Below are 121,896 nucleotides of genomic sequence, written 5' to 3' on the forward strand. Positions count from 1 at the left end.
TTTCTGGAAAAGGCAAAGCTACGGAGATAGTAAAAAGGCCAGTGGTTGCCGGGGTTTCGGGGCGGGGGGGGGGGGGGGGGGAAGAGACGATTAGGCGGAGCACAGAGGATTTTTAGGGCGTTGACAATACTATGTATGATACTGTAATGAAGGACGAATTTCATTATACATTTGTCCAAACCCATAGAATGTACAACACCAAGGGTGAACCCTAACGTAAACTATGGACTTTGGGCAATGATGACGTGTCAATGTAGGTTCATCAGTTGTAACAAACGTACCGCTCTGATGAGGGATGTTGACCACGGGGGAGGCTGTGCGTGCATGTGTGGGGTGGGGGGGCAGTATGGGAAATCTCGGTACCCAATTTTTCTGTGAACCTAAAATTGCTCTAAAACTAGTTTAATGGGGGGGGGGCGCCTGTGGTTCAGTCAGTTAAGCACTCAACTCTTGATTTCGGCTCATGGTTCGTGAGCTCAAGCCCCACATTGGGCTCTGCGCTGACAGTATGGGGCCTGCTTGGGATTCTCTCTCTCCCTCTCTCTCTCTGCCCCTGCCCTGCTTGCACACGCACTCTCTCTCAAAATAAATAAATGAAAATTTTAAAAAACCCAAAAAACTAAAGTTTAATGGGTGATGGAGATTAAAGAGTACACTTATGATGAGCACTGAATAATGTATTGAATTACTGAATCACTATATGATACACCTGAAACTAATATAACACAGTATGTTACCAGTACTGGAATTAAAAAACTTAATAAAAAAATTTTGCAGCACAAAAAATACACCAAAAAACGAAAATTAGGTCTATTAAAACTCGCAATATAAATTATAACAACTTATAATGATAAAATTAAGATAATCCAGAATAAAAATATGTGTACATTTCAACCTTCTCTAAATGCATCATGGTTTCTGTTCTCCCTGCCCTCTACATGTAACTTTCTTGCAACATTCAACACACTGTATTTTAATTGTCCCTGTGGGCTCTGAAAAATTGGTAGTTTCATCAGGCAAGGAAACAGGCAGAAGGCCTTGGCAAAATCAGACATTATTAATATTTAACATGCATTAAACATTATTGCTCTGAGTAGGGTGCTATAAACTGGCCTTGTAAGAGTTCGACTTTCTGCCAGTGGAATATGTTTAAATTCTAACGTTGGAGCCAACATTTCAGAAAAGCTCCTTCACCCTTTGTGAATTGAAAAACCAAAAAGCCCTTCCCGGAGATGTCCCCTCCCAACACGCGGGCCTCTCTGATTCTCAGAAAAGGTACAGCTGGGTGTATCCGCAGTCTGGGCCCCTGCCCTGCGGGTGTGTGAACAGTCTGGAACCCGTGCCTTTCCACGGCCTTTCTTCCCATGGCCTCTCTGGATGCATCTCACAATCATAAAATGTTAACTCAGGCCGAGAAAAGAAAGATCTATCTGGGAGGTTCTTCGGAGGAGATAAATGGACAAAAATTCAGAATTCTAACTGCAAGTGTCTCAGATCTTTAGAGAAGTTTAATAATATAAACCTAATGAGGCTCTGGGCTTTTTAAAAAGGGAAAATTGTGGAGATTATAGAGATGTCCTATAATTATATGAAAATCGCTGCTCAAATCATAATTATTTTCTCAGTTCATTTTCAGGTTCACAGTGAAATCTCAAAGAACCAATTTTCGTCCACTACACATAATAAGTGATTATGGTTTCTTTCTAACGTACAATGGAAGTAGATTAAAACAAGAAAGAGGTTTTCACTTGATTTGTGTATATGACATGTTGAAACAATGTTCGCCACAAACAGAAGTCTCATTTCTAAGCATATGGTAACTAGCAAGATCGCCACTCGTGTTCTCAAGTATAAAATGATCCACAGTATAAACATATTTGTTTTGATTTTTGTTATAACTTTTTGTGGCAGGTGATCTCATTTTGCTAAGATCTAAAGCCTTGGGGGTACTTGTCCAATTTATCTATATGACTCTAACTGCCAGATAACAGGGGAGCTCTCTTTCCCATCTTTGCATCCAGCTCTACCTTTGGCAGAACCCTCAGTACCATCCGAGGAAAAGGAGACTGATTCAGAGTATAAAGCTCCAGATGAGTGGTCCTCGACTAGGGGTGAGTTTGCCCCCCAGGGGACATTTGCAACATCTAAAGACATTGTTGGTTGTCACAACCAGTGGTGGTTGGGGATGTCATTGGCTCTAGTGGTCAGAGGTCAGGGGTGCTGCTGAACACCCTGCAATACACAGGACAGCAAGGAAACGAATTCTTCCCCAAAGCTTCTAGAAGCAGTAGAACCCTGCCATTTAATCCACTGAGACCCATTTTAGACTTCTGACCTCCAGAACTATAAGATAATAAGCTGGTGTTGTTTCAAGCCACTACTCCTGTGCTGATTTGATACAGCAGCATCTAGAAAAGAATTCGTACAGGAACAGGCAATTTATAGAAGAGGAAACATAAATGCCTAATAAATATATTTTAAAAAACCCCTCAAACACAGAAATTCAGATGAGACACTATTTGAAACCCATAAATGCAAAGAAAAGACGTGGGGCGAAGTAACTTTCGCCACTGCTGGTGGGAGTGAAATGGACATAACCGTTCTGGGGAACAATGTGACAGCATTTAGTATCATTAAAAATGTGCATGGCTAGAACTCCACAGTTCCACTTTGAGAGATAAACCCTAGAGAAAAGTCTGGCACAGAAGCATCAGGAGAGTTCTAGAACAATGCACATTGTAGGATCATTTCAATACAAAACAACTGGGAAACATGCTAACTATTGGTCAATTGAGGAATTTATAAATATATTACGCTACATGCATAGATTGAATACATTGCCTAGAATGAATACATGAACTATGTGTCTCAACACAGATAGATCTTGAAAACATACCACTGAGGACACAGAGCAATTTGCAGTGTGGTACACACAGTATAATAGCCTTCGTGTCATTGTCAACACACACAGGGCTATTATATGTTTTTCACGGATGTCTACATGTGTGGTAAAACACGGAAACACGGACTGGGAACATTCATGCCCTTCTGTGCTGGTGATAGACGCTGGAGGGGATGGGAGATGGGACTAGAAAGGACGACAGAGGGGATTTCAACTCCACCTGCAATGTTCTACTTCTTAGACACGTAAAAACACAAAAATAAAAATGGCACAGAAGATACCAACTTTTGTTCACAGATTTTCTTCTTACACTTTTCTTTCTCTTTTTGCCTTAAATTCTCAAAATACAAGCATAACACCCAAAACAATGGACGTTAAAAGGAGAGTGATCATACTGAAATTGGTTTCGAATAAACCCTGGCTTAAAACTTGCATTCAAGCCACCTGGGCGGCTCAGTCGGTTAAGCATCCAACTCTTGATTTGGGTTCAGGTCATGATCTCATGGTTTGCGAGTTCAAGCCCCTCATCAGGCTCCACGCTGATGGTGCAGAGCCTGCTTGGGATTCTCTCTCCCTCTCTCTGCCTCTCTTTCGAAAAATAAACAAAATTTTAAAAACTTACATTCAAAACTTAATAACTCACTTTGTCTTTCCGATCTCAGGAAGTATCTTGACACATTAGTTCAGACCTAATATCTTTAAGAATTAAATTGATATTGGATTAATGGGATAATGGAATAGGTGCTAGATGAATGAATGGAATAATACCTGAGTGTTACTAAAATCGGTATCACATTTTCAATCAAGAAAAGTGTCTGACATGCATTGCCTAACTGATTTTCCAACGAACCCCATCAGCGAGGTAAGGCAGATCTTCTGAAGAGTCCTGTTTTCGGGGTGAAAAAATGGAGGCCTAAAGAGGACAATGACTGGTTCAAGGTTGATAAGTGGTAAGAACCAGAGCTTGGACGCATGTCTTCTGATTCTAAGTGCCATGCTTTTTGTACTATATCAACTACCACCTGGGATGAGACATGGATTATTTAGTAGCTGTTCCTATTTAAGAAAAAAGAAGGAAGAGAGGGAGGGATGGAGGGTGGAAGGAAGGAAGGGAAGAAGGAAAGCAAACCAGGATGTTTTAGATGTTCTAGATGTTCTAACCGGCTCAAATGCCATTAACGTCTGCTCTGTGAACTGGCTGTTTAAATAAGCAAGGAAGCATGCAAATGATTCTTATTCTGGGCTCATATCTAGTACAGTGTTCACATCAAAAGAGGGACTGGTCCTAACATTTAAATTTTATTGGGTAAAGTCCTGGGCAAGCAATATCAAGATGGCTAATGGTAGAAGAGAAACAAGCAAGAGTTACAAAGATAATGTAGAAATCAGGTCGAATTTGGAATCATTAAGGGAACCGGTCATGTTTCACTGGGAAAAGAGAAACCTTAGGGAAAGTGATACTTCTAAAATATAGAGCTGTCAAAATATTAAAAAAAAATAAAAGGAATGGGTTGCCTCAGAGGAGTTCAAGCAGAAACTGGATGAATGGTTTCCAGCAATGCTTAAAAGGAGATGTTTATTTTGGAAGAGGCGCTGAACTAGATGAGAGACATAGAGTCATTCTCTGCCAATCACTCTCCCTAACACCGGTCTAATGGAGGGAAGCAAGAATCCACTCGAATAGTTCCGGAGGCCCCTCCAGCAAGGGGCATTGAAATAACAGAGATTCCCTCCAGATCTCACAAACGTCACGCAGGTATGTGTGTGTCTCAAAGGGAGAGTGGGAAAGATACACCGAAGATCTTGGAGAGGGATGTGACATCTGCCTTTGTCATCTGAACCTATTCTTGTGGGGTCTCTGAAGGCTGAGGTCAGGTATGTGACGAAGAATGTCACACGAGAAGACAGAGATGGGTAAGAACCAGAGGAGATGGGTCTCATCCGTCATGGGAACACCGGTGCCCGGCAGGTCCACACAGAAGCAAGTTGACAATTGCCGTGAATTGAGGTCAGGTGCCCAACTGGGAAATGGCGCGAATGATCTGGCAGGTAGCTTGACTGGTGGTAGTATCGTGAATCACTGTATTACTCAATATGAAATCTAGAACTGGGAAATGCGAGAGAGGAATAAGTCAAAGCAACTTGGGTAACTGAGGTCGTCTGTAATACCTGATGGAGCCTTGCGTGGGAAGAGGAGTAAGCTGGGTGAAGTCTTGTGGACAACAGAGAGCGGATCCAATCTTCCATTTCAGTCCTCCACCTTCTCTAGGAATACAATACACAACTGCAACTTCCCACCCTCGTCCTAGTGTGCTGTCATCTCACCACTGCTCTCCTGGAGCTTTCCTTGCTCTTATGGACATTAACATAATCCTTTCTGAGGACCTGCCCTACCAGAATCTGCGCTTTAACAAGATCACGGTCACGTGTATGCACATTAAAGGTGGAGAGGCCTTGCCTCAAGGATTTAGAACCGTGGCTGTATTTGTGAATTAGTTTAACCGCACAGCAACCAATCAATAAGGAGTTATTATTTTGAACCCAAACTTTTCCAGAGTTATCAGAAAATCTAGTTCTATACCTGAACAGAGTGGACCGTGGGGGTGAAGGTAAAAGATGTTTTGAGAAGACACGACCCCTTCCTTTTTGCGAATGTCAAACCAAGAAAATGAGAATGAGATCAGAGAACAGACCTAGGGAAGCTTTCTCAAGGGGCTATTTCCCTGAGCGTGGCCTATTTTGCCACCGAAATCTTTGGGACTACAGAAACTGATAGAATGGTAGGCACTCCCACTTCTAATGTTGAGGGTTTGCAATGCATCAAAGGAGACTGACTTTGTGAAATTAAATCCGACTCCCTGGGATTACTGCAGTTTTTCAGAGAGGGCTTCCTTAGTGTCCTAAGAAGGTTTAATATTGAGCCAAAAAATACAATAGTATGGTGGATAGTGGATTCTCCAGAATCCATTCCACCCAGCCAACCGTGGAAATTCCATCCCTCTTGCCAGTAATTAATTCAGGGCTGGGCAGGCCTAAGCCTGCCAGTTTGGACCAAAGAGAGGTGCTCGGGGAGACTTGCCGAGCGCATCTGAGAAAGAAGCTGCCTCGGTTTTAGAAGAGACCTAGGAGAAGCCTCCCCTCGCTTGATAGACATGGACAAGGGTGGATGGGGGGCAGACTGCAACCTGGGTAGCCATCGTGCAACTACAGGCACATGCCTTAGGATGAAGCCAACCCTATAGGCTTAAGAAGAAATTCTCTTTTTCTCCCTTTCTGCAAATTTCGAATCCTCGGATGGGGGAAATAGAACGCAAGTCCCTAATGGCACTATCGAATCCCCGAAACTCACTCGACTTCTGGACTTTCTGTTGCACGTGCTATTACATTCATTCCCTAAGTCCACACCACATCAAATGGACACAATTAGCACGGATTCGCGATCCTCATTTCTGAAGTGATGCTATTTAAAAGCACATGCTCTTATGCCAGGTGAAAGAATACGATTTTTACCAACTATAATGAGATTCAACAATGACAGCAGAGTAATTTTGCAAACAGATGTCATGATACTCCCATCTTGTGGAAAGCTTATTTTAGTATCTTTATTGGCAATTTTTCACCAGGTGCTCAGGGCTGCGGTCGCTGTAATTGATAAGACTGATTGCATCACGGAGAACATTAACTTGCTAATTTCACTTCGACTTTCAGATCGTATTTATTGAGTCGATTCTATGTGAAGCCTTCCACTGTTTTCACTTGAAAAGTTCAAAATGGGACTCCGTTTTACATTTTATTATCTCTACCTTTAACCATTGAGGGTGCCCCGTGTCTTACCATGTCTGGAATTTGCAACTCGGGGAAGAAGGTGATTTTAGAGGTTTCTTGGCAAGCTGGTAACTGATTAGATCTGTTAGGGTGGGAATTGAAAGTCTGGGGCCTTTATTCCTTTAATAAAAAAAAAAGAGCCAGTGAATTCCGTTTTTGAAGTTAACACGTAAGCCACTTGTCAGGTATTAATGTTCATGATTCTCCATATGGGAGTTCTCCTCCCTAGCACGCTCTTGCTTGTTTTCTCTGCTAATTCAAATTTTAGCCATCCCCTGGTTTTTAAGACTTAGTTCAAGTACAACTCCTTCTTTAAATCTTTGTAACTGACTCATGACATAGCCTGGAGGATAAGCTGGTACCACACTGAGACCTAGAACTAGACCCATCTTGACTTCTGAGCCTTGGTACTCTCGCCTGTAAAATGGGGGAACTGAAAGTGCAGGCATACCTCGCTTTATTGGGCTTCACTTGAGAGTGGTTTGCAGATACTGCAATTTTTTTTACCAACTGAAGGTTTCTGCAGCAATCGGACAACGGGTAAACTGCCATTTATCCAACAGCATTGGCAGACTTCGTGTCTCTGGGCCACATCTTGGTAATTCTTGTGATATTTCAAACTTTCTCTTCATTATTCTACTTGCTATGGGGATCTGTGATCGGTGACTTCGATGTTACTACTGTCATCGTTTGAAAGCACCACGAGTCGCACCCATATAACATGGCAAAATTAATCAGTAAATTCTGTGTGTGTTCTGACCGCAGAGGTGGTAGAAACAGAAAGAGAACAAGAATCAGAAATGGAGCCTGAAGACGTGACTGAATTACTGCAATCACATGATACACTTTAATAAATGAGGAAGTGTTTCTTATGAAGGAGCAAAGAAATTGGTCTCTGGAGGTGGAATCTACTCCCGGTGAAGATGTGGTGAAGGTCATTGAAATGACAACAGAGGATTTAGAATATTACATAAATGCGATTGATAAAGCAGCGGCAGGGTTTGAGAAGATTGACTCCAATTTGGAAGAAGTTCTACTGTGGGTAAAACGTTATCAAACAGCATCACACGCTACAGAGAAAACTTTCATGAAAGAAACAGTCCATCGGTGTGGCAAACTTCATTGTCATCTTATATAAGAAATTGTCACCGGGGCGCCTGGGTGGCTCGGTCGGTTAAACGTCTGACTTCGGCCTAGGTCATGATCTCACCATTTGTGAGGTCGAGCCCCGCGTTGGGCTCGGTGCTGACAGCTCGGAGCCTCGAGCCTGCTTCCCGATTCTGTGCCTCCCTCTCTCCCTGCCCCTCCCCTGCTCATTCTCTGTCTCTCTCTGTCTCTCAAAAATAAATAAATGTTAAAAACGAAATTGCCATAGCCACACTAACCTTCAGCAACCATACCCTGATCAGTCAGCAGCCCTCAATGTCAAGGCAAGACCCTCTGCCAGCAAATAGATTATGACTGGCCTAGAGCTCAGATGATGGTTAGCAGCTTTTAGCAATAAAACATTTTGTAATTAAGGTATGTACCTTGGGGTGGGTTTTTTTTCTCTTATATATAATGCTATTTCACACTTAATACGCTACGCTGTAGTGTAAACACCACTTTTCTATGCCCTGGGAATCCAAAAAAATCACTTGACTCATTTTATTGTGATATTTGTGTTATTACAGGGCTCTAGAACCGAACCTGCAGTATCTCTAAGCTATGCCTGTATTCCATGCCTGGATGGACCACAGTGTATGTATCCATTTGCTTACTGGAGGACATCTTGATTGCTTCCAAGTTTTGGCAATTACAAGGAAAGCTGTTGCAAATAACTGGGTGCAGGTTTTTGCGTAGATATGTTGTCAACTTGTTTTCGGTAAGTGCCAAGGGGTGCAATTACTGACTCACGTGGTAAGAATATGTTTCGTTTTGTAGAAAACCAAGAAACTGTCTTCCAAAGACAGTTGCATTCCACCAGCAATGAATGGGAGCCCCTAATGCTCCCCATCTCCACCATCAGTTGGTGTTGTCGGTGTTCCCGATTTGGGCCATTCTAATAGGTGTGGAGTGATACCTCGCTGCTGTTGAAATTTGCATTTCCCTTATGATGTAGGATGCAGAGCAGGTTGTGGTTGAAATATATTTCCTCGTGGAGGGAGCATAGGGGTAGGGGGTAGAGGCAGGTCTTGATAAAGGGGCATAGGCCAGAATTGGAGAACTGTAATTGCCCTGGAAGAGGTTGGCTTTCTCTGGAGGCGATGACAAGTCCCTAAAAGGGATGACATGATCAGATTTGTTTCTTAGAAAAATCACTGTGGCTACATGCAGAGCATAGACCAACCAGTCAGAAGATAGAAATCAAGGGAAGAGATGATACAAGACATGGAAGGAGGGTTGGAATTAAATGGATGGAATAAATGGTTGGAATTAAATGGATTACAGAGCTTTTTGGGGGAGGGAAAGACAGGACTTAGACTGATGCCCTCTCTTCCGGCAAGCCCTCCCTGATAGCCCTTGCCCGCGGGACAGCAAGCCTCTGGGTACTGTGCTTCCCGGAACCCCATTTGTGCTTCTGCTGTCATTCCTCCAGCATCCAGCTTCATCCACCAGGGGGGAGTCAAGTGCAAAGAGGGAGGAGAGAGAGGCACAGAATGGAGGTCAGAATGCCTGGGTTTGTATTCCAACTCTACGACTCGTGGCTTCTGACATCTTAGGTAAATTGCTTAACTCTTCTGTCGAATCTCCATTCCCATATCTATGAAATGGGAACTGCTTAAAAGCTTGTATCATAAAGTTGGTTTGAGACACGAATAGGATAGTGCCATAAAAGTGGTGTAAAATAATAAACAATTGTGTCTTGCTATTATTGCCTCCACAACCCACACACACATGTGCACAAACACATTACACGGAAGACAACAGCTTGACATAAACAAAGATGGTATGAACTGACAGCCCAAGGCCTGACTTTGTACCTGGCTAGATCTATGAATATGGGCAGGTCAAGGTCGCCTTGAACCTTGATTAATAATAGCTAACATTGCCTACGTAGAATTTAAGCTAACGTTTTCTAAATAGAACAAGTTAGCTGTAACTGCTCTGCATGTTCGAACTGACTTAATCTACACACAACAACCGTACAAGGTAGGTACTGCCATGATTCTTTCCATTTTACAAATGAGGACACTGAGGCACAGAGACAGTAAGTAACGGCTCAAGGCTACACGGCTAATAAGGGCTAGAGCTGGGATTCAACCCCAGGCAGTCTGTTTCAAGAGCTCAACATCCTTTTTTAAAAAAAAAATCTTTGGGGCGCCTGGGTGGCGCAGTCGGTTAAGCGTCCGACTTCAGCCAGGTCACGATCTCTCGGTCCGTGAGTTCGAGCCCCGCGTCGGGCTCTGGGCTGATGGCTCGGAGCCTGGAGCCTGTTTCCGATTCTGTGTCTCCCTCTCTCTCTGCCCCTCCCCCGTTCATGCTCTGTCTCTCTCTGTCCCCAAAATAAATAAACGTTGAAAAAAAAAATTTTTTTTTAATCTTTTTTTTTTTAACGTTTTATTTATTTTTGAGACAGGGAGAGACAGAGCATGAACAGGGGAGGGTCAGAGAGAGGGAGACACAGAATCTGAAACAGGCTCCAGGCTCTGAGCCGTCAGCACAGAGCCCGACGCGGGGCTGGAACTCACGAACCGTGAGATCACGACCTGAGCCGAAGTCGGCCGCTTAACCGACCGAGCCACCCAGGCGCCCCAAGAGCTCAACATCCTTAACCACGATGGGCCTCTTCCAGCTGTATGAGATTCCACGGTGGCACCTTGCAGAGCTATTTGCACCTGGCTGTTTCACTCTTTTTGAAAGAATAGGTTATTTGCATTCTGCATTGTCATCTTTAGCTGTCTTCGAGAATTTGATGACATGTACATTTATCTCATTAATTTCTCTGGACTAATCTTCCCATCAGTATTTCAGGGCTAGACAAACTCTCCTAAGACACGCTATGTGTCATCCCTCCCTATTTCAAATTACTTGATGCTTGGTGACTTCAGCTATTTCTCTAGGGAGCCTTGTTCCACATTTCATATTCCAGTAATTCCTTAAATGAAACTCATTTCTAAAACCATCTTCTCAATTTCCTTTATCACTTGTTGCAGTCACAGTTTTATTTGGCCCTTCCTACGTGTTCTTAAACACAGTCACATGACCTCAGTCAGCAGCCCTTGATCCTGGTAATCCACAGCATTCCTGTTCTAATATCTAAAGGTAAATAGAAAAAGCAAACTTGACTTTAATGAATATTTCATTCAATGAATATCTATTTTTTCATGCTCTGGCACATGCACAAAAAAACATCGAATCACGAGACCTTTGCAAGCTCTTTAAAAAGTAGATATTGAGGGTGTCTGTCTGTCTGTCTCTCTCTCTCTCTCACACACACACACACATGAATGCACATTTAAAAAATTTGGGGGGGGGGGGCTCCTGGGTGGCTCAGTCAGTTGAGCGTCCAACTTCGTCTCAGGTCGTGATCTCACGGCTTGTGAGTTCGAGCCCCGCGTCGGGCTCTGTGCTAACAGCTCAGAGCCTGGAGCCTCTTCAGATTCTGTGTCTTTCTCTCTCTCTCTGCCCCTCCCCACTCACATGCTGTCTCTCTCTGTCTCTCAGAAATAAACATTAAATTTTTTTTTAATTTTTTTAAATGTTTATTTATTTTTGAGAGAGAGAAGGAGACAGCATGAGTGGGGGAGGGCAGAGAGAGAGGGAGACACAGAACCCAAAGCAGGCTCCAGGCTCCGAGCTGTCAGCCCAGAGCCCGACGCGGGGCTTGAACTCACAAACCGCGAGATCACGACCTGAGCCAAAGTCGGACACCTAACTCACGGAGCCTCCCAGGTGCCCCACACATGCACATTTAAAAAATTCTCTCCCTTTAAACAGAGACCAGCGAAAACTTTTCTAAAACTCAAATAAGCACCTTTGACATTTCACCCCTGTGCTCACTCACAGCTTCAGCCATGAGAAACCACAGGATGACACACGAAGAAGCCTTTTTGTCTTCAAAAACAGATAGTATCTAGCCCAGCAGTTTTCGACCTGGGGTGATTTGGCACCACAGGGATCATTTGCAATGCCTGGAGACATTTTATTTGTCACCACTGTGTGGGGGGGAGGGGGGTGGCTACTGGCATCTAACATCCAACAACGCACAGAACAAAGGATTATCTAGCCCAAAATGTCAACAGGGTTAAACTTGAGAAACTCTTAAAGCCTCTGTCAACATTTGATACAATTTATGCTTGCACAACTCAACGTCCTCAAAATGTGCCCTTGTAATAACTACGTAACATTTCAGCCCACGGACAACTTTGGAGCCACCAGAGGTCCCCTCATAAGTCCTTCATTCTGGAAATAAAAGCATGGACACATCATCAGGCTATAAAGTATAAAGACAAACCAGGCCCCAAAACTTAAGGAATCAGAAAAATCAACCATCCACAAGGCCATTTTGGGAATGCTTCTAAAAACTTTTTGTGTTTAAAAACAAATAAGGCAACTTTAAAAAGCAAGCCAAATTTCTTCTCTTGTGATTTCATTTCCTGTTCTCAGAATTTCAAGTTTCTAACGCTTAGTGTCATCTGATCTCACTTTTGTCTTGATTCCGTGTTCCTATGAAAGGCTATGTGATAACAGCCCTCTTGAGTTTCTAAATGGGAGAATCTAATGTTCTGACATATGACCTAGCCTCAAAGTGCACCTCCAGATGAGATCCAAATCTGAATCATTAGGGAGAGGCTACGCAGGAGAGGAGGGTTGTGTCTTTTTAGTTCTCATGCAGAAAAATTCTATTTCTTCTTATCGACCTCATTTCCATAATGAATCACCACTGGAAGGACATGGCAGCCTCTCAGTTACCCGTGGCCACAACCTTCTAAACCCAGCTTAATGGCCTTCCTTTGCTTGGCCCGGTGCCACCAAAGACTGTTGGCTCACGCCAAAATCAATCCTCTTGGCTGCTCTCTAATTTTCATTTAGTAAATTTAGAATATTATGAAGAGCCCTTCTAACCCCTCTCTGGGATAATGTCCAGGAGCCACTTTGCCCAAACAAAGTCATTGATTTTAATGGAACAAATGAGAGATGGGGAAATGCTAGGACTCATTTGTCCCCAATTCTATCTCGAATGATAATAACGACGCTGCAACCAAAGCAATCTTTTACAAAAGTAAATTAGATCACGTCACTCCCAGGTTAAACCTTTTCCATAGTTTTCCATTACTGTTAGGAGAAACTCTGAAATCTGTCGTGCAGCCTATAGAAGAAGACCATTCCCTAGGCCCTGCCTTTCTTGCCAGTCTCAACGCACTCCCTCTCCATCAAATTCTGTGCTCCCTTATTCTGGATCTCTTCAAGTCCTCTTCCCTCTTCCTGCAAAGCTCATGCTTCCCATGCCTGCCCCCTTGCTTTGCTTAGCCGATCCCTTCGCATGTTTCAGATCATGGCTTCAATTCGTTCCCTCAAAGAAGTCCTTTCTGCTTGAATTACGTCTGCTGAAAATTCCATTGGCCAAAGCAAATCCTATGCCAAGTTCGAAGCCAAAGGTGAGGATATACACTATGATGAGGCCAAGGCAAAGAGTAAGGATGTAGGGCAGAGGGAGGAATTGGGGCCATTTCTGTAATCACCGCCAACCTCTTCCAGGTGCATACAAGTGATGATCAGGCACCGCCTCACGATGGTTCGTGTGTACCAGTGCTCATCTGGACACAGTCAACTCATTTAGACAGCTGAAGAGTCGTCTGTTTCCAGTTCCTTGTCTGTACTTGTCCTCCACCTGAAGCCCTATTACACCTACGACACCTTAATCAGATCTGGTAGATTTCCCCTTTTCTCCACATACCTCCACAATGCATTCTTTCTTTGAAATTCCACTGAAATCCAATCTATTGAAGGAATTAAATACAGGAGACCAGGGGCAGGTCTGAAACACAGAGGCAGCCATGTACCTGAGAAAGACAGCCCTATTGGAGCCAATCCCGATATTCTCAACTGGTCGTAAGCAAAGCTGACAAAAGAAACAGAATGTACTAGGCTCAGACAAGGCCACCCCGTGAGCATGTCTGGCACGAGGCCAATCCGCAACCACAAAAATGATTAAACATTCCTCTCTTATGATCAACACGAGTGACTGCCGCTTCTTTACCAATGACCACTCAAGCCTTGCTTTAATCCTCCCGTCTTGTCTCCTAGATAAACATTATTAAAGTACCCAATCCTCAAATTGTCACAGCTCCTTGAAAACAGGCAAGCTAGAAGAGGCTCTGATTTCTTAAATCCTCCTTAAGGATTTCACCTAAGCCCTCTAAGGAGGCCTTCCCGGACCCCTCTTACTGAGATGTCCGTGGTTCTTCCAGGGAATGGTACTTCTTGTGGCAACAAGAACAATAAACCTGACATTGTTTGACTCTAGCTGTGTTCTTGGGGTGTTTGTTCGGTAAGCTTCAATACCTTTAGGTAACTCATTCCCATTCGAAGGGTTAAGTGCTCTGACATAGGCCTGGTTTGAAACACACTGAATTTCAAGCACTGCTCAAGAGCACAAAGAAGATTTAAATAATATCACCAAGTGAATTTAGGATTTACCCAGGCTGGGCAATGTGCTGAGACCAGACAGATGCAGGAAGCATTTGCTGATAACACACAATGTCCCTTTTCTGTAAGTTCTGAATAGAATAGTCATAATGTATTCAGAGGGACTGAATTTATTCTCCCATTAGTGCCTAGACTCCAACAAGATAAAGCGAGTTTCCATAGGCTAAAATGTGGATTTTTTTTCTCCCCACATTAGCTGCTTTTAAGACTCAAACCTGCGTCTAGTAAGCAAAATCAGTTCTTATGGGGGCCCAGAGACTCATTCTTTAGAGTTAGTGTGGCCCGAATTCCTGGTTCATTTACCTTCACATTTTTTCCAGTAAGTATTTTGTACTTTCTTACATGACACTGCTTTCATTTTCGGTCATTGAGGAGTGGAAATGAGCAGTAAATTCTCACTTCTGCCAATTTTCCAGATGCCATCAAAATCGTACACTATCATATTACCAGGAGACACATGCGCATTATTGTAGAAATGTCATTAATCACAGTATTATCAGTAATTGGTATATTTTCTCAAAATAAATTTTATTTGGGGAAAAAAACAGATGTGTATTCAGTATCAGCCTGAATACTTTACCAGATAAGAACTGTTAAATCCTATCGAAATATTTCCCCAGGTAGTCAACCAAAAGAGCTCTAGAAGCAACAACCTACTCTTCCAGCATATGCGAAGCTCTCCCGTTCGAGAAATGAAGATGACCGTTTTTTACTTCAATGAGGAAATGGGTAGGTGAGTCACTTTCAAATACTGACAGAGCTTTTATGGATGTTACCACAGAGGTCTGAGCTCCAGTTTTCTCACTTGGCTTTCCCTTCTTCATTTCTTAATTAAAAAGAAAATTGTGCAAATGTGGTAGACATTAGGGCCGTAGGCAAATTCACCTCTCTCTGGGCACAGGGTCTGTTTGTTATTTCCCTACCCGCTGGGACTCAGGGTGGCCATGAGACTCGCTTTGACCAATGAAATTCAAAACTGTGTTAATTTTTGAATGTGTGTTAATTCCTTCCAAGAGAAAGGCTTTAGATGGCCCCCGCGAGACCGCGTAAGATAGCCCCCGTGAGATAGCCCCCGTGAGACCACGTATCATCTCTTTCCTCTTGCCATGGTGACGAGTGAAGCTGTTTGTCATCCCAGGCATAACCTAAACCATGCCAGCAGATAGGCGTTTTTATTGTTAAAAAAGTAAGGCTTTTTTTCAAACAATATAAAGATATATAGAGCTTCACTTGCCAACACATTAGCCACTAGTCATACATGGCTATTTTGATGGGGGAAAAAAAAGAGTTAAATTAAAGATTCATTTCCTCAGTCACGCTACCCACATTTCAAGTGCTCAACAGTCACACGTCACTAGGGGCTACTGAATGGGACAGCACAGGTACAGAAAGTTCCGCTGGGCAGCGCTGAAGAGTTGGACAGCAAAGTACCCAAATCACTGCCCCCACACCCCTTCACCAACCCCTCCCTAAATGCCACCACTCCTTACGGATTGTCCTTCATTCTACCTTATATTACTTTTCCTATGGTTTCACATTATAAATATAAATACATCCACATACATACATAGACATAGCGCTTGGTGACCCGCCTTTTTAATTCAGCCAATAAAAGGTCCCGGAGATGGTTTTTTTCCTGCTGGATATTTCGGTGGTTTCTACAAGTAACCACTTCTTTTTGTGTGTGTGTGTAACCACTTCTTAGCATATTGATAGGGATCCTTCTAGCTCTTCGTCCGGGAATTGTTTTCTACCTTGACATAATATATAATATGTATTATACTGTGATTTCTTTTTCCAGTTAAGTAACAATAAGATCTGGAGTTTATTCCATTCGTTTATATTCTCCTAAACCTTTTCTAATAATTTTGTCATTTTGATTTTACGTTTAGCTCTCGAATCCAACTGACATTTAGTTCTTCGGAAATAAACAAATAATAGAAATAAAGATAGAAAAATGACAGTGGTGTGAATTAGGAATCTAAAATATTGGTTTTCCACATAGAGAGCAAATCATATCAATTTCGTTTTCCAACTACTCTATGATACTTAAAACTAACAGAAATGGATTCATAGAACAGAAAAGAGAATTCAGAAGCTGATGCATGTTTATTTGAAGTCCTGTGGCTTCATAGGGCACTTATAGTTGGTTTCTGATATGGCCAGTTATCCTCAATATTCTTTTTAAAAAACTCTCTTGGTTCCTTTCATTACATTTTCACTTTTATATGAATTTTAGGGTTGAATTGCCCCCCTTCCTTTTACCATTTCTTGTTGGACTTTTGAGTTGGAAAGCACATTCAGAAACATGGCATGACTACATTTTTCAGGTATTATTTAATATCCTTCAGTAAATAGTTCTTTTTTAATTTCTTCAGCTAAATCTTACAACTTGCATTAGATTTAGCCCTGGTTTTATTTATTTTTACTGTATTTGCTATTGTTGATATTGTGAAACTAACTTTTTAAAATGCCATTTTCAGAGAGGTGATTGGTAGTATAAGAAGGCTATTAATGTTTATATTTTTATTTTCAATTTCCTTAACTATATGAACATTATTCGTAGGTTTAATCATTTTTCAGAGAAACCTTTTAGATTTTTCAAAGCAGATAATCAGTATTATCTTCAGGCAAAGACACTTTTCTCTCTTCTTTCCAATATTTATGCCTTTTTTTTTTCAACGTTTATTTATTTTGGGGACAGAGAGATACAGAGCATGAACGGGGGAGGGGCAGAGAGAGAGGGAGACACAGAATCGGAAACAGGCTCCAGGCTCTGAGCCATCAGCCCAGAGCCCGACGCGGGGCTCGAACTCACGGACCGCGAGATCGTGACCTGGCTGAAGTCTGACGCTTAACCGACTGTGCCACCCAGGCGCCCCTATTTATGCCCTTTATATCTTTTCCCTGTGTTCCTGCTTTTGGACATTTTTTGAGGTACCTGAATGTTAAGATTATCTATTTACGTCCTCTTTATTTTTCTTGCTATCACACTCGTTAAAGGATAGACTGTTTGGGAGATCTTTTAAAAGAATCAGGTTTGTGGGGGCACCTGGGGGGCTCAGTCAGTTGAGCATCCAACTTCAGCTCAGGTCACGATCTCACAGTTTGTGGGTTCGAGGCCCTCATCGGGCTCTGTGCTGACAGCTCTGTGTCTCCCTGTGTCTCTATTCCTGCCCCCGCTCATGCTCTCTCTCTCTTAAAAATAAACATTAAAAAAATTTTTTTAATCAGGTTTGTGTTCTATTAACTCTATAATTTTTGGAAAAGTACCATTAACATCTGCTTTGCCTTTATATTTATTTTTCCAGGTTTTTCTGTTGTTCTTTTATTGGGTTTTAGATTTCACTGCTAATTTCATTTTCTCTGCTTCTCTAGGGAATGTATTTATAACTGCCTATTTTTCTTCGAGCACTTTTTTGGCTGTACTCCACATTTTTTTTTTCAATCATTAAATAGATACATTTTATTCAAAACCAGTATACCAAAGCTTAATTTCCATGATTTCAAAATCAAGTTGATTGTAGTGCAGATTGCTGTGGGCTTTGTCCCCTCCTATTTTCTGCTTTGGACCCATTTTTATATTTTGTACTTGTGGTTACAACGCCCGGGAAAAAAAGTTTCTGCAGATAGTCTTGTCTGACCACTCTGGACTGGTGAACTGTTAGTCTGGTGTAGGCATCTTCTCTTTTTTTAAAATGTTTTTTATTTTGAGAGAGAGAAAAAGAGGGTATGCAAGAGTGTGGGGGAGGGGCAGAAAGAGAGGGAGAGAGAAAATCCCAAGCAGGCTTCGCGCTGTCAGTACAAAGCCCCCCTCAGGGCTCGATCTCATGAACCGTGAGGTCATGACCTGAGCCGAAATCAAGAGCCAGAGGCTTAACCGACTGAGCCACCCAGGCGCCACCTTCTTCTCTTTGATGTCCTCGTGACTCCAGAGTCTGTCACCCATGGCACTTGCCCATGGCCACAATCTTGGAATGAAGTAAGTTGCATCCACAAATTCTCCCCATAGACAAGCTTCTCTACCAATGACAAGTTTTGTTCTGTTCTTGGGAACCATCAAAATCAAGAGGGTCCACATTATAGCAATGTCTACAATCTTGTCCATAACTAATCAAATCTAAGCACCAAGGAGGAGAAAAGATCACGGGGAAACCAGCTGCTGTGTTTTCACCCTGTTCCTCATGATACGTTTTATCTTTTCGTACTTGAACGATTGTGCCTGACCAAAGCTTCACACGATCATCAAAAACCTCTTGCCAGGCTATGGGTCCCTTGTTTATGGTTGACACAAAACCCAAAAGCTCTTGAATGCAGAAAGATTCTAGTCTTCTAAAGTCTTCGCCAAAGCCTTTCTGCTTCATGAAATAATTCGATTTTTGGATTGGATTCTCAACATTGAAATTCCACTTCATCACCTCCCAAGTGAATGAAGTGATCTGGAAACACTGTACTAACTTTGAAAAATTTTAGACAGGGAGCTCTAAACTGAATTCAGAATAGAGTTTATAGCTCTAAAGATCCCAGACTGCTTAGGTCTCCCCAAGAATGTGTATGTCCAGGGCTATAAAGCTCTGGTATGACTCGAATCCCTCACAACCAGCCATACTCGATCGCCATGGAGACATCATTTGGTGTATAAACACGAGACAAGGAATGTCTTCTTTGGTGCCTAACTCAGGGAAAGCAGCGTCTGATAAGGGAAAGGCTGGTCATCAACCACGTGCCAGTGCAGAACATTAAACTCATTAAAGGCTATGGCAGCCTTGTAGTACTCCCAAACTCTGATGGCCTGGAGGAAAACCACTGGTCCTTTCACAAGCAAAATACAAGAGTCATCCGAAGAGCCATTGGGGAAAACATCACACTCCGAGTCAAGGACAAGTGAGACTAGAAGTTGCTGTAACTCGACCGCAGTATTACGTTTAGCAGGGCGGCGACACCACTTGTAGAAGCCAAAAATATCGTCATGGTATCATCGAAACACTTCAACTTTTTGTTTTCATTCCAGTTAAACACAGTGTTATATTAGTTTCAGGTGTACGATATAGTGATTCAACACTTCCATACGTCACCTGGTGCTCATCAGGACAAGGGCATTCCTCAATCCCTTCTTGCAGGAGGGAGCGGGCCGGGCGGCAGTGGACGAGGGGCTGTGGCTGACGAAGTTCCAGGGGCAGAGGTGCAGCAGCTGTGGACACATCTGTGCCCAAGAGTGGCATAGGCCACAGAGCCTTGCCCGTGGGCAGAGACGGGGGTGGGGGCCAGTGCCACCAGCAGCGCTGGTTTTTTGTAGGACTCTCATGACCTTAATGAACCTTATAATTAAGAAGTAATTCAGGTTAGGGGCGCCTGGGTGGCTCAGTCAGTTAAGTGTCCGACTTCAGCTCAGATCATTGTCTCACAGTCCGTGGGTTCAAGCCCCATGTCGGGCTCTGTGCTGACAGCTTGGAGCCTGGAGCCTGCTTTGGACATGGATCTGTTGTCAATATGATCTCTCTTTCTCTTACTACTTTTGGCTTTCACTTTTACAAATATTAATAATTCTGCCCTTGTTTATCTCTTTCATTCTAGCATTTTATGATAGATCTTTTCTAACCTTTACTTTTTCGCCTGTTATTTCGCCTGAAGCCTACTTTTAAATTATTCAACCAATCTGTTTTTCCTTTTAAAAAAATTTTTTTTAACATTTATTTATTTTTGAGACAGAGAGAGACAGAGCATGAACAGGGGAGGGGCAGAGAGAGAGGGAGACACAGAATCGGAAAAAGGCTCCAGGCTCTGAGCCATCAGCACAGAGCCCGACATGGGGCTCGAACTCATGGACCGTGAGATGGTGACCTGAGCCGAAGTCGGCCACTTAGCCGACTGAGCCACCCAGGCGCCCCTGTTTTTCCTTTTTTTTTTTTTTTAAAAAAAGGTGTATTTAACCCATCTATATTTAATGCAACTGTTAATATCCTTGGGTTTATTCATGCCGTCTTATTTCATTTGTTCTACTTACCATGACTTGCCCTTATTTCTTCTTTTTCCTTCCTTGCCTACTGTTGTGCCGATACCTGTGCTTTGTTCCACTTAATTTTCTTCTAGTAATCGCGAAACAGCCATCATTTTTCTATTTTGCTACTTGCTGCTTTTAAATTTTTAGCAAATGCATACCTAACATTATAGTATTTTAGTTGCGACCAAAGGCAATGGGTATCTAAATCTTCCTCCCCAACAAAACGGAAATCTCACTTCCTTCTCTAACCCTTTCATTTCCCTTCTGACATCTAGGATTTGGATCCTGGGTTGTATCATTAGTGTTATTATTATCATTTGACTTTTGCATCTATAGTCATGTGCAGTGATCAGTAGCTACATCTCTCTCTTGGCATCCGTTTTTATTCTGGTGGCACTGTAACATTTTTTTTTTAATGTTGATTTTTGAGAGAGAGAGAGAGAGAGAGAGAGACAGAGCATGTGTGGGAGAGGGGCAGAGAGAGAGAGAGAGAGGGAGACACAGAATCCAAAGCAGGCTCCAGGCTCTGAGCTGTGAACACAGACCCCAACGTGGGGCTCAAGCTCACGAACCTGAGATCATGACCTGAGTCCGAAGTCAGAAGCTTAACTGACGGAGCCACCCAGGTGCTCCTGTAAGTAACATCTTTAGCACTTTCAAAGTGCCTCCGCAAGTCTCTGCATATCTAAAAAGTCTTAACTTCTCTTTTTTTAAGTTTACTTTTTAATTTATTTTGAGAGAAATAGAGAATCCCAAGCAGGCTCCGCACTGTCAGTGCAGAGCCCGAAGCGGGGCTCGATCTCACAAACCGTGACATCGTGACCTGAGCCGAAACCAAGAGTCTGACGCTTAACTGACTGAGCCACCCAGGCTCCCCAAAAGTCTTAATTTTGCTTGACACTTGAATGGTAGTTCGCCAGGTTATGGGATTCAAAATCTAAAATCATTTCCCTCAAGTTTGCCAAAATACGTGGCAAGAGGGAAGGTTAGAAGAAAACTAATGTTTATCTAGGGTGGGCCATCATAATAGTTTGCCATCATAATAACCCGAAAGTAGAGGTAGTCGTCTGCTTTTTTGACATCAGTGGAAACTCAAGCACAGAAAGGTTTTCTCGTGCGTGAGCGGCACAGCAAGTGAGCAAAAGGGATACTTTCAGCCCAGTGTTCTTGGACCTCAAAGCCCTACTCCCAGTCTAGACCGCTGCCTTCCCATAGAAACAGAAGGCAAGCCACATGCCTAATTTCAAATCTCCTAGTAGTCAGATTTTAAGAAGTAAACAGGTGGCATTCATCTTAATACTTTATTTAGCTCAATTTATCCAAAAAAAGCATGCTCATTTCGGTATGTCATCAGTGTTAAAAAATGATCGGGGAGATACTTGGCTTTCTTCCTACTGACTCGTTAGAGTCTCGTGTGTCTTTTACCCTTACGGCCCACCTCCGTTTGAAATGGCCACATTTCATGCCCTCCACGACGACACGGGGCTAAGGAGCCACTGTACTGGACGGTCCAGCTCTGTGCCATGCTGCTTTTGAAAGCAAACGCTTTCCAACACTGATTGAAAGCATCCTGTGTGGGTGATTTTTTCCATCCCAGTTTGAGATGAGGAAATCTGTCTCTCCCTGGAAATAATTTTACGGCTATTTTTTGCCGATTGCAGATACACCACTAATTCCCCCTCGGTGCTCATCCTCATTATGTAGCGTGGCCTCTCCTCGTGGTCTACACAGCCAAAAGTCAGAAGCGCCTTCTTAAAGCCAACCATTAATCCATTCAAAAGACAGATTAAACAGTTCCCCCCCCCCCATCTAATGCCCGCTGGGTGTATATTTCTATACCCGCCTGACTTCCTTTTTTAGGCAAATACCTGGCCCAGTTCAAACAGGCTCTTTATCACTCTTGGGACAGCACTGGGGCTGGGGCAAACATCCCATAGGTTTCCTTTAGTCAGCCCCCAAGAGTGTTATGAGAAGGAAATAACACACACACAGCAATTTATTTTAAATCTCTGAAGCATCCACCATTTCACATTCTCTTCCGCCAGAATTCCTACCAAAATCAATTTCCCAGGCCCCTCACACTGTCTCCCCAGAGCCTCATATAACTCTAGCAGTATCAACTTAGAAACTAGAGTTTTAAATAATAAAGGCTACCCTCCCTCAATGGAGACTATTACAGATTGACGGGCTGGGACAGTAGAGGTTGGATATCAGCATTTGGGGCCCAAATGGCAGCTTGACTTACACGACAGTCAGCAGAGAACAGCTGTTCCAGGCCCAACCAGAAACCCTTGGGATCAACATTTTGCAGCTCTGTCTTACTTTAGAGTTGTATGGTCTTGGGCAGGTCACTGAATCTCTCTACCCCTTACTTCCTTCATCTCCATAGGAGGACCATGATGTCTATTCCGTGGGTGGTTGGTAAGATGAACGGATATGATGTGTCAAAAGGTTCATTATAACTCCCCCAATAAGTGTCAGCGGAAAAATAGTTAAGAGTTAACATTTTATGTTTCCAGCTTTACTGAGGCATGACTGACAAGAGAAATCGTATATATCTAAAGAGTAAAATGAGATTATTTGAAATACATATACTTTGTGGAACGATTATCACAATCGAGTTAATGAACGCATTCATCACCTCACATAGTTACCGTGTGTGTGCGTGTGCCCGCGTGCTGAGAACACTTAGGATCTACTCTCTTAGCAACTTTCAAATACACAACATGGTATTAGTAACTAGAGTCACCATGCCGTATATTAGATCTCCAGGCTTATCCATCTTACAGCTGAAGGCTTGTACCCTTTGGCCAGCATGTGCCCATCCCCCCCTACCCCCAGACCCCCATGGCTAACATTCTACTCTCTAATTCTATTGAAATTGGTTTTTGTTTTTTTTTTTAAGATTCCACATACAAGAGATGACACAGTATTTGCCTTTCTCTACCTGGCTAATTTCACTTCTTGCTTACGATCAAATGCTGGCTTTGCCGCTTTGAGACCGTGGGCATGTTTCTTCCTTTGCCAAGACTCTGTTTCCTTGACTTTAACCTCATAGAGTCAAGGCCTTGGTCTCGCGAGGCTATTGTTGGACTTGAATAAGGCAACATATGAAAAGTTCTTTGCACAACATGAGCCACGCATTAAGAGTTTCAAATATTGGAGCTCTCATTATCATGGACTAATGTGATATTATAGTGACAATACTTCCACCATGATGTTTTAAGAAGTGAAGACTGGGGTGCCTGGGTGGCGCAGTCGGTTAAGCGTCTGACTTCAGCCAGGTCACGATCTCGCGGCCTGTGAGTTCGAGCCCCGCGTCGGGCTCTGGGCTGATGGCTCAGAGCCTGGAGCCTGTTTCCAATTCTGTGTCTCCCTCTCTCTCTGCCCCTCCCCCGTTCATGCTCTGTCTCTCTCTGTCCCAAAAATAAATAAACGTTGAAAAAAAAATTAAAAAAAAAAAAGAAGTGAAGACTAATTCTAAATGACATTCTTAGAAATGTCACCGGCATACCGCGAACTCTTGAAGATACCATATGAATAACCAACTGGTGACCTGCGGACAGGAAGGCATTTCACTTATTTCGAAAAGGGTTGATAAGGACACTGGGCAGAGGCCACAAGACTTTGAAGACAGCTTGTTAGGAAAGGTGTGTGGAGCACCATGCCCGCCTGCCTGGAGCAGCCTGCTGGGGTTGACGGTCCACCTGGCATCCCCGGTCCATGTTCCGCATCCTCACGTGCTGTCATTTGTCTCTGTCACTTCCAGTCTCCGAGTGGCATCTACTCACCTCACTCAAGGTGCACGCCACCCTGACCCCTCCGCCCCCGGTGTCGGCTTAACCCCTTTGCTCTCTGCCTGAGTCTGCTGGGCCATGAGCGCCATGAGCCTTGGGTGGATTCTCCTCCAGCCCCCCCCCCAATGAGAAAATGGTATTTATTTCAGCAAATCAAAGGTGGGCCCCTTATGACGTGTGCATCAGGAAAGCAGAGAGATCTTATCTCTTTGGCTTACCTGAAATTTGTGCCGCAAAGGAGCAAACACTAGAGACCCAACTGAGGGTTGCTGGAGGGGAGGTGGGGGAGGGGAGGGCCTAAATGGGTGACGGGCGTGGAGGATGAGCGCTGGGTGTCCCGTGTAAGAGATGAATCACTGGGCTCTACTCCTGAAGCCAATACGACCCTGTATGTTAACTAACTTGAATTTACATTTAAGACAATAAAAATGTTTAAAAAATGAGCAGATGCGGGCATGTGCCGACTGATTTCAATCTAGCTACACGGTGTTTCCTGTTTTCTGTTGCTCCCAGTGTCTCCCAGAAAGTCAGGGCCATCAGCCATGAAAATGCATCCGGCACAGGAGCAGCTTGTTAGAGGACAGCGACAGCAGGATGTACATAAAACGCCTGAAAAAAAGCAGGCCCCTCAAAGCAGAGGGCTTCCCCTGGGGAAAGTCGGGCTGGCAAGCTGAGGAACACACTCCATATGCCTCGTCTGCCACCATCAGCCGCAGCCACCTGTGACAAAATGTCCCCACCTTTCCAGGCGCCGCAGGGCGAGGCTCTCCCCAGCTGTGTGCTGCTCTTTTTCACGTCTCCCCGCTTGTAATCTCATTTTCACTCTCTCTTCTCCTGTTCCTTGTCGGTTTAATTATTCATTCGACAAACACCCCCTTAGCACTGTGAGAGACCATGTTCTCCCCAGTTCCCGAAATGGTCTTCCTGGTCTACCGGCACCCAGATCACGGAAGCTAACAATTAAAATGCATATTCGTGGGCTTTTTCCCAGCTCTGCTGAATGAAATCCTCCCATGTGCAAAGCTCAAGGACTCGAATTTGGGACAAGCCCTCCGAATAGTATTGCGATACATGGGGGAGTGTGGATGCCAGTCACATGGATTTCCCTTCTGTTCTACCTTTCTCCTATAGCAGGATCTCTCCAGCATCAGTCAAGTCTGCACAATGCCCGGTTCCCCACGCCATCGACTAGACAAGGGAACACTAGCTGCTTTAACACATCCATCCCCCAGAGTTTGTGGCTTAACACAGTAACACGTTCCTCCTCCCCAGCAGCACATTTCAACGCCAGGCAACCAGTCATGCAACTTCCCTCAAGGTGGTGATTCAGGGCTCAGACTCCTTCCATCTTGTGGCTGCATTATCTTCAAGGGGTAGCTCCCAAAATGCCCTCCACAAGGCGCCCCCCACATTCGAGCCATCCAGAAGAGGAGTATGGAGGACCGCGAGGGAGTTGGGTCCATTTCATGAGTTGGGGCTGGAGGTGGTATTTTCCACTTGCGTCTACATTCTGCTGGTCACCCGGGGTCACACAGCCACAACTAACCTCGAGGAACGTGGACAAGTGGTCTAACCATGTGCACAGAGAGCAGAAGATCTTGAAGAAAACTTATCAGTGTCTGTTTCATGCGGCTCATTAAAAAATGTTTTTCAGTATTGAGGTTCCTCCCCAAATTAAAAATAGAAAAAAAACTAAAAACAGAAATACTACGTGATGCAATAATTCCACTACTGGTTATCTACCCAAAGAAGACAAAGACACTAATTCAAAAAGATGTATTCACCCTGTGTTGATTGCAGCATTATTTATAATAGTCAAGATATAGAAGCAACCTAGTATTCGTTGATAGATAAGGAAAACACGGTGTGTGTGTGTGTGTGTGTGTGTGTGTGTGTGTATAAACATACAATGTAATATTATGTGTAGAATTGAAAAAAACAAATGAATAACCAAACAAAAAGCAGAATCAGACCTATAAGTACAGAGAACAGGCTGAAGGTTGCCAGAGGGGAGGAGGGAGGATACCGAGCAAAATGGGTGGAGGGCGGGGGGAGGTGCAGGCTTCCAGTTACGGAATGAGTAAGTCACAGGAGTGGAAGGTACAGCGGCAGGGAACAGAGTGAATGACATCATCGTCACAGCGTTGCACGGTGACAGATGGTAGCGACACTTGTGGTGAGCACAGCATAATGTATAGAGAAGTCGAATCACTGTCGTCCGCCTGAAACCCATGTAGCATTGTGTGTCAGCTCTACTCAAAGAAAAACAATTTGTTGAATGGTTTTTCGGCACCAGGGGAGAGTAGCTGCAAACTGGAACGAGCTATCCAGAGACTGGAGACCTTCCCTGGGACGGGCCACGACTGCTGATGCTGGCACGATCCTTGCCAAAGAACAGAAACGAATCAATCTAGTCGATCCGTTCTCTGCCTACACCAACCCTCTGCAGGCTTCTGGGGCCACGCTGGGCCCCAAAGGTGAGCTGCAGCCTTACTGGGAAACTGAGGGCCAGACATCTCAGATGTCCTCCAGATGGCTTGAAAAATTTACCAATGGGAAATCTGACCAGAGTTGATCCATATACTAAGACTATTCTTGTCAGGCAGGAGCATTCCAGGGAGGCCTGGTCACCCAAAGTATACAATCGAGAGTCCATTACACTGATAGGATCCCGAAGCAAATCCAAAGCCCAGACCCTTGAAAGCTGTGATAAAATGAACAGATAGAATAACGCAGAAAAGTCAGAAGTCATCATCCGAGCCCCTTCACTCTGAGGCTGTGAAAGGACCATCAGAAAAGCGAGACCTTGGTGCTCTGTGATTTAAAAAAAGAGCAAACCTCCGGCAGGTGACTCTCAATCATGAGATGGGCGGGTGGTAACAATGAGAAAGGCACCAGTGTGCTCCTGTTTGACATTACAAACTGGAGTGTTCTGGGAGGAATCTGTTTCTGTTGTCGTTGAACTCAAAAAGACGCTACAGCTCCATTTTGGCAAGAAACAGGGGGGAATGGTCTTTATTAAAACCCCAGCAGAGCCAAGAGTTCACTCAATGGCGGTGATGACAAGATCTGAGAAAAAGCACCAGGCGATAGTCATCAGGAATGAATGAGTGAGTGGAAAGAATGGGATGGGGAAGGAGGAAAAGCCAACATCCAGGTGCCTTACTGAAGTCACTGCTGTGTGGAATGGGGGCTCCATTCTGCTGGAGAGGCAGAAAAAAATGACCACCCTAAAGGTGGGGCGTCAGAGAATTTATACATTGGCTTCTTTCCCTCTTGGTGGGGGTACTTTCCTCATAGTTCTGGGCTATGCTTGTGCAAGGGCCTACTGAGCTCCCAAGATGTCAGAAGAGACCCTGAAGCAGAAGGCAGGAGAGGGAGGCGGGGCCTTGTAAGGGCAAGCCAAGTCTAGATTGGCAAGGAACGGTCCATCTCAGCTGCCTCTGAAATCAGAGGTCAGCCAAGTGGATGTGACACAGTTATTAGATGCGTCTTCCGAAAGAGGACCCTGAGCTTCACCCTGGTTTCTTCTTGAAAGAACGGCCATCTCTACTCCCTCACCTACCATTCGATTTCAACCTACCCCCGTTTCTTTTCAACCCACCATGATCAAATTTCAAACTCAGCGAAGCCGAGTTACTGTCTGATTATTGAACTGGTGGCTGCCAAACCAGATAGTCACTTCTCAGGACTTGTTTGGGGGTGTTGGTATTAAGGGGGCATCTACAGCTGTGGGATTGCATAAGGGTACCTTGGACTTTACCTTGTGCCTCGAGGACTTGTCTGTTTCCCAGAATCTCCAAATATGTTGCTAGAAAATGTCTTGGGCTTTCATCAGCAAAGGTCAGAGCAGGAATTGTTAGTAGGCAATAAACACCATAACGGTTGAATACAGGGGTCATGGATTCTGTGGCACGAAAGGGATCACGAGAGGTGATAAAGGACGGCCCGTCATTACCAGTTCGCCCTACTGCTCAGCCCGGTCTGAGTCACATCACCGTCTCCCACACCTGTGTGACAATGTGTTTCCTTCCCTCCTACCGTTTCCATTGTCCCGCCATGGCCCTTCTCTGCCATGGGGTTGGGCGGACCACCTCTATCTGTGACTGTAGGTCAGGGCTGGAATATTGGTTGGAAACCCATTTGTCACCCAGCTGCCCCACCATACGAGTTATGACTGCACACAAGTCCTTTATTTGGACAGGAGCTGAAAATAATATTCATTAGGAGAAGGACGACGTCTATCAGCATGCACACTATATCGCGGTTGACATGTGATAGATCAACGTTCATGGATAGAGGATCGATATTTCAGTACAAGATGAACTGAACAAAGCTCCAAGCGTGGGTCCTTCTCCGGCTGGTGCCAGAGCCTTCCACAGAACCCTCCCTGATCTTGGCTGCCCCTTTCTAGCCAAGAGAAACATGAAAGCAGGACAGAGATGAATGACTTCTGTGAGGCAGTCTGAAGTCCGAAGCAGAGTTATAGTTGGAAGATATGTCAGAACAGACAGAATGGTACCCCTTTTTCTTCTCTTCTCGACCTGGCCGCTTTGCTCCTCCTCCGAGACCCTCCTCTCTGTAAGCCTGACACTACCCCGAAGCTGTGCACACCTTCGTCTGCGCTCACATTCCGGGCCAGGGTTCTTCACTGCGGGTGGGGAGGTCTGTCCTGAACATTGGAGGACGTCCAGCAGCATCCCTGGCCCGTACCCGCTAGATGCCTGGAGCGTCCAGTTCTGATAGCAAAAATATCACCAGACACTCAAACGTCCCCTGGGAAGGGGCTAAGTACCCCCTCGCCAGGAAGTCAGTGAGCCCGTGAGGACCCCAGGAGATTCCACTGCATTGTGCAGGCTGGACAAAGTGCTTCTGGAGTCAACGGTGGACGTCAGCCCTGAACTTAGACGACTGTCAGACGTGGTTAGAGCCCAGACCGGTAGCTGAAAGCCAACCAAGGCGCGTCTTTCTCAGCAGCCGGGGCGTGGTTGAGCAGACCCCTTTTCTTTATTTAAGTAGAGCCTTCCGCCCAAAGCATTTCTGAATAGCCAAGCCCTGTAAACGGATTTCTGCTTACCTGACAGGGAAAAATCAGCAGAGGTGTGGGTTCCCCGCTGCGCTCACACATCTTAAGCTTTCATTTTACCGCAGCAATAACAAGCTGATGCCAGGTCACCCGTGACCCACTAATGGGGTGCGTTTTCATATTTATCTGCTTGCACATTGTCTGTGGCCTCTTTGGGAACGCTCCCTGATTGCTCTCCAATCACTTCCCGCCCCTTTCGAGAACATTAGGTATTAATTCAAGCTTGTCAAATCTTATATGATATATTCCATTCAGGAGCTAATACCTCATCAACCTTACCTGGCACGGAAAATTCAATTTCTCAAGGTACCAGCTGTTATCCTGGAGACCTCGCATATCTGTTTGGAACAGCTAATAGGAAATGTTCTTGCTGAGGGTTTTTGGTTTTTTGTTTTTTGCAGCTGGTAAAGTTCTCTGCATTGCATCTGAAGCGTACACCTCCGTGAATCCCCCCAAAATTAACAAAATGAATAAATTTATGGCCTAGAAACTTAAGTGCTTTTCTGTTATCACCCTAAATAGCAACAAATGAAATAAAACGCAATGCATACGTGCAAGGTACAGGGTTCTTCAAAAGACATATTTTTTTAATGTGAAGGTTGTTGATGCTTAGTTTCAAAAACAAAACAAAACGAAACAAAAAAAACCAAACCTAGACTGTGGAGTGCTATTGGATGCGATTGGAGGCACGTCTTGTTGAATAGCCAACCGACGTCGTTTCTGTGTTTTAGCGGTTACCCGTGTGGAAAAGCCAACCCATAGAGATACATTATCGCAAACGAAATTCAACTTCCATAGCTCATTTTATAAGGTCAAGATAATCTTCTCTCAAAGACATCAGAATTCTCCAGAGCTTGTTTTAAATAGTAACTCTAAGCTGTCATTAGCATTGCTGTTGTTGTTATTATTATTTATTTTGTCAGTAGTACTGTTGGGTGTTTTTCATTGAGGTATAATTGCCACGTAACATTAGTTTCAGGTGGACAACATAACGATGTATCCTCACCACATAGTTTCGATTTTTCTTCTTACAAGGAGAGCTCTTAAGATTTACTCTCTTAGCAACTTTCAAACTGACCCTCCTAGAGCTTTCTGACTTTAACTCTAGTTGTGAAAATATCCAGCTTCGTCATTTGATCTGGCAGGTTAACAACTAGAGCAATTTCAAAGACGGGAGGCACATAAAAGACACTTCAGATTGTTTGTAACAACTTATAATGGGATATAAAAATATCCGGGAGGTCCGCCCATGGCAGAGTTAACGAGGACTGCTAATACTACTCTGGGTGCCTGAATGCCTAATTGAAAGAAATGTTCCATTTCAGTTACGTGGTATAAAATAGAGATATTTTAAGAAAATGTAAATGTATAGGCCTCTTGAGCTCTATCCACCAACTCCCAGGTTAAGAATTCCAGTTCTAATGGACATTGCAACAGGAAGGTAAAGCAAGGCAGATTCCAGAAACATTTCAGACCACATGACTCAGATTTCCACCCAGCATCTCCACCTGACCTCTTCGAGATCGTCTACTGAGTTTCCCCATCGTTCATTCAGACCTGACCTCAGAAATCCCCCCTTGCTTTTCCACGAACACGATCCTGCCTCAGGGCCTTTGCACTTGCTGATCTCCCTTCCTGAATGGGGAGAGGAGCTGCCCTCAGATTTCTAACATAGCCACTTCTGTCACCACCTTGAGATTTTGGCTTCAATGTGTCACCTTCTCAGTTAAACTCCCTGACTTCATATTTAGAATTGCAATCTGTGCTAGGAGAATTACGTGCAGCATGCCTCGAACTGGCCTAAGCTATTCTGTTGAAATAAGAAACGCATCCGTAAGGCACTGACTCCTGGCCAAGGCACGAAACCTATTAGTTAATAGTGCTGCTGTGTGACCGCGGGTTCGAGAACTTTGGAGCAGTTCATACGAGCTTGTCAGCATTATTTATTGATAATAGTGAGATTGATAACCTGTACCGGGTCAGAGTGAGACCCTCAGAGGTCTCTGATGGTAAGGCTGGTTACAGAGCAGAAATATCCACACATAACCAGCAAAATATAAAAACCTCCAGGCAGGACTCCGGTTGGACTTCCCTGGTTTCCAGGGGTACCGTGTGCACATATCCATGGCCCCTGATCGGAAAGCAAGAATGAATCCTGCCACAGCCCTTCAGATGGAGGACGACACAGCCCCAGCCCGGACTTCTCCAGATCCCTTTGCTATCTGACATACTATATATTTTACTTATTGATTTTGTTTATCACATGACCATATCTGTTATGACTTTGCAGATTATTTTTTTTATTGTCCTCCCACTGGTCTAATTGTTTCTTTGTTGCTGTATCTCTGGACCATAGCAGACCTTCTGCATTTGTTATTTGATGAATAAATAAGTGCAGAAAGAGGCGGAGGAGAAATATCACTTAGAGTTCAAGGCTGTTTTGACCCAGCTCGGAGGCTAGAAATCAATACACAGAAGCTTAGCAAGATGGACAATGATAAAGAGTGTGTTCACCTGCTGATTTATGCTCAAGTCAGTTATCATAAGGGACAGAGATGTTAACTGACAGTTGGCTGCAAAGAAATTGACGTATCTAATCTCCATTGACTCAAAGACCCAAAACTAATGTCCACGAAGGGCCACAAGTGGCTAAGAACTTGTCTTTCTGACAGTTCCTCCAGCCTCTGAAGGCGATCAGAGTCACCCAGATGGGGCATCTCTTTTGGTTTCCCTAATCCCTCAGAAGTTTCTGTGTTTCAGGGACTTTGCTCTAGGGGCAGGACGATGAACTCGGGTGGGAGTTGGCAAACACCACCAGGCTCGTCAGTCAGAGGCCTCAGCCACAAAGTTTGGGGACCTAACAGTTTGAGGAGGAGCCATTTCGATGGGCCACTGATACTGAGGTTTGGCTTCTTATTCCTGGCGACATCAATTTGTAAATCCCTCGGTCTTTCTGGGCTCCCCTATGGACTGCTGATCTGGAAAACACAACTTAACTTTGAGTGCTGTTTAGCTGAACAATGACAAAGTCCCTTCTTGGTCTAGAGCATCGGAGGAGTTTTTTTTTTTTTAATTTTTTTTAATGTCTATTTATTTTTGAGAGAGAGAGCACAAGTGGGGGAGAGGCAGAGACAGAGAAAGAGGGAGACACAGAATCCGAAGGAGGCTGCAGGCTCTGAGCTGTCAGCACAGAGCCTGCGACGCAGGGCTTGAACCCACAAACCACGATATCATGACCCGAGCCGAAGTCGGACGCTTAACCCACTGAGCCACCCAGGAGCGAGTTTTCTTAAACACAGGGTCTGCCCTTCGTCTCCGCTCCCCACCCCAAATGGAATTCTAAGTCATCAGGTCTGATGTGGGAAACCAGCATGTCTAGAACTTCTGTGTGTGATTTTACAGTTAGGGACTACCTTCTCTAAATTGTAGTATAAAGAATTAATGAATTCAAAACGGATGTGTGATTTTAATGGGCAAATTGTATTCACTTCTTTTGAATTATAGAGGAAACCTTTTTTATGTTCATTTTTCTCTCAAGGCATCTGTTTTTAATTTTTAATGTCTACCCAGTTTTATTGAGATATAATTGGCATATCAACACCGCATAGGTTTCAGGGGTACAACGTAAGGATTTGATATATGAACCGTGCATCGCGTCACATAGTTAAGTTCCTTTTCCTGTGATGAGAATTTTTACAATCTATTCTCTTAGCAACTTTCCAATACACAACACTGTATTATTAACTATTATTAACTACCACGCTGTACGTTACATTTTTGAGCGTCAAGGTGGTGGCATCTTTTCAAAGAAGACTGTGCGGTTTGCTCTGGGCTTGGTGGGTTTGCTGACATCTTGTTTCTACCTTTCATTTATTGTCCTATTGTTTGAACTTCCAGAAGGAGAGTAAAGAGGAATGTCGGCTTGCTTTTGAGTTGGTCTGGAAGAAGCTGGTGCCTGGTTGTTATTCGTAAGTTGTTGGGGAGGCAAAGAAGCGGGTAGGTGACATATGATTTGCTCAAGAGTGAAATGGTCAAGGGGCGCCTGGGTGGCTCAGCCAGTTAAGTGTCTGATTTCAGCTCAGGTCATGATCTCACAGTTCGGATCCTCTGTCTCCCTCTCTCTCTGTCCCTTCCCCACTTGCACTCTGTCTCTCTCTCTCAAAAATAAACATTTTTTTTTTAAAAGAGTCAATTATCGGCAAAGCTGGAGAGAAAAGAAAGATCTTCTGCCCGGTGGGTCCCCCTGTGCTCCCATACGAAGCTCTAACAACTCTGTACCGCCACAGTGAAAAACTGTAGCGGGAGGCCACGTACAATTTTAGAGTAGCCAAATGAATCTGCATCATTAGACAGCTTCTCCTCCGTTTGCGTTTAAGCCACAAAGGTGAGGCACAGTTAAAAGGGACACTCTCAGGACATATCCCCTTAACTCTCCTCTCCAACAGATAGTCTCCTGAGGCAGTCAGCAGGAGCCAGCTTCGTCGTATACAGTCTAACCATTCCTACAAATGCTCAAAGCTGATTGTGCACGTCTGTTCCCAACTCTGCATTCAATGGCATCAGGCCAGTGGCCTGAAATTGGCCGCAGTGGGTGTCTATCTACCCCAGACATTGGTAAACACTGCAAATCCGATGTCTGATTTTTTTTTTTTCTGGAGACCTGAATGTTAAAGATTTACCAGCATAGCACTTATCAAAAGCCATTGTCCATGTCAAGGTAGACAAAGGAGAAATGTCATTATGTTGCCTCCAATAGTCGGGCGAGATGTTTGCTGAAGGGGGTCCTCTACATGGAGAGCAACCAAATATCAAATTTTGTCCTAATCGTCCATATCAGGGGACAAGAAGCCCCTTCCTTAATTCCTGAGCCATTCTTTACATGACTAATGCTAATTCGGAGAAGCTCATTATTCCCTGACTTTCTACTCAAAGGGGGACCTCTGCCCCACTAGGACAAACCTAAGAAGATGAAAGGTTTCCAGAAGAAAGTCATTTGTTTTGATGACTTCGTCCAGCATAGCGCAGCTGGAAGTCTCACATCAAACTAAAGTCTTTCTCCCTTCAGAGTAGCTAGCTGTCTCTCGTCCTGACCCAGAGGGGAAATCACACGAGACACAAAAATTCACAGCCCAAGGAAAGCTATCTGCCAGTCTCATTTAACCACCAATTTGGCATCACCAGCACAGCTGCCTTCGGTCCACAGTTGATTGAACCAAAGACAGAGAATTGCTTATTCATTAATCAGACGGGAAGTGGTCGTCATTAACCGGGCACGGCAAAGAGTGAACACTTAGAGCCTTGGAACCCAAGACATCAGTATTCCCACTGGTGGAAATCCTTCCAAATCTCTGTAGCTGGTCCTAGTACACATATTTGCTTCTTCCTCCCTTCTGCTGCTAAATTTCCAAACAGCAGAGTGCATTTTCACTAAACCCAATGAACAAACTAAGCGACTGGATCAGAAAAGCATTACTGAGCCAAAGGGCACAACAGGGCCAGTTTCCATCCGTAACCGTCAGTAGCTGGGGGCTGTGAAGGAATTTTTGTTCAAGTTTTTTTTTGTTCTCCATTACCCACAGTTTGACAGGTCCAGAGCGTAACTGATAAGACCACGTATGAAATACATTTCTACGAACACCACGGTTAATGTGAGTTCTGGAAAATGCAGGGAGGGAAACAGCCAAGGTGACGCTCTAGTTAATAAAAAAATCTTCCAAGGAAGCCATTTGCACTTCAAATGCTTCACTCTTAGCTTTGTCTGAGAGACTCCCGAGGCTATCTTTGGATGCCAAATAACCCCAATGGCTCTTGCCATGTCAGTCCTTCCTTCAGTTGGGTTCCTGCTGTCAGTGGTCTTCCCAAGAGCCAAGACTGACTTGCATTTGCGCCACACCGTGTGTATCCTTTCTCCTTATGGCAAAGGGCATAGAGCATTACTGGCCTGGGAAGCACATCTTACCTGAAGTCCTAGAAGAAACAAGACAACGGACCCACTTAGGACCGAGAACATGGCCCTTTGATTGTTTCGGTAACCATTTGGTTCCAAGGAATACAATCTACTCAAGATTTAGTTTACATGAAAGAATGAAAAGATCTCATGGAAGAGGAAGCTGTATAGAGTCCAGGTTCCAAGAAGAGCCGAAGTTTAAAAAAAATAGTTTCAAGAAGCTTAACAATAGGCATACGTGAATACTTACTCTGCTGTCCCACAGGTCGATTGTCTCAGGTAACCATTCTGAGTCTTTGTATTGCTTGATTCAAATTTTCCAGAGAAGGAATGTGAGTGCCTGAAACAAAATCAGTGGGGTCAAAATGGATGACCGGGTGACCCAGAGCAGACTGAAACTGAAAGGAACAGAAGGATTTGACATTTGTGTGGCACAAGAAGTTACCGGGATATTAATGGTGCTTACCTCTCAATGTAAGGTTAATGCTTTTCATGGCTAATTCTAGTTCAGGGGTCAGCACACCTTTTCTGTGAAGGACCAGATAGTAAATAGTTTAGGCTGGGGTGCCTGGGTGGCTTCATCGGTTAAGCATAGGACTCTTGATGTCAGCTCATGTCATGATCTCACGGTCCCTGAGTTTGAGCCCCATGTCGGGCTCTGAGCTGATGCAGAGAGAATCCTGTGCTTGGGATTCTCTCTCTTCCTTTCTCTGTCCCTTTCCTGCTCACGTGTGCGCGCTCTCTCTCTCTCAAAATAAATAAACTTTAAAAAATAAATGAATAAATAAATAATTTAGGCTTTTGCATGCCTTAGGGTATCTGGCCCAACTACTCAACTCTGATTTAGTGCCAAAGCCAACATAAGTAACATGTAAATGAATGGGTGTAGCTATGTTTCAATAAGCTTTTACTTATTAAAACAGGAAGCAAGATGGGTTGGGTCTGCTAATCATTGTTTGCCAACCTCTGCCTTAGATCATTTCTCTTCCTTCTCCCTCAAGCCTCTAGCTCCTTCTAAGTGTATCCCACCAGAAGACACGAGCCACCACCTCTTCTGCTTATGGTCATCAACAAATGCCTGGGTTTTAGACCTGGCTCTGTCTTCCTCACGAGCTTTCATGCTTGTCATTGTTCTTGGAAATATTCCACTCCTGCAGAAGAGAATTCACTCTACAGTCTCATTTCTCTGTCCCTTGCAGCCTCTACTTCCAATGATCTTTTCCTTAGCCCATTCACTGTCTCCTAGAGCCTGTCTTCTCCAATAACCAAACTACCTCCAAAATCTTGATTTGGGGACTTTCACTAACAACAATCCCTCCTGCTCTAACCCATTGACTCTAGATACAAATAATTCTCTGAGTCCCTGAGGTCACTGGGACTTCCAGTCCACTGGCCCTCCCAGTTTTTCACTGTCCACCAGCCATGCCCTCCAGTGTCCCCCCACCCTACCCTGCCCAGTTTAGGCAGCAACCATCCCCTTGTTTACTCCCCTTCAGTCCCTTGATGGTCTTGTCCTTCTTTCCCAGTTTTGCACCCATGCACTGGGTGTGGCTGGAGGAAAAACACAACCGTGACCACAGATCTCAAGTGAGTACTCCACTGCCTAACAATCCTACCACGTTTCTCTCGTATGGTTAACTTCTCCACTATTAGAGATGACTGCTTTCCATCTTTTCCATCCCCTAACAACCAAAGTCACCTCCTCCTGCTCACTCTTCCTGCTTCATTGGGAAAAGAGAAACCACCCAAGCCCATACTTCCCAGAGTCCATGGCCATTTATGATGTGGGCTTGAAGGCTGGGGTTCCCTAAAAGCAGGCACCTTCTGTGTCAAGTGTCTGAGTTCTTGGTTTGTGTTTCTGAAACACACACAGCTTTCTAGGAAAATCATGCTGGGAAGGCTGGAAGGGAGAGAGCACTTGGAGACCTAGGGTGGAGTTTGCTCACACAAGGAGACATGAATTCCCCAAGACTGGGGTGCCTGGGTGGCTCAGTCGGTGGGGCGTCCAACTCTTGATTTCAGCTCAGGTCATGATCTCATGGTTTGTGGGATGGAGCCCCGTGCACTGTCAGGGTGGAGCCTGCTTCGGATTCTCTCTTTCTCTCTGTCCCTTCCCTGCTCTGACGTGCACACTCTCCCTCTCTCAAAATAAATAAACAAACTTTTCAAATGAATGAATGAACAAATAAATACATTTACTTCCCAAGACTAAAAGGGGACTGTGGGTTTGGGGCAGGTGCCGGAAGCAGGTGCCCATGTCTTCTTCCCACACAACGGCATTGAGCGCTGCTACAGGCACTCTCTATGGAGGCTAGGTCCTGGGCACTACGACTCTCAGCCTCAGCCCGGGCATTAAGTTACGTGGTTGCCTCCGAGCCTCCCGTCACCAAGGAACCACATGAGTCTGGACAACAAACATCATCAGAGACCACCTCGTCTAAGACCAGGAGGCCCTCTTTGCATGTACTGGGCAACATAAGACCCTTGAGATCTCTGTTTAACTCCTCAGTGGGGTTCATAGTATGGCTAAGTTGAATTTCCAGCCAGGATGATACCCACCAATTAAATCCACTTTAGACAACGAAAATAAACGGGATGTTCCTTAGATCATAAATTGAAGAGTAAACCACACACCCACTCCATCTGATTCTGTACAGTGCAACTCACAGGAAGAAATTTCCACCGGTGGTCTTCCGAAGCGCATTCTGATTTAAGTAAAAGGCACAGAATGCGAATTAGATGAAAAGTAGGGTAATACCATCCCCAGTTTCCATGGTCATAGCCCAACATTTACAATGTAAATACTTAGGCTTCCAACAGCAGTATCTTCTAAGCCAATGAAGCTTAAACACCTAAAACATCACATTAAAATTCCCACACAGGCCTGTGGAACCACCCGATTTCACTGTACTCCAAAAAACCCCCAAGCTTTCAAAAGAGTATAGAAAGTTGAAAAATCTCTTATCACCAGAAGTGAGCAAAGAGGCCTTGGGTGGGGAGGAAAGTGAGCGGAAATCAATTTTACTCGCTTCGGCCTCACGATGGATTTTGCAAAGCAAAGGGGAGAAAATCAATCTTGTCAAATCAGTGAGCATTTATACACTTGAAGGAGTCTAAAGGTCTTGGAGGGTGTATTAGGCAGGAGGACATTCTCCATCACGTCATGGAGAATACGGCATGAAGGTTGGACCCTTTTCTGTACTGGAAGGATCGTGCCAAGGATGAGCATGGCTCCCTTATTCCAGTCCCAAACTAAGACACAGGAAGTCCTATGGGTGCCTATTCTTGACTCACCAGAACATGCTTCCAGATTACATTAACAGAAGGCCCCCTTACCCTACCTCTGATTTGAATGCGTCTATCATTTGGGGGTCACTGAGCCATCTGATAAGACAAACCTCCTATGGCTGCAGAGTACGTCCATGCTTTGGTGAGTAGGGGCTGGTCACTCCCGGTGACGTCACCAGGGAATCAGACAGGAAACCAGAGGATGGAAGGTGGGCCTTGAGCAGAAGGCAGAGCAGAGGGCTCCCGTCTGTCTCGGCTTCACTCTCCTACATGTGGAGGAGACATCACAGACGAGTGCTAAGGGGAAGCCAGGAGAGGTAAGGGAGCCGTGTCCTCTGCCCGAGGGGAGGCGGCCAGGGTCTAGGCCAGGAGGTGGACCTGTGGCAAACTTAGCTGCATCGTGTAAGCATGTTACTTGGTCTCCCTTTCGGTGTTTGTCAACTTTAGTGAAGACTCCCGGAAAACAGCCTGGATGAAACTGTCCTTCCTCGTCTTAAGTCCAGTTGGGCAGCTGTAACAAAAACACCACAGACTGGAAGCAACACGGCCCGGCCTCCTGGTTTGGAGGTGGGCCACCTACTCCCCGTATGTTCACGTGGCAGAAGGGGCGAGAGCTCTCCGAGGTCTCTTTTCTGAGAGCACTGACCCCACCATGAGGGCTCCACCACACTGTAATTCCAATGTAATACCATCCCCCTGGGGGGTAGGATTTCAACATCTGATCAACACACATGTGGGGGGGGGGGGAGGACACAAACATTCCGTCCATAACACACCTAGATTTACAGAAGAGTCACGAAAGCCAGCCTAAGAGAGAACGGCACACCCCCACCTCACCCCTCTGGCAGGTTCCAAAGGGAGTGGGGTCAAGGCTGAGAAATCCCACTTCTTGGCCCCACCTGGACCTTCCTTTGTCATTCCCAAACTCATCGATCTAGGCTTGATGCGACCAAAGGACTATGTGGTCCCCGACAGAACTGTGTGACCTTCGGGAAGTGACTTGACTGCTCTGGGGCCCTTTCCTTAGCTGTAAAATGGACATAGTAACAAACCCGTATCAAAGACTTATTGTAGGTATTATGCAATGTTTGTGAAAATCTGAGAGCCATGCCTGGACATGGAGTAAGCAGTATATACACGTTTGATTAAATAACAAAAGTGAGGGGCGCCCGGGTGGCTCAGTCGGTTGAGCGTCCAATTTCGGCTCAGGTCACGATCTCGCGGTCCGTGAGTTCGAGCGCCGCATCGGGCTCTGGGCTGACGGCTCGGAGCCTGGAGCCTGTTTCCGGTTCTGTGTCTCCCTCTCTCTCTGCCCCTTCCCCATTTGCGCTCTGTCTCTCTCTGCCTTTTAAAACTGAATAAATGTTAAAAAAAATTTTTTTAATAGAAAAATAACAAAAATGATCATTATTATGCTGTTATACATTGGACTTTAGGCACATCAACAGAAAACTGATGGCAATTAGCCATTAGCAGGTGTCATAGGCAGAATTCTCCTATGTGTCCCAAGATTCTGGGTCCCTGCTATACACACTCCTTCTGCCAGTTATTCAATTAAACACTAACCTGGGTGGTCATTTGAAGGAATTTTGCAGCGGTGACTAAGGTCCCCAATCAGGAGATTATCTAGGTAGGCCTGACTTAACCAGGAGAACCCTCCAGAAGCAGAGTCCCCTCCAGCTGGCTGCGGCATAGGAGCCGGGGACATGCATGCCATTTGGCCCGGAAGAAATCCAGGGTAGATGCCGTGACATTCCTAGGGAGGGGCCCATACGGCAAGGAACTGTGGGAGATCTCTAGATGCCGACAACAGTTCTCAGCTCACAGCTAGCAGGGAAACAAGGCCCTGAGTCCTACAACCGCAAGGAACTGAATTCTGTTAACGACCAGTGATCTTGGAGAAAGAGCCCCACGCCCCAGATGAGACTGTACCCTGGGTCAATACCTTGATTCCAGCCCTGTGAGACCCTGAGCAGAGAATCCAGCCACACTGTCCCTGGACTTCTGACCTTCAGAAACTATGAGATCACAACCTTGTATTGCTTTAGGCCACTAAGTTTGTGATAATTTATTGTGCGGCAATAGAACACTAACATAGCACAAAAAGAAAAAAAAAAACAAATTACATACAACTAACAAATGAGCAGTTAGGCGATTTTGTTCAAAGCCCAGGCACTCCCCTCCACCCTGCCACATTACAGATAGATTTTTGACAATGACAAAGGTAGTACAAAATGCCCTCAGTTCAGAAAAAAAGAAACGTCATCGGCCACGCCAAACGTTCTGTACTTACCAGCGTCCCTGGCGGGGAAGGCTGGGCTGCCTGACCCAAAAGCGGCAAGTCTGGGGCCTCCCGGGCTGGTTCATAGGGTCAGTGAAAGGGTTGGGTGATGTCCAGCCTAACCTGGCACAGCCACCTACCGGTGTGCCCAGACCTTTGACCTACACTCAGTTCCACTTCAAAGACCTGCCAGAAATTGGCAGGGAGTTTTAGGACCCAGGGATCAGAGCTCTGAGATTTATTGAGGCAGATAGAAGGCAAAGAGCGAATGGTTAAGAGCTCTGGTCTCGCTCTCGGCATTGAACTCTGGTATCACCACCTTCTGTGTGAGATTTTGTAAATTCCTTAACCCCTCTGTGCCCCCACCTGTCAAGTGGGGATAAGAGTTGTGAGGGTTTGAAGTAAGGCTTAGAAATCGCGGATACAGAAGACAATGGGGGAGGGGAAGAAAAAAAAAAGAAAGAGAGGGAGGGAGCTAAAACATAAGAGACTCTTAAAAACTGAGAACAAACTGAGGGTTGAGGGGGGGTGGGAGGGAGGGGAGGGTGGGTGAGGGGCATTGAGGAGGGCACCTGTTGGGATGAGCACTGGGTGTTGTATGGAAACCAATTTGACAATAAATTTCATATTAAAAAAAAAAAGAAATCACGGATACCTAAGGCCTAGCCATTAGCAAGCCCTCTAAAATGGGAGGTGGTATTTAATTGCTTTTAGTGTTGCCTGGGTCTTATACCCGAGCCCTAATCTGAAGCTTTCATATCATTAATGCCCAACACCCGTTCTCCACAGCAGACAGCTGAGCACATCTCGGTCCCTTGTTTCTGAGCCCCGAGTGTCTGCTTAATGACTAACCACTCCAACCTGGTACACGGAGTACCAGACTGTGTCAATCAACCCCAGCACAAACCCAGAGTAAATCAATTGTCCTTCCCTGCCTTCCCCTTCCTGCTTGCTTTTTTCATTAGAACTAGAATGAAACTGACACTAGGAGACGGGGCTACAATAAAGATGTGTTAAGTCTGCCCTCTACAACCAGACGCAGTAATTACCGTTTTTATGTTTTTATGTCTTAAATGTGTATTTATTTAGTCTTGAGAGAGAGCGAGTGAGTGGGGGATTGGGGCAGGGAGAGAGGGAGACAGAGAATCCCAAGCAGACTCCGCACTGTCTGTGCAGAGCCTGACCCGGGGCTCGGACCCGGGAACTGTGAAATCATGACCTGAGCGGAGATCGAGAGTTGGACACTTAACCGACTGAGCCACCCGGGTACCCCAATAATAACTATTTTTAAAAGATGGTTTCATGAGGCTAAAAATTTACATCCCTCATTCATGAAGGGGAGGGGGGAGTCTATTGAATGTCACCGAACCAGCTTTGATGATAGAATTTACGTGGTTGTCCCATATTGTGATAAAGTGTTCAGAGGTATATACCACTTATACATATAACCACATCTAGACTCATAAAAATAGACTTTCTATTTAAATCGAATCTCCTTTCTGAGCATTGCTAAGTGAGGTAATTTGAAATCTTCCCAAATTGCACGAGTGTGGTATTTTTCCCATTTGTGGAGATGACCATCTATTATATGGATTTGCAAATTGGTTAATTGTCTGGAAGATTTAAGAAGAAAAATGCTGTTCTAGTAATTCTGTACAGTCCTGTACTCAGAGGATTTGGCTGAGGGAAGATTAACATAAGCAAGAATCTGCCCAATACATTTTAAATGAGAAAGCAGGCTATTTTTTAAGCCAATGTTTTCAAAAAGAAAACTATAGCAAAGCACCTACAGTTCCTTACCCCTAACAGGTGATTCCCCCGACTAGAGTGTTAAGATCCAGAAAATCAATGTAATATCTTGGCCTGTCTCCTTCACTGTGGCTACCCTGGGGTCTCGAATAGTGCCTGACAGACACAGGCCCTAAATATTTCCCGAATAAATGAATTAACGAAATTACGTGAATTAGCAAGGGGCAGGATGCTGGCCAAAGTCTGTCTGAATTCTGAGCAGTTATAAACGTCAACACGATCAGATCAAGAAGGCAAAACAAAAGAGCAGGGAAGTGAGGATCTGTAAAGTCACATGTGCCTTTTTGGGTCCACTGGGAGGGAAGAAGGAAATGCAGTGTCAATGGAATCTATCACTACAAAGTTTTTGTTCCTGAATGGAAATTTCCAGAGCCTGTGTTGTAAACCTTCTTACAATGGGCCATTTATTAAGGAGCAAGCCTTCTGCTTAAGCGACTATGTGCCAGCGGCGCCACCTGCTGGGTAGCTAGCTGGGCATTTTAGAACAATATTCTAGAGGGGTTTTTTTTCTTTATTTTTTTCAGAAAGCAAATTGAATTTAGAACCACAGAAATTACATCGGACATATCTTTAGAGATAATCTAGGCCCTGTGTCATCTTACAGGTAAGGATTTGCCTTAAGTAGGTACAACATTTTCTTTCTTTCTGTTGGTACAATGGAGCCCCAAATCTCTCTCTCCGGGAGAAGACACGCTACAGCCATCCATACTGAATTGTATCACGGGTCTCATGTAAATCAGAAACCGAAAGGCAGTTACAATCCAGTCGTGAAGCATCTAAGAGTGCTGTCCAATGGAAATCTCTGCAACCATGGGGTAGAACTTTCTGCAGTGATCTATATCCGTGTGTGCTGTCCAATACAGTAGCGTACGAAACACCTGATGCGTGACCAGTGACACCGAGGATTGGGTTTTTATCTGATTTTCATTAACTTACCTTAAAAAAATAGCCACCTATGGCGAGTGTGGTTTTTCTCAACCCTGGCGCTGTTTACATTTTGCACTGGATCATTCTCTGCTGTGGGGGTTGTCCTGTGCACCGTAGGCTACTTTCACAACGGCCCTGGCCTCTACCTACTGGATGCCAGCAGGACGGCCACAGAGGCGGGACGACCAAAAAAGTTGCCAGACATGCCCCAGAAATGTCCCCTAGTGGGCAAGACCACGCCCTGTTGAGAACCACTGGGGCTAATGGCTACTGTATTGGACAGCATGGTTCTAGAATATGCCTAACATGTACGTGCCACACTTTGAGAAAAAGAAATGGCCCCTACGCTGTGGTACAGCAGTCGTGGTTTTGTCATAAGAGGGAAGCTTTAGAAAGAAAAGTCAGGGGCACCTGGGTGGCTCGGTTAAGCGTCCAACTTTGGCTCAGGTCGTGATCTCACGGTTAGTGAGTTCGAGGCCCATGTCGGGCTGTCTGCAGTCAGCACAGAACCTGCTTCAGACTCTCTGTCCCCCCACCCTGTCCCTCTCCTGCTGGTTCTCTCTCTCTCTCTCTCTCTCTCTCTCAAATCAAATAAACAAACTTGGGGGCGCCTGGGTGGCTCAGTCGGTTAAGCATCCGACTCTTACTTTCGGCTCAGGTCGTGATCTCACGGTTCCTGAGTTCGAGCCGCACGCTGGGCTCTGTGCTGATGGTGCGGGGCCTGCTTGGGAATCTGTCTCTCTCTCTGCCCTTTCCCTGCTTGCATGCTCTCTCTCTCTCTCTCTCTCTCTCAAAATAGATAAAACTTAAGAAATGAATACATAAATAAACGTAAAAAAATGTTTTGTTCATCTGAAAACAAATTTTTTTTAAAAGTCAGGTGTAGACAAAGAAATCTCTTTCTTCTTCTCCTCCTTCCCACGCAACAGGGACGGAGCCAAGACAGCAGTGGCAACAACTTCTGCCTCAGACGAAAGTCCCCAGGTTAGCCTCCGAAAAGCCATCCCGGCGTCTGGCTTCCTCGAACCCACTGTGAGTCAGCAGACAAGCTGACCTCCCCGAGTCTCTGCGTCTTACCTGCAGAAGGGGAGGGGGGGGTACCCACCTGGCAGGGCTGCTGTGAGGGCTGAATTAGCGCATTAAGCGGTCCTAGCTCAGTGCTCGGCCGCAGTCGAGGTTCAAACGACAGCTGTTCTTTTGGCCACCCTCTCCGGGGGGTGCGGGGGGGAGGTGTCCTCACGCCTTCCGACCCATAACACAGAAGTGCCCAGCGTGTTGCCATCGAAGATAAAAATCGAATGGACACCAAGTTAGCCAAGCTTCATAAACCTGGATTTATTTCACAATGCCGGTGGCCACAACATTCAACCACATTCGTGTGCGGCCTGTGATATCCCCCTGAGATTTTGAACTATCTCATTCACATGTGTAGGAGAAAACGCTTCAGCTCCTCAGGGAGAAAGAGCTCGTTGATCTTATGATGCTGCTGGATTCCGAAGCACTTCCGGATTTGAAGGCGGCACAGCTGCAGCAAAGAAGGAGGCCCTGCAGAGAGACAGCGAGACAAGCCACACGTTGGTGCCAGCGACCCAAGAATACTTGCTCTGTCCTTATACAGCACCCGAGCCGCACCACGGTCACAAGGAGATAACGCCGCTCTCCCGAAGACCACGTTCTGGTCTTGGGTGGGGGGGGGGGGCAGCATTTTTAGGCCATGGTCTCTCTTACCCGGAATCTCATGCAAATGAGCTTGTTAGGTTTTGATTTAGAAGAGACTGGAAAAAAAAAAAGTCAAAGCCTACTCCCGCTAATGGAGGCCTAAGGCAGCTAAGTCTGGAATGACGAAGCCGCACAAAATTCCCCAGGATGGAGAGAAAATTCATGTTTAACAGCTTCCTTGTATTTTTACCTTAAGAAAAAAGATAGGGTATTTCGAGATACAAACGTGTATTTTTATAATTTAGCAGTTTCGGGATATTCAAATAAAGTGAGCGATCAGTGAGGCCCAAGTAAGTGTATGTTACCTGAGTTAAGTCATATTTGTTTTTTTTTATTCTGCGTTCAGGGCTAACCCGATGCCAGCACAAACCTGGCCCAGGGAACGAGCCAAGAGTTTACATTCCAGGACAGTGGTTCTCAACAGGGGGCTGGGGGGGAGGGGAAAAGGAGGGGACAGTTGGCAAAGCCTAGAGCCACTTCTGTTTGTCACAACCTGGGGGAGAGGCGCTACTAGCATCTCGCTGGTAGAGACCAGAGAGGCCGCTAAACATCATATGGTGCACAGCACAGCCCCCACCTGGCCCAAAACGTAAACAGAGCTGAGGCTGAGAAACCCCATTATGGAGTAAAAGGGTGGGGAACGATTTCCCACCCCTCCCCCACCCCCTGCACCAAACTGTAATGGGAATTGTGCTCTGCTTATCAAACACACACAAAAAAGCCAAGCTATGCACCGTCAAGAATCCCAGAAGGCAGTGGCCCTCAATCCAGGATGCATTTTAGAATCACCTATCCGGGGAGCTTGAAACCACACGGTGTTGGGTCCCACCCCAGAGATGGCGCGTCAGTGAACGTTAGGTGGGGCCTGTCCATCTGGCTTTTTTAAAGGCACGTGCCCCGGGTCATCTTATTGTGCAGCCAGGGTTGAGAACACACGCGGAAAGATCCAGAGGCCTCAGATTTCCTACCGCGTCCCTACAACTCGGTTGCCTGTTTCTCAGGTGACGGAGAAGGACAGGTGGAAAGAGCCGCACGCACCATCAACGAAAATGAATGCGGGATTTTCAAGCGGGACCTCGCGGCACACTCCGAAGGCCCCCGTCGGGATTGAGGGAACCTTCCAGACTACGTTCAGCGCCACTGGAGCCATGTACTAACGAACCGCTTCCCAGCGCGCGCGAGGCACACATTAACAAGCGGCAGAAAGTACACTGTGGGGAAACTGAACTTCGGCTCACCTCGTAAAGGAATGGTGAGGGACGTGACTAATCACGTGTGCTAGACACGCTGTCAGGAACGGCTGGGGGAGGAACCGATAAAGAACTGTTGGACGATGCAGAAAAGCGGGACATCGGAGTTAGCTCAGTGCAGCTACCGACACCAATCGATTATCTGCCGTTTACTGTAAGTAGGATGACGTACAACTGCAGCCTTCATTCCATAAAGCACTGGCACCTGCGAGCGTTCGAGCAGTTTGCTTTGCTCAGTAATAAAACCAGCTAATTTCTCTCTGCGAACTATCTGTCGCTCTGGGTCTCGATTTCTTTTCGCCCAGCAACACTCAACGCTTCACACGATGCTGTACGGCGAAAGTAATGTGGGGCGTGGCTCCTGTCGCACTGGGCTGACCGGCATTTTTTTTTTTTTTTTTTTAGTTTTCCTTGTGGGCCATGAGTAAACACTGCTTTAGACGCTTTTCAAGGCGGGTGGGGTGGTACTATTCCTGAACTCCTTTCCAGGGACATCCAGAGACAGAATCTGCTGGGTTAGAGCTGCAGGTCTGGCCTTCTGTGCCTGCCTGGCCTCATTTCCTGTGGGCTTCCAGGCTGCTGAGAGGGGCAGAGGACTCCGAAAATGCCTCATGGAGGCAAAAGCAGCAGTAAGTCTCTCCAGTGACAAATGACATTTTACAAACCAGCGGGGATCATCGATCACACCGTCACCAAAATGTAATCAAAGGAATGAAAGGCAATGTAGGAGCCTACGAATGGGCTTGGGGACAGAAAGTAGAAGGAAGAGCCTGTGGACGTGATCGGAAAATCTGCCAGGATTATTTGCTGAGGCAGATGAGGGGATTGTGTGTGTGTGTGTGTGTGTGTCTGTGTACATGACTTGGGGACTTTAGGGGCCCAGGAGGCCCTTCTGCTTTTGTGGCCCTCTTTCCCAATGGGAAAAAAAAAAAACGGTATTTTACAACTGTGTGGGTATAAAGACAAACATAATCCAGGTTGAGTTTTATCCATTTTTTTTCCTTCAGATGTGAAAAGGAATTACAACATTTCTGTGGGTCCCTAAAAACATCATGGGCCCCAAGCATAGTGCGGTCTGGACCTGCTGGAGAAGCAGGCCTATAGACAGATAGATAGATAGAATTTTTTTGAAAAAACAAATCACCAAAACGCAGGTAGAATGGCCTGGCGATCACCCCGCTGCCTAACGTAAAGGGGTCTCTATTGAACCGTTCCTTGCGCCCGGGGCCTGGCCTTCCCTAGCCCGCTGACGTTGCTCAGAGAGTACAGGCCTTGTCTGGGGGGCCCTGAGGCAGGTCTTTGGCTGCAAGTACCCGGGGCAACCGGAGCGGCGGGAAGGGTTCGGCGGTCGCGGTACGATTCTGCACAGAGCTAGGCCCGATGCTCAGCCTGCGAGGAGAATATAACCGGATGACACGCCCTCAGAGCTCTTCTCCCAGGGTGGCCACATGCAGGGTCCCACAATCCCGAAAACTTAACAAAGTGCACACTCTGGTGAAAAAGTAGGTCCTGAGTGGGCCGCTCTCCATTTCCAGGGACAATTGTGAATGCCAGGGGAAGAGGGGTCTCTGCGCCCCACCCCAGCCCACAGCCCCACCCCCTTGCACGGCGCTCAGTGACAATGTTTAGTTGTTTGGGTCCAGAGTGCTGGTTCTCATTTGTGAAGGAGTGTGGACTCAGTGGTCCCTGGCATATAACAGTAAGTGTCTCACCACCAATGAGCTGCCTTCTTGCCCCCACAAACCCGGCGCCCCGTAGCCTGGCCCAACTGTAGAGCAGTGAGGCATCCAGGGACACGGTCCAGCCCCAAAGAGGGTTCCACTGCATCATTCTAAAGTATGTTTTAGGTAACTTTAATATCAAACATTTTTTAATGATATGTTAATGCTGTCAAAGCTGGCCTACCCCATATCTGAATACTCTATCACCCAAGATAGCCTGTCTCCAACATCGCAAACGACAGATGGTTCCTTACTACATAGCCGGTACCGTACCTTGTCGAATACTAGATTCTCTCAGCACCCCACAATGGGGGATGGCAGAGAACGGTCTCTCACACGGTATCAGAAGTCAGAACTCGGTAAGTACCTGTCTCCCGCTAGAGCCCGCAGGAGTCTCTACGGATTAGGGCCTAGGCTCGGGCAAGGGGGAAGCACCTTCACGCTCCAAGAAGATCTGAGTCAGAGGGCTCTCTGGAGGCACCAACTCCAAGGGACATTTGCCATCAGCGTTCTTGGCCTGGGGGTTCGCTCCAAAATCCATGAGCAGGATGGCCAGCTCCCCATTGGATGCCCTGGCCGCTGCGTGAAGAGGGGAGTCCAGACCTCGGCCTTCGTTCACACTTGCTCCTGTGCCGTCACAAGAAGAACAGAGAGTCAGCCAAGAAGCCAAGTCCCAGCATCCCCCTCCTCAAACGACTGTGCCGCAAAAGTCCTTAACCAAAGGGCGTCTGCAGTGGGCAGGGCAGTTCCGCAAAAATGGGCAAGACTGGAATCCGTTTAACAATACGGGGAAGACGCCATCTGACGATGTGACTGACGGCACAACACTGAGCTATACTGCACATGAGGCTTAAAACCTTGCCTTTGGGGCACCCGGGTGGCTCAGTCGGTTAAGCGTTCGACTCTTGGTTTGGGCTCAGGTCATGATTTCATGGTTGGCCAGATCGAGCCCCGTGTTGGGATTCTCTCTCCTCCCTGTGCCCCTCCCCCTACCTCAAAATAAATAAATAAGCTTAAAAACAAAACACCTGGCCTTTGAGTGCTATACATAGGTGTGTTACATACAACAAGAATCCTGGTGGTGTGAAAGCTGCACGTTCACTATTCAAGGTGTGTCAATATTTGTACAAACTGGAAGTGAGGCCAGACGGTGAAATCTCATCTATACCGAGCACCATATTCACACACTGAGCAACTCTTATGGGGTGTAAAGCCCGGGACCTGGGACTGTGTGATATGAACTGTAAATAGCAACTAGCTTGTGAGGGCATCTCATAGAACAAGATGGCCAATTCCAAGGTCACAGGAAAGATGGCAAAGTCCTCCTCTTCAGGAATGAGGTGGATTTCTAGGCCCATCCCAAGCCAATCCTGTCTCTACAGTCTCTACAAATCCCCACCCCAGCTGGATGCCAGCTCCCACGGGGACACGTGGAGACGTGTGGTTTTGCCTGAGCTGCTGCCCCTCTAGTAAAATGGGAAACTACGTCCACTCAACAAATATTAACTGGATTGAACAGATATTAACTGGATTGTTCCCGTATTGTTCTTGGCTTTGTGAGGGATGTGAAACCTGGCCCTTTCCTGAAAGCTTAAAATCTACCTAGAGCATTATGGGAGAGGGAGGGAAAAAGGGAGGGGGAGAGAGAGAGAGAGAGAGAGAGAGAGAGAGAGATGGAGGCGGAAAGAGAGAGAAAATAAGAATCAATCTTCTAACTCATGGCAATGGCCGCCAAATGAGTAGAAGGCAACAACAACAACAAAAAACGTTAAGAACATTCGAGGGAAGGGAAAGGTTACTGGAGTTTTGAAGAATAAGCAGGACTCAGATAACTACAGGGGTGATGAAATGGGTCTTCCAAGGTTGAACAAGAGACTGGATAACAGCAGGGAGGTGAAAAAGAAGGGTACTGCATAGGCCTTGTTGAGGATAACAGAAGATTTACAATGAGCTACAAACGGGACAGGTGGAATTTCCGGATCCAAGCACACTGGTGAAGGAGGCCCCGGGGGGAAGACCCAGGCCTGGTCCAGCAGCTGTGGGAGTCAGCAGGGCTAAGAATGTGCCTGCGCACTGTGGAGGGAGGTGGCCGAGGGGAGGGAGGAGAAGCAAGGACCACCCTGGGAGGAAGTACTATCATCATTATTATCCGCATTACAAGGGAGACAATGAACATTCAAACAGGTTCAGATATTTCCCCACGGGAACACAGTCACCGTGAACCCTGATCCTGTCTGAGTCCACTGCCCCCACCGTGTCCCCTGCTACAACACAGAGAGCTTTCAAATGCATTTCATTTCTTTCTCGTCTTCTTTCCTTGTTTCGCGTGCTTTCTAAAATGTTTTACCTGACTCCAGAATCTTCCTGACACAGGCCACCTGCTGTTTCCTGCACGCCACGTACAGAGGGGTGCCCAGGTGGCTGATGTTGAGGTTGAGGTTGCCTCCGTGAGCTGCCAGGATCTCGACGCAGTACACGTGGCCTGCAGCCCAAAGCAGAAGAAAGACGCTATCGCACAAATTCCCTCAGCGGGGGAAACCGCACCTTCCCTGTGTTTGGGGTGCGTACATTTCCCCGGGACCAGAAGCTAGCGCGGGGAACAGGGAATGAATTTAATCCCGGCCATCAGGGAATGGGTTGACTGTTGAGATGGTAGCTGCAGCTCCGCGTAGAGCCCCTCTTGGGTTTACCAGCCCCGGTAAGCGACCGGCAACCTTTTCCAAGCGTTGGTGGCCTTGTAATCGGCCCAGATATAGAAACCGAAGTGAGGGTCGGGAGGGGTGTGGAGGGACAGGACCGCGGGGGGACCTAAAGAGGAAAGGGCACGGTGTGGGCCATGGGATGGGACAGGCAGCCCACAGGGTCCCCCAGGGCAGGCCCTGGGAGAAACAGGCCACCGTGGGCCCAGGTGGGGTTCAGCCGCCAAATCCAACGGGAGCGGGGCCCAGTCTGGCAGAGGGGGGGCTGGCAGAAGCCGCATCACCCTTGCTTGGTCTAGGAGGCTGTACTTTAAAACATTGCTCCTTTGCATTTCGCTTTTTACATCATTTGAGTTCTATGCACCCAGCGAATATGATGAGCTGCCCCGTCTCTTAAGGAATAAATGTCAACGCTCTGGGAGCTAATTAGCATATGGATGGATTCAGTCACATGGGGTTGCCGTCAGGCTCCCGGGGAGCCATCCTGGGAAAGCCACCGGGGAGCTAAAAACTCTCCCTTCCGCCGATGTGTGGTCATGATGGTGATGAGGGCGGGAATGAACTCTGGAGAGGAGCAAAACTGGCCATGTTGTGTTTTGTGCCCGAGTGAAGAATGTCGGAAAAATTACGACTTTGTGGAGAGTATTACCCCAGCTGAATAAGTCCTGCGTATCTAACGTACAGCATGGTGACTGTTCGGGATACCGTACTCTATACCTGAAATTTGCCGAGACAGTAGATCTTAAGTGCTCCCCCCCACGCACACAAAAATGGCGACTATATGAGGTGATGAATGTCTTCATTAATTTGACTGTGGTGACCATTCCGTAATGTACATGTGTATCACGTCATTATGTACACCTTAACTGTGTACAATTTTATTTGTCAGTTATACCTCAATGAGGCTAGGCGTGGTGGACAATCACCCCAAGCTGTATACAACATCCTGTATTTCCAAAAACTGAAAGTTCATTCCACTTAAAAATCCTAGGTGGCCCTGTGACAACATTCCTTAAGGCCCTAAAATAGAAGGATATAACTTGTTTTATAACATCATTTGATTTTTGTGGGGTCATGTGTTCAACAAGGTATTCCCCAAACATTGACGGACAGTCTACCGTGTGCCAGACCCTGTTCCAGAAATCCGGCAGTGAGCCACATTCCAGAGGCTGCAAAAGGGGGCTTCTCAAACTGTGGGTGCATCCAAATCACCTGGGTGGTTGTGAAACAAAATGCAGATGGCTGGGCCCCACCCCAGAGTTGCTGATTCAGGGGGTCAGGCGTGAGGGCCAAGAATCTACAACGGCATGCCAGACCAGGCTGATGTGTCTGGTCCCAGGATCCCACACTGAGAAAATATCCCTCAAAAAATATCCCTCCTCGGGGCGCCTGGGCAGCTCAGTCAGTTAAACCTCCGACTTCAGCTCAGGTCACGATCTCACGGCTCACGGGTACGAATCCTGCATCGGGCTCTGTGCTGACTGCTCTCTCAAAAATAAACCTCGAGAAATAAGCTAAGAATCTCTCTCTCTCTCTCTCTCTCTCTCAAAAATAAGTAAATATTGAAAAAAAAAATTTTTAATCTCCCTCCTCTTCCTTCTTCCTTTCAACAGGAAGATGTCTGTTGAAGCAGGGGCGGAAAACTTAAATTCAGATTTACCTCTCTTAGCAGCTTCATGGATGGGAGATGCCAGGTCGCTCACCGGGTGGGGGCTGGCACCGTGACGTAGAAGCAAAGTCATGCAGTCCAGGCTGCCGCTGATACAGGTATTGAACAAAGGAGTGTGCCAGTCGGCGGTGACACAATTCACCTGGAAAGAAAAGCTCCAGGCTGAAGGCAGGCAGAGGGGTGTCCTGGGTTCAAATCTGGGCTGCCCTACTTGCAAGCTGCTGTTTAACTCCTCTGAGCCTTAAATTCCACAGCTATAAAATGAGGACAAAATTACCAAATTCCACAAGGTTTTGAAAAACTGAATGAGGGACGGCACTGAGAATGTTACGGCACAGTCTATCATTTCCGCGCCCCCAAGAACACGAACCCTGAAACTAGTTAGGCTAATTCCAATAGTTTACAAACGAATCTCGTTTTAAACATTCCATTCTAGACCCATCCCACACCATTCCAGTTTCCTTCACAGCAGTGAGAGTAACCTTTTAGAGTTGTTAACATAACATCTTTAAAAAATTTTTAAATGTGACTTTCACAGAAATGTAGGGTGAGTATGTGCCAAAGATTTTATTCAACTCGTTCATCGATGAGGGAACCCGTAAGGGGGTAAGGCTGGCTCAAAGCAGAATTTATATTGTCAGCCAATTAAATGCTGAAATACATTTGCTAATAGATACAAGACCGGCTAATGTCCTACAGGGCCATAAAACTATCGTCTTTGGGGGCGATCTTTCCAAACGTTGGAAAGCAGACAGAAACTTACAAGTTAACATCCGACTTCACGGCGTTTGGGCTATAATCGAATAGGAAAGAGCAAAGCCAAATGCAATCTTTCTACATTGTCAAATAATTCTGTGGTGAATCTGTTCAGCAGAGATATTATGAAGACAATGAAGTCATTCTCACAAGCCATTTCCAAGGAAGGCTAGGATTAGGGAGGCACAGAAGATGTGAGGGTGCAAAGTTTAAGGAGACACTCACTCCCAGGGGCACGTGATGCTGAACAGCCCTGAGAGTGAGGGGCTCTTTAAAGCTTGCACCCTAGGTGCCTCTCTGCCTTTCCTTAGTCCTGGCCCTGTTTCCATGTGTGGAAACCTAACCCCAATATAAACCCGATGACGCACTCATCTATGGTTCTCTACGACTACTGTCAGGAGAAAGCCATTTCCTGGCACGGACAACCCAGCATTCAGCCGATTCCAACGGGTCCTTTACGTTTCAACTTAGACATCATTTCCCCTAGGGATCCTCTTCGGGCCTCCTCTCTCCCCCACCAGAAACGAACAGGCCAGGAACCCTTCCGTGTGCTCCCAGCAACCACCTTAGCTTATCACATGGTGGTAGTTTGCAAAAATGGCCTCAGATTCTCTGCACAGGATGCATATCCCTTTGCAATGTAGCCTTGCAATTCCTCCCCTCACGGGACGGAGACCGCTCTTCCTCCTTGGATCGGGGCGTGCGCAGGGGACTTGCTTTGGCCGATGGGACAACAGCAAATGTGCCGCAAGCTGAGAGCCCACCTTCTTTTGATGCTCTTGGAATCCCCGCTACCACGTGAACAGGCCCAGGCTGCCTGCCAAAGGTTGAGAGACCACGTGGGGATTTTCCATCTCCTCAGCCATCCTGGCCAAGGTCATCACAAACCAGCCTGCCCCAGCCAACCGGTCAGCTAACCTCCAATGCCTAAGCTGACGTCAGCCGAAGCAGGACAGACCAGAAGAACTATCTGGCCAACACAAGGATTTGTGACATAAATAAATGGCTATTGTCTTCAGTCATTAAGTTGGGGCGCTTTGTTATACCGCAGGATATAGTGGGCAAAAAGAGCGCCGTGTAATGGCCTGCTGTGGCTGAGATGCTGTGCATTCAACAAACCAACTTCCGCTCCTTGCGGCTCATGGGCATACTACATTTCCCCGCCTCCCGGGCAGTTACACGTGGCCTGAGTTCTGGCCCACGGGGTGCGGGCAAAAGCGATAGATGTCACCGCCAAGATAGGCCCTTGAACGTCTTCCATGCGCAATCTTCTGCATCTTTTCTCCTTCTGGCCACCCGGAGTGGCGGCCACCACTAGGAGCACACGTGAAAGCCACTTGTCGAAGATGGATGCAACAGGCTGAAAGGAGGCTGCGTGCCTGAATCACCCCCAGAGAGTGCCACCCAACAGAGAACACCCACACGGGAGTTTCAGTTGAGCAAGAAATCAACTTTGACTGCATTAGGCTACTGAGATTTCAGGGTTTATCTATTAAAGTAACGAGGGTTATATTCACTTATTCACCTGTTTACCTATCTGGCTGTGCCCTCATGTAGTTTACAAAGGTCCTAAGAATCTTTATCCAGAGTTTAGGCACATAATACGTGCTCAGTGAATGCCGGTTGAGAGAATATGAGAAACTCACATATATATATATATATATATATATATATATATATGTATGTATACACATATATATGTGTGTATATATATATATATAATTTTCTGATCAGACTCGTCCATCACTTTCGAACATGGGGGACTTAGTTAACGGAAGACTTACTGGTCCCTACTTTCAAATGTAATGACTTTGTGTCTTCCTTCTCTAGGACCTCATTATGCCATCCTGATTCTCGCCCTTCAAATAATAATCCTATACCTCACGTCTCTCAATCCTCACAAAACCACAAGAAGCTACATAACTTCCTTGTCATTTTCTCCCTTTTCTCAGATACAGACTCTTAAAGCTCAGAGCCTAAGTAACGTGTCCAAGTTTCCAATATTAGGAAATGGTAGACATGGTTTGAGACCATTATTCAGGTCTTAAGGAGCCAAATGGTCTATGTTTTCCAAAATATTTCATTACCTGCCAGCCTCAGGAACGAAGGCAGATATCTAACAGGTGTTTCTCAGTAGTGACTGTTAAAGAATATGATATAGACACAAATCATTACTTTCTAGCTAAAACCTCAATACTTCATCTATTGCTAAAGCAAAGAAGCTGATGGACATTCAACTTTTGAAAACACCCCTCTTCAAACCTCAACTCAGGCTAGTCAAAAATGCTGGAAATTATTCAAAAGGGATAGAAGTACTCGTTTGTCATTCATGGTTTCTAAGACATTATTTGAGCTGCACTTACCTGAGCTCCATGCTTTAATAAAATGTTTGCACAAGAGACGTGACCTCCAAGGCAGGCTTCATGGAGTGGGGACACACCATCTGTTGTGATGAGGTTCACAGGCCACCCCTGGAGAGGAAACGAGCAGAGTAATGAGTGCAAAGCGACAGTTCCTTAGGGTTGGTTTTGAGCCACGGATCCAGAGCTGTGACAATTCTTTTAAAGTCAACCTGGCTCACAGTCTGACGGTATGCTAAGGTATTCCTGATGACATAAAACAAACAAACAAGGCATTTTCATGCTCACCAACAGCCACGTAAGTGAGTTAGGACTCAGGTCCGCCTCTAGCTGCCCCTTAAGATGACTATGTCTCTGGCCCTCACCTTGATTGCAGACTCACAGGAGTCCCTCACCCAGGCAAATTGTGTCTAGATTCCTGACCCACAGACACGGTGAGCTAATATATGTCTATTACATTAAGCCGCTGGCTTTGGGGGTAATTCGTTACATAGCAAGAGATGACTAACACAGGGCCAAAGCATGAGGTGAACCCCCACAGGCAGAGGCAGAAACTCCCAAAGGAGAGGGGCAAGTACATTCTTGCTCCAGGTGCTCGAGGACTAAAGAACCAAGAAAGTTGTCTGAAGGCCCTGGGGTTCATCAGCCTCTGGGGAAATGTGCTCTCCAGGAGATGGATTACGAGCCAAACCCAAGCAAAACATCAAAAGAGCTCCAGGAGAGGCTCCACAGACCCCCCGATGGTGGACTACATTATCCTTAACAGGAGGAAACTGAGTACAGTAAAAGTTCTTTTCCTCGGGACACATCGGTTAAGAACCCGATTAGTTTAAGTGATGACTTAGTGACACATTTAGCTTTTCTTCCCAGAAGAGTTACAATTTGCCTAAAACCATTCCAATAAATTGCGTCCCACATCATCATTCCTAACACACGTTCTTCCACTTATGTGCACATTTATGAGTCAGTCAACCTCCCGATCACCCTGTCCTGTTGGCTTTTACCCTCTGATGGGTGACCTCGTAGATTTTTGAGAGGTCCAACAATTCTGGGCATACACCTGAGTCCACAGGACCCTGAATCCAGAGCCCTTCTTTGTGTGGGCCTGGGGCGGGGGGATGGTTCTGGGAGACTAGAAACAATCCACTTGTAAATGAGAGATTCCAACATCCCTTTCAGCATTTTGCACCCCCCGCCCCCCGCGAGCTCTGCTATTCCCAGAGAGGGAAGGGACAATATCTTCCTTCCCTTTGTAACCTCACATCCCATCTGTACCCAATGTGCACTTCAGAAATGCTTACTGACCGCAACTCAAGAAGAACGGAGTTCTTGCATTTCTCCCTTTACAAGTACTGTTCATGGACTTTAGGGCGACATCTGCTATTTGATTTTACTATTATTTAACTGGAGGCATCCCCTCAAAGATTTGTTTTCAAATCCTTTTTTACCCTCCTCTCAGTGCTCCATATTTGTCCTATCTCTTCTACTCGCACTGCTAGAGCACACAAGAAATTCACCACTGCCATTTTTTTTTTTTGAGACCACTGCCATTTCTAAGCAATCATTTAGGTACTTATACAAACACCCAGGTAAATGAAAATGCAAAAAAGAAATTAATCGCCATACAAAAGCCTTTCACCACATATTACATATTCATATTACAAAGAGGTTCCTTTGCGTTAAGGTTCGCTTTGCAAACTCAGGACTCCACGTACAGTTCGTCATTGAGCTACAGCTCCACTTTAAATGAACGGTGGCAATTTGTCTGAATTATCGACAAATCTGAATCGTATAATATTGTGAAGTAATTTTTAACCCATTACTTCATACGGGATCCAGTCCACAATAGGTTCTCGGGGGGGGGGGGGGTAATGGATTAAATGGCTTACTTTAATTTTTCTATAATCAGTTGTCCCTACTCTCAGTCTATAATCAGACGCTCTTTTTGATGGGTCCTTGAGGCTGGGCAGTATCGGGACACCCATGGGGACACGGTGCTCGGTACCTGGCGGCTTTCTGTCCCAGCCTCAAATCATACGCCCCAACTTTCAGACTACAAGGTTACACTTTTCCCCTTGTCCTATACTCAACTGACACATCGTTCTCTACACTCAGCACAGAGGAAGGTCATGTATACCTGTCTCTCATGTTCATCAGAATACACCAGTCCCTTCTGTAGCAAGGAGATCAAAGCCACTTGATGGGAGGACTTCCTACATTCCACTCTCTGCATGTCTCCAGTCTTTTCTACCATTGCTCCTTTCTCTGAGGCAGGAACAGGTGAGCTCACCCCAACAGCCTCACGGGACCTCACCCGGTCCCTCTGCCACCTCACGACTTTCTTTCGGCCACATCTCACATGCGTTCCCCCACTCTCTCCTCTTCAGGCAGACTTTCCTTTTGCGTTTCAAAGTCTTCCCTTCCTCATTCCTCACCCTCTTCCAAACTTGCATCCAATGCTCTTCTTCCCTTTGCTTCCCCATGCCGTTTTTTTTTTTTTTCAGAAATAGCCTGCCCCCCTTTCTTTAACTTCTAGCCCTTCTCTCATCTACCAACACAATCCCGCCGAAACTGCTTCTAGAGATCACCAGTGACTTCCTCCTTATTGAATCCAATATACATCGCTCTAACCTCCGCCTCCTTCCACCTCTGAATTTGCTATGGGTTTATCCCAACCTTGTGAAACATCTCCTCTGGCTTCTAAAACCAAGCTCTCCCTAACAAAACAAAACAAAACAAAACAAAACAAAACAAAACAAAACAGGCTCTATCTCTGGCCTCCTACTGTCCTTTTACTGCCTCTCTCACTAACTCTGTCCTTTTCCTCCAAATATCTCCTCATACAGACATTTCAGGGATTTGCCCTCAAATCCTTTCTTTGTCTCTCAATACTCTCCCCGCATATGGTATACAGCTTTCAAAACAAAATCTCTACCCCTTGTACGTGTTTCTAACTCCCTGCTAAGACACAACCACCTAGGGACCCAACTAACCACATCAACTCACCCTCTGCCAACAACCGAGCCCTCCCTGAAAGCCCTCCCTGTCTTGCCAGCCCTCATTCTCTGAATGGCACCACTATTCTTGTTCCATACCTCGGATGGAGACCTCGGAGGGAGGGTAGCAGAGTGATTCCCAAGTTCAAACGCTGGCACCATCCCCTAACAAGCAGTGCGGCCTTGAGCCGGTTACTTATCTCCCTCAGCCTTAGCTTCCTCATTTATAAAATGGGGCCAACTGTACCTACCCTATAAGGTTGTTATGAGCACTAAGAAATGGTGTATACAAAATGCTTAGCGCTCGGTAACTTGTAGGCCGTCATCATCTGAGATTTCTTCCTATTCTTTATCACTTAGCCTTCAATCAGCTGCCACATCTAAAGATCTGATGTTTTAGAACACCAGGATCTTTGCTAGTATCCACTCACTAGTGACTTAGCCGTTTGAGGATTTCAGGGGGCAGCATAAGGAGTTTTATTCGAGGAGCTGAAAAGCCAGTCTTCACCACTCGCTCTCAGCGAGACCTTATTGCTAAGGCTCTCGGTCTTGGCCGTGCCTTGGAATCACTCGGGGAGCTTTTAAAGTCCTGATAACCAGGCTGCATCCCAGAGCACTTGCAATATAATCAAAGGACATAGAAGTCGGGCATCAGTATTTTTAAGAGCTCCACCTTATCCCAGACATCTCAAGGTGATTCCAAATGTGCAGTCCAGACTGAGAACCACCAAATTAAGGTCCCACTATGGTCAAGTGATTCCTTAATTGCTTTCTGCTGGCCTAACAAACTGCTACTGTTTTTTTTTTTTTCAAATAAATGTTTATGGAAGTGCAATAAAGAAAAGTTCATAAATCCTAAGCGTAAATCTCAGGGAATTATCATAAAGGAAATATACATCTCATCACTACACAGGCAAAGAAAAAGAACATTACCAGAAGCCCACATACACGCTATCCAAATTATGACCCACCTCTCATTCACAAAGGCATCCACGATGCTGATCTGTAACACCATACGTTAATTTTCCCTGATTTTGAATATTATGTTCACTGAACCATGAAGTATGTATTTGTGGGTGTGCGCGTGGCTCCTTTCATTCAATATTATGCTTGTCACACTCATTTATTCGTCCATTTTCATTGCCGTACAGAGTCTCGTTGAGTAATATGCCATCATATACTTAACCATTTTACTTTTGATGGACACTGAGGTTGCTCTCAAGGTTTTTGTTCTGTTGCTCTTATGAATGATGCCGCTATGAATAGACCTGTTTGTGCCCTTTGCTGAACACACAGACACACATACAGTAAAACCTTGGTTTGTAAGCACAATGAGTCCAGAAACATGCTTGTAAACCAAAGCACTCGTAGGTCAAAGCAAACCTCAAGAACCATTGGCTCAGTTGTGATCACGTGACATTCGGCATCACACGACTCGTATTGCAAGACATGGCTCGTTTATCAAGTTAAAATTTATTAGAAATGTTTGCTCGTCTTGTAATCACTCACGGAACAAGTTACTTGCAATCGAAGGTCTTACCGTATCTGTGTCTGTTGCATACAGACCTAGAAGTAGAATTGCTGGGTTATGGGGTAGGGATATTTTCAGCTTTAGTAAATATCGCTTAACAACTTCCCAAAGTGATTTGTATAATTTATACTCCCACCAGCAGCATACAAGAGTCCCAGTTGCCCCACATTCTTGCCGATACTTGGTATTATCTGGCTTTTGAAATGTAACCCTTCTGGTGGGAGAAGCTGGCAATACAATCTCTCACTTGTAATCTGAATTATCCCAACGACTAACCAGCATAGTTTGATTTATTTGTTGAATATTTGGATATCCCTTTTTATGAAATGCCAGTCCAAGTCTCTTGCTCATTTTTCTGTTGGGTTGCCTATCTTTTTTGTATTGATTTTAGACAAGGAATATGAGCCCTTTGTAAGATGTGTCTGTGTGTGTGTGTGTATGTATACACATATGTATATAAATATATGTACATATGTATATGTAAATATATAAATATATACATATGTGTATTTACTTATATATTTATGTATATGCATATACATGTATATTTACATATGTAAAATGTTTTCTCACCTGTGGCTTGTCTCCTTGCTTTTTAAACATTGCCTTTTGATGAAGTTCTTAATTTTAAAGAAATCCAACTTATCAGTCTTTTTGTTCCTTTCCTTATACTATTTCTTTCCTGTCAAATGCCTGTCTCTCTCTCTCCTACACTGTCAAAATGGACTTTTCAAAAAAAAATTCCTTGAACACAGTGGCTCTACAGGAGTTTTTAGAAAACTACCAGCGTGGGGCGCCTGGGTGGCTCCATCAGTGAAGCGTCTGGCTCTAGACTTCAGCTCAGGTCATGGTCTCATGGTTCTGTGCTGACAGTGCACAGCCTGCTTGGGATTCTCTCTCCCTCCCTCTCTCTCTGCCCTTCCCCACTCATGCTCTCTCTCTCAAAATAAATAAATAAACGTTTTTTAAAAACCACCAATGGGGCGCCTGGGTGGCGCAGTCGGTTAAGCGTCCGACTTCAGCCAGGTCACGATCTCGCGGTCCGTGAGTTCGAGCCCCGCGTCAGGCTCTGGGCTGATGGCTCAGAGCCTGGAGCCTGTTTCCAATTCTGTGTCTCCCTCTCTCTCTGCCCCTCCCCCATTCATGCTCTGTCTCTCTCTGTCCCAAAAATAAATAAACGTTAAAAAAATAAATAAATAAATAAATAAATAAAAACCACCAATGCATGAAGATGGCCCTAGGTTAAATCAGAATACCTGGAGTGAGGCCCAGGCATTGTTATTGCTAAAAAATGTCCTGGATTATTTTAATGTGAAGCCACCGTGAAGAATAATGAGTTACGGATTCAGTTTCTCCCTTCTTGGGCCACATGAGAATTTCTTTTTCTTTTCTCTTTGTTTTACAGCCATCTCAATGTTTGGTCTCATGCCCCTTCCTAAAATGTGTGTGTTTGGTGTAGCACCTGTGTTTGTCACTATTCTTTGATCGTTATTGAAAGTGTCATTAGATCGTAGTCAGAGAATAAATACCATGTGTGGTGACGGTAACTGGAGTAGGTAAGTTACAGGACATCACCTCGGTTCATTCTCACAAACCCACATAAGGTAACATAACAGACTGAATTTTTGGTCTTAATTCTGTATTCCCCTCTAGCAGTATAATACATTCACACCCTTGCCATCACCTCATAGTTGACAAAATATAATTCCTTCATCCTTGACTTCAGACCCGGGCGTCTGACTTGCTTTGGCCAACGGGATGTTGGCAGATGTGACGTAAACAGACTGGAAGTCCTCGTGCACGGTGGGGTTTTGCTCGGCCTTTTGCCATGAGAACAAGAGGAATGGGAGACACATGTAGCAGAGCTGGACCCAACCCACAGCTTGGAGCCAAGCCCAGCCTCGGCTGGCTGACCCAAAGACTCGCGAGCTAGAAATAACTGTTCATCACACGATGGCACTGAGTGTGGGGTGCTCTGTTGCACAGCAGGATCTGACTAATACGGGTAGTTACTGGAATGCTCATTTTATGAAGGCAGGAATTGAGGTTCCAAGAAGACAACTTGCTCACATAATGCGATAGAGCTCAGATAAAGAAACGGTTCCGTCTGATGCGCACTAAACATATAAATACTGACTATAAATGCATGTCAGTCCAATTTAATAAGTGATATATAGAAGCTACAGCGATCATTTTTCATCCTATCAAAACAAGGTAAATGTTTCATTTTATCTGGGAAGCGGCTTAACGGCTTTAAGCTAGAGTTATGTGTTCCTACCTATATTTCTATTGATAATAGGCCGCTGGTACCATAAACAGCTGAAGACAGTGGCTTAGGGTGGTCTCAAATTTTTCTTTAGAAATTGTTATCTCATAGAAGGATTTCTCAGTCTAGATAGGCCCATGAAATTGGACTTTTTTTTTTAATTTAAAACATTTATTGTCACTAACAACTACCTAGGATGTACGATGTCCTTCCATTATGACTCCAGACAACAAACCACAGTAGTAATAGCAGTATATAGGACAATCACTGAGAGGAATAACAGATACTTATATTGCATTATAATAATTATTATTATTTTAATGTGTATTTTTGAGAGAGAGAAAGAGAGCACGAGTGAGCAGGGGAGGGGCAGAGACAGAGGGAGGCAGAGGATCCAAAGCAGGCTCAGCGCCAACAGTAGAGAGAGAGAGAGAGAGAGAGAGCCTGAGGTAGGGTTCGAACTCACGAACTGTGAGACAATGACCCGACCTGAAGCTGGAAGCTTAACTGTCTGAGCCACGCAGGTGCCCCACATTATAACTATTGTAGGTGTCTGAAATATCTCAAAATACACGCTCAACCTACTTAGAAAATAGGGTAGTTATTAGCATCACCAACTAAATCTTATTTAATGCATTTTATATCACTATGTCGCGTTTGATTTTTGTAACAATTTGATAGGTCTTCGGTATTGTGCTTTATGCATTTAAAACATTAGTCTGAGGGACATCTGAGTGGCTCTGTCAGTTGAGCATCTGACTTCAGCTTGGGTCATGATCTCACGGTTTGTGGGTTCGAACCCTGGGTCAGGCTCTGTGCTGACAGCTCAGAGCCTGAAACCTGCTGCGGATTCTGTGTCTCCCTCTCTCTCTCTGCTCCTCCCCTGCTCATACTTTGTTTCTCTCTCTCTCAAAACTAAATAAGCATTTAAAAAAATAAAATAAAGTATGAGGCTGAGAAGGGTCCAGACTGTCAAGTGAAAAGGTCTATAGTGTTTTCAGAAAACAGAACATTCCGAACAAAAACTTTATTAGAATTTTGAGTGGTGATTTAACCCACTTTTTAAAAAAGTATCTTTGCGTAGTTCCCAATAGTTTCAAACCAGCGAAACTTAAATCAGTGTGGACTTGAGATGACACCTGAGGAGCAGAGAAACGAATCTCAAACTGGGTGGAGCCACCATCACCTAGAGGTTCAATAACACTGAAAATGTCTTCAAAATTTCAAGATTACGCATTTAAAGAGACATTTCAAGCATTTATTTCACATCAGGGGTTTCCAACCTCAGCACCACTGACATTTGGGGGTGGAGAGTTTTTTGATGTAGAGGGCCGTCCTGTGCCCCGTCCATGTTCAGAAACATCCTTGGTCTCTACCCACTAGATACCAGTATCACCCACCCCCCGACTCCCACTCCCAGCTGTGACAGCCAAAAATGTCTCCAGCCATTGTCAAATGTGCCCTCAGCGGTAAAACCGCCCCAGTTGAGAACAGAATGTGTCACGGGATAATTTTCAGGAATGCGGTCTACTGAATAAAGCGAAGGCAGCCTGAACGCACTCATCGGCCTGTTATTCACTCGATAGATATTATAGCACCTATTGTGTGCGCAGGATTGTATTAAATTCGATTATCATGCCAGCCTCCAAAGAAACGGTTCAAGGGGACAGGAATCACCTTATTTTGCCGACGAGGAAATTTGTATCTTAATATCCGACTAAATGATTTTTTTTCTCAGTGTGGTGAACAGTAGGATACGCTTCATATTTATCTCTCTTTTTGCTTCCCCCAAAGCCACGTACCTGGTTGATGAGGCTTCTCAGAGACAACAGACGTCCTTGGATAGCAGCTTCGTGCATAGGAGACCAATCAGACACAATATCTGCGTGGAAAGGGAAGAACAGGTTACCTCCTGTTCATGCACGACAGACCCGAGGCTCATCCTTGCTGGTCGGTAAGAGCCCGAGGGGGTCTTACTGGATGGAGACATCGGAGCCAACCAACCAAAACTCCCATGAGCCTTTCAGCATTTCTCCCCTCCATTGATGCGGCTAGTACGCATTTTATTTGAAAGGTCTAGATAGCTAAGGAAAGAACTACAGCCAGTATCCAAACAGGACAAAAGGGGTGGGTTGAGATGGGAGAATCCTGGACTCCCATTTACCCAGTGGTTTCAAAGGCAAACGGTCTGTTTAGGTAAGTGAGAGCCTCACTAATTAGCAGCATTAGTGTGCTAAGCTGCGGTTGCCAGCCTAGCTTCCTGTATGACATACAAACTCTGGTGTCTCAGCAAACAGCGCCACAGACTGATGGTAGTAATCATGTGATTACACGCACCATTAGGTTTGAAATCAGATCGACACAGAACTCTATCTGTTTATGGATTACCTCCTGTCCCAGTATCAGGCACAAATTAGAGTTTGCTCTGACCTTGTAACGGGGGACATTATTTACCCCAAAAGGCAGCACGCCAGTGGGGTTAAAGAGAGGCCTGGATTCAGACCTGTGTGGCTGCTTCTGAGCTGTGGGTCCCGGGACAGGCTCTGAGCCTCAGTTTCCTTCCCTGTCATGTGAGGACAGCAATATACTTACCCGTAACTCAATACCTATTAGCTACTATCATTATCCTGCCCTACCATTAATCAGCGTCTGGATTATACCCCACCAGCACTGCTATTAAAAATGGCAAAATCACTCTACAACCGTATGGGAAGAATACACACTCTTAGGAAGGAAGCCTATAAGCCCTATGCCAACACATGAAATTAAATGCTCTGGTCTCTTGAACTGAATGTGGAGGTAACCCGCATGAGGCACAGAGCGGAGCTTTCCTCATCTCGAGCCGTGTTCTGATTTCCAGAACAAACACAGGAAGTCAGAAGGTGAGGAGGCCCGTCTGATACGAGGCACGCCTTGGAAAGGAACTGGTGTCTCCTAAAAGCGAAGGACGCCTAGGGAACCAGAGAAGTTGCTAGTGCCTTACCAAATGAAAAGCCAGAAAGGAGGAAGCTAGCACACTTTGTACTTAACACGTGTTGGCTGAGGCCGGCCTGCTGTCCAGACAGGGCTACCAATGCCCTGGAAAATCTGTCCCAGGGAGCAAATTACCATCCTTCCAGACGGATTCATGAAGCATTTACAGGTGAGAGGAGGCTGAATGAACCTGCCCACACACTGTCTGCCCAGTGCTTTCTTCTGGGGTCACTAAGAGCACCTAAGGTCAAACGGCTTTTCCGCGACCTCCCAAAACCATATGCTCAACACAAACTTCACGTACTCACGGCACCCTCTGAGGATCCGGAGCCTCTCAGGAAAAATATCGCTGTTTCTAGTGGCCGGGGGCCTACAATTCAGACTGCAGATGTGGAAAGATTTCTCTCCAAATTAGAAGTAAAAGGACAATGAATTCTGCACTGTTGGCACGAATGCAAAATGCCACCCGCACAAAATCTTGAGTGAGAAGAAAGAGCCAAAAATCGAGAAAGGTTTGGAAAATCAGTTTTAAATAAATGTGCAAATGGACCCTAATGGATCGTGGTCTCTTAAAGCAAGCTCAGATGATTAGAGTTGACAGCCTCAACAGTCCAGGCAGGTAATTTGGGTCCTAAATTCGAACTCTGTTCAGATGCCATAAAAATGAGGCAACGGTATTATCCAGTGGAGACGAAAATGGGCTTTGTTTTGGATTCATTTATCATGAAACCATTACTCCTTCTATTTACAGTAAATAAGGATTTCTCTACTTCCCTAAGAGGGAAAAAAAGGATACCTGAAGTTGTGGACCCCTGCTTCGGAATGTAGTATTTACAAAGCAGACTAGTTTGTGTCACCGAGAAGCCCAGGCCGTTGCCCCGGTACATGTGCTGGGGGGGGGGGGGGTGCTGATGGTCTGCACCCATCTATGTGACTAACGGCTTGATTTATAATCCACATACCATACAATTCACCCACTTAAAGTGTACAATTCGGGGACGCCTGGGTGGCTCAGTCGGTTAAGTGTCTGACTTCAGCTGAGGTCCTGATCTCGAGGTCCGTGGGTTCGAGCCCCAGATTGGGCTCCGTGCTGACAGCTCAGAGCCTGGAGCCTGCTTCGGATTCTGTCTCCCTCTCTCTCTGCCCCTCCCCTGCCCATGCTCTCTCTCAAAAAAAAAAAAATTAAATATCTTTTTTAAGTGCATAATTCATCGGTTCTCAGAAGATTTGTGGAGTTGTGCAACCATCACTCTGGTCAATCTGAGAACGTTTCCATCGTCCCCAAAAGAAACCCCTTGCCCACCAGCAGTCACTCCCCATGTTTGCTCTCCCCTACCCCTACACCTGGCAACCCACAATCTACTTTCTGTCCTTATAGATTGGCCTGATCTGGACATTTCACATAAATGGAATCACATAGTATGTGGTCCTTGGTGACTGGCTCCTTCCACCCAGCATAATGTTTCAAGGTTCATCCGTGTTACCATATGCATCAGTAATTCATCCCTTTTGATGGCCAAATAATACCCACTGTATAGAGAAACCACATTTTATTTGTTCATTCATCAGTTGGCGGGCATCCGTGTCGTTTTTACTTCTTAGCTGTTATGAATAATGCTGCTGTGAACATTCATGTGCCCATTCTTGGGTGGCCATTTTCAGTTCTCTTGGTTTCGTACCTAGGAGTAGAAGTGCTCTAGGACACGGGAACCCGATGTTCAGCCTTTTGTGGAACTTCCAACCTATTTTCCAAAAACGGTTGTACCAACGTATCTTCCCACGAGAAGTGTATGAGACTTCCCTTCGTAATTTAAAGTCATTTCGGACTAGCGTTTGGTGACCCTATCATAGGGTGTCCGTCGCTCCTGCCCAGGAGAAAAACTGGGGTCCTTGGAAAGCCAAACTTCAGAGACCTCAACAGGTCTCTGAACAGTTGGGTGATTATGTAAAAGCTTAAAAATGTGACAGCGGATATAGGGTTTTTTTTTCTAGCATTGAGAGCATGGAGATATGTGTACACACACACACACACACACACACACGGTTTCGTAAACACCGTAATTTGCAACATGGACTAGTCCAAACACACACTCTCATTAGCTCTCGAAAACACTGAAGAGACAGCTGAGAAGTCCATCCTGTGTGATCCTGCCTGGGAAGCTCAGGGAGAGGTTTCTCCAGGGGTTTCCAGAGCCCACACCCGAGCAGGCAATGAGCTACAGGCAATACGTGCAATTAAACCCAGAAGCAGCTGTGCCCGCCTTCCTGCTAACAACCAGAGGGAGCAGAAAGGGCAGGAAAGGGGACCTATTCCTGCCAAAACACGGAAATGCTCCCAGTAGGAGGCTGGATGAAGAGGACACTCAAGGTCACCACCCCCCCCCTTCCACTTGACCCCACCACCGGCTTCGAAATTCAAGGGCCATGATCTGTATCCAACCCCTCGTCCAAGCCCTGAGTATATATTAAAGATTCCTCCCCAACACTTGCTCAGCCAGGGTCTAAGCGTTTTACTACCAAACACTAGATGCCAAATGGGGTCACTGGCAATGCCACAGATGCAGTAGGGGCGGGCGGCTCTCCTAACGAACCCACTCCACACGCCCTCCAATTAGTGCCATTAAACCTACCTTTCTTTTCAGTCGAGTCTCCGTCAAACCCTACAGCACATTAGGAAGGAGGCCATTTCGTTTTTATTGCAATCTCTGGAATGACTTTGTAAATTTCCATCATTTCAGAGGAGACCGGTACACGCAACATTCTGCCAGGTCAAGGGGCAAAAAGGGAGGCTGGGTTGCCCTGAGGGGGCAGAGCACCTGCCTCGGGTCGATGGCACTGCAGAGAGCCGGGCGCTGGGTTTACAGCTACGGTGGGGACCCTGGTTGGATTCCAGGACAAATAAAAAAGAGGACAGAGAGAAACAGAGTCTCACGGACAGAAACAGGAAACAGAAAGGCCCACTGAGGCAACGCTGGGCGATTGAGACCTGTCCACTGTAATTCTTGCTCCGGTCCCCCACCCCCACCCCAGCCTCTTCTTTCTCTGTCTCCGTCTCTCTCCCCCTCGGGCCACTTTCTGCGCAGGGACCTCACATCATCACCCATTCTGTCTGCTCGGGCAGGTTTGCTCCAGAAAAGCTGTCCCTGCTGAGGCACCCCGAGATCTCAAAATCCGCCACGAGAGCCCAGAATTCTTCCCTTTCCCTGCCTGTGCTTGCCTGTCGTCTGTTTAAAATGGGAGCCCACTCTCTCCAGGGTGGGCTGGATCTTGTGAGGAAAGAAATGTCTCCAAAAAAACCTGCTGGATCGACACTACAAACGGGAACCGTGGTTACCTGCTCAGTGGGTTGTGGGTGGTGTTTAGTTTCTCCTTCAAGGTATTTTCCAAAGTTTTTTTTTAATTTTTTAAATGTTTTTCTTATGTATTTACTTGAGAGAGAGAGAGAGAGAATGCAAGAGGGGAGGAGTAGAGAGAGAGCGAGACACAGAATTGGAAGCAGGTGTCAGGGTCTGAGCCGTCAGCACAGAGCCCGACGTGGGGCTCGAACTCACTCGCCGTGAGATCACGACCTGAGCCGAAGTCGGACGCTCAACCGACTGAGCCACCCGGGTGCCACTAAAAGTTTCTAGGAGTGGATATGAGTTAGTTTCACCCGAGCCGCCGTATCAAAGTATCACTCGCCGTGAGATCACGACCTGAGCCGAAGTCGGACGCTCAACCGACTGAGCCACCCGGGTGCCACTAAAAGTTTCTAGGAGTGGATATGAGTTAGTTTCACCCGAGCCGCCGTATCAAAGTACCACACACTGGTTGGTTTCAAACGACAGAAAGGCACGGTCGTGTAGATCTGAAGCCTAGAGGTGAGGAACGAAGGCCGTGCTGTGTGCAGAGGCTCTAAGGACGAATCCTTCTTGGCCTCTTCTGGCTTCAGGTGGTGGCCACCATCGTCGTTGGGTCTTTTTGGCGCACGCACCACTCGAATCTCCGCCTGTGCCGTCACAATGCTTCTCCCCGTGTCTCCCGTCTTCTTCTTACAAGGACACCAGTCGTCGCATCAGGGCCCACCCTCCCCCAGTATGACCCCATGGTAACTAATTACATCTGCAATCCTATTTCCAAATAAGGTCACATTCTGAGGTGCTGGGGGTTAGGGCTGCCAAGAGTCTTTTGGGGGGGGGAGGGGGGGACACAATTCAACCCGTAACAAGGTATGTTCGGCGGGGGAGGGGGAAGACATTCTTATTTTGCTCCTGGGGCAGAGGATTCAAGCGTTAATCTCGACGAGGAGCCGGTTGCCTCGTGCACAGCCTTTGCTCCCTTCCTCCAGAGTAGGAGGTGGAGACAGACCCGCAGGGAGAGGCCGGAGCCGGGGCCGCAGAGCTCCCCCAGGCCGGCCACTGGTTCCCCTCCGATCGGCCCCGTGCCGGGAATAAGCCTCACCTGAGCCGAACTTCTCGGAGCTTCTCCACGTGGCCGTTTGGAAACAGCATTCCGGGTGCTTCACATTCCACACTTCGCCACGGTCAAGACTTCAGAAGCATAAACAGAGGCGACTGGGCTAGAATGGAGGTGGTGGCCCAGCGGCAGGCCTCACGCCAAGCAGGGGAGAGAGAGGTTCCACCTGGGAGAAAGCCCTGGAGGGCTGCATGGTGGCGGCGGCGGGGCTGCGTGTGGAAGGCGAGTAGGACTTTGCCAGTCAGACGCAGGGGAGGAGGTGGGAGAGCAGAGGTGTCCTGCCACTACCTTGTGACTTCTGCTTCTTCGGAAACTTGTCTTCCTTTTAGTTCCTGTGGAATGACAACCCCTGACCCCCCTCCCTGCTTCTCTCACTCACCGGTGCGGCAGGCTCCCCCGTGGCTCTCCATAGGCATGAGAGTTGGAGAACCAGTGGATTAGCCCAACAATTTCCCATGACCCCACAGTCCATCCTGGCTGCGGCTGCCAGATTCATTTACTTACGGTTTTCATTATTGCCAGATCTCCACTCCAGAACCATCGATGGCTCCCCATTGCCTGCCTCACGAAGGCTAAATGCCACCTAGCCTTTGTAGCTCCATTATCTAGTTCCATCTCTCCAGACTGGTTCTCAGCAGCAGCCTCCCTAAGACTCTCTGCATTCTAGTTGTGACACTCTGTCCACTTTTTAAGCACCATACCTTTGAGTATGTGGACACCCGCCCTCCCCTACCCACCAATCGGGCCCCAGACGGAGTTGGATTAGGATCTTTAGAAACCCTAATCAGTGAAAATGGCTTGGCACCCCTCTCTTGAGTGGAAATAAAAATAAACCTAATACTTAGGTGTAAAAAAATCAGGTGGGGAAGTCTTCCAAATTATGGATTCTTTCCCATATTGACCTGGAAATACAATTTGCTGCTTTAAAAGTACAGTTATCAAATTCATTTTTGTGAAGTAATTTTGGGGGCCACTCTGCTTTCTACTGCTCCAAGTTTGTGCTCAATAAATCTGATTAATCCAGTTCTCCCTTTGCGGATCCCAATTCTACTCACTGTGGAGTGAGTCTGCTTCTTTGACGAGCAAAATCGGATAAATGAATGAATGAATGAATGAGCAGTCCTCTCTGCTCAGTCAGAGGGAAGGCATGTTGTATTTTATTTTTTTCTGTTTTTTTCCCTTTCAGCAGCCGCACTCTAGGAGAGGGGTAAGTCCTACCTGACCGCTGGGTCCCTATAGACAAGCGTTGTGGGCAGTTTTGCTGATAATATGAACCTGAATGTAATGATCTCGCCTCTAATGCTTAGACCCATTTTTCGGCATCCCTTCGGTCAGCGGGCACCTGCTGAACGCTCACAAGAAATGACAGTTGCCCAGAGGCATGAATCTTGATAGTCGGCAAGGACACCACCTAACAGTTGAGAATCACACCTGAAAGACGCTTCTCCAAAGTTAAAACAAACAAACAACAGTCTGCTTTCAAGGCGAATCAATCAGTGCTCAATGTCTGAACATCATTTATAAAGCCAGCCCCACCTAAACGCCAAATACCTAAGACCTTTTCATAAATGTTTTGGCAGTAAAAATGTCCTAGTTATAAGGAACTTTTGTGCCTCCAGTGTGATATATGTGATACATTTGACCCACACAGTATAATTCCTCGGAGCTCAAGTTTTTACTGGTGAGTAAACGGTGACAGTTGACTTTGTGTGGTCTCTAGGACTCTGCAGATAGAGGTATAGGCGTTATTGACAAGCGTGTGAAGGATATATACCAGCAAGCGGTGGCCATCTGTCCGGTAGCTGCCCCCTGGACACACCTCAGACAGAGCCGCTGAAATCACCCCGCCCTCTTCTCTCCTAATCGCATCAGCCAGCCCCCCAGCACTCTGATTCCGGAGCCCCTGGACTCACCCCCCATCCATGGGTTTGAAAAGAAACTGGTGTCAGGATTGTCTTCTGGTCTCAAGGACTTACTGCTCCTGCCCCCTGGCTTGCCGTCCATGGTGCTGTTTCCTAGGCCAGGAGAGGTCTGTGTTCCACTTCAGTTGTTCACAGAACTCCAAATTCCATGCTCCTGGGATTCCAGTGCTGTGGCTGGCTGAGCCGCACCGTCCTGGGCAGACAGTAGAGAACAGCAGAGAACAGTACAGGCAGGGTAATCTGAGCACTACCTGTGGTCAGACAGACGCACGCGCCCAGACGCGCGCTCGCGCGTGTACACACACGCGCGCACACACACACACATACACACGCTCCACCTAGCTGGCTGGAGGCTGGCCAAAGCTCACAACAGCCCCCCAGCCCAAGTCTGCAAAGTTGCTGATGTCACGTCCTTTCCCAAACTGAGACCAATCAGTGAGGAAGCCTTGGGGTTTATCAGGAAGGAAAGCCAGTTTGTAACTTTTGGAGAACACAGGGAACAGGGTGGGGGTGAAGGAAACCACTCCCGGCTGCACTGTTGTGTTCACTCTGCTGGGATCTGCTTGTTCTGGGGGGTGGGGGGGGCTTCTCATTGTTGACAAAGCCCCAGAACCCAAGAGCTGAGAAAGCTGGTTTCGCTGCAGCCCTGCTGAATTGCTTGCACAGCAACACGCCATCTGCACATGTGGTTTCAATTTTTCTGGGAGTTTCTTATGGGAAAATGTGTCTATATGTTACAAAAATGCTCCTTGGGAAAGAACTTCTATTTTCTTCCCTCTGACTACAGGAATTTCACTACATGTCCCTTCGCCCTCCCTCCACACATTATATTTTGACTTCTAAATAAATAATTAACAGTTGCTGCTGGAAAATGGATTGCCAGGTGGCCCCGGGTATGTGGAAGAAACCTGCTACTTTGTTAATTATAAAAAGCTTTACTCTGGGAAGTTTTCGCCTGTTCGCCTTTCCAGAACAGTGGGTTGCGGTACACTTGTCTTCTCAGGGGAACCCAGTTTCCCCCCACCCCCGGGTGCTGGTTCAGGCTGAGGCCATCCCTAGACTCGCACTGCGCCTCTTTTCTGGGTGGAAGGGGACCTTTGCTTGCAGTTAGGGGAGTCCCTGAGTTAGTGTCGAGCATGGTCTGTCTCTGAAGTGACTGCGGATTTTTTTTTTTTTTTAACGCCAAAGATGCAGCCTCACTATTTCAGATTTATGGGTCCTCGACTGGAACACATGGCAGCCATCGTTCACAGTTGGAGGCGTGGCCTCCATATTTCAAAATGCATTTCCGTGCACACGCACATATATGCATTTATCCCTTTACAATTTTTCACACGAATGCCATTGTATTACCATATCGCTCTCTGCCTGTGACACTTCTTCCGTCTTGGAGAACTTTCCATTTTAGCACGTATGGCTGTCCCTCTCTCCATTACGGTGCAGCATGCCATATGGCTCAAAACTACTTTACTGTTCCCCCATGATGGAGGCAGAATGTTACCATCTCTTCTGTTACTATATTACCACCGCGGTCCATAATTTTGTTTAAGTGGCTCTGTGCAGGGGTGCAAGGGTTTCTGGAGGAGAGATTCCTGAGTGGAAATGCTGGCTCGCGGGTGCACTCGTGCACATGCCATGATTGCTGCAGGAGCGAAGACACACACAGAAGTGAGTACAAGCCAAACGGGAGAAATCTGAATTCTGAAGATCAGTGACTTGTATCAGTGTCCGTGCACATCTCCATTGCAATTATCTCAATACAGATGGCGTTTTGAAAGAAAGAGGCTGTTCGTTCAAAACTGAGAGAGTGGCGCCTGAGTGGCTCGGTCGGTGGAGTGTCCGACTCTTGATCTCGGCTCAGGTCATGATCCCAGGGTCGTGGGATTAAACCCTGCCTCGGGCTCTGTGCTGAGCGTGGAGCCTGCTTGGGATTCTCCCTCCCTCCCTCTCATTCTCTCTCTCTCTCTGCCACTCTATCCCACTTGCATGCACTTTCTCCCTCTCTCTAAGAAAAAAAAAATGATAAAATTGACAGACATACTGCCAAATTGCCCTCCAGGTCTCTGCAGAATTAACTGAACGGGCCACAAGCAGATAAATTGTATGCTACTCCATCAGGAGAAGATTTGAAGAACTATCAAACTTGTCTTTGGCAGAGACTGAGAAATTTACTCCCAACGTAGACCGAATGATAAGGAGTTAAACAGAGAGGCACAATGGGGAACCTGGCTATTATCGCCATTCTTTGAGCAAAATCTTCATGGTACAGCTTCTTTATTTACTTTTAATTAAACTCCGAGAAGATAACATCTTCCCAGATTCAAATTTAAGTTTATTGTCCAACGTGACAATAAAGAGGATTTCCGAGTTGTTGCCTTAGTACCTGGGAGGGAATTAATCAGCTTTTAACCTTCTCACTAGATTTATAATGTTGGTCACCCCTCGTGAATATTGGAGAATGGGAACTGACTTTTTTTTTTTAACTGTTTAACAACACTTCCAGTCAGGAATTCAAAAACGATTACAAGAGAAAGTCATGCATTTATGGGGATTTGAGGACAAAGTTGAATGGCAAGCATATGAGCCGTGATTATAGGAGAACAGGTTGGCTTACGACAAGCCACAAGAGGAGAACAAGCTTACGGACTTCTAGTCGTCCCTGTGTGCGTGTGTGTGTGTGTGTGTGTGCGTGTGCACGCGTGTTCAGGAAACTTGGTCCAGGTTAGGTAAGAAAAAAGAATGATGTATGGCCTACAGCGGTAAGGCCACAGTCATTCCTTATCCAGTACAGTCTTAACACTAGCCAGGGCCTCTGCGGCCCCCTCACCTAGATGTCCACGGCTGACATCACTCATGGGTTCTGAGACTCTTTCCTCCCGAGGCCCTGGGGAGCCTGGAAAGTCCCCTCCAATCAGTCAAAGTCGGCCCGGGAGCAGAAACCTCTGGTCATTCCAGCCAGCAACCTCTCTAGCACAAGACCCTTAAAACCCAAAAGGTACACCTCCCCTCTGATAATTTGGAACGGTCTGTGTTTCCCGCAAAAAGCCTCGCCGTTTCTCTTGCTCTTGCATAACTGTCTGCATGCTGAGCTAGCTGGTGTTGCTACTTGAGACGGCAATCACTCGTCCCCACTCCATCTAGCAGTACAATAAGATTCAAACAAGGATGTGTCCTTTAAAAGCTGGCACAATGCAGTATTCTTGAGAAAACCAATCACACAAATCAAAGCCGAGAGTCGACATCCACAATGGGGCTGGATTCTTCAAAAATGCCAACGGCACGAAAGACCAGAGTGGGGGTGGGAAGGCTTTCTAGCTTAAAGGAGAAAAAAGTGACTTGGTGACTAAATACATGCATGATCTTTGATCAGATCGTGACTGCGGTGTGGCACGGGGGCAGGGACAAGACGTAAAAGGCATCAATGCCACCATCGCTGAAATTTAAATATGGACTGAGATCAGATCATCACAGTGCCTCGCCGGCAGGTCTCCTGCATGTGATTGCTGCCCCGAGGTTGCGCAGAAGAGCCTCTGTGTTCCTAGGAGATGCACGCTGAAGTGCTGGGGGCAGAGCCACGTGCAGCTTGACACAAAGGGAGAGATGTGTGCCCCTTTGTACACGTTTTACACCCAATGGAAGAAGCCAACGCAAGCTCTACAGTCAAAACCCAGGAGTATACGTAAAGACCACATTGCCCAATCTGTTCACAAGCCAGTGGCATTCCTCACGCGCCCAACAGCCACAAGTCCCAGAACCTTCGGCTGAGTGGAAACACTCTTCTTGTTGCACAATTATGTAAGCCCGTAAAACAAACAATAACCTGTCTTTGTTAAAATTTTTGACATTTTGGTCATCGTGGGCTTTTTTCCTTAACACTGGATCTTTTTTTTTTTTTAATATTGCACTAAAATATTTACTTTGGGGCGCCTGGGTGGCTCGGTCGGTTGAGCATCTGACTTCAGCTCAGGTCACGATCTCGCAGTTCGTGAGTTCAAGCCCCACATCGGGCTCGCTGCCGTCAGCCCGTCAGCGCAGAGCCCGCTTGGGATCCTCTGTCCCCTTCTCTCCACCCCTCCCCTGCTTGCGCTTTCCCAAAATTAAATAAATACTTTTTAAAAATATTTACTTTGATGATAGAGTTTCTTGGTGCCACCCCCTTAGATTTTTTGCCCCACTCACCTCCTGTAATCTTGGCCCTGGTGAACAATCATGATGTCCACAGTTTATTCACAAATGGCTCATCTAAAATTATTTGTATACGTATTAGTTATACGCAGCTTACATGCATATATATTCTACAGGTGTGTGTACACACATGCATACGTATATGTACATATACACACGTGTATGCATATACACAGAGATAAGCAAATGTGGCAAAACGCTAACGATTGGTGAACTGAGGTGAGGGGCACACAAATATTCGCTGTATTATTCTTGTAACTTTTCTGTAAGCTGGACAACTTCCAAAACAACAGTGGTGGGGGGGAAATTACTACATAAAAATTCAAAGCAGGCATACATTTTTTCACCGGTTCAACTCACGTTAAAATAGGACGCTGCAATTTTTAGCATGACCCATGTATTTGTCCAAGTATGGCTCTGCTGAAGGAAGGAGATTACTCCACGTGCAAATGTCCACGCGGGAGCAGTCCCTGGTGACCACATGTGATGGGGGAGCTCGGGAGATCCCCCAGTGCTGGGAGCACCCTTCCCTAACGAGCTGTGGTTATTCCACGATTCATCCCTCACCACGTTAAGGGCGCCAAATCGGCTCGGCAATGAGCATTGTTACTGAAAAAAGTTACCGTCTGTAAACCTCAGGTTTATGTGACATGGCAATATTACAGGTATTAGGGAGGAGAATTACTTTGGGAGAAATGGCTCCTTAATAAAAGGCAAACAAAAAACAGAGACGCTGAATGACATACCGAACCTTTTAAATAATTTAAGGGGTTTTGAACGAGTTGAGGCTTAAACTTCAAATAAAACAGGCAAGCTGACTTTTTTTGAAATAAGGCAGATGACGGATACCGTCAGATAAGTGACGAACGGGTAGACAGATGATAGACACAGGGTACACAGATCAGCATATTAGGTGTCTATATAGAGAAAGAGATGGTATATGGATCGCTGATATTGGGTGTTCATGCAGTTTTGAAAACAGTTTTCCCTTCAAGTGATTCATTGTGTCAAATTCAAATTATTTTAAACTCTTATTTTAAATAGTTTTCCTGGGGCGCCTGGGTGGCGCAGCTGGTTAAGTGTCCGACTTCAGCCAGGTCACGATCTCACGGTCTGAGAGTTCGAGCCCCGCGTCAGGCTCTGGGCTGATGGCTCAGAGCCTGGAGCCTGTTTCCGATTCTGTGTCTCCCTCTGTCTCTGCCCCTCCCCCGTTCATGCTCTGTCTCTCTTTGTCCCAAAAATAAATAAACATTGAAAAAATATTTTTTTTAAATAAAGAAAGAAAGAAATAGTTTTCCTAATCAGTAAATCCCACCTCTGAACACCTTCCAAGAAACACTGCAAACATTTAAAAAGATGTATTAAAAAAATAAACCAGCCTGCTTCCGATTCTGTGTCTCCCCATCTCTCTGCCCCTCCCGTTCATGCTCTGTCTCTCTCTGTCTCAAAAATAAATTAAAAAAAAAAAAACGTTAAAAAAAATAAAATAAAAAAATAAGCCAGTTCACACTAGCGTTGTTTGTAAGAGGAATCAGAAAAAATCTAAGTATTCCAACAATACGGACATAGCTGAAGAACAGGACACAACCCTTTAATAGGATAGGTTCGAAAGGTCTGAAACTTAGAAAATCATTACAGTATGGTTTTGGGGGAAAGTAGGCATCAGAAACACTTTTAAGACAGGATCACTACGTCAGACCAGGCAAAGGAAGTGAAACGAAACAAAAGAAACCTGATATACCACAAGAAGTCACTAAAACCTTAATAGTAAAAATTAACTAACCAATTTTAGACACCTACCTGAAAAATCCTTTTAAAATTCAGTCACCCTGACAGGGACCTCGCCTAATCACCTTATCTAAAGCAGTAGCTCTCACCACCACTCTTTACCCTAATCTGCTTTCTTTTTCTTATCACTTTCCTGACACGATCGTGTATGTGTGTGCCTTGCTTAGTCCCATGAAAGCACCCTGGGAGCAAGGACCCTGTCTATCTTTTCCACAGCCTTAGTGTCTGGGTAAAAATAAATGCTGGGTAAAAATGTGTTGAATGAATTAATTGAAAAGGCACCCTAGAGCACTTCAGATGTGATTGAGATTGTAAAGAATTACACCATTTGGGGAGTAAAACATCACACATCCTGTGAAAAATGGAATAACCTATAATAGCGTTAAGAACCTCCAGGGGCGCGTGGGTGGCTCAGTCAGTGGAGCGTCCGACTTCGGCTCAGGTCGTGATCTCGCAACTTGTGAGCTCGAGCCCCGCGTCGGGCTCTGTGCTGACAGCTCGGAGCCTGGAGCCTGCTTCCAATTCTGTGTCAACTTCTCTCTTTGCCCCTTCCCCACTTGTGCTCTGTTTCTATCAAAAATAAATAAAATATTTTTTTCAATTAAAAAAAACCCAAAACCTCCAAAAGCAAGCAATATAAACCAGATGATTCCATCTGATGGCCTAATTCTAACTTGATGGAATGTGGGACTCAACGGGAATTTAAAGACTATTTCATGTCCTATCTCTGTAGTCAGAAGTCATAAAACATTACAATTCCAAGACAAGGTCCAGGGATCTGGACCAGTTCGGCATCCACATCTTTCTGGAATCAGAAGAATCGGTCTGGTAAAGGGTCTCTCGGGACTCAGTTCAGAATTAAAGTGCTCCCCAGAACACAAAACACACCTACCAGAGCTGAGAGGTCCATACAAATGATTCATGAAATTCATGGTCTGCAGTTTCAGAAAGCAGATAGAACGGCAGGATTCTCAAGTCCCTGGGGCCTATAGATAGACTGAATATCCTAGGACATCGTGGGGTTTACCACGGAGCTCAGACATTCGACAAGATGCAAGCTGACCAAAAAATGAACTCAGGAGAACACTTTGAAGACAGAAAGCCTCCAACTCCTGAGTGTTCTATGATATATATTTTAACTCTGGAATGTCTACAATACGTATTTTAATTTACCAGTATTTTCTTGTCAAGTTTCTGACTTTGATGTTAGGCTTAGAAAAGACCTTCCTTTGCATATACGTTCATGAACATTTTATTCTGGAATTTATAAGCATTTGAAATTTTTTAACATTTTCAAAAAACCAAGATTTGTTCTTTGGAATGTGACGTTAAATAAGAATTTAAAAGAATGTAATATTTCTTCCTCAAATAGTTAACTTGTTTTTTTATATTTATTTATTTCTGAGAGACAGAGAGAGACACAGCGCAAGTGGGGGAGGAACAGAGAGAGAGGGAGACACAGAATCCGAAGCAGGTTCCAGGCTCTGAGCTGTCACCACAGAGCCTGACATGGGGCTCGAACTCAAGAACCGTGAGATCATGACCTGAGCCGAAGTCAAACGTTTAATTGCCTGAGCCACGCAGGCGCCCCCCTAATTAACTTATTTGATATTCCAAAGTTGTGAAAATCAGAAAAAGGTCTTGAACAGCACTAACAGAAACATGCCAGCCACACGTATCATTTAAAATCGTATGGCAGGGGCGCCTGGGTGGCGCAGTCGGTTAAGCGTCCGACTTCAGCCAGGTCACGATCTCGCGGTCCGTGAGTTCGAGCCCCGCGTCAGGCTCTGGGCTGATGGCTCGGAGCCTGGAGCCTGTTTCCGATTCTGTGTCTCCCTCTCTCTCTGCCCCACCCCCGTTCATGCTCTGTCTCTCTCTGTCCCAAAAATAAAATAAAAACGTTGAAAAAAAAATTTAAAAAAAAAAAAAATAAAATCGTATGGCAGTCACATTAAAGAAAGTAAAAAAAAGAAGTGGAATTAATTTTAATAATGAATTTCGTTTAACCTAATACATTCAAAATATTATCACTTCAAGGGTGCCTGGGTGGCTCGGTCAATTAAGCGTCTGACTTCAGCTCAGGTCATGATCTCGCAGTTCGGGGGTTTGAGCCCCGCGTGGGGCTCTGTGCTGGCAGCTCGGAGCCTGGAGCCTGCTTCGGATTCTGTGTCTCCCTCTCTCTGCCCCTCATCTGCTCACACTCTCTCCCTCTAAACAGTAAATTTAAAAAATATATATATCATTTCAATGTGTAATCAACATCAAATTATTAATAAAATATGTCACGTATTTTGTACCGCATCTTCAAAACATGGTGTATTTTTTATACTCCATCACATCTGCGTTCAGCCCAGCCACATTTCAGCTGCTCAATAGCCGAATGTGTCTAGTGGCTTAGGTACTGAATAGCCCAGATTTAGAGCAGTGTTTCACAATCTCAGCACTATTGACATTTTGGGCCCGGTAATTCTTTGCTGTGGGGAGCTGCCCAGAGTACCTAAGATGATTCGCCGCACCTCTGACCTCCACCCACTAGATGTCAGTAGCACCCCTCCCTCAGTTGTGGCAACTAAAGGTGTCTCTACCGACAAATGTCCCCGAGTGGGGGGGTGAAAGTAGGGCAAAATTATCCCCAGTGGAGAATCAAAGGGCTAGAAGACCTGGAGAAAAAAAAAAATACACGTTTGGAACCAACCTTAGGATCAGCTGAGAGAAAATTTTCTTCTTAGAAGCTAATTTTACTATAGTCAGCGAACCATGACAGTAGTACTTACAACAATTAAAAGTTTATCCACGTCAGAACTTACCGAAGTTCTAAATTCACAAAAGGGAGGGGGAGGAGGAAAAGAAAGGTGAGAAGTGGGAAGAGCAGAAGGGGGGAGTGGAAAAGAAGAAAAGGGAGGGGGAGGAGAAGGCTGTTGCTCCTATCAAAAATGCCAGGCTTACTTTGGACCCAGGCTCACAGAAATAATAGTGACCCGGCACGGAGCGTGTCTTGGCGACTGGCATTAACATGTAATTATTTCAAACAACCCTGAGGCTCTTGACTTTGAAAACAAGCTGATGGATGCTTGGGTTGCAACATGCATCAAACAGTGCCTGCGGGTTCAGGTAATAGGGGAGCAGCCAGTGTTGCCCTGTTCTAGAACCGTGTGCCTCAACGAACAGCCTTTAATGTCAGAAGTGACGAGCAACATTTCTCTTATCAACCAAGACCTCAGTAACTGCAAGTCTCTGTTAACTTTGATGTTTCGAATGCGTTCAGCGCGCACACACACACACGCGCGCGCGTGTATATATATAAATGGCAAGGAAATCAAAATTACAGCAGAAGTTTATTCATGGAAGCAGAGAAAGAAAGGGCAAAGGAGGGAGGGACTACATCAGGAACACATCATGAGATACACTCGTCAGACTCTTATTCACCCAAGATTCACATGTATCTGCAAGATATGCATAATATTGACCCTTAGATAATTAAAGACCACGAATCTTCAAACACAGATTATTTTCACTCCGCTGCACAGATTTCTAAAGTGTCTTAACAACAAAAGCTAAAAACCAAAAGGCTTCCGGTTACCCCTTGGGGAACGAGAGCATTAACCAGGAGTTTCTACTCCTCGGGTGTTCTGGTTCTTCGGGGACCAACCCTAGCTGACTCTGCTCATTGGAAGGTACTCAGAGCCTAGCCACTGGGTGTCTACACTAAGTACCCTGGGTACAGCAGGCAGTAGCCTGCTCATTTCCAAGTACCTTCCCAAGGCCAGCTGGGACTACCGGTATAGCAGGAATCTTTCCAGCAGCTCCGGCAGATGCAGCTCACGGATGGTTTGACGACACGCTCGGCCCAAGCACTTCCGGACACACAGGCGACAGAGCTGGGAGAGAGCAGGCGGGCCTGGGGAAGAAGTTACAATGTGTGAAGTTCATGGTGGTGGGGCTGGGGGAGAAGGGGAGACCAGAGGACCGGAAGAGGCCGAAATGCTCCACAAGCTGGCTCCGTGCACGGATCGTAGAGCGATGTAGCAGACGCTAAATACACACAGGGATCCCGGTGTGCCCCTCTGGGCGGCGACATGTTTGGGTGAGCCCTCCAAAGGTGAGCGTGTTAGCGATAGTGGGGAATGAGGCTAAGCAGAGGCAAGTCAGGAATGAAGCGTGAGGCCTCAAGGGAACGCGCCTCATTCACGTATCGCACGCGCCAACAAACGGGATAATACTGGCCAAGGAGAACCAAGCGAGGGCCAGCTGCCAGGAGGGCATAAAGGCCTGTAAGGTCACAGAGGCCTCCCGGACCTCCTGGCTCTGGCTGCCCGTGAGGCGGTGCTGGCTGGGTCCCAAGTCATTTTCGGAAGGGCCCTCCATTCACACAAGGCTCCCAGCTCCATGAAGGATCTAGAGAAAGGACCCAACTCACTTAACCCCCATTATATCCCAGACCTCAGTCTCAAAGGGGCTCACGGAGTCATCACGCCCATGGCTTTGCGTGGCTCAAGGAAAGTAACGAGAGCCCCAGATACGGCTGAATAGGACGAATGAGGCTTTGGCTGGAACGCTAGTTATACAGAGGCATTTGTAATGTCCCAGTGCTCCCTAGCCTCACTGTATCAGGAAAGATCCCTTCAAGTAGACCTGTGTGATTACCGGACTGCATAAAGTTGTCCTTCTCAAGACAATCCTACTGTAACAGGATCTTGCCACCCATGAGAAATGGGGCACTGCATATGCAAATAGCCAGATAACACCTGAATTGAGGTTTCTAAGGAGGATCTATGTGACAGAGCACATAAGTGCCCTTCGTTAAAATCTTGGGAAGCGCGAGAGGAAAGCATCTCCACCTGTCACCCAACCGAAGCTCCTCTGGAAAACAGTAACGCAGACAAATCGTCCAGCGTGCCTAGAGAAGGTCAGATACCAGAGTGAACTGTGACACAGCTGGTGTCCATCCTTCCAGACCAAGCAGCTGTACTTGTGACGACAGAAGACAGAAGCGCCTGCTTAGAACGAATCTAAATCCTGGGCCTGGAAACATCTTTGACGGAAGAAAAGAGGAAATGTGGCAATTGCCATAAACCATATTCTCGGCTAACAGTTGGAAAGGACCTGGCATTTCCAAACTGGGAGCCGGTAAGGAAGATCAGAGTTCTTCAAGTGGAGATTCAAATAAAAGAGCAACCATTAATGACATAGACTATTGGGAATAATCTAGACCAGTGGTACTCAAAGAGTGGCCTCAGTTCAACAGCACTACCTGGGAACCCAGTGGGTGTATAGAGTCTAGGCCCCATCCCAGACCTCCTGAACCCAAATCTGCATTCTAATTAGATCACCAGGTGATTCGTACTCATGGTAGAACTTAAGAAGCACTGACCGAGGGATGTCTGGGTGGCTCAGTCGGTTAAGCGTCCGACTTTGGCTCAGGTCATGGTCATGCAGTCCGTGGGTTCGAGCCCCGCATTGGGCTCTGTGCTGATGGCTCGGAGCCTGGAGCCTGCTTCGGATTCTGTGTCTCCCTCTCTCTCTGCCCCTCCCCTGCTTGTGCTCTCGCGCTCTCTCTCTCTCAAAAGGAAACACTTAAAAATTTTTTTTAAAAAAGCAGCACTGACCTAGAAAGCATTCCTGAAATGACTGAACCGAGCATTCTACTTGGAAGGTATAGAAGACACGAGGGTGGTTTCATGAAGTGGAACTGGTGAGTAAAATAAAACCCGTCTCGACCAGAAAGTGTTTCAGAAGGTTCAGCGCGGGGCCATCATAACACTGAGCGCATGTTCTGGAGTCAGACTGCTTGGCTGGGGTCCTGCTTCTCCTTAGCAGTCATATGACCCTCTGCAAGCCAGTATCTTTATGCTCTCTTGTCCTATCTTCAGCCGGGACAGCACCAGCTACTGCAAAGTGCTCGCGGCTTTAAAGTTTTCAGAATTCAGGGAGATTAATCCAGGTTTCAAATTTTTTAGCTCAGCGCCTAACACGTGTAAAACTGAATAATGACTATCACTGTTTTTAAGTTTATTTATTCTGAGAGAGAGTGAGAGACAGAGAGAGAGAACGAGCAGGGGAGGGGCAGAGAGGGAGGGAAAGAGAGAATCCCAAGCAGGCTCTGCACTGTCAGCATAGAGCCCGACGCGGGGCTCGATCCCACAAACCGTGAGATCATGACCTGAGCCGGAACCAACAGTCAGATGCTTAACTGACCGAGCCACCCAGGTGCCCCTTATTACCATTACCTTTAATAGTCTCCCAAGCATACAAATGATCAGTACAGGCTTGGATAATGTTCTCTTTCTGTATAGACTTAGCATGACTGACTTCTGAATTTGGAATGCAGAGCCTCTTAGAGACCCGCCTGGTCTCCTCGGGCATCTGTCGCTCCACTGGCCCACGGTGGAAAGGGGAGTGAGGCAATGGGGGGCACAGATCCGCCTGCTCCCTGATCTCGAGGGCAGGCAATCGACTCGGCCACCCAGTCCAGTGTCTGAAATACACACTCCGTATCCAGCCTACAGCCTCTCACTCAAGTATTGCTAGCTTCCGCTGACAAATATTTCTCCAAATACGACAAAGCAGGGTCTTGGTCCACTCCGCTGGGCACTTATTCCAAGCCAGATGTGGCAGTTCACCTTTTGGTGGTGAAAAGAGATCTCGGAGTATTTTCTCATCACGAAAAGTACACAGCAACCTCCCGGTTGCATAAATGCCCTTCCGTTACAAGTGAACACATACGCCTACCGAATCCCATCTCGGTGACGCCAGCGACGCCTGCTGCCTCCCACATGCCACTCCCAAGGAAAAAGAGAAAAGAGGTAAGGAAGTCTGGAGCTAAGACAGGGAGGGGAGACAGCGGATGCGCTTCCGGGAGAGAACTGGACACCCAGCCCTTCGTTACCTTCCCGGAGCAGGAGGGCCTGCTCCACGCCGCTTTTCGGAGCCGCCAGATCCAACGCACTTTTCCCCTCGGCATTTCTGCACTTCAGGGGAGCCCCATAGTCCGCTAGCAGGTGGACGACTTCCACGCTGGACTGCCTCGCAGCGGCGTGGAGCGGGGTGTCCAGACTCTGGCCGCGGTCCACGCTGGCTCCTTGAGAAAGCAAATGACACGAGTCAACGCTGAACGTTGACGTGGGAATACGACGGGCCTAAAATACAGCAGCTGTGGAGGAAAGCATCTTGAATGTCATGACATGCTGGGCCAATCTTCGAAAACGTCTGACCCAAGCCTAGAGCCTCAGCAGTGGCTCCTGAAACTGCTTCAAAGGATCTGGGTGAGAAGAGTGAAGAGAGACATTTTTAGGCACTTAAAATACACTCCTTGCTTTTCCATACGAACCGTGCGACGGACAAAATGAAATACCTGCAGCGCCTTTTACGGAGAATTATTTTGTTTTTTGGCAAAGGATAAAGTTAAGATTATTTGGCACTTATGTTATTCCGGGCTCCAAGAAAAAGATTTCTGAACTACGACAGGGAGTAGTAAATGATAGGGGATGAAAAAGACAAAAAAAAAAAAAATCTTGGAGATAAAAATTCTTATTTAAAAGTTCTTAGTACAGCCTCTAATGTCAGCGGTGAAGTTTGGGGAATCTTTAATCAAGTAATAGTTTCAAGACATTTTACTTTCCCCCCCGGACTCCCAGTGTCTGTATCTACCTTTTAGAATGAAGGAAGTTACTAAGTACCTTAGCAGGATTGATCTAAGGGAGTCTATGGCAAATGTCTGTTATTTTTGCTATCCGGCATCCTCCTGATAACCACACCTAGGTCTCCCTCTGAGGAACCATCCCCTGGGATTCCCGGCTCACGTGTTTCCAGGGAAGCCTGACAACTACAAGGTAGACTGAAATCTAAGCCAGTCAGCGTACTGTATTTCCTTTGGCCACCATGATTGGTTCAGAGATGGGCAGGTGACTCAAAAAGAGCCAACGCAATAAAATTCTTTTTTCCCACTAGGACTCATGGGAAAGAGACTCTTGCTCTCTCTTGAAACCACCAAAGAGAACCATACCAGGTAAATGAAGCCAATACCAAAGGAAGTGGACACTCATTTCTCTGGAAAAGTTTTGTTTTAAACATTCAAACGGCAAATACTGTCAGAATTTTGTCCAGCCTGACAAGAACTTAGTCTTTAAAGCCATGGAAAACCAACAAGGTTAACAGGTTCTTCTCATAAAAAGATTTCTGGAAGTTACCTAATTCGAGAAGTTTCTTCACACAGTCTACCCTCTGGTAGGTGCAGGCCACATACAGGGGAGTTCCAAGCTGGGGCACTTCTTGGTCAATGTTAACGTTATTTGCCAGAAGAATCTCCATGCACTCTCTATGACCTGGTGGCACAAAAGACAACCTTACTCAAGTAAGGGAAATATTGACTATTTACAGAACTACAGAAGTGCTTACCTGGAATGGGCTTTAGAAAAAACCTAGCCCAGGGGCGCCTAGGTGGCCCAGTCCGTTGAGCGTCCGACTTCGGCTCAGGTCATGACCTCACGGTTTGTGGGTTCGAGCCCCGCGTCGGGCTCTGTGCTGACAGCTCAGAACCTGGAGCTTTCTTTGGATTCTGTGTCTCCTCTCTCTGCCCCTCCCCTACTTACACGCGCTCGCTCGCTCTCTCTCTCAAAAATAAACATTAAAAAAAGAAAGAAGGAAAGAAAGAAAGAAAGAAAGAAAGAAAGAAAGAAAGAAAGAAAGAAAGAAAAAGAATGAATGAACCTAGCTGGGTGGGTACCTGGGTGGCTCAGTGGGTTAAGCGTCTCTTGATTTCAGCTCAGGTCATGATCTCACGATTCGTGAGATTGAGCCCCGCATCGGGCTCTGCGCTGTCAGCTCAGAGTCTATTTGACATCCTCTCTCTCCCTCCCTCTCTCTCTCTCTGCCCCTCCCTGGTGCTCCCTCTCTCTCTCAAAAATAAATAAGTGTAAAAAGAAAAAGAAAGAAACTAGATATTTTTTTTAGGCAGAAAAAAAATACCTTTTTGGAAATCTTAGAAAAGTCCAAAATAAAGACCATTAAAGAGAAAAGAATGCCCGTATGTCCCCAGTTCAAGTCCTCTCTGCAGCCCTCACAGTGCCTCCATCTAAACTACGGGCTCCAAGGAGCACAGCTGGAATCATTCTTCACGGCGAAGCCACCGGTTTACAAACAGAGGCTGCGAGACGCACAGGGGTAAACGGCCCACAAAAGCCAGTGCTCAAATCCAAGGCCCGTGTACGGCTGCACCTCCTTATTCTGGCTAACCTGGAAGACACCTATGAGAATATGTAAAGCCCCAACTATAGAATATACGTGTAACTGCACTTTCAAATTCAGGGCTTAACAACAACTACATAAACAAGCATTCTCCTCGGAGAGGCTGCCCAACGAATACTCGAGTGGACCAGATGGACTTGACAGATATATTTAGAACTCTGCATCCCAAAGCGACAGAATATACTTTCTTCTCGAGTGCACATGGAACATTCTCCAAGAGAGATCACATACTGGGTCACAAAACAGCCCTGCATAAGTATAAAAGAATTGAGATCATACCATGCACGCTTTCCGACCACAGCGTTATGAAACCTGAAATCAACCACAGGAAAAAGTCTGCAAACCTCCAAAAACGTGGAGGTTAAAGAACACCCTACTAAAGAATGAATGGGTCAAACCAGGCAAGTAGAGAAGAAATTTAAAAATATATGGAAACATGGGGTGCCTGGGTGGCTCAGTTGGTTAAGCGTCCGACTTCAGCTCAGGTCACAACCTCACGGTCCGTGAGTTCGAGCCCCATGTCGGGCTCTGGGCTGATGGCTCAGAGCCTGGAGCCTGCTTCCAATTCTGTGTCTCCCTCTCTCTCTGTCCCTCCCCTGTTCATGCTCTGTCTCTCTCTGTCTCAAAAATAAATAAACGTTAAAAAAATTTAAAAAAAAATATATGGAAACAAATGAAAATGGAAATACACAATCCAAACACTTTGGGATGCAGCGAAGGCAGTCCTGAGAGGAAAATACATTGCAATCCAGGCCTATCTCAAGAAACAAGAAACATCCCAAATACAAAATCTAACAGCACACCTAAAGGAAATAGAAGCAGAACAGCAAAGGCACCCCAAACCCAGCAGAAGAGAAATAATAAAGATTAGAGCAGAAATAAACAATATAGAATCTAAAAAACTGTAGAGCAGATCAACGAAACCAAGAGTTGGTTTTTTGAAAAAATAAACAAAATTGATAAACCTGTAGCCAGGCTCCTTAAAAAGAAAAGGGAGATGACCCAAATAGATAAAATCATGAATGAAATGGAATTATTACAATCAATCCCTCAGAAATACAAGCAATTATCGGGGAATATTATGAAAAATTATATGCCAACAAACTGGACAACCTGGAAGAAATGGACAAATTCCTAAACACCCACACACTTCCAAAACTCAGGAGGAAATAGAAAGCTTGAACAGACCCATAACCAGCGAAGAAGTTGAATCAGTCATCAAAAATCTCCCAACAAATAAGAGTCCAGGACCAGATGGCTTCCCAGGGGAGTTCTACCAGACGTTTAAAGTAGAGATAATACCTATCCTTCTCAAGCTCTTCCAAAAAATAGAAAGGGAAGGAAAACTTCCAGACTCATTCTATGAAGCCAGCATTACTTTGATTCCTAAACCAGACAGAGACCCAGCAAAAAAAGAGAACTACAGGCCAATATCCCTGATGAATATGGATGTAAAAATTCTCTAATAAACATTTTAAAATAATTCCTGTCCAAGGGCGCCTTGGTTTCAGCTCAGGTAATGATCTCACAGTTCATGGGTTCAAACCCCACTTCGGGCTCCATGCTGACAGCGTGAAGCCTGCCTGGGATTCTCTCTCACTCACTCTCTCTCTCTCTCTCTCTCTCTCTCTGCCCCTCCCCCACTCACTTGCTCTCTCAAAATAAATAAACTTAAAATAAAAAATAATTCCTGTCCTTTTACTTTTGTTTTTCTTTTTCTTTGCGGAAGAAACTGAGCCTGGTCTGAGTTAAATTGAAGTACTCACAGAAGTTTTAAAAAATTAATATATAAATGATGGACACTAATGTAACAGTATCTAAAATAATGACTTTGCTATTTTCTCTTCCATTCTGTGGATGTTGGTTCCTAACATGCTTTTAGATACAGAAAAAAAAAATACGTAGAGACACATGAATTCATGTATTTATAAGTACATATGTATTCTGTAGGTCCATAGATACCAAACACCCCAACATAAAACCATCCACGAATTAAATAATTCAAACCATTCCCAATATGTATCCATTTTTAAATGTTTGGATGGAAATGCAAATATCAGATTAATTTTCACTTCAAATCAATAGTAAAACAATTTTTTAAACTTTTAGATCAATCATTTCCAAAGGAGACCATTTTCCTTCAACTTAAAGGATCTACTTGAAGTTTGGGAAATGACCAACCTCGGTTATTAATCAATAGATGTTTATGAAATATGTATAAGACATCAAAACCATGAATACATTGAGATTTAGGTCTTTTGTTGCATTTCAAGTAATCCATACACAAAGGGGGCAAAAAGACAAAAAGAAAACCAGACTCAAATACAGAGAACACACTGATGATTACCGGGGTGGGGGGGGGGGGGTGAAAGAGGTGAAGGCAATCAGGAGTAACACTGAGTAATGCACAGAATTGTTAACTCATTATATTGTACGCCTGAAACTAATAGAACACTGTACGCTAATTAGACTTCAATTGTTAAAGAAATGGAACAAAAATAAAAGCAGAGAAAAAAAGTAGTCCGCTGCAAAAAAAAAAAAAAAACAAAAACAAAAACCAAGTGACATATTTAATAACCTGGGGCAAATCTTTCACTATTGCCTTTTGAAATGAAGACTTTCATCCCGAATTAGACCCGCAAAGATGACTGTTCTACAGCATTCTAACTTCCCCACTGTATTTCTGATCTCAGTATAAGAGAATAACTCCACCAGTGGGTGACAGAAATGCTGCTCTGTCAGTGTGACCTTTGACAAATGGCCTTGACCTTTCAAAGGTGTCTTCTTGTTCTGTCTAGCCAATGCATCAAGTTTTTAAAGACCTCGATTTTACTCTTTACCCTCATTTCAAAAGTAACTGAGAACACGGGAAGCTCGAATCAACCTGAAGGTCTCTAATGCGATGCTTTTTAAAGTTGCAACCTTTTTTCAATACCTAATGACCTTGAAGTCAGCAGCTCGTCTAGAGTATACTGCTGGTTGTGGGCAGTTATGTTGACTCGTCCATTAGGGATACCATCAGCCTTGGCTTTCAGACACTTTCATAATTTATTTTAGTGCCTGATGCTTTATGGGCTTTGGGAAATGAGCCGCTCTTTCCTAGTAAAGACAAGACATACGCAACGTACGACTCATGGAAGTCACCCCTGCAGTCGGAGCCACCAAAACACCAGCAAAGAGTTTCCAGAGGGGCCTGCCGAGAGACCGACTCCCTAGGAAATGCGACATCGCAGACCGAAAGGGCGTGGCGAACACTATACCCCTGATTCGCGCAGATCGGAGCGAGCCCACCAGTTGGTGTGCATTGTGACGGCCGACTCACCTCTCTTCACTGCCTCGTGGATGGGTGAAGCCAAGTGCGCCTCCAGCTGGGCCTTGGCGCCAAACTCCAGCAGCACGTGGACGCACGCAGCACTGCCGCTCCGGCACGCGTTGAAGAGGGGCGTGGCTCCGTGGACCGTCACTCCGTTGACCTAAGGATGAGCGAAGAGGCCCAGAGGATTTGCGATTTTTCTCTCACCGTTGCCAAGCGTTTATTCCTATGCACCTGCCTGGAGAAATTTCCCATGCTGGTGGATGAGCGAGGGAACTCTACATCACTACGGTACCATGTTTTTTAGATGCCAGCAATCCGTCAACTCTCACCTACAAATAATATCCCAAGTGGGACAAAATGGGACAGAGCTTTTCAGATGTATGCATGGGTATTCCAGAGCTTCTTACGAGCCTCCCAACCATGGAGGAGGGGGGGCCCGTTTGGTGGTTAGGAGCATGGCCGCTGGTACCATTAGCTTGGGTTCAAATACCAGCGTTCTCTCTTCTATTTGTTCAGAAGCCTCGGTCGGGTTATTAACTTTCTGTGCCTCAGTTTCCTTACCTGTAAAATGAGGATCATTAAAGACTCTGCCTCATGAAGTTATTGGGTGCATCAAGTGAGTCACCACATGTTAAACACTAAGAACACCGCCTGGTGCCCGGTGAGCGTTTAGTAAACATTTGCAATGACAGTTATTTTCATTGGCCGTTCCTCTGGAGCTGACTCCCCATCCCAATCATGAACCAATGGGGTGGGCACCGAAAGTACCGGAGAAGCCAGGTCCCCAAATCTGCGCTTGCAAAAAATCTCCTCAGCAATTTCCCCGCAGTTCTGTCCGTCTTGCCACAAGGTCTCTTACTGGTCTGCTCTAGTCCGTACCGATTGCGTGTGCCAGCAGTGACTCCTAAAGAGATCACGATCAAGCCAAAGGCACAAAGAAAAGAGCCATCAACATGGGGTCTCCAACCACCCTGGGTGCCTTCTAGGGATGCGGGAGGCACCTGAGAAGCAACACAGCTGGAGGGCATCTTTGGGTATTAGCAATAGATTGGCCAGGGCATCTTTGGGTATTAGCAATAGATTGGCCAGGACATCAGGGGACCAAGGCCTTCCGGTGGCGAGGCTCTTGCCTCAACAACTGAGGATGCGGGCATGTGAGAATCAGGATCCCAAATTTTCTGGTCTCAGAAACAAACAAAAAAGCTCCCTCTCCACAGTCCCAGGGTAGCCCCCATTATATTGGAAAGTGAAGGAGGAGAGGCTAAGGTGGCGGCGACAGACAAGGACAGGGGAGGTAGTGTGCAAATTCATACAGCCTAGGGATTTTCTAACCTATTTACATTTGTACTGAAAAAATATTTGGTGGAACTGGTTTGATTTGTTGTTACTGAGAATCATCCTCATCCTCAGTCCCGAAGTCTTCTAATTTGATTTCCTCAGTTTCTCAGGTCAGGGCAGCAAACATTTATTGAGCACCTATTAGGTGCCAGTGTTTCAGAAACAAAGGCGAGTAAGGCAACTTGCGTCTCCTGAACAGGGTGAATTCTATCAGGGAAGACAAACACAGAAAGAGATCCTTTTGATACAATAATAAATGCTTGGGGCGCCTGGGTGGCTCGGTCAGTTAAGCGTCTGACTTCAGCCCAGGTCAAGATCTCTCCATCTGGGAGTTCGAGCCCCGCACCGGGCTCTATGCTGACAGCTCAGAGCCTGGAGCCTGCTTCGGATTCTGTGTCTCCCTCTCTCTGCCCCTCCCCCGCTTGTTCCCTCTGTCTCTCTCTCAAATAAACATTAAAAACGTTTTAAAAAATAATAAATGCTTTCGAGCACCACAGGAGCAAGACAAAAGAGAGTACAGACTTGAGAAATACTGAGGAAGCAAAATTAGCAGGATGTGGTGATTAATTAGTCAGGGAGATGGGAGAAGTAGGATGATCCCAGGTCTGGAACGGGGGAACGCAGGAATGTGTTTCACCTGGCCTCTGAGACCGGGCTGCAAGGGGAGCTGGTCCCCCGGGGAAGGACATCAGAAGCACAAGTTTCAGATGCACGGAGTTTGAGGCACCCACGGGCCTGCCAAGTTTGAGGAATTTCCTACTGGTTGACCAACTCTCTTTTATGCCTTGTCTCCTTCTGATTTAAGTGTTAAATAACACAATCTTCATCGACTGTTTCCTCAAAAGATGGCCAAACACAAGGGACTGCGTCTGACTCTTTTTTTTTTGTCTCCCCCCAAAACTCCCAGAGTTGTACCAGCACACACTCCTCCACAACCCGATGTGGTTTGCTATCTCCCGCCAACGGAAGGAAACGGCCCTCACCCAGCCTCACCCTGTCACTACATGTGAGTTGACTACGCAGTAACTTCAGGAAGCACCGCCACATAAAAACACACGACCACTGTGGCATCGGGAAAATCACTTTGCCCAAGAAAGGCTTTTATATTCAGTTCGACATAGAGAGACCCAACTTCCATATAAAATGCAAAGAACAGCTTCAGTTAAGCACCTAAAAACATTGCAGCTCGTGAAACAACACGAGGACTGAGTTAAAAAGTGGAAATTAGCAACAAAATGGTATCTGGCAACTAAATGAATGTCACTGAGATTTTCAAAAGTTGTAATTTCACAGTTCTGTTGTGATATCTATTTCACAGTTCTGTTGTGATATCTATAGTGTGTGCACTATATTGTATACCTGAAACTAATAAAACACTGTATGTTAACTATACCGGAGTTAAAAACGATGATTTAAAACTAAAATAAACATAAAAAGAGAAAAAGATACATAAGGATAGAATTGTAAAATAAGATAAAGTTAATTCTGTCGGTTTTTTTCAATGTATTACTTATTAAAAGCTTATTTAATTTGATGATTTTGCTCAATAAAAATAGTCGTTGGTTTACGGTGTTGAATTAAGAGCGTTTTTGTTGTCCCTCTTTTAAATTGTACTCTTTCTCATGTTTCACAGTCCATTTCCCGAGATCGGTTTCAGAGAACTCTAGTTTGAGTTGATCTTTTGAAACTCAGCAGGGCAATTTTCAAGGATTCCTGTGAATTACCTCATTAGAATGCTCGCCCATGGGCACAGAGGCTGAAGAGGGGAGTGACCAACCGTGTCTCAGGAATGTGCACGCGGACAGGGCCAGACCTGTCTACACCGCCAGTGGGTGCACAGTCTGGAGGGTAGCGTCTGTTTAGACCCTAGCAGGTGCACCTGGGCAGAAAGGGCTGCGGGAGGGGGAGGCGGGGGGGAGGGGCGGTACTCACGTGCGCGCCCTTTTCCAATAAGGCTTTAGCGCAGGCCACGTGACCTCCGAGGCACGCCTCGTGGAGCGAAGAGACCCGGTTAATTGTCACGAGGTTCACGTTGACACCCTAGAATTTGGAGAGAAGGGGTCGAGGCTGCATTAGCAATGCCGGCGACTCCCAGACTTCAGAGTCCAGAGTCCAGCAGACACCGCTCCGGCATTCGTATGCCGTAGTAGCAGCACTGCTCTTGACCGCAACTCCAGGGCATGGAGAGGCCTCTGCAGTACCAGGGTACGGGGCCAGCGGCTTCTCCTTACCCAGTCCCAGCACGCCCCCCTCCTCTTATGCCTTGTCTTGGAGTCCATGTGACAGATGGGCATGATCAGCCCCGCTGCTGGCCGACTCTGACTTCGTGCCCTGATTTTCACAACTTGGCCCTGACCATCCCCCCTACCCATGATTACCACTTTCTGTGAAAGCAGGAGGTCCCTCTCAGCTTTTCTGAACTGAGTTCTGCTTCTGATTTCCTGCCTCCTAACCGACCCACTGAAAACTTCCGAAACCTAGTGCATGACCCTGAACCCCAAACGCCAACCTAAGTTCCCACGGCCTCCCGCCCCACGTCCCTGGGGCTGGCGGCATCCCTGCTGTGGCCAGCAGCTGGGACTTGCCACTATTGCCCTGTCCCTTCCTCTTAGGGCCTCTCTGTACCTCGTTGGTCCCATCCATTCTCATGCCCTGAATATGATGTCATTACTCTAGAGCTGTGCTGTATATTTCAATTTGGGTATTTAATACAATTAGGAAAATTTCCCTGTGTATTTTTCTTTAAGAAAAGAAAAACAGGCTAGCCCACAAGGTGGCAGCAGTGTACTAGGAAAAACAAAAAACAAACCTTCCATCTGGTGCAAACTCAGTTCCTGGATTCATACCCATGTGATGTTGGACGGGCCTGAAAGACCGTCTAGAGTGAATCACCTTCATTTTGCACGAAAAAACGGAGAGGCAGAAAGTTCAAACTATTACTAAGACTTAAGGCTCCCCCAGCCGTCGATGCCAGCCAGCACGATAGGAGCTTCTCATCCCTGGTTTCCTGCTCTACCCCACCACACTGTATGTGAAATAAAGTAAAAATTAAAATAAAATAATACATTTTTTTACTAGTGTGTAAGGGTAAAGAAGTGTGCGTGCACTGAGAAAAAGCTCAACTTCTCTCTGAAGAGCTCTCCTGACACATTTAAGCACACTGGTTTACAGAAATCAACATGCTTATGAAGTATACTTAAAAATAAAGTCGGGGGTGGGGGACACCTGGGTGGCTCAGTCGGTTGAGCGGCCGACTCTTGATTTCAGCCCAGGTCAGGATCTCACAGTTTGTGAGTTTGAGCCCTGCTTCGGGCTCTGCGCTGACAGCACAGAGCATGCTTGGGATTCTCTCCTCTCTCTGTCCCTGCACCGCTTGCATCCTCTCTCTCTCTCGCTCTCTCTCTCTCTCTCTCTCAAAAATAAACAAACATAAAAAAATAATAAGTACTAAATACAATGTGGGATCCTGGATCGGGGCCTGGAAGAGAAAAGGGACTCTGTGCGAAAACTGGTGTGATCTCAATAATCTGCAGTTTAGTTAACGGTGTTAATGTTACTTATGTTTTACTAAAGTACCATGGTTATGTAATATTAGCACTAGGGGAAGTTGGGTGAAGTATAGGCATCTGGGAGCTGTCTGTACTCTCTTTGCAACTCTTCTTTATTTTTTAAAAAAATGTTTATTTATTTTTGAGAGAGAGCACAAGCAGGGGATGGGGCAGAGAGAGAGCGGGAGACAAAGAATCCGAAGCAGGCTCAAGGCTCTGAGCTGGCAGCACAGAGCCCGATGCGGGGCTCGAACCCACGAACCGTGAGATCATGACCTGGGCCGACGTCGGAAGCTTAACCGACTGAGCCACTGGGCACCCCACGACTCTTCTTTAAAATTATTCCAAAATTAAACGTTTATTAAAAAATACTACTAAAAGTGTTGAAGTGGGAGACTAAGAGGGAGGAGGTGGATGCCAGACTTTTCACTGTGTACCTTTTAGTATCACTTTAATCTTTGAACGATGTGAATATATTACATGTAAAAAATAATCAAATTTTAAAGTGCTTAGAAATAAATAAGCAAGTGATAAAAATCAAGCACAAAAGCCATTTGATTACTACTGGCAGTACCGTTTTCCTTTTGCCTCTACTTCCTCAAGAAGCAACACAACTCATAAAAAAGAAAGCAAACAAACAAAAAAGCACACCCGTGTGCACGTGTGTGCGCATGTGAAAATGGTAAGGGAGCCAGGTTCGGTGGTAGCTAGGATGTAGAAAAAAGATACAATAAATCACCTCCTCTCTACACACGCAGATTCTAAAACAATGTCAATGGAGCACGTACACTTTTGTTTATTCGTTTTACAAATATTTACTAAGCCGTTACTCATTGTTCAAGGTGCTAGGGGTACAGTCATAAATAAAATAGTCTTAATAAGTAAGACTTTAATCAATCTTCCCAAAGAGTAACATCTACCCACGTCAACCCATTGTAAATTTGCTCTTGAAATACTGTATCAGGGGAGGCAGACTCTAAGGTGGCCCCCAGCGATCCCCGATTCCTTGTACTGGCTCACTCTCTAATCCCCTCCCCTGGCGTGTGGGCTGGATCTATCGACTCACATCTAATGAATAGAATATGGCAGAAGTGATGGGATGCCATTTTGGAGATTAGGTTATACTAAGACTTGCTTCTAAGGCACTGTCTCCCGCTCTGTCCGGGGGAAGCCAGCTGCCATTTCGTGACTCGGCCCTGTGGAGAGGCCTTTGTGACAAAGGGTTGAAGCTGGCCAACAAGCAGATGCGTGAGCTTGGAAGCGGATCCTCCCCGCTCGAGCCGTGAGGTGACCGCGACCCCGGCTGACACTCCGCTGCCTGCAAGAGACTCAGAGCCAGAACCACCTGCCAGGCTGCCCCTCGGCCCATAGAAACCGTGACAATCCGCACTCGTTGTTTTCAGCCACTGTGTTTTGAGGTCATTTGTTATGCGGTAATAGCTGACTAATGCAACTTCGGGGGGCCGTTGTTACCAAGGAACACTGGGAGAGCACAGGGTGAGTTAGTGCAACAAAGATTTGAAGGCACGTACCGTCACCCTCACAGGGAAACTGCCTATGGGGTAAAGGCAGGCCCAGAGGGGGAAGGAGGGCGCTGGGTGGAAGAGATGAGCCAGATTCCCAAGAAAGGAGAGGCAGGAGGAACAAACAGTTGAGCTGCAGAGAATACATACACCGAGCCTGGCTGTGCGGGGAGCCAGATGGGGCAAGCAAGACTCCGCTTCAGTCAAAGCTCGTAAAGCATGACGCTGATGATCGCACAGGCACAAAGGTTCAAGTCTCTGGTTCACTTACTTGTGCAATTAAAGTTTTAAGGGCCAGTAAGCGCCCCTGGGCCGCAGCTTCGTGAAGTGGGGATCGATCAGCCCAGCAATCTGCAACACAAATCAAGCTCAGAGTCAAGGTCTGGAGTCTTCTTCCGGGCAGCTCAGTCGTGCTGCCCACCCACCGTGAGAGGAGGTTTGGGGAAGAGGAGGGAAGCTTGGAGCACGCACCAGGCTCTTTCAGCAGCCACTTTCAGGGTGACAAGCCACTGAGTGTATGGTCCATCCATTTAGTGGTGTGCGTGGAGAGGGAGCACGTAACATCTCTCTCATTCTTTCGGCGAGGGGGTGGGGCGCGGTTTTAATAAGCAATAGGCTGAGTTTGAATACATATTCTCGGAGCTTGAGTCTGATAGCTCCAGACAAGGCAAAGTGAGGGGCAAAGCTGGTGGACAGGCCTCTCTGCTTTCATCTTTACCCTGCCTCTTACCCTCACCTCTACCCTGAAAACGCAACAGCTTGTACCCCACGAAGGAGGCCTGAGAATCAGGGGACATGGGTTTGCTCTCAATTCCCTAGGTAATTAATCATCTCTCTTTCATTTAGGTGATGAGGCATATCTATTCCCATGACACAGAATATGGCTTTTCAGATGACACAATCTTCCAAACTTTTCGGTGGGCAGTTAAGCGTGATGGCTAAGCCCAGAGCCAGCGGGGCCACAGGGCCTGGGTTCAAGTCCCACCTCGACCACGTTCTGCCAAGAAGGGCAAGTCCCTAAAATTATGTCAACGTCAATTTCGTGATCTGTGAAATGGGAGTACAGTAATTTAGTACTTAGCAAGGGCTTAGGTCTCTAAGTAGGCCAATAAAGCACATCCATAATGTCAGGTACCCAAGCAATCTGTGAGTAAAAAGTACACACGCTGGGGCAGTGCCCTAAGGGGCAGCTTCAGAACAGCCTCACAAATATTTCCTTTCCTGTAATTGCTGGCCGGTAAACAAGACTGACCAGCTTCAGTGGGCATTTGCGAAGTAACCCTCTTAAAACACGCCAAAGAGCAATCACTTGTTTCAGAAGGCCTGTCCCAGTTTGTAAAATTTCAGGTACGATCGTGCTCTTCATACACTGAGAAGCATGTCGTACAGTTCAGATTTCACACAAAAGGCCCATCTCATCAACCTGTTCTAGGTGATCCTGATGGTGCCAAGAATCCAGGTGTTCCTCTTCCTGCAACCCGGGTGGAAACAACCCCGTCAACACTAGGACTACGTGAATGCGAAATAGCTCGAGGCCGCAAGGATGGAGTGACTTTTCCAGCAGATGGGAACCAGGGCTATGGACATTTCAGTAGGCCCTCTTCTTAGGCTGAAACTCACTTCTTACCGTCTCATCACCTCTGCGTTATGCAAAGGGGGAAGCCTAGAATGGACTCTACGGGGTTGGACTGAAGTTGGAGCAGTTGGTATGAAAATGTGATTTTCAACGTGTGTATTTATATTTGCACCATTGTAACAAGGTCTTGGAGAAATGGCTGATTCCAGGGCTGGGCCGGGAAAAACCTAAGATTAAGGTGGCCTCGAACACCTTGTGCCAGAAAGACAGTGAATGATGGGACATGTCAAAAAGACACAGGAGCTGGCTCGAAGGGGCTTCCACTGGTCAAATATGGGATGCCTCCAGCATCCAAATACAAAGTGATGGTAGGAGATTATACCCTAGCAAAGAAAACAGGAATCTATAAGTACTGGCTGATAGAAATTAATATACAAATAGCAAGGAGGAAGCTCGTCCTCATAGTACGACACCAACTTGGAAATGTGGAAGAAATGGTAGAATCTGGCTCCAGTGATCTCCTCACAAAATAACTACTAGTTATAAAAGAAATACAGGCGATTTTACAGTAGCACCAAACTGTAGACACCACCTTACCCAGTGGATCAAAGTTAACGTCAGAAGTGACGGAACAAATCGGCCCGGTATGCCATGCCATGGAATGCAACGGGCGACATCATGTACTATCGGAAGGAATGCGATGGGAGAAATACACCGTAGCGTCTGTGATCTTCCTGCTCAAGATGCATAACCCAAATCTAATCTTGAGGACACTGTGAGCCAACTCAAACTGGGGGCCGTTCTCTAAAATAACTGGCCTGTAACTTGTTCGAGGAGGGACAGAGGAACCGTTCCACAGTGAAGAAGGCTGATGAGACACAACGTCTAAAGGCAATATGCATCCTTTTGCTCTCAAGGACGTTATTAGGAAAGTTGGGTAAATATGAATGGGGTCTCTGGGCAAAGAGAAGTGGGAATTCTTGGTACCACTCTTGGGCCTTTTCTGTCACTTCAAAGTGAGTTCCAAGATTTAAAAGTGTGTGTGTGTGTGTGTGTGTGTGTGTATACACACACATAGGTAAGTTGGAACCAATTTATATATAATTAAGTATACACACACACATACATATAATCACTGGTGTTTTCGTACTCCTGATATGAATGTGCAATGCTTTGATAAGAAAAATGGATACAAATTTTAACATGAAAAAATACTGTTTGTGTCTCCACTTGTTCCTGAGTCAGTTAAAAGCTGATGAATTTGAAAATCTCTTTGGACATTTATAATTTGCATAAGCTGGGAATCATGACATAATGAATGCATATAATCCTCGATTAGTCAGCCTTGGTTTTCTTCTAAACATCTTCACCTCATTCAATATGAACTGTGTATCAGACATGCTACAGTCTTGCCTAACCGCTCTTGGAAGTGGACCTGGGCTCTGGGGTTAGGAGGTCAGTCTTCATCCACGGACATCACTAGAACCTTGACCCATGTAAAGAGCAAACCTACAGCCGTGGCTCTGTTATGCCCTTGTTCCAACAACAGCCAGTGAACCCGAGTCACCCGAAAGTACAGTATTTGACTCAAAAATCAGAACAAGATTTACAGTAACTAGCTATCGTGAAATTAGAATACTAACACAAAGTGGCTTTATTATTTTTAAAACTTACTTCTGAGTGGGCTGTGGGGGTCCCCTTTCCTTCTGAGAAGCAGGAACCCTAACTCCATCTTCGTCCTCTTTCTAGTAATTTCTGTTCCTCACCAGTCCCGTAAGACCCACTCCGTACATACAACCTGGATAGATCTCGAAACCTAATGTCGAGTGAAGGAAGCCAGACACAGGAGGGCACGTGCTGTGTGATCCCTTTCCGTAACATACAAAAGGGGGCCAAACTCACCTGGAGTCAAAAGGACCCCAAGGAGGGGTGGGGGCTGACGGGAAGAGGAACCAGTGGGGGCCATGCTGATAATATGCAGTGTCTTGCTCTGGGGAGCTGGTACCTGATCGTGCTCACTTTGTGAAAATTCATCCAGATGTTTGCTTAGAATTTGTGCCCTTGTCTGTATTTACAAAGTTCTTCAATCGAGAGATTTGAAAACGACCAGTGTACTTGGTCAGTCCACTTTGGAAAGATAATCTCCTCTCCTCTACCTCCTCCGGGGGCAGGGGATGGCCCTCTCTGCCACGCCAGCAGCTGCGGACAGAAGAGCAGCGTGTCCCCATAGGTGTTCCCACCTCCTTCTTCTGGGTGCCAGCTCCCCTTGTGGTTTGGGGGTGGGGAGAAGAGAGAGGGAGGATGTCTCCCCAGGGAAGTGGAAGACGAGGCCGGTCTCGCTCGCTTGCTGCCTCAACTGCAGGTGTCACTCCTGGTCTGCGGGCTTGCCCTTCCTACCGGGGCTCACTTTCAAGCCCCCTTCCTGTTCATTGGCATTCGGCCCCCTCTCCTCCTGTCCCCTGTCAACGCAGCACCCTCGGACACCCCGAGCTCCCACCCCATGTCATGGCAAGCCTACGGGGCCATATTCTTGTCCACCCAGAAAGCAGGAAGAGAGAGCAGGGCTGGGCTTCCTTCTCACCACGCCACTGCCCTCTTCCCGCTGGACAGGCCCAGCGGACAGGTCCGGAAGTTGCCCCGGCTGACTTCCAACTTGACAGGGAGGTACCAAGCTCCCCTGCTTTCAGAGGCCCCTTATCTAAACTCGTATTTCTCCTGGACCCCCTGCCCCTGGCCTTCGAGAGAGGAGGTAAGGGAAGAGCCTCGCGTCGTGAACCGGAACACCCCAAAACGCACGGCAACCCATTTGCCCCACGTAACGAGACCTCACTTCCAGTATTGGCAGAAATAGTACCGAATTCCAAGGTTTTGTGACCCAGAACGCACCCTGCTCTGGTGCTGAGATCCCACCTAACCTCAGGGTAGGTTTCTTGGCCGGGGATCCTTCGCTCTATCCGCCATCTCTCCATACATAGCATGAAATGAATCCATTCGTATCCCCTTCGATGTAGAAATCCTCTTTGTTTCCCCACTGGAAACAAACCCACTCTCCAGGAAGCCACCTTCCCGGTCCCATTGTTTTCCAGCACTTGCGTCAAAGGGCCTAGAGTTTTCACACAAAACCCTTTCCAGCAACTCAGCCATGGTGGTTTCTCCTGCTTTCCTCTTATTCCCAACACGCAGTGTCTCGCTCTTACCGTTCTTGTTTCGCAAATTGGAGCTAATTGTGAGAAATTAAGGATTGAAGTTACTTGGCAGCTAGGGAGTTTTTCCATTCCTTTCAGGAAATATCAACTAAGCTCTCCAAATAAGTGAGCGCCTAAGTAGGACTCAACCCTTCTCTCCTAAGGCAGTCTATTTTTAGTTCTTGGGCAGACTGCCTGTGTCACGGGGCTGCAAGCACATTAGGAAGATAGTTTACTGGACAAATATGTTTACTTGTTCCTGATGAAGTGTATGGAAAATGTTCAAGTGCGTTTTCATCCCCCCCCCACCGGTGGACTTTTTCTCAGAATATGACAGCTCCTAAAACCACACATTTCAGTAACAAAATCGGTTCCGAGGGGATACAGTTGTCTGACTGCCAAGTATTCAAGATAAAAACCTGTATTATTACTATTATTATTAAATTTTTTTTTGCAATTTCCCCCTTCCTGATTCTGACAAGTACTTGAGCTTACTGGTTTATTACTTTTAAAGAACCCCCTAACCAGTTATAATCTCTAGTGCACGTGGAACAATCTTTAGTCTCTTTATTCAAGTTCCAAAATCATACGAAGCAATATCTTCTCCTGTAGCACTTATCAGAGACAACACATTCAAGAGGAACCTCAATTTTGAACCAAAATATACACAGGAGCCTAGCAGAATTAATGATTTAAGTAAAACAAAGGTAATTGGAAAAAGTCACATTATAATAAATTTCCTGAGATACCTAAAATATTAGACTACGATTGAGTTAAAGTGCACACTTTCTAGAACACTCGATTCCAGTCAGGAGATGCACCATGGTCAACGAACACCTATTTGCAGGGTGTTAGAAGGTTCCTCTGAGCCCATCAGGAGCAGGAGAGCTGAGCTAAAGGTAACAGCTGGTGTGGGCACACCCCCTGCCGAGGGCTGGTTGTCCAAATTTGGGAAAGCCGGCCGGCACCTGTGATGTGTCGCCATGAAGAAGACGGCTAGGCCAAGGCTTGAGAGGACGACCAGCAAGACCGAACAAGAGTAGAAGGCTAGGTAGACGGTTTGGCAAGAAGGGACCAAAAGCAGGAAAAACCTGCTGGTAGGGGAAGGGTAGGAAAAAGGAGTCAGGGGGATGAGTCAGACAGAGGCGGGGCCATCAAATCAAAGTGAGGCTTCTGAATTTAGAACAAGGACAACTCATTTTAAGCCTTAACATTTAGACCGACACGGATCTTCTAGATTTGGCTTAACATAAACATTAAAAAAAAAAAAAAAGAATACAACAGTTCCACAATCTCCTATCTGCAAATGTAAAATCACCCAAATTTTGAAAACCAAGCTTTTTCCCAAGTTTGATGCAAACTCCTTTGGCAGCGAAGCATGGTAAGGACTCAGGTTAAGAGATTTTTTCTTTTTAATTTGTATTTCAAAATATCCAATATAATACAGAAATAGAAATGTCAAGATGTTTGATTTGGGGAGGCGGCTCGAGGCCCGGCTGGGAGTGCCGTGTAATATACACTATAAACACTGTGTAATCTTCCTAGTAGCCCCCAAACTCCTGAATCCTGAACCACGTCTGGCCCGAGGGTTGTGAAAACAGATTATCAACCTGTATCTATACTCTATTTTTATCAAGTTTGATGACCAAGCCCTGTACTAAATACAGCTTCAATTCTGGCCAGATTGGCAAAGGCGGAAAAATCATATACCGCATCTGTCAGGAATAAGTACCTGCAGAGAGATCTGAGGGCTGAAGCTGGGCTCCAGTGATCCATCCGGTGCTCTAGACGTCGTGCCAAGGGCTAATGACAATGTTTTCAACTTAAATACGAGTGTGTGTGTGTGTGTGTGTGTGTGTGTGTGTGTGTGTATGTAGATATATATATGTATACACATATATACACACACACGTGTATATGTATATGTATATATACATACACACACACACACATATATATATATACACACACACATTATTGACAAATCACACAAAGAAGCCTGAAAAATAAAACAGCCAACCTGGTTTAACTCAGGTCTGGAAAGTTATCTACAAATGTAATAGTTTAAGCCACAAAGACATATTGACCAATGTATTCCAGAATGTGAAATCCAGAAAAAAAAAATCCAGAAGATTTTATAGCCCCCAAAATGATATTTAGTGAGGGATATGATGCTAGGTTTAGCTTCCAAAAGAAAGCGTGCCAGGACCTATGACAGGCTAAATAAACCCTGCCCTGGGTGAGTTTTTTTAACTGCTCTCCCCTTGTTTCTGACAGCTCTGTTCAGGAAATTTAACCTTGGGCTGAGACTTTTCTAAGTCAATTAGCTAACTTACTGATTAAATGTCACATATTTTCCCAACAGACATCTGTCTGACCAGTGAGCAGCAAAGATAATTTCTGGTTGCACAAGATTTTGTTCTTTCTTTTTAATACATCTAGCTTGAAGAATATAGCATCTGACTGCTAACAGTGTCAAAAGAAAAAAAAAAACAGTTTCTGGCATGTTACGGCCTGCATTATCATAGAAAGCCTTATTTACCACATCTGGATATCCTAGCATACACACGTATGGGGGGGGATGTGTATTTGTATACACACGCAGCCATCCACACACGTAGATATGTATACATAGGAAGGAAATTAAACTGAAAAATTAACATGTACTATTCTCTCCCAGTCCCTGCCTTGTTAATGATATTCAAAAGATACGTTTTTGACTTTATAACATGACATTACTTGCAAATTAAATGAGTATTATCCTACGAGCTTGAACAAATAAAGGCATTTGAGCTAAGGAATGAGTGAGCTCTATTTAAGAGATTTGTATTACAGTTCCAGACCCAAATCCAAACCATGCTTACATGGGTTTTGACTATTATAAAACCTTTTTAAGAGCGTACTGAATTAAGGACGACAAAGACAGAAACAATGCACGTGAGCAACAGGAGAAAACATTCTCAACACGCTCTTGCAATAACGACTTTGTTGGATTTGACCTCATTTAAACCATGAGGATGATGTATCTCTGAGAATACCAAAATTGTGTTACTGAAACTCTCACAAAGCCCTGTTCATATTTACATATCAAATTAGAAAATACGATTTTCAGATCACACTTAACTTGAAACTAAAGAGAAGCTTTTTTTTTTTTTTAACCAGTCTAAGCAACGTACCTCCCTGAAATGTGTGACAAATGTAATCCCCAAAAGAAACCTCTTTCCACATTCCGGGCCTTCTGACACTTCCTGAAACTTCACGACTCTCCTCATTTCCCCCAGTTAACTGAAGCATTCTGATGCTTTATCTTTGGAGGTCTTATTTCTTTGGATACTGCTGTTATCTAGCGTCTTCAAAGTTGTCTGGCATATTGGAATCACACAGCCTAAGTCTATTTTGAAAGAGAATCCTGGGTGCAAATTGAAATGGACGCTAGATAAAGAATGATGTCATCCTGGAAACCCCTATGAACGCTAAAAATAACAGAGGGAAAATCTGAACTCTGTTTACGAATAAATTCTCCTCTCTCAAGTGACAAGCCCAGCAGCAACAAGCGCATCTGATTCATTTACTTTTGTGGCATCTCACGACAATTAAGGTGAATCATTTCTGGAGAGAAACGGAGATGAAATCCTACAAACCAGGACAGTTTAAAACCTTTCACCCAAATGTTGGCATTTCACACGAGTAAAAGCCGCGTCCTGAAGGATTTTTCCTGCCAGTGACAAGTGGCTAATCAATTCGCACTGCAAACGACAACACGAAAATATATATAGCATGCCACAGCTGCTGCTTGAAATCAGATATATTGGTCATTCTATTTCCGGAGGGGACCCGGTCTTGTTAGAATGCATTGTTAAACTTTGTTGAAAAATATTAAAGAAAATCCCCTATCAGTAATTTTTCAGGTTAGTGGAAACGAGATTTCTCCAAATACTCTTAAAAAGCCACTACCCTAGTTCCTTCTTAAATAATAACCACTAATAATAGTACTACGAACTTGCAAAAATAAAGCTGAAACTCCTTCACAAACCGGTGCTGTAGTTTCTAAAAGTACCCACACAAAGCCAAACCACAAATAAAATCCACCCTCCAGAAATATCATTCGTACGAATCATCTAGGAGGGTTTTTTTTTTGTAAGTGTTGAGAACACAACGCGTGTGATTTTACCTGAAATTCCACCATAGATCTCTTCTGCTATCCTAGCCGCTTCTTTTCTATTTCCTTTGACGATATAGAAATGAGTTAGGAGAGCCAAAAACACTTTGATTAAAAGTTTGAAGAAAAAAAAAGTAGCAAACATTGTAACAAAAATGTTTTTAAAGCCATAGGAAACAGGACCATCTTCCATTTTGGCTTGCACTCTCTACAGGTTCTTGGTGCTGCAAAATTACACTGAGTTATAATTGGTATCATATGACATCTATTTTCAACTTTCTAGCTCTTGGTGCTCTGTTACTGAGAACTCGTGTGTACCTTCTAAGCTAACTGTGATTCGGAGGCTGCATGTGCTGACTTCCATAGCCATGTGAAATGAACTAAAGAAACTTCCTTTTAGACCTACATTCCTCAGTGCTATTTAACCAACGGGATTCCTGTCCACATCTTTTTGATCCCTCAATCCCAATTTGTGCTGCAGTATGTTGGAAGGCAGTATCGGAAAGATAAAACAAACTTGTCAGATCCCATGGTGACGAAGCGAGTTATTTGAAGTGGCAAGTACCGGCCCCAGAGCATTTCATTTTCTCTTCATTCTCAGGTTTATGGGAGATAATGGCCCGATCTAAAATATGACCGGTTAAAAAAAGGCCATTTACTCTAAGGCGGTACTTAATAAAAGGCTCATCTCGGATGCCTGTCCAAGTGGATGTGTCGGATTGAAAGCATTAGACCACTTGCCAGAATAGGCGCATCTGTGACAAGATCTGCCGGCAAAGCTCATCATTCATTTCCCGTTTCAAATGTCAGTAAACGTGGTACCTCGTACTGGAATAGGCGAGCTCTCCTTGATCATGGGAGAGTTACAGGGAAATGGAGAAACAAGATACCCTAGGTTCTGGGTGAATTACCCAAAGATTCTACGAATCGATACCCTCCGCCAACGGACAATATTCTCTTGTAACCCCTAACTCTTCCACACACATCGATGGGCCAATATGAAGGAAAGAGACTTATTTTTAATTTCCCTCCCCTACCAAAAAGGGATGGGGAAAATCTACGTCTCCTCTTTCATTCCTGGCTATCTTAGATTTTCAAAATCTCTACAAACTATTGAAAAAGGCAGGCCAAAAAAAATTTAAGAGCAGACTCAGTAAGTCTTATTTAATAAATCCTTTATGCAAAAGATACGGGGAGTTTCTCGTAGCGCTCGGGCACATGAGAATGACTACCTAGGCGACAAACGTTTCCCTACACTCCGCTAAAAGGCTGACGTGCGAGCATACAGCCTTGACGCACAACACACACTGCGTCCATTTCAGCGTCTTACACAAAGATCCTGGGCAGTTCCCACCCTCAAGAACGGAGACCAACAAACGGGGTTTATTTACCGAACTTAGTGTGGGCCTCCAACTTGCCACCTACAGAGTGCCAACGTATGAAAACACACGCACGAACACAGGCACATGACCTCTCTTCGTGTCGTGTCTCGTTCAATCGCGCTCTAAGAAGTGCACTCTCACTCTGAGTCATTTACGCATGTCGGCCCAGTGTCGTGTATTTAACACATGACACCATTCAGTCTTGTGTTGGCCTTTTCATTGAAAACATGGCTGGGCTTTCTGTGTTATATACCAGCAAATTAGGCCAGGAGGAGCTCGACTTTTCTCCAGGTTCAAATGGATGTCTATGCTACATTTGAGAGACCATCTTTAACTACGTTTGAGCATCACATTTGAGATGGGCATGAAAGGCTACTTAAGTAAGGGGTTAATTCGCGACATCCCTCACAGGAGAGGAAATCCTCTGTGGCACCACGGTTTCTCAGCCTCGGCACTACTGGTATTTTGGGCCAGATAATTCTTTGCTGTGGGAGGGCTATCCAAAAGCATTGTAGGATATTCGGCAGCATCTCGATGCCAGTGCCCCACTTCCATCCAGGGCTAAGCGCGGAAATGTCTCCAGACCCTGCCAGGTGTCCCCTAGGGGGCAAAATCACCACCCCCGCTCCCCCCTCCCCTAAACCCCCACATCCAGTTAAGAACCACGGAGCCATAGCCAAATATAAAGGAGAAAGGAAAACCAACTGCCCAAAGTACTAGTGAACACAAATTATATTTTGTGCAGAACTTTAATTTTCAGAATTTCATATTTAAAAAAAGCCCAGGGTGGCGCCTGGGTGGCACACTTGGTTAAGCGTCCGACTTCGGCTCAGGTCATGATCTCACAGTCTGTGAGTTCGAGCCCCACATCGGCTCTGTGCTAACAGCACAGAGCCTGGAGCCTGCTTCAGATTCTGTCTCCCTCTCTCTCTGCCCCTCCCCTGCTAATGCTCTCTCTCTCTCAAAAATAAACATTAAAAGAAAAAAAATTAAAAAAAAAAAGCCTAGCCACAGGATGATACAATTTAAAGTCTTGCCATATTCTTTTGGGAATAAAGAGCAGGATAAAGAGGCCTTTAAAAACACTTCGCAAAAGTAAACACAGACCTAGGATACCGCCTTTGCCAAAAGTAAGATTTGGTGTAAGATAAATCAGAACATACCAGTGTAGATGACTGCTTTCCACTGCTTCCAACAAAAAGGGTGGGAGAAGCTGGCCTTCTGTAAATGAAATCAAAATTCAAATTTCTCTTAAAATAGCTTACAAGATATACAAAATTATACAAGGTATAATTACGTAGTTCACATACACAATAGTTTCCAGATGTATTCGTTTGCCTCACGCGGTAACTCTAGTGCAGGGAAAAACAGGGCTTGTTTGGATCAGGAAACAAAAGCACAATTCAACTGATTATTCCATGAGTAAAAGAGAGAATGTATTCTAGAATGGAAAGATGTCAGAGCAATTCATCAGCCGAAGGACAGTTCCTGTTTTACTAACAGACCCAGCAACACATCTAATTGCAGGGAAAAGAGCAAGCATGTGAGGGAGGGGGGCGGGGGGGGGGAGCACTGTTCAACGGGTAAATACTATTGTGTTCAGAAAACAAGACAAATTCAGAAAATTGTCAAAATGCCATTTTGGTCTTTATTTTTGGACACGTAGCATGTTTTCATAAATCAGTGTTATATGTGCTCATTTTTATAATATCAAAAGAAATACAATATATTTTTCATAAATTCCCCATCACTGCAAGTTCACTTTCAAATAAATGTAAGTAGCGGGGTAGAACAATATGTTTCCACATATTGACCAGTGCAACACTGACAGTTACGATTAAGGTATCCAGGAAGCCTGAAAATTAAGATTTATGAGAACAAGCAAATTTACTTCCGTTTGTTAAAAACAAAGGAAATAATTCTGATTTGCAAATTACATACTTTACATGCAAGAAGTTTAAATCCCATTTCCACCTGAAACACATGGCAATCTTGAAAATATGCTAAGAAACAAAAATAGAAGAACCAACAGTAGTATGCCCTTCAAAATTGCTGAACAGGATACAGAAAAGCAAAGGTTATAGTTGCGTGCTTCGCCGTGAATACTGGCACTGTTTCATATTTATATAAATCCGTTTCTGTGCATAAAAATCCCAATGAAATTTAATGGTTTAGGTCAGTCCATTTTTCTTTCACCAAAGAACCGTTAACTTCCAGGTTTTAAAAACCGCACTCCCGCGTTTGTGTTTTGGCACAAAACACAAACATATTCCCTACGTTATCGGTGGCAACTGGTTAACAGGCATGTTAAGATACTTTTTAAAAAGAAGTTTTGTGAATGTTATCATTAAAGAAAACAAGTCCCGTCAAGGATCACAATACTGCCAGAATCTATCTAGTGCACCAACGAGTGCCTCGTTCTTTTGATTTCACAGTCCTTGATCACAAAAACTTATTCTAAGGAGTTCAAGGAGTTCGTAAGACACACCATGTGGAAAATTTGGGGTTTAAAAACCCATGGCTCTGGGCAACAACGATTACAGTGAACAACACACATCCACACAAGAGACTGTGTTCCTAACATTTTCAAACTCAATCTGCTATAAATAAAACATTCTGGGGCAAAGACTTTTGCATCCTGACGATACTTCTCAGACATCAGCTAGGCCACAAGTGAAGGGACGTGGCTTGCATCGAAGGTACAGGGTAGCAGCTGACTTGGAGATTGCACACCTCGTACGTTCTGCTCGGAAGACATGAAGGCATGTACAGAGGACTAAACGATGCACGGAAGCACGTGGAGGGTTTCTCTGCACTAGCATCAACAGTGATATCGGTCCCTAGTATTTCAAAAGAAAAGGTATTTTCATAAACACAAACGAAGACGAAGGCTCTACCTAGGAGAACGCATGTGACAAGGTCGAAGAAGTAATCAGAGTATGCCGACAGTTTCTTCCCGGCATTAAAAGCAGGAGCATTTTTGGCATGTTTGGTATTTTACCAGCTTGTCAACTGTGACTACAGAGAAGTGAGCCATCGGAGTGATCAACAAAGAGCGCACGTGCCCCTGGTCCTTAACAGCAGGAAGTGTCTGGTTCAATGTTCTACACATAGTAGGTGCTTAAAACACGCTACTAACTGATGGACCATCTTACTCAAGAAACCTGCTGACGGTACGTAACACTGAGTGAACCAAATCAACGGCTACAAACAGGACTTCAATGGCTATGACATGTGTGAACAGGACTCAAAGTAGTTCGTATCGTTGTTGTACTTCCCTAAAGAAAACTTGTAAACATCTGGTGAATGTCTAATTAATGGTAGAACATTTAAAATTGGCCAAAAAATGCCCAGACAACATTTGGCCCTTCAGCACCCAAAGCTCCCAAAATATAATGTTAAAACATCTCCGTTAAAGGGATTTCAGTAGTCTGAAAAATGTCATACCTGAGTGGCTTAAATGTTCTCTCCTAAATTTTAAGTAAGTGCAAGGAGTTTCTACACTCAGGAGTTGCATAAGTTTTTATCTTTCTTCAAAATAAAACATTGAATGGTATAGAGGTAGCATAACTTACTAAATGAACTTTAAAAAAAACAAAGAAAAAAGCAAGGTTATTTTCGATAGTCTTAACAGAACTATCACAAATGTGTAAAATGTTACAATCCAGGCTTTCTTCTACCTGGTTTTAGACATCGCATTATTCTTGCCCTCTTTTTTACTGGGAGGGTATCGAGGAGTCCAGGCCCCGTCTGGCCCTGTGGCGTCTATTGCAACGTCGATGACAGAATCTGGAGTCACCCATCGCAGGAAAACGAGGAAGAGAAAGTTGACTACAGCCAACAAAGCAAAAATGTAGCCCGTCACCGGGCCGCAGTGAGAGATGAGTCTGTCCAGTCGTCTGTCCATCGGTAACACGGCTTCTCCTGCCACGCGGTCGTACACCTGGCAGAGAGAGGCCGACAGTGAGCACTGTAACCCACGGCAAACAACAACCCGCGCCAACCAGGAATGCTGTACAGATGCAAAGTGAGGTCGCTTACATTTCGTTGCTGTTGCTGTTTTAGTAATGATGTGATGAATACAATCACGGTCATTATTGTCATTTGATTCAACACTTATAGAGTGCTTATTCTGGCCAGAACACTGGGCTACACTCCTGGCCTCTAGGGCATCACCACCAAACTTAACCAACTACGAGAACTCCAAAGTCCTGAGAAGCCGGAGCCGCCTTTCAGGTCACGTCTGTCGAGGCCGTATTTAATGCGGCAGTGAATTCCTGAAGCAGGGCTGGCCCTCTAAGGTTCCGGGACGCGGCTGAGATGCTCTCACCACTAGCCCCCAGCAGAGCTCTAATCTAGTGCGCTTCTGGGTAAGAGAGGCCCTTCCGTCCACAGCCACCTGAGGCCGTGCTGCTGAGCACAGATGGTGAGCACATACACAAACACTTTGTAGATTCCAAACGGAAGGAAGGGGGAAAAGATGGGGGACATTTTAGCAGATGGCACAGGTCGGACACCGGCACCTAACGCAAAGCTGACTGCCGAGAACTGGTGGCAGGTGGCGTGCTTTGTGAAACACCGCCAAGCACGGACCTCAGAAGTATTCCAAACAAAACCCCACGAAGACCCGTAAACATGTTTGTTTCGAACACAAACGAGGCCAGCATTTATGTTTCAACAGCCTCTCAGCATTCCTTGCGGTCCTTCCCACACAGCAGACCTGTGCACCGCCTCCTTGAGAACCCAAGGAAGTTGTGACATGCGGTGCAGGTGCCACGGGGCAGCGACCTCTGGAAGGGTGCGGGGCATTTTCGGCTAGCTCTTCCACCTTCCAAACATCTGGGACACATCTCAATCAGAATTATGCGGGCACTGCTGAATTAGGATAGTTGAGACAGTACGCTTCCAGAGTGAACTCCGATTCAATTTCTTCATCAAGTTTCTAAATAGCACGGTTAAACTACAAAGCAGGAGTTGAACAGGATCAAAATGGCCTGTGTGGACCCGGCAGAATTAAAAAAGCAACTCCAAATTCTCTATTGCTGCTTTTTATTTGTGATCCTGTTTGCAACATCTGTCACGTGCATTTTGAGTCCTCACTCATTATGTTCTCAATCAGCCCAAAGATGCCAAACTCCTCTTCCCACGGAAAATCACATCACTTAGCAAAGGTGACACAAGGGTTTCGGGAAGTAGCCCAAACTAAATGATGGCCGCAATCGGACTCAGCAAAACCATGTATTCTCTAGTAGACCCACGTGCTGTAGAATTAGAAGCAGCCTTAAGAAAATGTCTAAGAGTAGAGTTTAAGATCAGTTTTGCCTTTAACTGTTGTGACTTCCTAGAAAACTTCCTCAGGCCCAATTTAATGAAGGGTCTAGATGGCATTACCACTATTTTCAGATGTCAAAGGCAAGGACTTGACTAGAAACAGCCTAGCATATACCAAAAGCAGTACATGGTTCGTGTCTTCTCATCGGAAGAGACTTCGTAAACTTAAGCAACAGAGAGGATAAACCTAGAGAAGAAATAGCAAACGTGTACACAAAACGCCAAGAATTCAGACCCAATCATTCAAATACTCTTTGCTTAGCACATGACATACTTTTTCAGTTCTTTCCGCAACGTTCCTCCAGGTGTAGAAAGTCTTTACGATGTTGTGAATATCTTCGGGGGCTGGCAACGCTCCTGATTTGAGTTGGGAAATCGCTTTTTCCAAACCCTCGCACAAGGACTTTACAGAAGGCTCACACAAAATGATCAGATTTTCTGGAAGTACTTCAGGAATCCCGCCCACCCTGGTACTGACGACCTTAAGAAGAGACAAAGAACACACGACACACCATAATTCGTACCTCAGGAAAAGAAGCCAAACCAACTTGAAAAGTCGTTACAGAATGTGTCTGATTATTTTTCAGAATGCAAGTACAGAAACCCCGACAGTGCAAGGCCTCAAAGCTTTTTACCTGTAAACCGCAACTGGCTGCTTCCACAATTGCCATGCAGAACGCTTCGGTAAGGGAAGTATTAAGAAAAATATGTCCTTGAACTAAGACATTTCTAACATCCTTGTGTTCTAAGGCTCCCAAGAGACGTACTCTGATTTTTGAAATGAGAGAAGAAAGAGGGGAGTGAAAATCTTGCTAGAAAAGAAATTATCATTTAGAAGCCAAGTGTGCTATTCGTACTGTACTTAGATTATTGCTGGTTCTGATGTTTTCCACCTCAAAAAAGGTTAGCATCTCCAAACTCTTATCTAAGAGTCTTTTAAAGCTCTTTGGTTCAAACCCACACGGCCAACATATTTCGAACTTTTGTCACGCCTACAAATTTCATCTTTTCCAAAATTGGTGGGCATTTAATAAAGATATTAATATGCTTTGATGAGTACATATCCAAGTCATTTCTAAAGAGGAAAATGCCCCTTCTAAACGGATGTCTCACAGCAAACACTGTTCTAAGTTACTGAGAAAGAGAAGTACGTGAACCTGTACGTGCAGGGCAATTTACACGACTTGGGCCACGCTATAGAAATCACCACTCAGCAAGCCTTGAAAACGCGCAAACATTTCCAAAGCGGTTGGCGTGTGCATGCGTGGATGTGCGCACGCGCACACACACCTTCCAGGGTACCTCCAACCACTGCCCCCTAGAGTCCAATAATATTGGGCTAACAACAACAACAACAAAAACAAACTGTGAATCTTCAAGTTTCCCATAGTACATACATTTTAAAAAAAAGAGACCTCGCGTCACATTTGTACATCAGGTACATGTAAGAGAAACAACCCACTTAACACACATCACCCAAACTGAAGTTAGGTAACTGGTATTTTCTCACCCAAGGCAGTATGGAATCCATCAATACCTGTCATGTAGCTGGTACCTTTCCCGTACTTCTTCCAAAATGATTCTCTTAGGTCCCTCTCCTCCAATTATGAAATTTAAATCTGGATATTTTTGACAGAGTTCAGGTATTATACCACTAAGCAAATCAGTCCCTAGAAATATAAAATAAAGGTGAATGTTGGAAAGAGTAATATTTAAACCTAAAAAAGTTCATCAGAACTGAGAATCCACTCACTCTGAAGAGTATTAGCCATGCCCTCCTTAAGTATAGGAACGAACTCTCAAACCTTGCCGGGGAAGGTGGATTCCCTGGGATCGTCCAAACTAGGACTCATCTCCTGCAAGTTGCAATTCTTAAAGACACATACATTGACACATCCTTTGTTACCCAACACACGGACTGTTTGGTTTCACTGTAACGGAACATTCTTCAAGGTACTCGCTTGTGTTTACATATCACCTGTTATAAAACAGGTATTTGAGGTAGCTGACATCGGAGTTTGTTTTCTACAAGGCTGGACAGCTGACCGGAGATCTAGCGAGGTCCTGTCCCAGCCGTTTTAGGGGCAAGCTCTTTGACCAAGGGAAAGTTTTCTGATATAGAAAATGAAGAGACCAGGCGTACCTGAAGTCCAAGATCTCTTTCAGCTACCAACTTTCTCCCAGTCTGCGTTCCACTTCCCGCCCTAGGAAAGGGCCAAGTGACAAAGTAGAACTGCAGCCTCCACTTTGACAATGTGGTTTGTACAGAGGATTTTACAGCAAACACTATGGTGTTTGGGAAATTGAAAAGAGTAGTCCATCCAAACCTGCTAGGGCCGCTTCCCTTGAATGACAGTAAACGAAGGTGGCAGGACCGCTACTGCTAGGTCATTAGAGTCCGTCAGAACAAAAGGATGCATCTTGGTTCCTTTTTGTTCTTTAATGAAACAAACACTCTACTTATAATGTGGAAATACCACCTCGGGTAATATAAAGCAACAAAATAAACCATGCTCTTCTAGTCTGAAAGTGGCTATCCAGAGTGACAGCATGTTGACACTATTTGGGAATTTAGTTAAGTAACATTTATAAATTGGACACATTCAAAAGTGAAAGTAAATGTAAAATAACCCGGTTAAAGTTTATTAGTTTAAGAAATGCATACACATACATACACACACACACACACACACACACACACACACACACACACACAAGAATTGCACTTCTTCTCAGTCCTTCCCAGATACAGGCAGATCAATTATAAAAAAAGATGGTGGGAGAAATTATATATATGGCGTCATTTTTATTAAACAATTCAAAGTAGGACTTAAGTAAACTCCGCTATTTTCAAAATATGATTGCATTAGCAAACATAAATTCACTGCGACTTTTCTGAACTATGAAGGCTTCTCATTAAAATCTTAGCTATCTGTGTTTCCAAACAATTACCAAATCGATCCATTGGATTTCTACATAAACTAGAAGGTGGCTTAATGACTTTACCATTTAGTGTCCTATAGTTCTTTCATTTTCTTTCTTACCTTTCCTTCTCCCTTCTATTACAAAGGTTAAGAACCCAGGCTTCTAATGAAAAGTGCAATACACATAGTGTACTAATTATAACTGCTGATAACAACATTTACTGAGCGGTTACTACATTAGGCAATGCCCTTGAAGGGTGTGAGGTCATGGAATCCCGACAACTACCTTATAAGGAATGGAAGTGATTAATACGATCAATGATCTATATTATTATTCTAGGAATGAAAGGGTTTTCCCAAACAATAAAATATTCTCCTGCCTCTGAGAAGAGTCTAACACAATGGAACATACAAAAGGACTTGCAATTACCATAGTCACACAAAACGGACAAAGAAAAATCATTATACAAATGGCTTCTAAAGCTCAGTCTAACATATGTTAAAGAAACTTCTGAATCTACACCTAGACTCTGGGCCAGAGGTGAGGGAACAGGAGACCTTAGTTCAAGAGCTGGACTCTTGTTTGTCATCTCTGATACTGTATGACCTGAGTGAGTTACTTACCCTCTCTGAGACTCAGTTTGTTGCATGCAGATAACATCTACCCTACAGTAGATGTACAACAGGCTCTGGAGAAAGGGAAGAAGGCAGCCAGGGAAGCTCAGGAGTAAGAAGTGGGATTTCTCCTCTCTCACTCAATACACTGCAGTGGGCCTTTGAGAACTGGTCCAAAGGAACACCTCCTAAGGAAATTAACTAGTTGATAATTAATGGACCATAAACACAACTACTCACTTTTGGGCTAGAGATGTGGCTGTTCCTTCCGAGAATGTTACTTTTTGTACAGTGCCTGGCGTATGGAGCGGGTTCGCTAAATACTTGTTAAATGACCGAATTGAGAATAGGACAGGCCGTGCCTTCCCTCTGTCGCTGGTAGTTAGCTCAGCGGGCTCGAATACCATCGTTAGTGACGTAAAGGTAACAGCTTTAGTTTGTACCAAGATTTCATTTTGCTCTGATCCTCGACCATGCATGCACCACACTCATTCTCGGCTAGCTAGCTCACAGCTCTTTTAGCTATGTGACTAAAAGATAGCCTAGGCGCGTTTTCTAAGTTGCAACACATCACCAGTATCCCCAGAGGGGTTTCCAAGAGAGACTGCGGGTCCATTCACATCTTCTTGATTAAAGAAAGGAAGCACACCGAGAGAGCATGCCTTCACCCCAGAAAACGCAGCTCAACAGTTTCCTCACCAACCTCCACTTAAGTGGACTGCTGGACCAACCAGGGCTCCCTTCCAAATGTAAAGCATACTGAGCAAGGCCCGCGTCTGCACCGTAGGCCACTCCTGGGCACACTGGTACACTTCCAACCCCACCGCTGAGCTGCGTGCTGAGAACCAGCTGCATTGGTCCACGTACGTCTGATGCCAGCTACGCTTGGTAATGTGGGTACTTGGGAACGCTGGGTAATTTACATAAATGGCACATCAACTGACACAGTTAAGTTCCTATGAGACTAAGCTGAACGGTATGAAAAATTCAATAAAGGAAAAGTTACACCAGAAAGCTCTTGTCCGATTAGGGGATATCCTAAACCACTGTGTCAAATCAAGAACAAGTCAAAAATCTCGAAGTACACGATTTCGTACACCTTTAAGTTCTCACCCCACTTAAAGGAAGCCCAAATCGGCAACTACAAATAATGACGCTTTTGGAAGGTGGCCGTGCGAGAAAGATGGCACAGCTCCAACCAGCGGACCAGTACTCTTACGCCTGGAGGCCCACATCCAACTACTTACTGGCAACGCAGTGTGTGTTAATAACATTCTGAGTTAAATTCAAATACTTAAGGGAGGGTATGGATTTTTTTTTTTCAATAATTCCCTACTTTAAGTGATGATTTTGATTACTGGACAGGTTTTTCAAATACCATCCAGAAGACCACTTAGGTTCTGAATAACCAGACCGTTTCAGGCTTTTAGTAAACGAGGCTCTACAAATGCTATTGCGGTGTCCATTAAGTGCTGCAGAGGCACTAAAAAAAAAATCCTCCTTGATAATGGCAGACACTTATCAAATACAAACTGGCCTAAGTACTTTACAGGAACCATCACTGAACCCTCACAAGATTCCTGGTGTTGCCCAAACCGTACAAATGAAAAAACTGAGACTCAGAGAGGTTAAGCAGCTTGTCCTCAATCACACAGTGGGATGCGGGGAGGATCAGGCTCCAGGCTGTCTAATCCCCCTGCCTTCACCACTTACCTGCCCCCAGATTATTAACACCTTATCTACGATTAAATGAAATAAGCTATAAAATGGCAATGTTCAGAACAAGCTGACTTTGAGGAGATGCATAATAGACAGGAAAGCTAGAAATTGAAATATTCCTAAAGGTCATCCCTGAATAGTACAGTTACAGCTGATTTTACTTTCCACCTCTGTGCTTTTCTTAGTTTTCAAAATATCTGCAGTGAAAAGGCATTATTTTTGCAATCAGAAAGAAAGGGCTATGTGGTGGCTCAGCTTCTCACCTCTTACCACACACACAGGGCTGTTTAACCTTAAAAACACCTGACCTACTCAACAACATCAGATTACTGTTTTTAAGTAACTATTAAAACATCAAAGGTGGGGGGTGGCATTCACCACCATTTCAAAAAATCTGGGGGATGTATCAAACAGTATTACACCTTCCTTCGCTATATTTAATCCAGAAGTGGTTATGAGCCCATAAAACAAAACGAAAAGCCAAACAATCATTACATACAAGTATTCAACAGCTTTCTACAAGAAACAAAAGTCTGTGCAGTGCAATTGTAGCTATCATTTCATTACCTTTTCTGTAAACAAGTCTGCTGACAACAACAACAGTTATTATACTATCATGCCTTCTAAATGGGTCTGGAGTGAAGTCAGTAGGATCTACAGCATTAGGAATGACGGACACTATTTCAGGATTCAGTGCTGCTCTTAGCACAGTGTTTTCCTTACTAGTATAAGAGACACAAATTATGTGGTTTGTGTCACAAAGAGACACAGTTAGAAGCTTGTTTGTAAGCACCGAGCTGACATCAGCAAATCCAAAAAGGGAGTGGTCCGTGAAGACTGTCTGGAGCCCCATGGTCTTGGCGTGGAAGAGGGCATCATGGGCCATGGCAGAAAAAGAACTATGTGAATGTATTATCGTGACTCTCTCCCGAACAAATATGTACCTGAGCAATGGCAGACTGTGAAAGAGGGTCGTGGCCGTAGATTGGTTGTACATGACTTTCAGAGGCAAGTAATAGACTTTGAGGCCATTAGTGAGGTAACGGATGCCTTTTCGATTTCCATAAGCATGGGTGACAATTATAACTTTGTGCCCTCTTTCAATCAGACACTGAGAGAGCTGGTAAATGTGGCTTTCCACGCCTCCCATATTGGGATAGAAAAAGTCCGACACCATGCATATATTATGGGTATGGGTCCTACATGTCGACAGACTTCCAGGGCTGACACGGGAGAGCACAGCTGAGGGAAACTGGCCAGGCCCACCTCCTCCTCTACAGGCCATGCTGAGATGGTTTAGGCATTAGTCCTTAGAGCAGCTCAGTTAAGATATGTGTCGTCTAGTACCTGAAAGAGAGAGTAAAACAAGACCTCAGCTCAGAGACAAAATATATTACATTTTCCAAATCCAGATATAAACACTGTTTTATGCTAATGTAAATTTGCCAGCTTTCCCCCTAGAAATAAAACAAAAGCATATAATGAAATTACTCATCTGACATTTACTTACTTAGCATTTACTACGTGCCATACAACAAAACTAGATTCTGCAATGTCCTTATATTTTAATTTTGCTTTAAAAAAAACTCCTACACGGGGGCACCTGGGTGGCTCAGTTAGTTAAGCGTCCAACTTCGGCTTAGGTCACGATGTCATGGTTCGTGGGTTCAAGTCCCACGTCGGGCTCTGTGCTGACAGCTCGGAGCCTGGAGCCTGCTTCACATTCTGGGTCTCCCAATTTCTCTGCCCCTCCCCCACTCATGCTCTGTCCCCCCCCCAAAACAAATAAACATTTTAAAAAATTAAAAAAAAAAAAACTCCTACACATAATTTTTAAAAAGTAAGTTTCGGGGCACCCGGGTGGCACAGTCAGTGACGCATCCAACTCTAGATTTCGGCTCAGGTCATGACCTCACGGTTGGCGGGGTCAAGCCCCGTGTCGGGCTCTTGTGCTGACCATGTGGAGCCTGCTTCAGATTCTCTCTCTCCTCTCTCTCTGGCCCCCCTGCCCTCACTTGTGTTCTGGCTCTCAAAATAAACAGATAAATAAAAGTATGTTACATCACAGTATATAAGGATGTGCTATGCTAACAAACCAGTGCATTTCAATAATTAAACATATGGCTCTTTACAGAAAGTTTGCCGACCCTGCTCTAGACCTTAGCCACTGATTCAACAAACCTCATACAATTCTGCGATTCACTTTGTGGTTTATACTAAAATATACCTGGAACTAGAACTGTCTTTTTGACGGTAGCTTTTTCAATATCACCTACAGCACATGTTACAGACATCCACCTAAGTTTTCCCCTTCCGTATTCAAGGTTGGTGTTAAAGGGCTCCTTTCGTTTTCTTAAACTTTCTTTCAGTTATGTAAGCCTTTCTTCCATGAGCGTCCCTCTCTCTGGTTTGGAGTCTCGAGATAAAGGCTCAGTTAGAGGTGGGTTCGATCTGGGGCCATTTTCTAAACCTTAAGTAGGAAATATTTACTTCAGGGGTCCCTTAGATCCTCATCAGCGCAAAATGCTCAGTATTCGGTACTATTACATATTCTTACTTTTAAAGCTAAAGAGTGTTGTGGAAAGCTAGTGAAAATCTTCCTCAGATTTACAATGGAGATTTCCACACCTCCAGAAACTCAGTGGTACAAGGGAAAGCCATTCCAAAGGTCTGAGTTTCTGATTTCACCTGCAAACTCAGGAAATGCAAATCAACTGCCTGTGCAAAGTCTTAATTCTTCTTGCTAACAAATTCATCTATGTTTTACATATATTCTCAGAAATACTCAGTGTTTCTTGACCTGAACTTACTAATTAAGATTCAAGACTACCAAATTTGGGGAGTCGTCAGTTTTGTACTTTTCAGTGGTTTCAGTAACATTTTCTTACTGTGGTTCGTCACCTACACCTGAATTTCCAGTTGTATTCAATTTAAAAAGATGAGTGATTAAAAAACAAACAAAAAAAAAGGAGTGAAGGACCAAATGAAATAATCTTAAAAGTTTTCTCATGAACCTGCTAACGTCCTGTGAGGAGTCTGCCTACTTCCATCGGGTTATCACGCCTAACATCTTTCTGGCATAGAAGCTCAACAAATGGCACAATCACAGATTCTTAGATTTTAAAGCCGAAGAGAGGCTAGGAGATCTAGGAATACCTCCCTTACTCTACAAACGAGAAGCCAAACAAGTTGAGCGATTTGCCCACGGTCTCCACCCAGCCACTTAAGTGACAAATGCGAGATGGCCATAAAATCTGCAACCATTCATGGCCAACGAGTGTCTGGGCAGACAGCCGCAGAGGCTCCCGAGGAGCCTTAGGGAAACCCCGAGGGGGCTTGGGTCCGGAGGACGGGGCTTCCACACCCACCCCCCTGGCAATACCCCGACTTCACTCACTGAGAGGTCACCGGGGAGCGCCAGGGCCAAGGAAGGGACGACCCCGCTCAATCAGCAGCCCCGCTGGAGTCAAGGAGGGTTCCGCCAGGCCCAAAGGGAGGAAGATGGCCAGACGGCGGGCAGGAGTCTGAGGCTGGGGGTCCGGAGTCCTTCACCCCGCCCGCCTCAATCTCGGCGGAACCGGCTTCAGCGCGGCCACCCCAGCGCACCCTCAGCTCCACTCGACTCCGGTGGCTCTCGACCCCGACTTCCGAGTTTCAAAGCCGCGTCGGCTTCGCCCCTTCCATCGCCGGCCACACTCCCACGAGTGCAGCCCCGTCCCATCCGGAAGCGGCCGAGAGTGCTGGCGCAGGGTCAGACGCGCACTTACCGGCGAGTCCCATGGCCGCCAGTGTCCGGACCTCCCGCGGCTGCAGCCAGAGTCCCACCTCGCTGTCCCGAAACACCAATCCGAGGCGTCCGCGCCCGAGCGCCGCGCCCCCGAGGCAGCCAATCGCAAAGATGCGCTGGCGTCACGTGCGGGAGCGCCGCTCAGCGCCCACCCTTCAGCGCGCTGTGGAACGTCAGTGCGCGTAAGCACATGTTTTCGCGATGTTCAGAGTAACTTGTTTTCTCTGCACAGAAAGTAGTAATCTTTGGTTTAATCTTTCATATGAAGTCTTAGTGTCGCAGATCTCTAGAAACCGGCCCTGGTCTCTTCTTACACAAGCAACCTATCAAGAGCCTTCCTCGGGGTAAAGTCAGAAATCCCAGCGTGACTCGCAGCGAGCCTTTAGGGCTGCTGGGAGTTGTAGTCTGGTGGCCTTTGGAAGCGAAGCTGAACTTCGGAAACTCACTCCCAGGATGCACTGGACT

General features: G+C 45.5%; 3 protein-coding genes and 1 pseudogene across 7 annotated transcripts; all 4 read right to left on the bottom strand.

Moving 5' to 3' along the window:
- Positions 1 to 8,731: 8,731 nt before the first annotated feature.
- On the bottom strand, positions 8,732 to 22,126 carry LOC122477738 (annotated as a pseudogene).
- Positions 22,127 to 44,805: 22,679 nt separating this feature from the next.
- ASB9 (ankyrin repeat and SOCS box containing 9) lies at positions 44,806 to 72,172 on the bottom strand. Its single transcript, XM_043569926.1, has 7 exons — positions 71,804 to 72,172; positions 64,265 to 64,344; positions 55,673 to 55,780; positions 52,545 to 52,695; positions 50,533 to 50,667; positions 48,621 to 48,812; positions 44,806 to 45,040 (listed from the first exon to the last, which is right to left on the bottom strand). The coding sequence occupies exons 1-7, from the start codon at positions 71,892 to 71,894 to the stop codon at positions 44,916 to 44,918; spliced, it is 882 nt and encodes a 293-aa protein (XP_043425861.1). The 5' UTR covers positions 71,895 to 72,172; the 3' UTR covers positions 44,806 to 44,915.
- An 8,929-nt stretch (positions 72,173 to 81,101) lies between these two features.
- On the bottom strand, positions 81,102 to 106,031 carry ASB11 (ankyrin repeat and SOCS box containing 11). 3 transcript variants are annotated; one of them, XM_043570062.1, is made up of 8 exons: positions 105,686 to 106,031; positions 97,025 to 97,104; positions 93,615 to 93,722; positions 90,351 to 90,501; positions 85,972 to 86,106; positions 84,672 to 84,863; positions 81,539 to 81,683; positions 81,102 to 81,228 (listed from the first exon to the last, which is right to left on the bottom strand). In XM_043570062.1, exons 1-7 carry the CDS (start codon positions 105,864 to 105,866, stop codon positions 81,559 to 81,561), a joined length of 972 nt encoding a protein of 323 aa, XP_043425997.1. In that variant the 5' UTR covers positions 105,867 to 106,031; the 3' UTR covers positions 81,102 to 81,228; positions 81,539 to 81,558. The 3 variants fall into 3 exon arrangements, with proteins under 3 accessions (XP_043425997.1, XP_043425996.1, XP_043425998.1); XM_043570061.1 differs by having other exon boundaries at positions 81,102 to 81,683; positions 105,686 to 106,030; XM_043570063.1 differs by lacking the exon at positions 105,686 to 106,031 and adding an exon at positions 104,691 to 104,927 and having other exon boundaries at positions 81,102 to 81,683.
- A 2,649-nt stretch (positions 106,032 to 108,680) lies between these two features.
- On the bottom strand, positions 108,681 to 121,491 carry PIGA (phosphatidylinositol glycan anchor biosynthesis class A). Of its 3 annotated transcripts, none has more exons than XM_043570669.1 (6): positions 121,412 to 121,491; positions 118,212 to 118,991; positions 113,924 to 114,056; positions 113,022 to 113,154; positions 112,661 to 112,867; positions 108,681 to 110,998 (listed from the first exon to the last, which is right to left on the bottom strand). In XM_043570669.1, exons 2-6 carry the CDS (start codon positions 118,927 to 118,929, stop codon positions 110,732 to 110,734), a joined length of 1,458 nt encoding a protein of 485 aa, XP_043426604.1. In that variant the 5' UTR covers positions 118,930 to 118,991; positions 121,412 to 121,491; the 3' UTR covers positions 108,681 to 110,731. The 3 variants fall into 3 exon arrangements, with proteins under 3 accessions (XP_043426604.1, XP_043426603.1, XP_043426605.1); XM_043570668.1 differs by having other exon boundaries at positions 121,042 to 121,429; XM_043570670.1 differs by lacking the exon at positions 121,412 to 121,491 and adding an exon at positions 121,042 to 121,405 and having other exon boundaries at positions 118,911 to 118,991.
- Positions 121,492 to 121,896: the final 405 nt, after the last annotated feature.

The sequence above is a fragment of the Prionailurus bengalensis genome, chromosome X (genome assembly GCF_016509475.1).
Source record: "Prionailurus bengalensis isolate Pbe53 chromosome X, Fcat_Pben_1.1_paternal_pri, whole genome shotgun sequence".
NCBI lineage: Eukaryota > Metazoa > Chordata > Mammalia > Carnivora > Felidae > Prionailurus > Prionailurus bengalensis.

Coding starts and splice junctions, on each gene's coding strand:
- ASB9 (XM_043569926.1), bottom strand. CDS start 71,894: ATGGACGGCAAGCCAGGGGGCAGGAGCAGTAAGTCCTTGAGACCAGAA. Junction 50,668..52,544: donor CCATGAAGCTGCTAAGAGAG/GTAAATCTGAAT, acceptor TTTGGGCTGCAG/GCCACGTGTACTGCGTCGAG. Junction 48,813..50,532: donor CAGGAAGATTCTGGAGTCAG/GTAAAACATTTT, acceptor GTGACGGCACAG/GAGCAAGTGTGAACGAAGGC.
- PIGA (XM_043570669.1), bottom strand. CDS start 118,929: ATGGCCTGTAGAGGAGGAGGTGGGCCTGGCCAGTTTCCCTCAGCTGTG. Junction 114,057..118,211: donor CAGACTTGTTTACAGAAAAG/GTAATGAAATGA, acceptor TTATATTTCTAG/GGACTGATTTGCTTAGTGGT. Junction 113,155..113,923: donor AGGTACCAGCTACATGACAG/GTATTGATGGAT, acceptor TTCAAAAATCAG/AGTACGTCTCTTGGGAGCCT.
- ASB11 (XM_043570062.1), bottom strand. CDS start 105,866: ATGGAAGATGGTCCTGTTTCCTATGGCTTTAAAAACATTTTTGTTACA. Junction 90,502..93,614: donor TATTGGAAAAGGGCGCGCAC/GTGAGTACCGCC, acceptor GCTCATCCTTAG/GTCAACGGAGTGACGGTCCA. Junction 84,864..85,971: donor GAAGAAACTTCTCGAATTAG/GTAACTTCCAGA, acceptor TGCTTTCTCAAG/GAGCCAGCGTGGACCGCGGC.